The sequence below is a fragment of the Ammospiza caudacuta genome, chromosome 2, assembly GCF_027887145.1.
Source record: "Ammospiza caudacuta isolate bAmmCau1 chromosome 2, bAmmCau1.pri, whole genome shotgun sequence".
In the NCBI taxonomy this organism is placed as follows: domain Eukaryota; kingdom Metazoa; phylum Chordata; class Aves; order Passeriformes; family Passerellidae; genus Ammospiza; species Ammospiza caudacuta.
In genome coordinates, this window is record NC_080594.1 from 113,348,775 (window position 1) to 113,490,537 (window position 141,763).

The following is a 141,763-nucleotide window of genomic DNA, read 5'->3' on the forward strand; positions in this document are numbered from 1 at the left end:
CAGCGGTGTCACCTCTGCTGGCTCAGAGCCAGGGTCCTGCTCCCTGCTGCAGATCCCGGGCTCTCCCTGCCAGCGATTCCGCCTGCGCTGCCAACGCTGCCACTAAAGCTGCCTCGCAGTATTAATTTTTAAAGACTCCTTCCCCCTCCTGGGCATAGATTCCGAGACAGCTCCAGAAGCCCACACAAATATACCAGCGCAGCCGAGCAGCCAAATGCGTCAAAGGAGATTTTAAGGGAGAATGGGGGAATAAAAAGCACAGCCAGAATGTTTTGGCATGCAGTGCGAAGAGAAGCATGGCACCACATGCAACATCTGCTACCCTTTGGCCTTCCCTGCCTCTCCTGTTTCCACCTGTAAGCTCAAGATTGATTTCTTTCTCTTCTTTACAGAGCAGTGTAGTCAGAGGGGCTGGATCACCCCAGGCAATGAAGAAATATAAGTAATGAGAATCCTCCGAATATGTTAGTCTGCATGACATGAAGACAGCTCAGACGGTCCTCAAAGAATTGGTCAGATCCAGCAGAGCTCATTAGCTCTGGCTTGGGGCTACTTCTCCAGACCTGGGTTAGCTGGAGCTCCCAGGTGTCTGCGAGCCGTGCTCTGGGCTCCAGGCCACCACACCAGCCCAGCCCTGGCCTTTGCTGGCACTGTGGCTCGAGGTAGCACAGTCCCTGAGCGAGGGGAAGGGCTGCAGAGCCCTGCAGAGCACTATGCAGAGGTATCCAAGGGACTCTCCAGAAAACAACCTGGCTGCAGCTGTGCCCGCACTGAGATGGAGCTGTTTAAACCTATCTGGCTTTATACAGTGCCTCTGTCCTCCAGCCCAAATTTGTGGGTTTAGGAGCACAATGCAGAGACACCCCAATAGCACTGCCTACAAAACCATCTTGGGCTGGCAGGGATCAGTAGTGCAGACTGAGCACTCTGGGGACACAAGGGGCCCATGTCCCTTTTGGTCTGGGAGCAGACAGCAAAGCACAGGGACAGAGTCCAGTCAGGTTGTTATGCACAAAGGCAGTTCCTACATCTTGTGGATAACCCACCACCAATTAGACTGCCTACAGTGAGTGCTGACAGCAAGTGGGTGCTAAAAGAGGGTGGTTATGGTTGTGGTCAAGTGTGACAAGCAGGACAAGTCAAATTTCCCCTTCTGCCACACTCTGACATGGTAAGGTAAAAGTGACTATTTACAGACAGCATCTCCCTGCCTATAGGTAACAGCAACTTCAGGCAACTCTTGCAAACTGGGAACTAGTGAACTCCAGCAGTTAATTATAGTAAATATTTACATAACAGCTGGACCCTTCAAATTTAGAAGGAATAGTCAATGCAAGGACATGCCCTTTAACCATCCCATTTTATTACACAAATCACCAGGGAGCCCAGCACAGTAAGATTTGCAAATGAAGTGTTTGATATTGGCTGAGACATTAAACTACTTACCTCGTGCTATAAAATGCATAGGTACAGTACATCATTCTTTTTGCAGGAATTTCAACCCCATTTACTTTAGTTAACTCTTCCTCGGCACTTAATATTTTGTGTGCTAGAAAGAAACACAGAACATAACCCTGAATAGACTGGTGCCACCACTCTAGCAGAGTCTGACTTAAAATAAAAATGTTTTCCCCTTTGCTGTTACTAAATTTGGCATCACTTATGTAGATTCTATTGATGTGTCTAATCTACTTAACATCCTCAATGTTCTCCTATTAGCTGGTTGCTTGGGAATTTGCCTTACATGAAAGATTCTGCTTCTGTCCCATCCCCGTGCTTTCTCCGCACACACACTGGGTAATTAAACCAGGTTCTGTAAGAGGAGTAATATGTTGTTATCCAGAATGACTTGGTACTCAGGAGCACTGCAGCAAATCCTGGAATAGGCAAAAGCTGTGGGTGCTGGGAGCTATGGGTGCATGTTTCCAGAGAGAGCACAGTTTTTAAAAGGATCAGGGTCTGAGTTTGGAAATCTGAGTCAGCCCCAAGCACCCTCAGCTGGCAGGACTCAGATGCGCCTCGGGCAGGGTGTAATCTATACCAGGAGCAAGATGAGATGCTGACAACTCTCAGGAGCCCCCAGCTGTGGCCAGTGGCTGGAGTAACTCCAGAAGTACCTGGAGACAAAGCATGATGAGCTGGTCATCTTCAGGAGCTCAGTGTGGAGGAAAGGAATGAAACACAAAAATCCCAGAAGATATTTCCTTCTCACCACTACAAAAAATTGCATTCCCAGATGCGCAAATCAAATATGGGAAGGGGTTGACCATGGTCACATTAGGCATAGTTTTAGGTGGTCCATAAAAGAGTTCTTCTTACCGAAATGTTATCCCAGATGGTATTTACTGCTCTATGACTTCCTTTCTAGAGGAGCTTTGTGTTACCTTAGGGAGGAAAATTCTGAAAGGTATCATAAGTCAAGGTGCAGAAGTGTGCAGTGTAAAATTAGCTGAGAAGAGAGGATGAAGCAGCCCAAGAAATGGTCAGGTTTAGCCAAGGGACAGCTGCTGCAAAATCAGGAACCCAAAGGACTTACTGGATGGGGGTTTTGCATGCATCAGAAACCTTCTGCCAGGCCGGCTGATTTATGTGGCTGAGAAGGCTCAGATGAACCCTCCCTCCTGAGCTTGCTCATAACATTATAGGGTAGGCTAAGAGGGTTACTCAATGTTATTACTACTGTTGCTGTTGTTTATTTATTAATGCATCTGTATTAGAGACCGTGGCTGATCCTGGGAGTCTCGCTGCTCTACGTGCACGGGATGCAGAGCGAGAAGGAGCAGCCCCTGCCCAAGAGAACTCCAAGTTTAACTCCCTTTCCCCCCAGAACCAGAGCAAGCTCCCAGAGCTATCGCAGAGACACAGATCACCCTCTTTGCTGCCATTTAGCCACTTATTATTTCCCAGCATAAATATGCTTTATAGAGAAATAAAGTCTGCAGCTCTGAAAAGGGAGCGCTTTCACACACCCGCTCCTCATCTATAAAGCCCCGTGATTTGGCATCTCAGGTTAAAGGATGAAATTATGACACCAGAATTGACTTTAGAGTTTCTGATGCTTCCTTGGATGATTGCTTCTATAACTTATAGAGACAGGGGAGCGTTTGTATTCTACTGAACATATAAATTAATATCCATACATGAAAATAATGTGTAGACAGCACGACAGGGGCAGGGATGAGTTTGCTACAGTGAGGAGCACTGAAGGAAGGGCTTGTCAGCAGAAGTTTCTGTTGTATTTGGAGTGTTGTGGTGAGAGTCTGGAAGAGTAATGAAGTAAAATAAAAGGGGGTTGTACTTGACTTGTTAAAGCAGCTGAGAAATTCATGGTATTTTCCATCATCATACCTTTGAGTGGGGAGTCCTATTGAAAATAAATATGCATTTTTATTTTTGCTTGTGGATATAAAACAGAATTTCCTATTTTCATGTGATCTGTATGTTTTGTGCCATGAGCAGGGCAGGTTATTTTGTGGCCTAAAAGACATATGTAAAGGTATTGGAATCTGGTCTTATAATGCATAAGAGATAAGGTTCTCCTGCTCATGCTTGCTAAAAGCTCTATTTCAGTCTGTTGTGGCAGAGACAACATTATTTGATTTTGCTTCTTCCCTGTGTTTCTAACAGTAGCAATATTACATGTGTTAAAAAGAAATTGGAGCAAAATAAGAAACAGAATACCCCAACCCCTGCACATCCCATGGATTTTAAAGCCTGTTAAATTCACAGCAAAGTTTTAAAAGCAAAGGGGATGAAAACCGTAGCCCCACTGAAGTCAGTGGAAAGCTCTCAGTGAGGGACAGGAAGCAGGAGCTGGATTTCACCACGTCCCCTGACACTGCCTTACATTAGAAACACCAACCAGGATGTTTCTGTTCCTCTCACCTCTGACCCAAACCTTTTTAAAAATTAAAATAAAACATTAGAGATGCAGCATCAAAGGGCTGGAGGCACAGAGGAAACGTGGGCCTGCTCCCAGCCCTACCCCCTGGCGAAGCTGTGATGCTGATGAGCCCAGGCAGCAGGTAGGACATTCCTGTCAGTGCCATCAGGAGCAGCAGAGGGGCTGTGTGACACACACCGGTGCCTGGGCCAGATGGAGGCTTTGGGCTGCACTGCAAGGCTCGAGTTGTCCCCAGAGCTGATGACAGAGCCGTGTGCCAGTTTGTTTGTCAGCCTGGAGAGCTCGAAGCCATCCTGGGAGAAACCCTTATCCCACATAAATCGTCTGCAGCTGATGGATGGCAGGAGGCTCAACTATAAAAATCTCAGCCAGAAACATGATAAATAGTTGCATCCTGTTAAAAATAGGCAGCAGAGCAGCAGGCACATGCATTGGCTGAGGAGGATTGCCAGTCAATGACTGAACTGCCAAGGCATTTTGGCGTTCAGCTTCAGAACAGGCTTTCAGGCTATTCTTGCAAGCGAACAACCTCTGTAGTAACCTGGTTTTCAGTACACATCGAATTTCCTCTGGGTACCTCAAGAGCTGGCAGGAGAAAGACCAGAAGAATGTTTTGGTTGACTCTGGTTTTTGTATATAGCAGGTACTGCAGCCAGCTTCTTTTGGCCAAAATCGAGTTTTTCCCTGTGGGCATCATTTAAATGTGTTTGCTTTACCACCAAATCCTTGTTTTGTGTAAAGTACTCAAGGGGAAAAGTTACCTCCTCCAGCAGAGTTCCTGCATTTACTGTACCAGTAGCGTATTTGCATGGCGCCTGCTGCATTGGAGGCTCAGACTCCCAGAGTGCAGGTAATAAACAAATATTACTGTGAGCTTTCTGGAGCAACTCTCCCTCCCTCATAAGAACTTCTATAAAACAGTTTGCTAGATTACAGACGGGAAAGCAAACCTTTCAAAAAAATCCTCTCAACACTTACAGCTACAGGCTAAGTGCGTCAGTCACATGTGGTTTGCTCTTATGCTGAACCAATAAAACCTTGCAAATTTCAGTTGTAGACCTCAAAACATCCTGTCTGTGACACTTGAAACTTTCTCTCACCAAGAAATTTCCACAGTAACGTTCCAAATCCTTCCCTAGCCCATAGTCTCCAGGCTGTTCTAGCTTTAGGTCTCTTCTGTTTAAAGCGACTTTAAACACCCAAACCCAGTCTTAAACACTCCTCCTTAAACCTAAACCCAGTCTTCTTTTCATCTCTGCAGTGCCCTCCCCCTGCCCCGTTTCTACCATCCTTCCATGTGCCCTCACGTCACTTTTCCAGCCTTGCAGCTTGGCATGAGACAGCTCATGCCGTGACTCAACCAAAAGTGTGTAGGTTTGGATGGGGGAGTTGTCGGATGCCAGTGAACATGGGCAGCATCCTCTCTCCAGCTTTCCTTTGGTGGAAGCACTAAGTGGTGCCTTTCTTCCCCAAGTGCTGCCATGGCCCTGGCCCTCTGCCAGATTTGATTCCGGGCTGACCAGCGGAGCCCCAAAGCTCATAGTTGGGGACTAGCAGATAAGCAGTGTGTTTGTGTAACTTCTGTGTCCCTAGGAAACAAGGCTGAAAACAGAAATATGAACTATGTCCATTTTTACAGATGTCTCTCTTGCTAATATTTCTGTTGAACTTGCCCCTGGGACTCCGAGCAGCTCTATGATAAACACTGCGCAAACAGATAGGGATGGTCTCTACTCCAGTTAAAGAAGACAAAGTATGAAAATCTATACCCTCCAGCTACTAAAAAAATTGTAAAAGTTGCTCTTGTAAATAAGCAGTGAGGAATAAATTGCACACAAACATGACACACAATCACAGGGATAGTTTCAGGCTGGGATCATCCGTATCTGACCCGCTGAAAACAAAGATAGATACAAACTTGTCTTATCCAAACCCAACTTTAAAAACACAGTATTGTGCATTCACAGTAGCTCAAATGTTAAATATAAAGCCTCATTTATCTCAAGAGGGAATGCTAATGAAAGGGGGAGGACGTAAACCACGTCTTGTAGGGCATCAACTTCCCAACTTCAGACTTGCAGCAGAAGTTATCCTCTTTAGAGATTCACTACTCCACCGGCTTGCTGTTATATATCTGTCATATAATATCTGTCTGTATCTATCTATAATATCTGTCATATTTTCCTCAATATCCAGGGGTTCAGGACACTCCTTGGTAGAGGACACTTGTCTTAAAAATCCACTTGGCCCAGGCTTGAATCTCTGTTGGTGCAACATCTCCTGTTCCTGCTGTTTCACTTCACTTTCCCTGGAGCAGTGACTGACACCTTCCTCAGCCATAGCTCAGGGAGATGCCACAGAATTAGCAATCATCTTTGCTCTAGTGTCAGTTACACAGTCCTGAGCTTGATGGCCAGGTCACTTTGCTAGGAGAAACACAGAGATCTGCCCAAATTAGGCAGGGTGAGGCTTTGAAAACAGGTTTTCCATCTGTTGAAAGATTGCTCTAACCAATGGATGGTGGGTGGAACTTGCCCACAAGCTCAGGAAGTAGCTAAGAGGGGAACATGGGCCTCTCAGCTTACCTAAGGAGGAGCCTGAATTGCCTCAGCTGATTTGGGCCTCAGCATAAAAATTTGGTACATACATTACCTGAATCAGACCAGATTTGTTCTCCACCAAGGCTCTGTAGGACACTCAATCACCTTTCTTTTTCTTTGCCGCATCAGGAAAGAGTTAAGCAACTTAAAACTGTGCAGATCAGAGAGTACAGAACAGACTGAGCCTTTCCCACCAAGACTCCTTTTGCCATCCCAGGGAGCTCTAACATGCATCATTGGCTCAGTGCCAAGCTCCTAAAAGAGCCCCTTGTTGGTTACCAGCATTGGCAGGGCATGACTTGATAACTAGAAATCCTGGCTTGCAAAATACTGCCATGCAAGTAGCTAGAAATTAACTACACACATTGCAATGCAAATGGACATGCAGAGGTCCCCCTCATTGTTTAGTATGGTTTGGGTTTGGGATTTGAGGATTTTTTTTTATTTTTTTTGAAAGGAAAGAGGTTTTGGGTGGGTGTAGAAGCCTTGGCAGTGAAGCACCAGGACAGCCAGCCAAATAGACAAGCAGGATTTCCATTTTTACCTCTCTTGCCTTTAATCCCAGGTTTCCTGCAGCTAAATCTATGGGTAGGGACGTAGGGAGGGAAATCTACACTTATTTATTTCTGGAAATCAGGATGAAGTCATTATGGCCTGCACAGTATGTTTGCTATTATGAAGTTGCAAACGGAGCTGGAGAAAGGGCATTTAGTGGGAAATATTGTCAGCTGGCAGTCTCGGGCACTCGAGCACCCTCCATAACACGCGGAACGGAATCAATTTAAACCCAGTGAAAGGGACATTGTCTGATAAAGTAATTCCTCTTTGAACACAAGATGGCAGCCTTAAATAAATGCAACCCCGCACAGCTTTTAATCTTACACATCATTAAATTCCTAATTTACACATTATGTTTTCATGGGCCAACCCATAACTCATTAGTGTTGAACTCTTGAGTTGTAAAGACCAACACACTAGACAAATGTGGGCTTCTTTATCTGCTTTTCTTTGGGTGGCAGTTCTCTTTTAATTTACCACAGAGGCAGACTTCAAATTCAACATTAAGAAAGCTTTCTGATCTTGCGTGCTTTGTGCATGCTCTACCCCAAAGTAAAACCTCTCTGATTACTGTTCTGTACCCACAGTTTTACTGACAAAGTGTGGAACATGGAATGGGGAATACCATCTTTTTTCAGCTTGTTCAAGATACTGGAGTTCCTTGAAAGATACATCTTTCTGCAGGAGGATTTCAAACAGGCCTTGAAGTCAAAACTAAAACAGACTGCAAACAACATAGGGTTTGGGGCTGGTCTTCCCACTTTTCCACAAAACTGAATACACCAAATCATGTTTTGACCTCTTGTCTTTCCATTCTCTTGTCTGGCTGTTGTCTGAAAGAAATCACAAACACGATCTGAGCAGGAGGGTCTCCATAGGGCCCCAGTACCATGACACTAGAAATAATTCCACCAGAATGGATGGAAATGGCAAGACAAAGGCTATAATCACTTTCCCTGCCTTGGGAACTACAAGTCAAAAATGTCAAAAACGTAGAAGGAGCCTTTACAAACCTGGTGCCGCTGCTTTAGCATTGCCTGCAAGAACATAAATGGCTCTGGGAGCAGGTCAGACCAAGGGCCCCTCCAAGCCAGCCCCTGGTCTCAGGTTCCCCATGCAGGCAGGGGCAGTGGGAAATGTGACTCATTATGTGGGGTCAGGGAGAGCAGAGCAGCAAGGCAAGGCTCTGGGCTAAGTTTGTTCTTCCTGGCTGGGCTGCAGTTTATCATGGCCACAGGGCCCCTGCTCTGCAGGAGCTGCTGCTCTGAGAGAGCCAAACTCCAGCAGCACAAGGCCCTGCATGCCCTGGTGGAAACTGGAATGAGCTTCACAGGTGGCTGGAACGGCTGCAAATGCAAAGGAGAAGATCAGGATCATCCCGTTCCACCAGAGCTGAACAAGCTTCCAGGGAAAGTCAGTGCTCCTCAGGGGAATGCTTTGCTACAATACTGTTCAAAAAAAGGTACAATCCCAAGGAGAGAGGAGGAATATTCATACTTCAAATGTAAACAATTGCAGAACCTCCTCCCTATCCTCCACTAAGCCAAATGGAGGTCATCCACAACACCAGCAGAAATCTTTATGAGAGTCCCCATCTATTCTCTTGCTACTCCTGCCTCCAGCAGCTCACAGTTATTGCCCCATTACAGACCCTTCAGCAATTTTAGACAGTAGCAGTGCTGACCCAAGCCATCTGCCTGGAGCAGAGCTCCATGACCCCCATGGAGCTAAATTCTTATTCTTATAGGATGGATGTCTTCACCCCCACCAAGTCCCTTTTTCTATTTGTTTTATTATACGGGCATTCACTTTTCTCTAATTTTCTTCATCCCTTTCTCTTCCTTTTGGTGGACAAGAACATTCAATTTTCATGGTGAGTTGGTATCCACCTAAAGAGGAAAGGTCAGCAGACAAAGAGGTAACAACCAAAGTGTCTTTCTACTGACAGCACCTTCCAAGTGGAACCTTCCAGAGAGCTTGTGGATTGTAAGGGGCAGTGTGTAGCAGCAGGGGATGTTCCTGTGTGCCAAATAAAGGGACTCTGGCTCTTTCCTGAGGCTAAACCATCTGGGGAGGGAGGTGGGCTTGTGACAACAACTGAACATCAGCCTCAGTATGTTTTGCTTCAATTTCTGGCACAGATTTACAGATATGATTTAAAGCCAAACTAGGTCTCCCTATGCCTTACTTTACTCCTGGAGGAAATGAGTCCAGCATTTGGAGCATTTACAGGATTCCACTCCATGCTCCTGCAAACACATTGAGACTTGGAGACCCAAGTTGCATTCTGTCCTTTCCACACATCTTCCCCATCAGAGATTGCTCTGGAGGCCTAAAGCAACCCCCAGCAAGATCTGTACAACCTCGTAAGGACATAATTTTAAAACAATGCATTGCACAAGCATACCAGGAAAGGATGGATTCCTTCTGTGGTTAAAGCACAGCAGGAGACCCTCAGAGATTTAGGTTCCATTCTCAGTTCTGCCCAATAGTTTGAACAGGTCATTCAATGTTTTGGAGCTCCCAGCTCCCCTTTATGAGAGGGGAGCAGCTCTTGATGGCAATCAGATTAATTGCCAGGATTAATGCCAGGATTAATGCCCACAGCACCCGAGAGGTGAGGGCTGCACTGCGGAGCTGCACGACAGCCAGTGCTCCCCTTGCTGTGCCAAGCCTCCTGCACTCCTGCCAGGGATGGGGCACAGCCTGCAGAGGTGGCAATTAGAGCCCTGCCAAGTGTTACAGGGATGCGTGGCACACGGCACGGCCACCCCTCCTTGGCAGGGCGCCTCTGCAAACATGGCTGAGCCACAGGACAGCTCCCGGCCAGGGCAGGGTCCCTGCAGGGAAACACACCAGCCCATGGGCAGAGCAGGCTTGGATCTCCATGTCCTGCTGCCCCTTCTGCTGCCTGAGCACAGTGCTGGGACTGCCTGCACCCTGCCTGCACATTGCCTCTGCTGCCCACTCCCCGCCTGGCCTGCCTGAGCCACCCTAACCACTGCCCACTCTGCCCCATTGCCCCCCCTTCCCCACTGCCCACTCTGCCCACTCTGCCCCACTGCCCACCCTGCCCACACTGCCCATTCTGCCCACACCCTGCCTGGCCTGCCTGTGCCACCCCAACCACTGCCCACCTTGCCCCACTGCCCACCCTGCCCACTTTGCCTACTCTTTGCCCACCCTGCTCACCCTGCCCACTCTGCCCACCCTGCCCACTCTGCCCATGCCCAGCCCACACCACCCTGCCTCTCAGGAGTTTAGTTGTTAATTGCATCCCCGAAATATGAGAAAAGTCTCAGTTTCAGTCCGCGCATTCAAAGAACGAGCCGGAGTTCCTCAGTTGTTGGGCTTGAAGTTGTTTATTAAATCTTATCTATAAAAATTTCCTCCTGCCCAGCAGAGGTCTGCTCAGCAGGGCAGTCAGAGGCACTCTGACCACCCCTGAGGTAGTGTTGTCACAAACTACGTACAACATATTTACAACTACTTTTCAACACCTATCACCTGTGTTAGACAGTGAACTTCTATTCTAAACCAATCCCAAAGAGCCAGCATCACCGCAGAAGATGGAGGTAGAGAAGAAGAAGGAGGACTGGACACACCCAAGTCCCTCCATCTTGTCCCCAAAACCCCCATTCTAAGAATCCCAAAATCTATCTTTTCACCCTGTGATAATTTCATTATTACATTATTCAAACTTCTGTGGCTTTCAGGTTCTCATACAAAGCTGGTAATTTGCTCCACGGGTCATAATCAAATCCACCGGTGTTCTGGGCTGTGTGCCAGGGTCTCCAAGCCCCCTGGCAGGGGCCCCAGCAACTCTGGACACCCAGAGGGATGTGCTGAGTTCTGACACCTGCCCACCCTGCCTGTGGCACTGCTCAGCCCTGCAGTGCTGCTGCCCTGAGGCTCACAGAGTGCCCCTCACCCGCCTGTTCCCCACAGCCCCCAGCTCTGCACAGCCCCTCTCCAGCCAGCCCCCAGAGCCAGCATTCCCCAGTGCCTGCCCTGTGCTGACACCCACACACAGAGCCTGGCACAACCCACCTGGCCAGACGGACCGGCAGCCAAACACAATTTTCCCCTCATGTGCAGCCCCTCTGCAGGCTCCCATCTGCCCTCCTTGCTTTCACACAGGGCTCAGACAGCCCTGTACACGAGGGCCAGCCTCTGCAAGCCTCCCCAGAATACAGACGAGACATACCCTTCAGCTACACTGCCAGAGCCAGCCCCTCACACCACGCAGGGCTCCCCTGCTCCCTCTCCTCTGGCCTCCTGTGCATTCCAGACTCGCTCCACACCCTACAGACAGACCCCTTCACTCCCAAATGCAGCACAGACACCTGGAGCGTGCTCACACCTGTGGATCCAGAGCTGCAGAGGCACAAATCATTGATAGGTACAGGCAGGAGGCTGAGTGGGAAGTCAGCAAGGAGGTGTGATCAGTGGAAGGAGACCTTTAGGGCCTGTCACAAGCCAGCGTGCTGCTTTTAGGAAATGCTGTTACCACGTTTGCAGCTGCATCCACCTCAGTGAGACACCAGCTCCGTTACCCACAGCGTCACAAGGTTTCATCTGTGCTCGCCACTTGCCTGTGCCCCACTGACATTTATCTTCCAGGCACTTCTCCAGCACTGCTATAATGGACAAACCCTATGGCAGCAGCAAATGCTCAGAATCACAAATATTCCTCCACCAGCCTGGCTCTGCACATGCACACACACAGGTCCTGGCTCCAGGTCTGTGCTGCATCTCTCCCAAGAAATCCCCACCTCGTTCAATATCTGTGCACTTTACAGACAGAGCATTCTTCTGCAAGCATCCCAAACACAACCCTACACTTCCACAGGAGCAGCTCTCCAAACTCTCCATGCAGCCTGAGCAACACCAACACATCTACACATTCCATATGGATTTCCATGTTATCCAAGTCAACAGAGGTCTCCTGGCAGGGCAAGTTACACTGTGGTTGCCAAACCAAGAAACAGATCCCTCAGTTCATCATTAGAGGTGGATGAAGTCTGCTGGGAATGGAGGCTGGGATTGCTTAGGGCTTTATTCAGCTTATTCATCTGTCCGCTTGTATTTAACACATTATTTTTTAAATGTAATTTTACTTCTATTTTTGCAGCATTGCATCTGATGTCGTATGAAAACAGATCTATTTTAAATAGATCTATCACAGGCTGACCCTTGTACCAAACAGAATATATCCTAAGTAAGAAGCCGCAACAACCTGTAAATAATAGAGATGATGGCAATATCCAGAGTTGTTCTGTTTTCTCCTCTTGCTGGATATACCCCATGATTTTACTTTCAGAATCTCATGTTTAACACTGCTTTTTGCCTTCCTGCACTTTGGACACTAGGAAAAAAAACCCCCAAACAACAGATTTTTTCTGTCTGTCATACTGGCGGCATAATCAGCTCTGCCTTGCTTTTCCCTGGACTCCATCACCAATTTCTGGCCATGGATGGTGCCTTTGGTGGGATTTCACCCCATTTTATGCCCTTTCCATTGTCCCAAGGTCAGGTCACTTCCTTAAAAGTAACCTGCTGTAGTCAAGGTTGTTTTCCCTGACCTGGTTTATTGCCTTTTAAATGTTTTAGTGCTTTGCCTGTTCCTCAGGTTGAGCACAGGATGTTTGTTGCACTGGTAAGAGGTTAGTACTGCGAAGCCTAGGGAGTGATATATGGATGGTTCATGCTTTCTTTTGGATTTAATTTTTCATCCTCCAGTGCTCTGTGGTGAAAGGAATGTTTGCTGCTTGCCTAGGGAGACACCTGACATTTAGACTTTATCTTCTGTAAAGGCTTGGGCCAAAATTCTCTTCTCTGACTTTGGGAATGGCAGTAAAGGGCACAGAGTTGAAGTGAAGGGGGGGACAAGGAGGGATTTTGTCTTGTGATACCAGGCCACAGTAAGGAACTGTGCAGCCCTCTGATAAAAGTCAGTTCCTCCAATATAAATGGGGTTTTCATCCCCAGGCACCGTGCAGAAATTCCTCAGTCCCAGAGTACTCATGGGCCTGGGGGTAGAGGGGAAGAAAAGAAGAGCAGCTTGGGCTGCAGCATCCTGCTATGATGTTCTAACCAGGGGAGGGCTCAAATTCTGGCTTTGGAGCTTCCACAGCCCCTGCACTACACCCAGGTGAAATACAAAGGCTGAAGAAAAGGTAAAGAATCTTTCCCTGGAATAGTTTTTGCTCAAGCTCAAAGGAATGAGGGTTTCCCTTTTTTTTCCCTTTCTTTCTTTTTTCTTTTTTTTTTATGAGTACTAATTTTACATTGTCCTAACCTCATTTTGCTGCCCCTGCCTCTGGGTTTATCTCATGTCTGGAATCAGCAATGTTGATTTAACAGAGACAGATCTGACAGGAGCAGAAAGAATAAAGATGGGACACCTTTCTAGAGATAACCCTCCAGTGCAAGATGGGTGTGTGAATCTCGCCCTCTCCCTCCAGAGCATTCACTTTTCCAGAGCTCAAACACACAGACTTTCAGAAACTCTCCTCTTAGGTGCTTACATCAGGTTTGCTACCTGGGCAGGAATCACCAAGAGATGCTGTGCTGGTCTTCCCACAGCTCCTCATTCCTGTCTTTCCTCACCCCAACCAGCCACAGCACCAGGGGAGAGTTTTGAAGAGGAGAGCAGTTCTGTGGGAATATGAATGGTTGATCATAGGTCAAAGATGCCAGGAGAGGTTTGTGTGAGTGAAAGGCTGAAAGTTTGTGTTCCCCACCTGTGTGTGCCCACCCCTGCCCCTCCCATTCATTCAGATATCTGAGCTGCAGTGACTGATGGTCCATTAATAGCTAAAAAGTCCCCTTGATACAATTGCTAAAAGAGATATGAACTTTCTGTAAATGGCACTGGTTTATAGTCGTTGGAATAAATACTACTTAGATGGTTTCCTAATTTTAAATAAAAACTTTGTGTCTTCCTTCATGTGCTCAGTGTGAGGAAGGATTGGTATGGTTGCAAGCTGCATTTTTGCTGGCCTTCCTGTGAATAAGCACTATCTGCTTTGCAGAACTGTAGGTGAAGGTCTTCTGCATGATTCTTTTATTTCACCAAGTATAAGACAGACCTGCAGCAAGAAGGGCTCAGTTATGAGTCTCAGAAATGTTAAGACTCAGAAATTTCACTTGTGGGTTGTGTCTGTCAGGTAGATTCTCCATTGCACAGAAAGGCTGGGGAGATTTCTCTGCCACACTTTGAAAAGAGGCCTGAACATCCTCAGTCTGGCAGAATTTAGAGTGTGTTTCATTTCCACCCCTCTGAAATGGAGTGGTGTTTGTTTCAGAGGTTTTGTGAAACACTGTTGTTGTTGTTGTTGCTGCTGCTGCTGCTGTTGGTGGTGGTGGTGTTGCTGCTGCTGCAGTTGTTGTTGTTGTTGTTGTTTTCCCAGTGACCTTTGGAGGCAGCAGGTTGCTCTGGGGATCACCTCACAGGGTGGGAGCAGGAACCTGCACCCACAGACACACTGGGTGCTCCATGCTGCACCTGTGCCACTGGGAACTGCTCACAGAAATATGGTATCTGATTCACTAACACACAGGAGATCAACCTCCAACTCACATCCTTTTATTTTCCTGTATTGTTTGGCAAAAGTAATTTTTTCTAAGTTAGTTACTGATTTTCAATGGTGCCATAGGTTTTGTTTTCTATTAGCAAGTATAACTTGGAGCAAACTGAGGATCAGTCCTGAAGAGCTCAGGTTAAGACAAGGGTTTAAACTATACATATTTATGATGTAATTACTCTCTTCTCTTTTTTTCCCCCCTTTGTTTTTTTATGGTTTTGTATACCTGTAAGGTAAAAGTATGTCAGTGGTTAATTCCTCCTGGAGAAATCCAATACAAATTCAGCAACACTTTGCTGTTGGACAGATGGCTGAAAGGAAATTATTAATCTACTAACCTTGGATTTAGGAGATATGGATTTGAGTATCTGCTTGCTGCAGATTTTCCATGTGACGCTGATGCGTGAATATCCTCGAACATGGCCACTGGCCTCTGTGCTGCAAAACAGCATCACCCTGACTCTCAGGGCAAGGGGAGAGGAAAGAAGGCACATGGCCTCAGCCAGGTAATCCCAGCTTCTTTACAAGGGCATCAGCTGGCCCACAGCAGCAGGGTGAGCAGAAGGTGGCTGGGAATGAGTGGAAGAGAAAGTGATGGCAAAATATTTTGTTACAGTTTTGAGGTGGCGCAGACACACACTACAAACTGAGGCTGTTTGCAGGGATGGGTTCCACACAAGTGGAAAGGCAAGGCTATTTTCAGGAAACTAGATCATAATTTGCAACTGCTCCTGCTGACACAGATTTTTCTATAGTTTCATGTCTCAAGCACACTTCTGTTTTGTATGGGCATAATTAGTGCCAGTGACTGTCTCCCAAGGGAGAGTCTGAACTGGAACTCAGCCATCCCGGGGACACAATATCAGGAGAAGGTTATCTAAGCAAACAGGTACATCCTCCTAATCCCCCTCCTCCTTCCTCACATCCCATATGCAACATCCCTCACACAATCCCAAGTATTTATTATTTCCTCAGGACAGACCCAGCATTTGCCACCCTACATGCAGCATGAGACACACCGTAGGTTGACACCACATCCAATCTTCCAACACTTGTTTACATGCACTGTCTCCCCTCCCCTTCCAAAACAAGTCTTCTCTGCCTTTTTGGTGAAAAATCCATCCTCAAAAGTATTTATTTGTTTTAAGTGAATCCAGAATCCAAGTCTTCAAACTGCTGTCTTTTGCAATTTCCTGAGCCAGTCCCACTTCTCTGCACAATTCATCATTGCTTTCTTTGTGCTCTGCCTGCTCTACCCCCAAGAAACATTCAGAGACATTGAGTACAGCCTTGAAAGCACACATGCCTGCACATGGCTGTGTCTACACCTCCTGAGGCTGTATGGGCTGAATTCTCCAGGATTTGGGGCTCGGGGGAGGAATGCATCCAGCAGACACGTCACAGGCAGGGGCCACGAGGAGTACTGCCAGAGTTAAGTGTAAAAGTTGATATGTTGGAAAGAAAAATCACAAACATTCCCCAGCAACTGTCATCATGGTCCTTCTCCAAGAAGGGCTTCACATCTGGGAAGAAACTGCCTGCGGGTAATTGGGTTTGCTGGAGTTGCCTCTCTAATTAATAAGTGATTTGACTTGGAGATTGGAAATAATAGTTGAAATTATGGCATAAGCACAGGGGCACTGGGGCTGCTCTTGCTGTACTGTTCAGAAAGGACTTTCCTGCACAATCTAATGACACTGTATGGCAGTTTGAGGAATGTGAAGTTGTTTGCCCAGGAGACCAACAATGTGATAATATTGGCATATAACCTTCTAGTATTTGAGTAATTAGTTGCTTAGCTACTTTGGATAGGTCATTATTTTGCAAACTGGAAACATTTGCAAGTGGTGATATTTTCCTCAGTATGGTGAAAGAGCTAAACCTATTCTGGCAGTGCACAACTCCTAGAAATATATATGCATAAATTGTTTCTAATGAGACCATCTGCCTTTTATAGCCCCTTTGGAACTAAATAGTACCCAAAGACCACTCTGTCTTTTAGATATCCGTGGTCAGGAAGGCTGCTCCTAGCAATAACAGCATGTAGTTTTTTGCAGCTAGAGGAGCTTTTTGATTCCTACATTTCAAGACACGTTTGTGTGTGCGTGCGTGCATGGTGCTGCTTATATTTGTTAAAGTTGTTAGAAATCACTGTCCCAAATCTCTTAAGAGATAGCATCTGGTAACTCATCTATTAAATTAGTATTTTTAAAGATAACAGAAAGTTTAATCTCCCACTTATAGGGCTGGGGGCAGCTTGGCAAGGATTCTTCGCCATGTCAGGATCTTTCTGTATTTGCAAAGAAATGGCACTGTTTTAAAGGAATACCCTCATTTTAAAAACCACAGCTGAGTTGCTCAGACTCAACATCTCACTTTGAGGTGCTCACATGTTGACACTGGTGTAAAAACCGTGTGACTTCCTGGGTGTTATGTTGTGTGCACAGCTCCCACTGAGCTCAGCATGCTGAGGACACAGTGGCTCAGCCCCCCTCAGTCTCCAGCAGCTGCTGTCCTGGTGCCCAAATCAGGCCTGGGCAACAAGTTTCTCCTTTTACTCATGTTTATAACCTCACATCAAGTACTACAAAAATAACAGGATTACCTCTAATTCAGCATTGCCTGCTCCTTGCCTTCTCTGGGCTGGAGCCGACTGACTGAGAATAGTGGAGTCAGTCAGGTGCTTTTCTTCACGTCAAGTTTTCTGTCATATCCTCTCTCAATTCCTGCTATAGCAACACAGACCTTTAAAAAGCCTCCACTGACTATTTGTTTGTTTGTTTGCTGCTTTACTCTGCAACCACGTGGATGCATCAGCTTTAGTCTGAGGATTTGTAAAGTCATGCTCTGTGTGGTCTCTCTTTAAATACTGCCTGCAGCTTGTGTGGAGCAGACCTCGGGCTGTGCTGGGACAGGCTGGCTGGGAGGGAGGGGGAGATCTGCAGGGCAGGGCAGGGCTGGGGTCACGTCCCCTGGCAGCTGCTGAGGCCAACGGGAGGCCTGAGCTGTGGCTCCAGGCTGGCTCTGCCTGGGCACACTGCGGGTGCTGGGTGGGCACGCTGGGAGTACTGGGCAGGCTGGGCGTGCTGGGCACACTGGGTGTACTGGGTGTACTGGGCACCCTGGGTGTACTGGGCGTGCTGGGCATGCTGGGCACACTGGGTGTACTGGGCGTGCTGGGCATGCTGGGCATGCTGGGCACACTGGGTGTACTGGGCGTGCTGGGCATGCTGGGCACACTGGGTGTACTGGGTGTACTGGGCGTGCTGGGCATGCTGGGCACACTGGGTGTACTGGGCGTGCTGGGCATGCTGGGCACACTGGGTGTACTGGGTGTACTGGGCGTGCTGGGCATACTGGGCACACTGGGTGTACTGGGTGTACTGGGCACCCTGGGTGTACTGGGCAGGCTGGGCGTGCTGGGCACACTGGGTGTACTGGGCGTGCTGGGCATGCTGGGCACACTGGGTGTACTGGGTGTACTGGGCGTGCTGGGCATGCTGGGCATGCTGGGCACACTGGGTGTACTGGGCGTGCTGGGCATGCTGGGCACACTGGGTGTACTGGGTGTACTGGGCGTGCTGGGCATGCTGGGCACACTGGGTGTACTGGGTGTACTGGGCACCCTGGGTGTACTGGGCAGGCTGGGCGTGCTGGGCACACTGGGTGTACTGGGTGTGCTGGGCATGCTGGGCACACTGGGTGTACTGGGTGTACTGGGCATCCTGGGTGTACTGGGCATGCTGGGCATGCTGGGCATGCTGGGCGTACTGGGTGGGCAGGCTGGATGTGCTGAGTTGGCATGCTGGGTGTACTGGGCACACTGGGTGTACTGGCTGAGGACACTGGGTGTGCTGGGCAGACTGGGTGGGCTGGGCACTCTGGGTGTGCTGGGTGGGCACACTGGGTGTGCTGGGTGTACTGGGCATGCTGGGTGTACTGGTGGGCAGTCTGGGTGTACTGGGTACACTGGGCATGCTGGGTGTACTGGATATACTGGGCACATTGGGTGTACTGGGCATGCTGGGTGTACTGGTGGGCAGTCTGGGTGTACTGGGCACACTGGGCAGGGTGTGCTGGGAGAGCACACTGAGTGTACTGGGCACACTGGGTGTACTGGGCATGCTGAGTGTGCTGGGTGGGCACACTGGGTGTACTGGGCACTCTGGGTGGGCATGCTGGGTGTACTGGGCACACTGGGTGTACTGGGTGGGCATGCTGGGTGTACTGGGCATGCTGGGTGTACTGGATATACTGGGCACATTGGGTGTACTGGGCATGCTGGGTGTACTGGGTGGGTACAGCAGGGAGTGAGCAGGGTTAGTGAGCAGTGTTAGTGAAGCTCCTGGTGAAGGAGGAGGAGGAGAGCTGCCCCTGCAGGAGGGACAGGAGGCCGGCACACAGCTCATGGAGCAGGGACACAGCGCTCCCGCTGCTGAGGTGCTGAATGGAAAGGTCTCCCAGGGATGGATTGTCCAGAGGCAGTGTCACAAACCTCTCCTCCCTGAGGAGCCTCTTCCTCTCAGAGTGTGCCTTCAGCCCCCAGAGCCTCAGGAGCCTGGTGTCAGCACAGCCTCTCACCCTCTTTTGGGTCAGAAAGCCATGGGTGCCCATGGGACAGTGCACAGGAGGGTTTCCAGGGTGTACCTGAGAGGTGACCAGCCCTGAGGCACTCAGATGTTTCCATGATACTCTGTCTTGAATTAAATATTCTATGCCAGGTCACGTTAATTAACATTCCATCTGTCATAACACAGCAGGGTGGTGAGCTGAGGTGGGGGGAGGATAAACACTTTCCTATTCACTACCTGCTGTTAATTAGAAGAGAAATTAAATAATAATATTTTTTTTAAAGGCTGCACTCTTTTTAAGGGTTGGTGAATCAGTGCTTTGTGATAACTTAGCTGCTTTGGGTGATTCTAAGGTCTCAACTACAGGCAGGATTATTCCAGAACTTTAGTCAATGAGCTTGGTGCATATTCTCATCTTAATTACAGGCTGACAGTAGCCATGCTTCATACAGCTCAGGACAAATGCACGTTCAGGAGGCTCAGGGCTGGAGGTTTTTCAGTCATCATCTCAGATGTCTCCCTTTGAAATCTCACTTGCCCTATTTCCTCTCACAGAAAAGTTTTGCTGGTAAGTTTGATAAAACTCCTTTGGTGTTTTTAGAGCTGCAGCACTTTGAAATGTATCTGAACTTTCCTTCGGAGAACTTTTTCTCTTTTTTTCTCCTTTTTCTTTCTCAGCTCAAACACACCCCACAATTGCTTGGCCTTGTTGTGTACCTGTTTGAGGTAGGTTAACTAGCATAATAAAAATATTGATGAGTTAGCATCTCGCCTTATTTTCCTTTGCAGCAAAATGCAGCAAAATCCCATTTTCTCTTCTCACATCACATGCGCAGGAGTCACCACAGAGTTTGTTATTTTATCTCACTTTATAAACAAGCATTTGTACACACCGTGGCAGGGAACAATACAAGAGAGAGCTCTGGTAACGGAGGTGGCTGTGCCACCACAGCCACCCCAGTGTGAGTGTCCCTGTGCTCCTGCCTCCTGCAGGCAACTCACACCAAAATAACCAGGCATAGCCAGCTTGGGGCTGCTGGAGATACTGCTGATCTCTTTGGCATGGCTGTTTTTGTAGTTTTATCCAGCCAGCTTTGCTGCTACATCTGTATTCCAGGTAGAAGCCATTGCCAGTACAGAGCAGTGGTATTCCCCCACCTACAAAACACCCCATGCAGACTCCTTGTGACTCAGCTCTGACACAGAGCTGGGGCCCTGACACTCTTTGTGCTGAGATAAAGGGATTTCCAAGATATGGGGCTTAGGGGCAGAGAGTTTGCTTCTCTTTTGAATATAATGGCTGGAGTTGGGTTTGGTGTTGTTTGGTATTGTTCCCAGTGAAACACACTTTAAAGCAGGACTTTGTTTTTATCTTGACAGGTTTGTTTGTTCACAAATAAGGAGCCTCTATCATCAAGGCCAGGTCTTCTGCAAATAAGTGTCCTAGTGTGGTTAGAAAAGGCCATACATACATAAAAGTTACCATCTGGTCTGTAAGCCACAGCCCAGGGAGCAGAGGGGGACTTCCCTTGCACTTCTGTCAGGGCTCCAAGATGCTTTCCTCAGGACTGGGCCACAGCTCTGAGCTGTAGTACTCTTTGTGTGTTTCAATAGAAATGAGCAAAAGATCACATCTCAGTCAGCAAATGTAAAAGTAAAAAGTAAATTTTGATTTTTACTAAAAAGTAAATCAAGTGAGCTAATTGCTTCTGTTGCATGGAGAACACTGGTGTGGCCAACGTCACTGCCATGCACACAAATTAAATGTTGTGTGCATGGAAAGGATGTTCAACCACAGGCAGGAAAAATAAAAGTTCAAAGGGAAATCCATGAGGAAGGCAGACCAAGGCCCACAGGAGGGGATGGCCAGAGATGGGCAGGAGGGGAAGAGCAGGGAGGGACCTGTGGGAAGTCCATGCTGGGTTTAGATCCCTTCACTGTAATTGTGATTTGCTTGTGTGACAGAACCCCTGGAGAGGAAGGGAAGCGACAAGACAAATGGCTGCATTCATTTTCATGGGTTTGGGCACCGAGGGATGGAATCCAGATTGGCAGAGCAGCAGTGTTTCAGTGGGTAGGAGCGTCAGGAGGAATTTTCACTCCTTACCAACTCCAGCATGAGGTGAACTCACCAGAAAACACTTACCAGGGTGAGACTAAAATCAGAAATGCACAAACAGGATCTTCCTTTGGCTGTTCTGCCCCAAATACCACCCTTTGGACATGAAGAACACACTAGGAAGCTGAAGTCCCCAGGGAATGTGTCTTCAGTGCAGACAACACTGGCGATGGCAGAAATAGCAATGACCAACAAACCCTGTGTTAAAATCTTAAATTTTGTGTTACAGTGTTACAAAATGTTACAATGGTGTTAAAATTTGACCACGAGGATCGACAGGAACCTCTCTTGTGTTCCCCTCCTGCCTTTTCTTCATCACCATCTCTGTGGGGCTGCTCCAACCCTTTCTGATTCTATTTTATCCTCCCTGCACAAAGACTCTTTTCTTTCAGGACTTGTCCCTGTTTCCCAAGCTATTTTTACGAGTTCCACCTCAGTCTGTTTCCCTTCTGACTCACTGCTGGGAATCCTCCCCTGGATCATTCCTCCTTTCCTCCTCTGAGGAGGTCAGAACAGGAAGCACTTCTCAATTCCTAACTATAAAAAAAGGTGATATCTTGGAAATCCAGAGCCTGAGGGCAGATTGGTGACTGCTCCTCCCAAAGGCAGAGCAAATAGAAATGTGTTCTGTTTAGAAAGGTGGCCAGTTTTTGAGATATATATGCTGGGACCATTGTCAGTTTTTACTTGTTGGGGCACACCCAATGAAGCAAAACTTGCAAAAAATGATGACAGGCATGATTATCTCTTACCTGTGTGAAGAGAAGAAAAAATTGCACCAGAGAACGTGTCCACTGAAACATGAATATTTTTAAATTTACCAAAGGAAGGGCATTCAGTGATATCCGTTTGCCATAACTGTGGGCTTTGCGCATTTCCAAACAGAAGTGGCTCTTGCAGAGCTCAGCCAAGGTGCCATCACTCAGGGGTTTGTACACTGAAAGGGAAGGTGTCCTTCTTCTTTCTGTTTGGTCCTCCTGCACTGTCCTTGGGATGTTCGACATCTCTCAAAAAGGACTGGGCACTGGTTGGGATCTGGGGTGCTTTTGACCACTTTTGATCCCTTTCTGACCCTTTCTGACCCCCTGGTCAGAGACCAGCCACCAGCTCCCCCCTGGAGATGGCCACCTTCAAAGGCACACCATTCCTTGCTGCTGCCTCCCAGCATTGCTCCTGCAGAAAGTTGTTCTCCTTGTCCTGTTAATAAATTTTTAAAGGCAATAAATCTTCGCTTCTTTCAATAATTCATTTCCATCTGACCAGGTTCCCAGTGGGTGCTCAGGCTCTCGCTTTCTCCTGGGGCTGTGGGGGTGTCCAGGAGCCTGTGAGCCCCATGGTTTGGGGTCAGGGGCACCCACAGCCCTGCCCTGGGCCTCCCTGGGGCTGCTCCTGTTGGGCTGCCCGGCTCCAGCTGCCTCTCAGAGCCGGCAGGGCAGCTGTGTCTTTAAGAGCAGCATCCCCTCGCAGTGCCATGGCTCTGGGGCTGTGCTCTCCTTCCCCCAGAGCTCCGATCTGCTCTCCACAGGATGCCCAGCGTCCTCCTTGTCCCCTCCCTCCGGTGGGATGGCTTCCTCTGCTCTCGCTATGATAAGAGTTCGTTTTCTTCTCCAGCATTCCCTGGGCTAATACCACTCTCTGCATTTTTCTGCTTTGATACCTGCATTTATGTTCTGATTTCTTTCTCTCTCCTGGGGCCATTCTGCTTTTCTTTTCTCACCCAGAGCAGCTCTGCACTGGAGACAGGTATAACTAATAGCACTGGGCTTCATCAATGAGGCAGAGTTCCATTTACCCTTTGCAGGGATCGCACAGGCAAGAAGCATCAGGCTAAGATTTATGTGGAACTGTTTGTCTAAATGGGCTCCCTACTTCCTTATTTCCATGGCGTGAGGGAGCCCCAACATCTGCTCTGTGCCTGATACCGCTTCCCATCCCACGAGCAGAAACTCTTCCCGAGAGACATGGAGAGAGGAGTTTCCCAGGCTGGTGGGGATTGGGATCAGGGGCTGTGTCTCCAGCAGGGAGATGGATGGGTGCAGGCTGGGGGTGTGCTCTGCCTCTCCTGCCTGCACACAGCCTGCAGGAGCACTGGGAATCCCTTGCTCCAGGCAGCTCCAGCTCCTCTTGGGAAGGGAAGGGAAGGGAAGGGAAGGGAAGGGAAGGGAAGGGAAGGGAAGGGAAGGGAAGGGAAGGGAAGGGAAGGGAAGGGAAGGGAAGGGAAGGGAAGGGAAGGGAAGGGAAGGGAGACACCCAGCTTGAAGTCAGGCTCCTCAGAGGGCTTGAGGGCAGAGGAGTGTAGGGGGATACAATATAAGAAAATATTCTTATACTGAAAATAAGAAAGTATTCTTACCCCCTAAATAATTGCAGCTGAGCCAGTTACTAAAGATTAGGAGCAGGCCTGATGTTAACAGGCCACACCTGTAGCAAATAAGAGGCGTGTTATAAAAGAGTGGATTGGTGGTAACTGGAGTCAGTTGGCTGCTGTGAGGATGAGGAAGAGTCAATGCCTAGAGGAGCTGCCTACAAGAAACATAAAGGAGGTATGGAACTCTAGCAATATGGAATCCTTGCAATATAATGGCAATAGAACATTTGCAATATAATGGGAACAGAGGAGCTCTTGTTTTGCTCAGGCATCGTGCATTTCCCATCCTCTCCAGAGAGAAACCCCTCTGTTGCCTCCATTGCTACTGATGTGAGAGGTGATGCTTCTCTTGCCCAAACTGTGGCATCCTTGTCTCCTGAGGGACAAAGTGCAGCTTTGGAGAACAAGCAGCACGACCAGAGCAAGCTCTCTGCTGCTGGGCACTCCAGGGGCTTGGGGCTGAAGGAAGAGTCCAGTGAGCCTCAGACCCACGGAGACTCTTTTACACCGAGGCTTCAACTAGGAAGAAATGCAGTTTTCTGCCTGAAAGTTATGTGGTTTATGGCTTTTGGAATGTGATCTAAAACTCTTGTGTGTCACATGTGGCCCCCTGCGTGGCTGTGCAAGATTCTCAGCATTTCACTGTGCAGATTCTCCTGCCTTCAGATGGAAGGAGATGTTGAAACTAATGAAAAATAGTCTGATTTTATACTAGACCTGTAATAGTATAATTCGAGGGGAATGTGTTAACTTTTGTTTTATTTAGCTCTGCCAACTTTCAAGTCAGCTCTCAAGCAACCCAGAAGGTTTTAGAAAATGTTTAATCTAACTCAGACAATTTCCTGAACTCCCTAACTGGACCACCCCATTTTCTGAAACGCTGCCAAAAGGTCTCAGTTGCTCACAGGCTCCTGCCTGCTGCTCTTTCACAACTCCTCACTGTCCTCTCACCCATCTCCAGCCGTTGTGTGTGCCTTAATATAGCCCAGAAAGAGGAACCTCCCAGACTCAGTGATGGAGCAAATGCTGTCAGCAGGGCTGGGGTGGCTGGGGAGGCCCTGTCTCAGTCACTGCCATGGTGTGAGCATGGACTCCCAGCCTGTTTGTGTTAATGTGCTGCTCCAGGTGTGCCCTGCCCACCCTCCCAGCCTCTGTCCCTAGAGAGCCAAGGGACACTCCCTGTGACCCTAGAGGACAGTGTGGCAGCCTTAGAGAGCCAAGGGACACTCCCTGTGGCCCTACAGGACAGTGGTGCAGCCTTTCCTCACCCTGGTTTGCTGTCCTGGTGCCCCTGGCTCTCCCTGCCTGTGCTTGCCAAAAATCAGTAAGAGCAGTTCCTCATGGTCTCTGGACAGGGGTGGTGGTGAGCATCACCTGTGCTGCACACTGTAGTCATGGGGGCACATACAGCACACAAGGATCCCTCGAAGATCCATCCTTCAGACCTTAAGATTTTTTTTTATTTTATTATTATTTTAATTTTATTTATTTTTCCAGCAGAGCTGAAGTGTTGTCAGGACCCAGGACATCCCTCTGGCTGTCCTGAGCAGCCAAGACCCCTGCCAGGGGGCTCAGAGACCCTGGCACAGAGCCCAAAATGCCTGTGGTTTTGATTATGACCCTTAGATGAAGATCTGTAAGCCATGACAAATTAAGTAGAATGATAGTGAATTTATCACAAGGTAAAAAAGTAGATTTTGGGGGTTTTAGAATGGGAGTTCAGGGGACAAGATGGAGGGATCTGGGCATGTCCTGCCTTTCTCCTTCTTCTTCTTGGCCTCCATTTTCTGCTGTGATCTTGACACTTAGAGATTGGTTTAGAGTAGAAGCTCACTGTCTAACATAGGTGATGGGTATTGGAAAGTAATTGTAAATATTGCATATGTAGTTTTTAGTACAAAGACATAACACTGCCCCAAAGGCAGGCAGGGTGCCTGGACTGTCCTGCTGGATGGACCTTGGCAGGGCAGGAGAAAGAAAATTTTATAGATAAGATACAATAAACAACCTTGAAACCAAGAAATTAAGGGCTCTGACTCCTTCCTCAAGCACTGGGCTGGGAAAAGAGACTTTCAAACTTTTCTTGGGGTCGCTCTGAGCAGCAAGAGACCCCAACAGAGAGTAGCACAGTTTTAAGAAAGCTGCAGCAAGCTGGGGGTTTAGTCACCCCCTCACCAAGAGATTTTTGCTGTTTGGGGACTTATCACCATGTGATAGATATGTCCTCCTCAAGCTCAGCTTCCTGCTCTTCTCCTGTGCTTCCCTCTCTTGTCCACCCACACTGCTGGCTCCAAGCAAGGGCAGGGAGATCCCCAGAGCTCTCCCCCACCCACTCATCCCCCTGCTTTCCTTTCCTTTCCTGCCTGCTTGCCCTGTCCCCTCCTGGTCACAGAGGAAGTGGGATGGCAAGAAAAACTGGCTCAACTTTTCCAGGGATTTCTGGAGGAATTTGTTCCCTGGACCTCAACCTCAACTTCGACCTGGACCTGGCTGACTCATCTTTAGGATTTTTACTGCAAAAGGAGTTAGGCACCCGCAAACCCAAATGAAATAAAAACCTGGGGGGAAGAGGATAAAGACAGCAGTGAGAAAAGTGATTTAGTGCAGCTTCTAGGGTCTGCAGCTTCCTGCTGGCTAAAATTGTCACAGACCTCACCAGAAGCCATCCAACGTGCTTGAGCCAGAGCTTGCCTCACAGCAGTCCTGCCATGGGATGGTCAATCCCAACACGTGCAGGAAGCTGGAGGTGTTCCCAGCTCCCCAGGCAGGGCTGCAAGGAGTGATGAAACCTCCAGGGTGCAGGGCTTTCCTCCCCTCTGTCACAGGAACCAACTTTGCTGCAGGAGGGACACTGCCAGGAGGGAGCAGTGATTTTCTAAAGGTAAAATATTGCCAAGGGCAGGGGCTTTCCTGGAGGCAGAGCCACCTGGGAATGGCAGAGCTGGGATCCACAGAATCGGGATGGATGGCTTTCCTAGGGCCTTGTAGGTGAGATGCATCTCTCAGGAGGTGAAACCTCCTACTTGCACTCACAGGAAGCCTCTGCTCTGATCAGCATGGCACACAGGGCTCCATAGCTCCAGAGCCAAGGAGTTATTGCTCAGAAATCATTTCCCTACCCTTCACAGAATTATTGCAGCAGGGAGAGGATTAACAGGTATGCAAATCACAGTGGAGGTGGGGGAGAGAGCTATGCTAAAAAATTAATAAATGCCACGGTGGTATTGCTGTTCCAGCTCTCCGGTGCCTTTTTAGGAAAACTAATGTGTTGGTGGGGTGGGTGCAAGCCTGATGGGAGCCAAGAGCCAACCTTCCCCCTCCTGGATCTTGCTGTGGGTCAGGTAATAGGATTTTCTGCATAGCTGGGGTAGGGAGGAGCAGCCAGCACCCCCTGCACACACAGACACAGAGAGACACACAGACACAGGGTACCCCTGGAGATGCTGAGGAGGGGAAGTGGCAGATGCTGGCAGGAGCACAGCCAAAGCTTTCTGCTCAGCCAAGAGGGCAAGGGAAGGCCCTCACCAGGGTCTGTCTCTGCTGGGCCTGGCTGTGCTCCCTGACACACTGGGCTGTGCTGGGACCTCCTGTCACCCTGCAGCAGCCAGCACAGGCTGCTGCTGCCGTCTGTCCCTCGGCTGTGGTGGCCAGCAGGGCCAGGGCTGAGCAGGCAGCCGAGTCCCTGCTCCCCCCTGGGCACCTCCCCAGCTCCCTGTCCCAGCTGCCTGCCCAGGTGGGGTTTACGTGGGGTGCAGCACATCTGCACTCCCACCCCAGCCACCCCAAGAGAGCACACACAGAGTTGCAGGGGGTGGCCAATGGCGAGCCAGAGTGATTTGAGTAAGTCCCTCAGTGCCCAATCTCAATTTCTAAATAAGTCTGCTTTAAATTACATTGATTTATGATTCACATATTTTTATTTGATCAGTCAGTGGTGCTGCAAACCTTCAGGCGCTTTAGGTGTTTCTAATCTCTCCATCCTGTTGGATGGAGGCACCACTTGTAAAAGGCCTTTTTTAACCCCTGAATCCACCAGCCACTCAGCCAGCACGGGCCAGAAACTTGTCTGCTGTTCTCTTCCTGGGGCTCTTCTCCTGGTGTGATCATAGCACAGATTATCCAGCACCTCTGGGGTCTCCTGCTGTCACACCAGGACCCTCAACAAGAAACCAGTGTGAAGGAGTTTTGGACACTGGTTGTGACAGGCCACATCTCTGGGAGTTTACATTTTAACATTTGTACCAGGAAATCAGTGTCTCTCAGTGTCACGGGGTTAAACAAATACCTGATAAAGAAATAAACCTGTCAAATAAATTTACTTTATAAAGGACCAAGCCCTGCAGAAGTCTCTGTTGTGTGTTTTAAAATCTGCCTGGCACCCTCACAGACTGCCTGGGCCACTGCATTCCTGTGCATGGGGAGCCACTGGCAGCAGAACAGGGACCATCCTTGGGGCTGTCTCGCTGTGATTCAGCCCCAGCTGCTGAGCAGACCTGCTCTGCTAATCCCCCACATCCTCATCCTTCAGCACTGCTGGGTGAGGGATGGGGCTGACTCACCTTGCGCTGCCTCCAAAGCAAAGCTGAGGAGCACCAGGAGTTACCACAGGTGATGTGAAAGCAAACACTGAGCAGGAAAGGCTTTAACTTGGTGGGGTGTTTGAAGCCCTGGCAAGTCCAACATGGGCTGTGTTTGAAGTGATCTCAGCTGCAGAATAAGCCTGGGCAAGGCTGATTCTGGATTCCCCAGCCTTCCCTGCCTGTGCCCCATGTGCTGTGCTCACAGGACAGCCTGGGAGTGCCATGGGTTCCTTCCCTCCTGGCTGCTCTTGTTTACTCTTAAATAACCTTGGAGGCAGAGACGCTGTTTGTGTCCACAGAGCCTGTGCTGGTGTGAGCTGCTGCTTTCTGGGCAGAAACACACCCTCCCTTCTCCAGGGCTTCCCAGCTCACAAAGCTGCTGCCTCCCACCGCCCAGGCCCCACAAAGCACCTTGCTGCTGCAGCCCATTTGCATCTCTTTGTTGATTTTGCTAATCAAGCTCACTCCTGAGCCTTTGAAAGCAGCAGTACTCAAAGGCACTCCATCTCTTTGGGCATGGCAGCCATTTCAGGAGAGGTAACCCCTTGGGGACCAGGCAGGTTTGGCCACCAGGCCGTTCAGGGCTGTGCTGGATGGGCACAGCATCCAGAATTGGGAGGCACGGGCTCACCCAGCTCTCTGAGCCAAGGTAATGCCACACTGCCACCAAAAGGGCAACACTTCCCTGGCTCTCCCTGACCCCTTGCCCTGCTCCCAGACCCAGGCAGCGCTGCCTCCTGCCCTGCAGGGGATGGGCTGTGTCCCACCCTGTGCCATCCCTCCCTGACAGGCTGCTGGGTCTGTCTGCTGGCTTAGTGAGTGCACCCAGCCCCTGTGGGGACATTCCCAAGCACTGCCACCAGCTGGGCTGGCCCTGCAGGGAGGTGACTCGGATCTACATATGCTCACAGCAGCCAGAGGTAGCACGGAGAGGGTCCCTGGGCTGGGGAAGCTGGGTTGGGCAGGGCAGCCAGGCAGATACAAAGCCACCCACCCTCATGACATGGAGCCAGGGGGCAGAAGGATGAGCTCAGTCTGGAAACCCGACTCCATCCCTTGCTTAACTGCCCAGGGGCTGGCCAATTCAGAAAGAAGAATTACATTTGTGTAGACTGGCAGGTCACAAAGACACTCAAAAGTGACTTTTACCCAGAAATGTCCTGAAGTGGGGAGACAAGTACCCAGGTTCAAACTCCTTGTTTCCCTCAGTGCTTCATGCCATCAGCTCCAGCAGCTCCAGCCCAGCCTCATGGAGTGGTCAGACACCAAATGCCCACCAAATTCCTGTGGTGCTGGAGGAACTTCTCTCCAACAAGCACCACAGACCACGGGCAGGACACGTGGCAGTGGCAGCCCAGGTCTCCCCACTCCCAGGGCTGGGCTCTGTGGTTACCAGCAGCACTTTGAGAGCAGCCAGGCCAGGCTGTCACAGCAGAGTCCCTTTGGCACACGCTGGCTCCAGCCCTGAATTTGCATACTGTATTTGCCAAGGGTTATTAGTGTTGATCAGCTGTTAAATAATCTGCCCTTTTCATTTCAGGAGGCCTGTCAGGACTTGCCTTCATGAAGGCTTTGCTTAAACAGGAGTTTCATGGCATATTTGAAAAGGGTTTTCATTAGGTAGCCTTTTCCTTGAAATTTTGACAGCTACAAATACTAAACACTGTCTCTGACATCATGAGCATCTGCCACATGTGTTGCCTAACCCTCTACATGCTCCGAGTGTGGAAAAGCCTCAGCCCCAGAGCAGTGGAAATTGGGCTGCCGTCCCACTGACACTCCTCGCTGTGCCAAGGAAAGACCCGAGCCAGGAGATGAAGATAAAAGCAAATCCCACATCAGAAAATGAAATTATCCCCTGTTGGAGAAGGGCACTCTGAGCTTGCTGTACACACAGCTTTTAAAAACAGCCTCACCCTGCTCTGCACCTGCAGGGATGGAGTCTTTGGGGTGACTGATGGCTGCATTTCAGCATCCTTGGTTTTATCTGCACCCTTTGCAATTAGCCAGGAACAGGAACTCCAGAGGCTGGGCAGGCTGGGAGGACAGGCCAGGGGTTCAGGGGCTGCCTTGTGACTCACAAGGGAACAGCAGGATGGGGTAAGAACCACATTTTGTGGGTAGGCAATGCCGTCAAAGACTCTGGAAAGTCAGGTCAGGAATAAACCTCACTGCAGGACTGAGGGGAGCTGCAATAACCAGCTGGCTTCCTCACATGTAATTATGCCCACTACCCTGAAAATTTTTAAAAGAGCCAGAAAGGAATGAAAAAGTGGATGTGGGAGTAGGGATTTGAAGAGGGGGTTGCTGTGCATGCTGGATAGTCTTGAATAGCCAAGTAGAAAAAAGTTGTGCTACCTTGTGGGCAAAGGACCTTCTCTGTTAGCAGCAAATGAATTAAAACACCTGCCTGGAGGACAGCCCCACATTCCACACCTCCCATTCTTCTCACCTGCAGGTTTTGAGTGCCTGCTGAATTTCAAGGGCTTTTCACCACGGTTCCTTCAGCACAGGGGAAGAAACCCACGGTGCCAGGGGAGTTTGCTGGGGACGTGCTGGGGACAGAGCTCTGCCCTCCTCCTCCTCCTCCTCCTCACCAGGGCTGGCCAAAGCTGGTGCCTAGGTGGTACATCCAGGTGGTGGCATCCTGCTGGCAGAGAAAAGGGGGAGCAGGGAGGTCCCTGCATCTCCAGTTTTCAGTTGTTAATGGCTGCCCCGAGATGTGCAGGATGTCTCTGTTTCAGCCCGCGCGTCCGAAGAAAGAGTCAGAGCTCTTCAGTTTTCAATCTTGGAGTTGTTTATTAATTCTTACCTATAAAATTTTCTTTCTGCCCAACTGAGATCTGCTCAGCAAAGCAGCCACAGGCACTCTGACCACTCCCAAAGTGGTGTTGTCTTTTTATACTACACACTACATATAACATATTTGCAATTACTTTCTAGTACCTATCACCTATGTCAGACAGTGCACTTCTATTCTAAACCAATCCCAAAGTGCCAGCATCACTGCAGAAAACAGAAACCAAAAAGAAGAAGAAAAGCTAAACACACCCAAGTTCCTCCATCTTGTCCCCAAAACCCCCATACCAAAAATCCTAAAATCTAACATTTTCACCCTGTGATAATTTTATTGTTATACTATTCAAACCCCTGTGACTTTCAAGTCCTCCTACAAAGCTAGCAATTTGCTCCACAAGTCAGAATCAAACCCGCAAGTGCTCTAAGCTGAGTGCCAGGATTTCAGTGCCCCCCGACAGGGTCTTCAGCAACTCTTGACACCCAGAGAGATGCACTGAGCTCCGGCACCTGCAGGGCTGAGATGGCCACGTTTCCCTCAGCCATGCCCAGCAGGACGGGAGGGTGCCACTGGGCACCACAGCCAGCTCAGTCTCCCTTCTCTCCCACCTTCTTTCTCTCCCACTCCTCCTCTGGGGAGAAGAAACAAAAGCGCCTGAAAACCACCCAATTTGGCTGTAATGAACCATAAAACATGGGATCAGCTCTCCACCTCTGGGTCACCTCGCCAGCAGAGTGCTTGGCTGTGCCTTGCTGGTGCTGCCTGTGTCACGGTCATCAGGCAACAAAGCCAGCATTTAGAATTGACTAATTGATTTGTACATTAAATAGGTATTTGTGCTCAATTATTGGCAGGTTTGTTAGTAGATTACTATTTAAACAATTGTGATATTTTAAATTACACGTTATTTTATAGATGCATATTTACTTGAAAAAAGAGCGCCCCTTGCATCTATTAACATATTAAAAAGAAAATAAAACATTCAGGCTGTTATAATGCACAATGTGGCATTACTCTGGTACTTTCCCTAAGCTAGGGAAATCTTATTTGTTTAATAATAAGTTAACCATGAATATGCAAATCTGCATCCATGCAATACCTCACTGCTGTCACTATTAATGAGTTGCAAATTAATGTGACAACAAAAGGAAAATCTATTTAGTGACAGATTTGTGGTTCCTACCTGGCTCAAGAGAGCAACCATCTACAGTCACGTCAGCCTGCTGGAGGGAAATGTGCACATGGCGTGGACGGGGCTTTCCTCAGGAGTGGCAAACCAGAAATAAGCAATGGATCTCTCACCCCAGGGGCAGGAGGCAGTGCTGCTCCTGAGGATCCATCACACTGCACTGTGCCATCAGGGGAACCCAAGCAAGGGTGAAATGCAGAGCTAGCAAGGCTGATGCAGGTACACATCATGGTGGGATGCTTAAAACTTCATCTTCTTCAGATCTCTTTGGAGATTTTTGCCCCTGACCACCACTCCAAGTGAAACTTGGGTTCTTGTCATCTCCTTCTGCTCGTCCTTCTAGCAGAAGTGCAATGGTGAATGAGCACACTGGGAAAACATCTGTGTCTTTACAATTATGGCATTCAACTCTTCTCCCTTGTGTGGTGGTGCTGAGCCCTCTTCTACCACCACTGGCCTCATATTGAAATAAAAATATGTCCTGCAAAAAAATTTAACAGATAAAATGCAATTTTTCCAGTTACCCTAGATCTGTGCAAGTTTAAAGCAATAATGTGTGCCTTTTCCCTGTGGAAGCTGATGATGCTGAATGTTTACCAGCATCTCCACAGAGCCTGGGAATGGCACTGCCTGCACTCACCACTCCTTGATACATTAATGCTCAAATGATGGGTCTCCTCTATAGCTTCATTATTTAGCACAGAAACGAAGGGAGGAGCCAGCTTCAAACTCTTTTGATTCATGGAGTGAGTTTGGCTCCTGGGAGTAGCTTTTAAAATAATTTCCATTCTGCTCCTGCTAACTAAAACCATAGAATCATTAAGGTTGGGAAAAGACCTCCAAGATCATCAGGACCAAATGTTAACCCAGCAGTGACAATTCCACCACTGAGCCATGTGCCTGAGCACCACATCTCCCCTTCTCTGACCCTTGCTTGCCACTCTCTGCCTCAGTGTCTCTGGCACAGGGCTTCAGCTCAGCCACTGTGGGAATCTACAAAATCAGAGGGTTTTGGGAAAGCTGTGAAAGGATTTAGAGACAGCAGAACTGTGATTGGAGCTAAGCAGCAGCCATGAGATAGGAAAATTATTTAAAAAGTAGAAAGCAAGGACAAATAGAACAATGGTCTGTGTATTAACGCTTGTCTAGAATAACTCTCTAAGCTACAGAAAAGTTTATCTAGGAAGATATTAGGAAGTTTGAAGCTTAATAATGGAGCCCTGTGCATTCTGTTTTAAGGCTCACAAGCAGGTATTATATTGAAAATAAGCAGCATTGTTTCAACCAAAGGTACGTGTGCTTATAGTGCTTGGATAGAGCTACTGTCAATGTGCTTTTGCTTTGTGTGATTGGTCAAAAAACTTATAAAGTGAGTTGTAACATTAAGTTCTTGGTCTGCTGCCTGAGATGTGAGCTGCTGGCATCTTCCCATTGTCATAACCATGTAATGAGACTGATGCTGAAAAATAAAACAGCTCAAGGCAGTTCCACAGCAGCCCCGTCCTCTTTGTGATTTATACATAGCCCCCAGCTGGCGATAAGCCTCCCCAGCAAAGCAGAAGAAATGAGAGTGGCTGGAGGGAGAAAAGACCCAAACAGAAACCCCCAGGGCTGACCCCACTCTGCAGAACTCTTGGGTAAGGCAGGAAGGCAAAGGAGGGTTCAATATTTTGTTCCTCAGCAGCCTCACTTACCTCAGGGGAGCCCTCCCAGCACTGCCTGTGCTCTGGCTCCCCCTCACCCTCGCTGCCAGGCAGCCAGCCTGGAACTGGGCATTCCCTGGGATTTCCCAGCCAGCAGCAGTGAAAGTTTGACAGAGGAACCTCTTTGAAGCCAGGCTCATCTGCCTGCTCTGGCTGGAAATGGGGTTTTCCCTATTGCACCACTGCTGTCCAACACCTCCACAGGGCAGCACAGACTCCCAGCTGGGCAAATCCGAGTTGTGAGCAGGGGAAATTCAAGGAAACACCTTGGCTTTGTCCCCAGCAGCATCAACACTGCGCTTTCACCTTGCAGAAGGCAAGTAACAGGATCAGCAGGCTTTTACCATCCCCAAAGGCTGCGTTTCCATTTCCTTATTTTTTTATTAACCTGGAGCAAAGCCAGCAGCGTGAAGCAAGCACGTTTGGCCCAAGCAGGATGCACAGGAAAGGGCTGTAAAGGGGAACAGTGTGAGATCAGACACTGAAGTGCTGAACAGAGCCCCCAGGCTGGCTGGATCTCACCCAGCCCCAGCTCTGTGCCCTGCAGGACCCTGACAGCCCCAGCGTGGCTAGTGCTTCACTCCCTTGCCCACATTGTCACACATTCATGCCCTGCTGGCACACTGCCATCTCTCCTCTCCCAAGATAACTCTCCCTGGGCTTGCCTCCTGCAAAATCACACCTGCATCCAGCCTCTCCTGTGACAACCTCTCCCAAAGCACCCAGCACAGGGGCAGCCAGGCCAGGCTCCTGCTCCTCTGAACCCTCACACAGCGATGTCCCTTTAAAAAAGCACACCCCACAGTATAAAAGGGTTGTGTTATGTCAAGGGACAGCGCTGGGATCAGGTGTCCCCTGCCACGGCCCTATTTTTAGAGCACAGGCGCCTGGGGCAGGCTCACACACACATTACAGCAGCATGAGGCTGTTCCTGTATTGAGCACCAGCAGGAGAAATCCCAACTGTACCCGGTGGAGGCAGGGAAAGCTGACTAAGCAAGGATGCTCTGCTCGGGATTCCTTGAGCAGGAGCTGGCCAAAAGGGGAAGCTGTGACAATCTTTTGTTTGCCCAAGGGGCTGGGGAGAATGAAGCGTGTGCCACACATTCCGGGAAGTGGCACCAAGCTGATTTATACCCAGCTCAAGCCATCCAAGCACTGGGATCACACAGATAAAGGTGACTGTAACAGCTGCTTTTAGTGTTGTGCCTTGCCTTTCATTTTCTGGCCCCCTTCTTTCTGGGAAAATCAGGCGGTGCAAGCAGATGGCACTGCAGAGTAGGGGTGTCTGTGATTCAGTCCCCTCCAAAGCTGGAGACAGTATGAAAAGGAAATCCAGCGTGCACATAAAAGCTGTGCAGGAGAGACCATCCTCCTCCTCCTTACCCCTAGTCTGGGAAAAGGAGGTTGGCAGATGCTCTAGGACTAAAAATTTCCTGTCCTGAGCAAAAATAAGACTTCAGCATCAAGCAGCAGACAGCTTTTGGACCCTTCTCTCACCTCCTGGCTCAGCTACAACATCACCTAAGCCACAGGAACAGCCCCACTGTAAAGCCACACAATACAAATGTTCGGCAAAAGACTCAGCACCAGAGAGGCAGCAGCTCTGAGTCCTCCCCTCCAGGGCACCCTCAGAAATGTTCTCCCTTACCTTCTGCCTTCAGGACACCCTCAGAAATGTTCTCCCTTACCTTCAGCCTTCATGACAATGCAGAAACTCCTTCCCAGATGCTTTTCCCAGACTGAGCAGGTGCTCTGCTCAACACCCTTCGGGTGCTGGCCCCCATCAGAAGAGCAGAGCAGTTTAAACACCCCAGTGGCAATTTGCTGTCATAAACATAGTACTCTTAATAACAGCCCCTAATTACAACTCAGGAGTTTGAGTTCACAGCTAGAATTTCCTTCCACAAGGGGAAGGCAGACAAGAAGGTCTGCCCAAGCCCAGGGAGCCCAGTCTCATAGACAGAAGTTCCAGAGCTGCACAGAAGTGACATTCTGGTCCTTGTCCCTTTAAATCCTCCCAAAATGTGCTCATAGGTTTAATGCTTCACATTAAAACCAAAGCATTTTCCCTGGTACTATTAACTTCCACTCTGCAGACTCCATTGAAAAGAGAATTCAGCCAATTGAAATTAAAAGGATGTCAAAGGAGGGAAAATGATGGAACCTATTCACAGTTCTTTAAAAGATGGTGAAGAAAGTATTGTCAACACCACTTTTAAACCCTTGTCCCACCAAAAGCACAAACCTGATGTTTTCTTGCAAACAAGGAATTTAGAAAGCCAACACAGAGTGCAACCCACATTTCATCAGCTGCTTGCCTGCACCTCTACCAGCCCTGCCCCACTTTGGAAACTCCACCCCTCTTTAATGAACATTAATGAGATAAAGATCATGTCACAACCAGGCACAGAGTTAATGGGAGTCACTTTAGCCTCTTCATTTCTCAACAGTTTTATTGCCTTTAAGAAAATTTTTGTAAAATATAAATACAAAGGCAGAAGATTTACTTACAAAGTTAAAACACAGATCTCAAACATAAACACACAATTCAGAAAATTTAGTTTATGTACAGTTTCAAGCAACTTCAACATATGTTAGTTTTTCAATATTTTACAAGGTACAGAAAAAATAGTTCAAAGTCTTCTTTAAATAAAGAGCATAAAATGTTTAAACATATATAAACAATCCGGTTTGATGTGTGAAAACTAAATTTCACAGCTTTTAAATTAGGATATAAAAGTTCTTACAATTAGTTGATGCGTATGGATATGGTTTAATTTATATTACAAACTATTGAATTATATTCAATAGTGCTTACCTGGCCAAAGCAGGTAATTCTGTAAACAAAAAAACCGAAAATAATATCACCAAGTGCCTTACCAAATTTTATCTCCCAAACAAGCCACACGACTTTGATCACATCACCTAGAAAAAGTATGTTCTGTGTAATCAGTGCTTTGCATGAAACAAAGTCAATGTGTGTGGGTGTGTTCTTTAAAAAAAAATGTGTTCAGAGTAATAACAAACTTATCCCAAAGCCTGTGTGCATTTAAAGAAACATTATATAACAATTTTTTTTTGTGTAAAAACTGATTGAAGTTAAAAAAAAAATTCTTCCAAAATCCATCCAACTGGAATTCAGATCTCTTATATAAAGGGAAAGATATTTTCATATTTAATAGTGTCCTTTCTTTACAGAAACAATTTCCTTTGAACACATATACATACAGGAGGAGCTGTACAGAGCGCTGTACATGAAAGGGCTGGCGGTTCACCAGAGGATGTCGAAGGGAGGCTCCTCGTGCGGGTGCAGCCAGTGCAGCTCGGAGCCCAGCAGAGTCTTGAGCTCACTCGTGAACTCCACCAAGTCCAAGAGCTCTTTGCTCTCTGGGTTAAAAGCCTCGAGGTCCGTAGCACAAGAGAACAACTGGCTGAGGGAAGTCTGTTTGTAGAACTCGGCCTCCGTGATGGTGACCACCTCCAGGTTGGGGAAGTTGCAGCGGAAGATGCGTGAGGACATCTTGAGCCTCTTCACCACGTCCGAGAGCAGGAGCCAGTTCCGTGGGCTGTGGAAGCACAGGAGAAAGGCTCCAGTAACTGACATCAGGACACAGGATTGCTGACTCGTCCCCACATCTCCGTGTGACAAACCCTCCCCGATCCCACACCCACAAACAATCCCTCCGAAAGCAAGGCTGGTGCCCAGGGGTCCAAAATAACACATGAGCAGGTGTGTGTGTGTTTATTCAGAGTACTGCTACCTGCAGCTTTGGGAAGAGAAGATCCAGGATGTAGGGGCACTGGGACCTATCAAACCTGGGCTCCTCAGTGCCCATGTGGGCCAGCAGCCACCCCAGCTCAGAGGGTTAGCCCACCTGAACCCAACTTTCATTTCACTAATAAGGAGATGGCTTATAGTTACAACCGCAAAATTCAGCACCCCTGGCTTCCAGAGAGACCAATATTAAATAGAAGTCAACAGTATGTTCATTTTTTGTCAGATAAACAACACAGTTTTAAAATTCAATCTTTGTACTTGTCCACTTTAGGGAATTAAGTTAGATCCATCACCCATGTAACAAAAGCATACTAAAACCCACACTCCTGCATGATCAATATTTAAAGCTAGCTGTCATCAAAATTGGTGCAAATGGTAAACAACAGCCACTAACAAATCTAATTTATATCTTGAATATAATAGATAATACAACTTTCCAGGTCTTTGCTTATTAGTAAGTATCATAGGATCTTCCCTAAGATACTTATTTGTTTGTTCCAGTTCAGAGGTCTAAACCAGTTTTGATACAAAGTCTAGAAAAGCAGTAATGGTGTCGTTTTCTCATCCACAAAAGCGTGTCCACTCAGCAGCAGAACAGAAAAACCCATGGAATAAAATTAACACCGTACAAACATCATACCCAAATTTAAGTGCTAGCAGCACTTCTATTTTGGGAAGTTATAAACAAGATGCCTGTCTGGGATGAGGAAAGGAATCTGCTCAAACATCACTTGTCCTGCTCTAGAATACAGCAGTAAAAACTCAGCCCTCACAAACCAGCCTTTTCCCCTCTCACTTGTTATTCGTTTATTTCCAAAAAACACCAGCAGTTACAGTATTGATCTCTCATTTATGTTACATAAACACAAACACTTTTCCTCATTGACACAAACTGCCACCAGCCGAAGCAGATCATCCCAGCTGTTTTTACCCCAAAATCTGAATTTGTTCTTACCCCTGAGAGAGACACACTTGGATGTTGTAACACGGTAAGGGGGGCTCATCCGAAAATTCAAATTCAAACACATCACTGAAGCCATCTTCATCTTCATCACCTGGGCCGGGAGGATTTGCCAAGACATCAAATCCAGATTCATCTTTTGGATCTAAATAAAATTGAATAAAGGTGCTAAGTCAGCAAGGAAAAGACTGTTGCAGGTCTTGCTTTTTTTCCCCCCAATAACGTGATCTGTAAACAAAATCAGTTTGCTTCCTTCCCAGCTTCCTCCACCACAAGAACAAAACAGCCCCCACCCCCACGTGCCCCATGTTTTTAAAGTCTCTGCATACAAAGAAATAAAGGGCAACATTTGCTCACCGCACACAGAGCTGCCATAGAAATCCCAGTACAAACCAGGGTCATCCACACTTCGACCTTGCAGGTCAGTTAAATACTCTGGAGAGGAAAAAACAACAACAAAAACACACTGATGAGAACAAAAAGCTGGCAAGTCAGGAGACTGCGCGTCACAGAGCCTCAGCACCTTCCATCAAAAAATCCCACACCATTCTCCTGGCACACATGCTGCAAACAGCAGCATATAAACACCATTCCCCCACATCAAATAATGACCCACCACATCAAATAATCACATAAGGTCTAACAGGGATACACCCAACATTAAGCTTCAGATGCTGAGAGCAATATCTTATTTTTGTGGAGATAGTGTGTACCACATTTTTTGACCTTCACAATTATTCTGGACACCAGCTTGAGGGTGAATCTGTGGCCCCAAATAAATAGATTAAAAAGGTTTTTCTACACAGGTGTGTTCAGAAGATGTAGTTCTTTTCTACAGATATGATATGGGAGATTTACAAGCTGAATAGGTGAAAAGATACTGGGATCCAGGATGCTAGAAGTCAAAGATACTGGACTTTACTGGAGTCCTGAAACACCTGTGTGCCTTCTGTACTGCACCATTTAAACAGGTAAACAAATGAGTTCTTAAACTCATGGACTATGAGCACTGCAAACATGCTCAGAGGTAAGTTATTAGGGAGTGCAAGTGCCTTCATCCAAAACTAAGAGGAAAAAGAACCCTGAAACCATGTTATAACATGGATATGTTTAAAGCCTTTAACGTATTTTTAAAGTATTTCAGATATAAAACAAGGCAGAACTGGCAAAACCAAAAATAGTCCAAGATAAAAAGCAAAACCATGGGAAAACACGAGTATGTTTAACAAACAGCTATTTGAATTGGCAAGTTTCTTATTTTCATTTCAAGCAGAAATCTGAAGGCACCGCTGACCTCCCACCCACCTATCAAACCTGACAGTGCAATAATCCTTATGACTTATTAAGTTTCAATTAGAAGGAGCCCCCGAGCATGGCTGTGCTTCCCACCTGCAACCTCTGTGTTTTTGCAGGCAAAGAGAGAGCTCTGCAGCCCATCCCAGCCCACATCTCCTTGGCATGAAGGCACCCCTGCCAGGCAGGAGGGATTTGGGGGACAGGGAACCAGCCCCCATGTGCCAGAACCAAAAGCCCCAAGCAGGGTGGGCACAGACCTGTGAGGAAGGTCTCCATGAGCTCACTGTGGGTCATTTTCACAATGGTCCTCCCAGAGTAGGTTGCAAGTGTTGGATCAGCACCGTAGGACAGCAACAGGCGCACGATTTCCAAGTGGTCGTTCTCCACCGCGTCGTGGATTGGTCTGGAGTGAAATGAAATAAAAACCACAGAGTTACACTTTGACTCGACAGTTTTATGCAAATATTTTTGACAAGAAACTTGACTGTAGATCAAAGCTATTTATAGAAAGTAACACTATTAATACAGCTGCCAATCATCTTGTTGTCGGTTTTACTTGCACATCTTCCCCCTCCCCTCCTGTGTTCAGTCAGACTGCTCAGGGCACATATTTCTGTTACGTTCTACTCCTTGCTGTACACATTTTGGAGGGACAGTAAAATAATTACACTGCTGTAACAGAAAGCAGGAGTTTGTGTGAAGCCTCACAAACATCATTTTGCTGCAAGTCACTCTACCGTTCCAAATCTCTGCCATATAACAGCGTGTTGTGGAGCAAGGCTCATTCAGCCTGCCTCTGGGCAAGCAGGGAAATCAGTTACCCGAAGCTCCTAAATTATGTACACAGAAATAAGTTATGAAAATTTGCTAGGAATTAAACTTCCGTGCAGAACATCCTCTTTAAACAGTACTTGTAAATATATTTGCAGCACAATTCAACCCTTCTAATCAGAGAATAGAAAAACATGTTATTTTAAGTTGTAGTCCACCCAGAAATTAAAGCATTTCATGCGGCGTGAGCAATCCATACAAGCTCCACATAGATTTTGTGAGCCTTCAGAAGGATTATTCATTAATACACAGGCCTGCAATTCCAGGTTTAGAATTCCTTATCGCTAATTATAAATCGCATTAACTTCTGCCTTTAAAATTGATTATACGTAACGGGGAGTTGTCTGGAAGTAGAACATATTACCCTTCAGACTAATGAAGATGTGCTAAAATCCCATCTTTTCCTTAGACAGCAAGAGCAGGGAACTAACAGCAGAGCCCAGTGCATGGGCAGTGATCATGGCAGCCCAACCCAGCACAACGCTGCTCCTCCTTTGGGCTGTCAACACTGCTGCCCCCAACCAGGCTGTCAAGGGAGCTAATAGGAGAGGCAAGGAAGGACTTTCACCAGGATCACACAACACACTGCCTTCCTGGAAAGCTTTCACAGTGATGTTAGCAGGGGAAGTTGTTTGGAAGCACAGCCAAGTGATCCTCTCTGCTCCATCTCCGGATCTGCCAAGCAGCACTCGGCTGACAAACAGGGCTTCAATCCCTCCTGCTGCCAGGAGGGCACACCCCACCACTGCTGCCTCTCAGGGCAATGTCCCCTCAAGGTCACCACTGCTTTGGCATCACCTGGCACACACGAAAGCTCAGCACAGAGGAGGGGAGGATCAGATCAGTTAGAAGAGGATGGCACACCGCCATTTTCCCATCTATCACATGGCACTGCTGGTAGGAGAGGGAGGAGGGTGACTCTGGTACATCTCAGAAAGATGTCCCAGATGTATTTGCTCCAAGCAATTTCCAGTAGGCTCTGATTTAGGGTGACTAATATCCGCTACATGGATGCTCTTGCTTGCATCCACCTTGCTGGAAAGCTGCATGTCCTATCAGTTTTGACATGCGCACAATGCACTGACTTGAGGAGGTGCACTTGGGGACACGGTGGTTTGTTCCCTACAGAAAGAGGGTTCATCCCATGCTGCCTGCCTCCCATACACCCCATGCCACCAACAGAGGAAGAAACAGGTGGTCCTCAAGCTGCTGAGCACAATCCTCAGCCCAGCTTGTGCCAGTCCTCAGACCCTTGCCAGCAGAGAGCACAACATGTGGACACCTTCAAAGCCCAACACACCACTCTTTGGAAAGCCACCTTCACACATTTTGAGACCAGAGAGGTCCATAAGGATCACTGGCAAAGCATCAGGATATCCCTTATCAGTTTCTGAGGGAATGCCTCTAAAATAACACTGAAACTGCAGCCTTTGAGACAGACAGTGTTGGAGGAGCCAGCATTCCCAGGATTCCCCTGCAAGTCTCACCCTCCCACCTCCACCTACTGACTCAGCGCTTCCCCACAGGGAAGCATCACATCCAGGATCTGGCCAGTGCTACATCACAGTGTCACATCCCAGGTGACACCCAACAAATAACAGGGGTGCTGACACGGGGGCTGCAGAAATATTGAGTGTTCCTTGCTGTCAGCAAGCATCTGAGGCCTGAGCTGCTGGGTCACGGCACTCTGAGCATCTGCAGCAGGAAAGGTCAGCCCTGCTGCAAACCCTCCTGTCCCCCACGGGGCATGAAGCATCCCTGGCTCAAAGTCTGGCACCAGGCATGAGCAGATCAGAGGCTGCTGCCAAGTGCTGGCAATGCTCTTTCTCCCCCACTCCCTCGCTTTTCTGGAGTCTTTAATTCTGAACTATTTTTAAATTTTATTTCAGAATTGCTATTTTCTGGTTTTGGGGAGAGGGTTGAGGAGTGTTGTGGGATTATTGGTTTGTGGGTTTTCTTGTTTGAGTTTGGGTTGGTTTTTTTTTTTTTTAATCTGACTTACCTAAGTGGCTTTTGAAGCAGTAATGAATTCAAGATGATCCCTTAACTTATTAAAAACAGCATCTAAATCACGGCCCAGTGTTCCCATTGATTTAACGACACTCGGACGAGTTTATTAAAGGGTGCCTGGGCATTCCCCAGGAAGGCAAAACTGCAGCACACGGGCTGTAACCCCATGATGGAGCCTCCTTCTGCCTTTTGCAGGCCACCAAGCCCAATGTGGGGCTGCAGACAGAGGCAGGCAGGACCAGATTTGTCATCCCAGAGTACACAGGAGGCTGCCTGGGCATGAGAGGGAATTTATAGAGGCACGGGGAAGGAAAGGCGTAGTAAGGCAGTGCGGAAGGAGGAAGAACAATAAATAGAAGGAAGCAAAGAAAACACTGGCGGGGATAGGGGGGGTGGGCGGGGAAGGAGATTCCCCATAGATAAGTTAAGGGAGAAAAGGCCAAAACAGAGCACCGACAGACTCTTTTACTGGCTAGAACAGCTTTTGGCAAGCTGACGAGCGAGACCATGCAAAGGCACAGCTATTTGTTTGCTTCTCCCAGCAGAGCCAGTAGAGGAGGGAGTATTCTTCAGTCTTGGCAGGGCTTAACCATCCTCTTTGTAGGATGCAAAAGCAACTACTGGAATAGGCAACTTTTTCAGATGTGAAAATAAAAGAAGATCCCTGGGAGTCCTCTCCTGGGCTGCTCTGCCATACAATCTCTTCCACACTGAGCATCGTGGAAATAAACACTCTCTATCCCTAATGGTACAGTTAGCGTAGCACAGCTCGTTTCTAAAACAAACCCTTCAAAAGGCCCCAGAAGGAGCGGGGGACATTGGAGAGCCGCAGTATCCTGCAAAAGGCACACATCTCAAACCCTCTCTCGTGTACCGCCAAATCCTCCCCACTATTTTTACTTCCACTAGAGTTAGGGAAACATTTCACTGGGGGTTTATCATTCCACCACCAAAATTATAAACTATTTAGACCAGGCATGGTTCGCTCTCAGCCTCTCAGGCACCACCAGAGCTCTCTCCCCACAGCAGTGAGAGGGAGCAATGCCATATTTTGGCTCTCTGTTTGCATTCCCAGCCGCTCTGTTACGCAGGGCAGGGGCAGGGCAGCGGTGGCAGGAGGGCAGGCTGGGCTGCCTCTCCTCGAACGCAATTAGCTGCTGGAAGGTATGGCTGTGCCAAGACCAGCTGAAAGGACACAGCAAGAGAGCCATCTTGGCATGGTCCTCGCAGGGAAAAAATAAAAAATAAAAAATAAAAAAAGGCTGAGCTCATCGGCTGCCAGCGGGAAGGATACAGCAAAACTGGCTGCAGAGAGAGGATCTAGCCAGAGAACTCCCAAGCAACGTGGAGTCAGGGGATGTCTGTAGTTTTGGGATGTGGTTTTGTGGCCATAATGGCAAGGGCTCAGCTAGGGCATGCTGCAGAGGTAAGAGGAGGAGAACAGCGAGATAAGGCCAAATACAGGGGCAAGCAGCCTTGCTAATGTCAGCCCCAACACCCCTGGTGGAGCTTCTGCACTCACCGGGGTCCTGTCGGGAAGGGAAGCTCTCACCTCTTAAGCACGGTCTATTATTATTTATAGGTAAGACGATTAAGAGCCCTTAGTGACTGCAGCACCTCGGAGACAGGTCTTAAAGATCTCCGGGTTCTACAATAATCTTTGATTAGGCACTAATTGAGCAGCAGAGTGCTTGTGTATTCAGGGGCTGCAGGCACTGCATGTGGTCCATCAGCACAGAGTTTAAGGGGAAAAACATCCAAGACCTACCACATTTAGCCTGGCCAGATGTGCTGTGAAAAGGGCAGAGAGGGACATCCTGTGCCGAGCTGGGTGAATGAAGGACTGCACCATTCCCAAACATTGTCTCCTCACTGCCCCTACACCAGACTGGCATTTTGCTTGTTTCTGGCTTCACCGAGATGTCTGATACCAGGCTGGACACCTGCCTCATCCCAAAACACACACACACAGAGCCAGCACCATGATCAGAGCACCCGCAGCATCTGAGAGAGGCACAGACTTCACAGAACTTTCCTGCATCCCTCACATTCACAGAACTTTCCTGCACCTTCCACGTTCACAGAACTTTCCTGCATCCCTCATGTTCACAGAACTTTTCTGCATCCTCCACGTTCACAGAACTTTCCTGCATCCTCCACGTTCACAGAACTTTCCTGCATCCCTCACGTTCACACCGACACCCTGCAGAGACCAAAGCCATACCCTCACCAGCCACAACTTTCCCTCCACAAAGCCGATGTCAGAGGCACAAGGAGCAGAGCCCAGGGCTGCAGGTGACCCCCAGGCTGCCTCCCCGGCACAGCTGTGCTCGCACAGCACAGCAGCTGCATCCACCCACCGCAGTTACATCACTCCTCCGTGCTGCTTTGCATTAAAACAGGCTGAACAGAACCACACACATCCACTGCCACCGGCTGCAGGCTTGAGAGCTTCCACAGCACCACCAAAAGTACTCTGGATAAGTGAGGTGGCAGAGGGGAAAATAAAAAGCCAATTCAGAGTCATTAAAAAAGCAAGGGAATAGGACAAGTCTCTGATGGTGCACTTTTTGGGATTGTTTTGGGGGCTTTTGTTGTTATTTTTAAGACTTTACTGTATTTTACGTGTTTAACATATTCTGGATTTTAATTTTAAAAGCAACACAGCTGAGGAAGTCATCTTTCCTCCTAAAAGTTTAAGGAGAAAAACCTTCAAAAGAGAAATGGGACATGTCTTAACAAACGTCCTGACTTACTCTACAGAAACAGAGAAGCCTGACCCTGCCAAAAGGCAACGCATTACACAGTTCCAAAGTTCCTTACACAAACTTCTGCTCTCTGTCCTGCCCAACTCAGACCATCTTTCCTCTGTGTATTAGCTGTGTTTTGGATCCTTGCTGTCTGTTGGGCAGCTTTCCAAATGAAGAGTAAGTCTGCCCTCAGAAAAGAGAGGCAACAGCACGCTGAGTTCTGACATTACCATCTATGATCAGATCATCATTATGTTCGTTTCTAAATTCCATTTTCCCAAGAACAACTTTTCAGGGTACACTGGCCAAGTTTCTTTCTTGAAAATCAGCTCCGTCTGTGACTAGAAATCAAAGGTGGGCTCTGAACTGGCGGGTGATTAAGACTGCTCAGACGCTTCCCAGGGATAATTTTCTATATAGGTTGTTCCAGCGAGTGAGACAAAAATAATTTAGGGTTCTTTTTACGGCAACTCACCGCTGTTGCACAGGTCACATATGAAAGCTGAAGGCAGCAGAAAATGCGAGGCTGTTTGTCAGCCGGGAGAGCTCAGAACTCTTTACAAAGACGTGGGCGACAGAGGAGGAATCTGACAATCCAGTCGGGGTTTTAATGTTTCTCCAAAAAGCTTTCCTTTGGGCTGTGATGGGCTGGTGATGGGCCGGGAACAATGGACCATCATGAACTTTTAATGGACCATCCTAACCAGACCTCTTTTTGTTTTCCTGACTCCTCCCTTCCCAAGTTAATAAATAAAGAGCTTAAAAACAAAAGAAGCAGGCTCTTAGTTACGCTAATTTTACCTCCCTGGCTATTTGGATGGTGATAGGGAAGGCGATAAACCATTTAAGATAACAAGCTGCAGGAGATTCCCAGAATACAAAGACCTGTCCCCAAAATGCACAGACTGAATAACAGCTCTGCATATGCTCAGGACAAGTTACCCCAAGGTCAGCCTCGCAGAGGTGGCCAAAGAGGTGCTTTAGGAGATACACAAGAAGCTTAAAAAAGGTCCAGAGCAGCATTTTTTTCTTCACAAAGCTAAAAAGAAAAGCTCACTATCTATTCTGCCAGCACAGGAACTAAGCACCCCTACTATTCTGTGAAGGAAACTAAAAAAAGGCTAATTCAGGATTAAAAGAAGAAAAAAAAAGAAACGGTAAATCCAAAATATCAAACGAGCAGATAGTTTAACAGTTGTTTAACAATTCAGCAAACAACATTTTTATACAGCACATCCAGGACTCGCACACCCGATGGCCACAAAAGCCTGGAGTGCTCTCCAGAGTAACCCTGCTAACAAGGCTAACTCCGCTCTTTTGGCACAGCTCAAAGGACCTGCAGGGCACACGAGCAGGGCTGCAGCTCAAGCATCACTCCTTCCTGCCCTGCAGCTGGCAATTCCACCGACTAACTAAAACCAACCAACAGCACAACTTATTAAAATTCCCAGAATCGAAAAGAAATTACCCCGAACCCGAGCCACAACAGCAGCGCGTCCCCAGCGCTTTGTGAACCGGGGAGCAGAGCAGGTCACGGAGCCCTGCATGGCCAAGGAGCAGCAGCAAGGATGATGTGTGCCCTGCTCGGGTGGGCAGGCAGGACAAGGAGAGCACAAAGGAGAGGATCAGAGGGAAGGGGGGCACAGAGAGACAGACGAGGGGTGCTGCTCACCTGGTCCCATCCTGGGCGCTGCAGTTGACATCGGCGCCGTACTCGAGCAGGTGCCGCACGATGCTCAGCCAGCCCCGGGCACAGGCCTCGTGCAGGGCACAGTACCCCGCGTTGTCTCGGTGGTTCACGTCGCACGCCTTGCTCTCCAAACAATACAGAACCACCTCCTGCAAACGGCAAGGAAAACGGATGAACATCAAGTTATTGGTTCCTGCGTAAACACGCGGATTCCACTGCTTGAAGGAAATGTGGAGGGGAAGATGCTAAAGTCAAAATCTCTATGATATGTTAAGTTACCCTCTGTGAGATGGGTCAGTCAAAAGGGAAATAAAAGGGGGAGCTGTTGACAGTCCTGTCTGTTCAGGAGACACAGCAGAGACTTCCCCGAGCAGACTAATTTGGGCAAAGTGACACTGAGAGCTCCATGCCTTGCAGGACCCTGTAACCCCCAACATCAGGAACTGTCACACAAGGAGAACACAAAAATTTCACAGACAAAACTCACACTGTTCCACTTCTGAGAACTTCTACATGTAAAGCTAGTGGGAAGGTTGTTACTCTTACATCTGCATTTTTTAAACAGAAAATTCTGCGAGTGCAACAGCAACACAGGCAACGTCAGTTTGATTTTAAAAGAAAAAGTGCATGACCCGAAACAAAACACATTTAAGGCACACAAAGGATGGTTTGCTATCAGCAAACAAAAACCAGCCTGGCTCTATCGAGATTGGGGAAATCCCATTTTCACCCACCCCAGTTTTCTGCATGCAGAAGTAAAGGCAGGAGCTGGGTTCCAATAAGGAGCCCGGAGCCGCAGGAAGCCGTGTGAATTTAACACAATTCATCTTGCAGTCAAATCCACCACGCTCCAGAGCCTGGGCCAGGCTCAGCTCTGCACTGCCCTGCAGCCTTGGAACAATGACTGCTCCATCACTCAACCCAAAATTTGGGATGGTGCGAGTCTTCCTCGACTCGTGCCGGATGCAAAAGGAGGCAAAACAAAACAAAACAAAACACATTTCTAAGAGATGTTCAGTGCATAAAATAGCCCCCACGTTCCCAGATTAGTGGTAAACCATTAATTTTGCATTTGAGTGACATTCCTGCAAAGCCAGAAACGGCACGGAGGGGGCGAGTGCTTGTTTTGCCAAAGCAGGAGAATAAAGCGACGTCGGGCGCAGCACATTTATTCCTCCCGTTTCAAAATAAACCGGAAAGCCCGCAATAATCTGTGCTCTGGGTACACCTGACTCGAGAGCTGGTATCCAGGATACAGCATGAAGCTGCTCTTTTAGCAGGCCCTCGCCAGCCAGGCTAGAGCTGAGAGCTAATGAGCTGCCTGTCCCAGGCTCCAGAGCATCCCCTGCCACAAGGGATGCACCCACCCACCCCAGTGCACCCACAGGACCCCCACAGTCCCACCTCCCACCAAACAGGGGCTCTGAACACTCCTGCTAATCAGCCCAAGGGCCAAAAATCACTCCAGAACAGATCCTCTTTACCCTGCACATGCCCAAGCCCATAAGAAAGGGCTGTGCAAAATTATACTCTGGAGGCATGAATTTTCCTTCAAAGCAGACCACCCTGCCAGGCAAATTAGCAGATGGATATAGGTAGCAGAAGCAGCTGCTGTATTCAGCGCCACTTTTAGCATGCAGTCACCATTTAAAATAGACTTTGCAACTCAAAATAAAGGATGTTTCATCTATTTTTGTGAAAAGGAAAGACTCCTCCTAGGGTGGAATACCTACTACTGGACAAAAAAGCTAATTTTGTCAGGCAATTCTGTGTTAAGAGGCTATAAGAAGAATGTCATTAACCACAAAATGTAACCATAAAGACCATAAAACTCTACATTGTTAATTAATTAAATGCCTCATTAACTTTTTTTTTTTTAACATGGTTTATTCAATTTACAAAAAAATTTGCCACCATTGCCAAATACAGGAACATGTGGTGCCACAAACGCACTTTTGGTTTCACAGGCATTTCTCACTAAGGTCTGGGGAAGTCTGTGAGAGTGCCACAGGGCAATTTAATGTCTTTTCAGGTGCTCTATTTAAATCAGCATTCTGAAAATCACTCACAGTTAATCCAAAGAGTCAAACTAGAACATAACCAGACACCTCCACCTCTGCTTCTTGCAGTTTCTTAGCCACACTGCGAACAGCCACGTCAAAGTATGCACACATGCATGATCCATCCTCATATGCAATGAGCTGCCCTTCCTATTTACTCCTCCTTCTCCAGGGGAAGAGCTCAGCATCTCCCAGGCCCCAAGAAGCACTATTCCCCCACCCCCAGCCTCAGAACACTGCCCTTGGGTCACGTATTATATGCTGAGCCTTAACACTTCCCCAGCATCACACCAGACCCCTGCAGTGGTGTCCATTCCTGAGCAGGATGCAGGAGCCCTGCAGGAGCTGTGCAGGGCAGGATGGGGCTCTGGAGCTCCTGCTCCGGCAGCAGTGACACTGGGTAAGCCCTGCCTTCACCTCTGTTTAAATGCCCTATCATACACCACTCACTTTGCTAATTTCTCTGCCTTCCCAGAAGGATTTAGTAACAAACTGACAGGGAACTTCCCAAGCCCACTGTGGTGGTTTCAGCCCAGCCAGCAGCCAAGCCCCAGGCAGGCTGGCTCACTCACTCACTCACTCACTCACTCACTCACTCACTCACTCACTCACTCTCCCCCAGCAGCAGGACCAGGGTGAGAATCAGAGAAGCACAAAGGGTCAAAGGTGGAAAACTCATGAACTGGGATGAAGACACTTTAATAGGGAAAGCAAAAGCCATGCACACAAGCAAAGCAAAACAAGGAATTCATTCACTGCTTCCCATGGCTGGGCAGGAGTTCAGCCATCTCCAGGAGAGATCCCCATCCCACTTATCAGTGACTTGGGGAGACAAACAACATCACTCCAATCGTCCCCCCCCTTCTCCTCCAACTTTATACTCTGATCCATGATGTCCCAGGGTCTGGAATATCCCTTTGGTCAGTTTGGGTCGCCTGTCCTGGCTGTGTCTCCTCCCAGCCTCCCATGCACACCAGGCTCCTCACCAGTGTGGCAGCAGCAAAAGCAGAAAAGGCCTTGGATCTGTGTAAACCCTGCTCAGCAGTAACAAAAACATCCCTATATTATCATCACTGTGTTCAGCACAAATCCAAAACACTGCCCCATACCAGCCACACTGAGAAGAAGATTAACCCTATCCCAGCCAAAACCAGCAAATCCAGACACACACCAAAAAGCAACATGAGGCAGAAAGACAGCCAGTGTTTCTTCTCGCATCAAATTCATTACACAAGCCTTTTGTCATTTTTTTCCCCAAAAAGACTCTACGCTCCCTGTAATTCCCTCTTCACAAAAAGTAAATTACAGTTTTAAGACTACCATTATCTCAAGTCATTTGTTTCAAATGGGGAAAACAGAAGGGATTCTGGAGCGGCCATACACTGGGATGAGTTGGTAACATCCTGCTGAGGCATGGCCTGATGCAGAAGCCTAGGAAGGGAAAGACAAAGCTTCCCACCAGCTTTATCAGGGATTTCCAGGGCTGAAGACCATTTGCTGCTCTGTCTTTAAGGAGCCTTGCTGCCTGCAGCCCTGCAATTTATCTGAGCAGACACCAGCCACACTTCTCCTTCGACATTTCACACTCGGGTCAGCTTTACACGCAAAATCATGTCCTGCTTCCTGCAGTGACCTGGGGCACATTTGCACCAGGACAGCAGGACAGAGCACTGGCACTGACAGCAGGACAGAGCACTGGCACTGTCAGCAGGACACGGGACTGGCACTGACAGCAGGACAGAGCACTGGCACTGGCAGCAGGACACGGGACTGGCACTGGCAGCAGGACAGAGCAGTGGCACTGGCAGCAGGACACGGGACTGGCACTGGCAGCAGGACAGAGCAGTGGCACTGGCAGCAGGACACGCTCATGGCCTCGCAGCACTGGGGCTCCCCACGGCTCCAGCAGTGATACACACACAGCCTCTGCCAGCACCTCTGCATGCTGAAGGCTTTGGAGTGGGATCTCTGCACAGCCTCAGGGCATCCCTGCTGCAAAGGCAGGCAGGCTGCCAAGGGCAGGCACGAGCTCATCCGGTCCCAGGGCAGCACAGCATTCCTGCCAGGGCTCCACGGTGCCCTGCGGTGCCAGCCGCTTCCAGCTCCCAGGCCTGAATCAGCACTCAGCTCCCTCTGCACGCTGTGCCTGATGATGCAAACTCATCTGCCTCCCCTGCCACGGAGCTGTGCCATCACAGCAGCCAGGGAAGCCCCATGTGCCCACCACAGGTTGCTGCCCTGCTAACAGGGGTGGCAGCAAAGTGACCTGTGTACTTGCCAAAGGTCACAGACCAGCATGGTACCTTGACTCATCAGATTTTTCTTCCTTTTTTTCTTTTATAGAGAGGAATGTCTTACTTCTTGATCATTCTCATTCTTTGTGCAAAGAAAATTCAATTCAACTTTCTGCTAACTGCAGTAGTCCCATCACTATTAAGAAAAAAAACCCCAGCTATGGAGCTTCCATGGATGATCCAACTATCCCAGCTCACCATGGGCCAAACATAGCTCCAACAGGGTGGCACAGCCACCCACCACCGAGCCTCAGAAAACACAGACAACATCAGATCCTGGCAGCAGTTTGGGTGCATGGACTGGGCTCTTTCCCTGCCCTGCATTCCACCAGCAACAGAACCAACTGTCAACACCACCTGAACAATCAAATCAAATGAGCTGAATATTTAAACCTATTAAAAACACAGTGTTCACTTGAACTTTTGGGTGAATTCAAGCCATAAAATGAAAATCCCCAACCAGGTGATAATGGGAAGGCATGGTAGCACACAATGTTACCCACAATTATGCCTTGGTGAGCCTGGGTATCCCCAGCTATCTGCAACCAGCCAGTTTGACAGCAGAGAGCTCCATGGACCGCCCTGGGCCCCTGCTTGAGCAGGATGCCAGCCCATCACAAAGTTTGGGAGCTGCTCCCGTTGAGCTGTGCTCAGCAGAGGCGCTGGCCACAGAAAGCCAAGTGCCCAAGCATGCTCACCCTGAGAGACCCCATTCAGGAAGAAAATACACACTGATAGCTGGGAGCACATGCTACAGCACATTTTGATTCTGGACCCACAGAAAATGAAACCATTTAAATTACAGAGAATTCCATAGCAGTGTTGTAACAACCACCTCTCCCAGCTACAGCTGAAGTGCCCTGGGTTAGCAGAAGCCTTTGTCTAAGGTAAACAAAACCTTCCCAATAAACTCTGCCTTCCTGAGCTGGACAAGGCCTTGCTCCACACAAAGCTCTCTCCAGTTGTACAAAGGGCATTTCAAGGTTTCAGCAAATCCCCAAGGCTGGGCAGGCCCCACCTGGACCTGGGCTGATGCCACCTTCCCACGTGGGGCTCAAGCCCAGCTCCAAGGTGCAGGCAGCCCCCTCAGCAGCACAGCAACCCCAGCACAGCCATGCCAAGGGCAGCACTTGCTCTCTGCAATGAAACACCTCTGCACAGATCTGAAACCGAGCAGCGACGACGCTCATACCTACATGCCCACGCTTCCCCAATAAAAGCGCGCTTCAAAACGGCCCAGCTAAGGGATTCATCGGTTTCTGATTTTTGTAGCAACAGGGGGCCCCTTTCATTAGACAACATTGTTCCAGCTACACCAAGCAGCTCCAGACGCCGAGTATAAAGCATGCAGAGTGCTCCTATGATGTGTCTGATCATGCAAGAGGACACTCTAAGCGCTACATCCTGTGTCACATACCAGATACTCCTTGGAGAGAAGAACAAAAATAAAGCCCTTCTCCTAAACTACGCGCTCTTCACAAACAACAAAAGCAGAAAACATACAGCTCATTAAAGATCACCATAAAGATTACTTGGGAGGAAAAAAGGAAAAAAAAAAAAAAAAAAGACATTTGTTCTGTTTGCAGGTGGTTTATATCTAAAGGGAAGTGAGGGTTACCAATAAAACTTTACCCTTGCTCATTCCCGCGGGATGCTGCTCACCCTGCACCCCTGCCAGCTGACCCAGCAGTGCTGGGGAGTCATTCCCACATCAACCTGCCTCCAAACCCCCACACCAGGGAGGGAAAAGCAGCAGGGGAACGGGGGCTACAACTTCCAGCGACCCAACCGAGATCCGCTAACTCTTGGAATCCGAAAGCCAAGCCCATCCCGGGGCGCCGGGGGAGCCTCACCTCATAGCCCAGGCGTGCGGCGCGCTGCAGCAGCGTCTCCCCCGCGTTCTTGTTGACGATGAGGCGCCGCGCCTCGGGGGGCATGGGCCGGCTGGGGGTGCTCTCCGGGCCGGGGCTGGCCAGGGGCAGCGCCAGGGGCTGCGGGAGCAGCGCGGGCACCTGCGGCAGCCGCTCGTAGGCCTTCTGCTCAAACGGCTTGGCCGGCGAGGAGTCGCAGTCTGAGCTCGGCTCCGGGCGCTTCCTGACTTTCCTCGTTACCGGTACCTGTCAAAACCGTGACACCAGGGGGTTTTTATCTTTGTTTGCACAGTACTGTGATGGGACTGTGTTTTGTCAGCGAGGAATTAAGACTTTTCTACCGGTATTTAATTTTTAAAGGAAGACCCGCTACAGCTTTTAAACACAAAATGCTTCACCCTTGTAACAGTGCCTTCAAGTAAGGTTAATAAAAGCAAACACAAAATGTGCAAAGCATCCACAGATAAATCCGAACGCAATCCCCGCTACCCTGCATGCACAACAGTGCGTTAGTTTTAAGCAAGCTGGCTCTGCCTTCTCAGAGGCTGGTGGACAATTAAGTCTAAATAAAGATACCTTATCTTCAGCATTTTCGATATCTGTGGTGTCATCCCCTGTCAGAGATGACCTCCTTCTCCTCTCCTGCAGTGCCAAGTGTTTTGTTTTACACTGACGTTTCCCTGATGGCTTCTCACACTCGCTGTATTTCGGCATCAGAGATGCATGTTGGAAATCCTCCTCCTCGTCTGTGTACAGCCCATCTGTCTTCCGGCTTTCTTTAATTTTCTGCTGTTTGGCAGCCAACCTCGAGGCTGGAGTACAGCTTGGCTGAGCCTGCCTTTTGCTGTTTGCATTGGTGGATGAAAGGCTCTTCATGTGCGGAGACACCGGGAATACGGGCAAGCCTAAATGGGAAGGGAAAGGCATTACACATCGCATGGTGCGTTAAAAGCAAAACGCATTGCTAGCACTTAACACAAGCTCCTCCAATGCTTAAGAGATCTACAATTACATTTTCAAATCGTTAATATTTTAAGCGTTCCACATCCAAACTGCAAATAGCATCTTGCCCGTTGACGCTGCGCTAGCGGTTATTGGGCAATAATAAAAACCCCTGAATTAAATGCCCCACGCAGGTGCTGGGCAGTGCCAGGGCTGTGGGGATGCGTGCCAGGCCAGCTTGGCAGTGCCACAGCCCGGCCACCACGGGCAGAGTGGAACAGCAGCAGGGAAAAACTCCCCTCCTAACCTAGGACTGCCTGATCTGAAGGGGAACCAACTCCTCCAGCAGCCTGGGCCAGCCTGGTGTGTCTCAGTGCAGACACGGGGATGGCGAGGGAAGAGGGGACAGGAAGAAAGGGGGGAGCATGGATCAGATTTATTGGGACAGTGTGCTGGTTTTGCATCATGGAAGTGGTGTTTTGGGAGAGGTGGGAATGTTGAGCTTAGTCCCAAGACAGGGAACACCTCCTCAGCAGCATTTTGACTTCAAAATCAAGCCAAGAGAAGAAAAACTACTCAAGGAGCTGTCCCTACAGAAGCTCTGTGCAACCTCTCCATCAAAAAGCACGGGATTTTGCAGGAAAAGCAATCAGATGTTTCTTTCCCCCAAGAACTGCATTGAGAAGTGAGTGTTTCTGGGACACTGGGGCAGTAAGGTCAGTGCTCTGCTGCCTGTGGCAGGACACTGGCAGGGCTGGGTTTTCTCTGGGGGTTAGCTCCAACAAGCTGGATCCCACAACCTGGGCCACATGCAAAAAGCATGGGGTTTTGGGGTTTTTTTCGCAGTGCAAGCAGGCTTACAACAAAACAAGGACAGGAAAGTTGACTTTTTATAGCCTGAATTTCCCTTGGGAAGAGAATTGAGGTGACCTCAGAACCAACTGCTTGCAGAAAAATTAAAGGCTGCTAGAAAGGAAGGGACACTTCAGCCAAATAATACCACACCACCAAGGGAAGGTGTGGAAAAAACTTTGAGGACTTGAAAGAGGCTCCCTTGCTCTGAGAAATCTCTGAAGTGATGCTACTTTCAGAACAGAAGAGATGGCAGGAGCCAATAAGCAGGTGCTCAGGGTAGAGACACCCCTACTTAAAGAGATTCGGTCCAGAACCAGTTGGTAAAAAAGAAAATAAAATCTAGAATCCTCTTGGTGGGCAGTTTCACACTTTAGTCTTCCTTTAAATAGATCTGTGAAAGCAAATCACAGAAGGCTTTCTAGATTAAGGATGAAAACAGAAATCCCTCAGTTCTTTTGAGCCACTTTCTAGAAAAAGACACATACCACGGCTTGCCAAGCAGATGTCAGGGAATTTATGGGAGACATGATGTGCAGATTGTTCAGCAAAAATCATGTTAAGTTTTTCAGGCTTTGCAATACTGAAGGAAGGCACCTAGTTGTAGGCTGAGCCTATGGATGCAAGGGTGTCTTTCCAACTCTGTAGATAGCACAAAGTAAGGAGTATTTAATTCTCATGTTCCCAACTAACCTAATTGAGCAGCATATGAAAAGCCCAATTCCAATACAGAAGTACCATCATTACCTACTTAATCACTTACTAAAGGAAAAAAATATGGAAAAGATGGAAAGCAACAGCGAGGAGCTCTGGTGAGTGCAAATGGAACAAACAGCTGCATGCGGAAAAACTACAATAGAATGAAACACTCACAGGTCTGGAGAAGGAGAGAGATACTGAAAGGATGCAGGAAAAAAAACCACAGGAAGCTTATCTCAAAGAACTGCAGGCTTTCCCATGCAGACATGCCGAGGCATTGAAAGCAGAAGTTTAATCACCACAGAAAATGTGTTCTCCTGCCTGCAAACTCCACACCAACTCTGTGCTTCACTCTGACCCTCCACAGTGGTGACAGCAGGCACCAGGCTAAATGTGCACTGGAGCTGAGAGATGGAGAGCAGCTATGCTGTGCACCCAGGAGCTTCAGGATCAGTAACACTGCAATATACCAGCATTAGACAGAAAAAGCCAAGCATGAGCCTGGGAAATGCAAGACAGCAAGAGCAGAAAAGCAGCAAGTGACTGATCCTGGAATCCCACCCCATCTTCCTTACCACGCAAAGAGAGAGAAGAAAAACAAGAGTGAGTGGGAATACACCTAAACATCCATGGAAAAAAAGAAAACCCAAACCAAAATCCCTAAAGAACTCAGGCCTCTGCCTGATGTGGGCTGTGGCAAGTCTGACTCAGAGCAGGACCTGTCTCCCTTCCCGCAGGAGCCGCGAGGTCCGCGCGGAGCCGCAGCTGCTGCCGCGTCACCTGAACGCTCCTTGTCCATTCAGCTCCCCCGGCAGCTGCCTCCTCTCCTCCTGCCTGCCAAGCCAGGCTGCCTGCAGGCCCAGGCAGCTCCCAGGGGCTGGCACATGCTTCCCGGAGGGTGAGATCCTCCTGGCTCCTCTCCTCAGGGCTGCTCTTTCCGCGCTGCTCTGGTTTTCTCCTCACACGGCGTGAGCGGCTGCGGCTCCCAAGGGAGCATCAGGAGATGTTCCAGCAGCGCAGGGTTATTGCTCAGCTGGGACCCCAGCACAGGCCCTGGCTTCTGCCTTGGTCATGGGGCTGGGCAGGCAGTGCGGTGCCCTGAGGCAGCAGCATCCCCATGTTCATGGACCTGCTGCACCCCAGCACAGCAACATCACTTTGCAACAGGATCACAGAATCACAGAATGGTTCAGGGTTGGAAGGGAGACCATCCCCTAAAGATCATCCAGTTCCAACCCTTCTGCCATTGGCAGGGACACATTCCATTTGATCAGGAGGCTCAGAGCCCCATCCAACCTGGCCCTAAACACTTCCACGGATGTGGGAGCCACAATTTCTCTGCGCAGCCTGTTCCAGTGCCTCACCACTCTCACAGACAAGAATTTCTTCCTGATAACCTATCTAAGTCTACCCCCTTTAAAATCCATTACCACCTGTCCTATCACTATATGTCCTTGTCAAAAGTCCCTCCCCAGCTCTCTTAGAGCCCTCTTTTAGGTATTGGAAGGTGTTATGAGGTCTCCCCAGAGCCTTCTCTTCTCTGGGCTGAACAACCCCAGTCCCATCAGCCTGTCTTCACAGCAGAGGTGATCCAGCCCCCTGATTATGTCTGTGGCCTCCTCTGGACTTGCTCCAGCAGGTCCATGTTTCCCATGCTGGGGCCCAACAACTGGACACAGCTCTGCAGGTGGGGTCTCACAGGAGCACAGCAGAGACAGAATCACCTCCCCTGACCTGCTGCCCACACTGCTCTGCATAAACACAAGTGGAGTAACAAACCCAGAAGTCAGAAGCCTCCACATTCCCAGAGATTTGCAGGCAGGAGTGGCAAATCATCCTGCTAATGTTAGACTGAGGCTTCAGAGGCACAGAGGCACCCTCATGTCCTGTTACAGGCTGCTCCTTGGGATACAACCAGCTGCCCAGCAGCAGAGACTGCCACAACTGCAGGCAGTGCTTGAGCACAGAGAACAGCTGCTCCGAGCCCCAAACTAAAAAAAAAGCTGCAAGTGACAGTGTACATTCTCATATTGTTAGTCTCTGCTTGTTTAAGGAAAGTCTGAGGACTAGTCCTGAGCAAGACAAACAAGTTGGAAGTCTCCATCCCCACGAGACTGTCATGCAGAGGATGCTCTGTCACACAATGGGGAAAAATGTCCTCATCCCAGTCTACTAAGAACGAGGAAATTCAAAAGTTTACACTTCAACAGGCCTGGAGAAGCACCAGCAAAATTATCTGAATGATATCCACTGTCTTTGTACAACAAACAGCAAAGCACAATTTAATCAAGTTTATGGTTTTATAGTAGCTTCCAAACCCAAGAGTTTTTTCACAGCCACAGGGCAAGTGAACCTGAATGCATAAATTGGGAGCCACCTCCGTTTCTTTCCCAAGGCCATGAGCCTGTCACTGGCATGGGAGGGATTCCAGGGCAAAGTGAGAGCATCCTTACACAATACAGCCTCTTGTTAGTGACCCTGGTTTGATCTCTACAAGGTATCTCTCTCTGAAAGTATCAAGGTGAGGGGCAGGGGTGTTTGAGTCAATACCATGCTCACCAAGGCAGCACATAAACAAAGGAACTAAGAGTCACAGCTCCTTTTTGTCCTTGGTTTGTTAAACTAAGTTTTGTTCTCCTACTGCACAAATCCTTTTGGATGGATCCTTCCCCATCAGTAAGCATCAAAGTTTGGGGGTTTCTGCCCTCAGACAATCCTACCAAGGAGAAGGACAGATGAGGAGCTTTAGGACGGAAGGGAAGCTGATACTTTTGCCTGTGACTTTCAGAGACACTACCAAGGAAAATCTTCACTGGCACAGGACGATCTGGACTCAGTCTTTTCCATGGCATGGGACAAGAGGATCCACTCTCCTCTTTCAGGGGGATCTCAGCTGAACTATAGGTTAGGCCAGCTGGAATGTGAATGTGTTCCAGGTAATGAAGCTCCCAGGTTTGTGAAGGAGCAAGGAGCCCAAATGCCATACATGCAGCTCCCACTCCCAGAAACAGTCTATCCTCAAAAACAAGCAGAGTGCTCTGAGAGGTAAGAGCAGGAAAAGAGAAAGAAAAGTGCCCTGTGCACTGTGTGATTCCATTCCCTATCAGTTCTCCAGCCAAGCTACAGCAGCAAAATGTTGCAGAGAAGGAGAATAGCACCAGAGCAGAAAATGTGCCCAGGGGCTGAGAACAATGAGGACAGGAGAGTGACCTGTACATCCCAGTGAAAATTTGGCAGATTGTATCCACAGCCTTTCCCTCAGGATAGGGAATCAACAGAAATGGGAGGGAGGATGGGGAAAAGAGGAAGCGGAGTGAGAGGTAAAGAAGAAGCCAAAAACAAGTCAAGGGAAGCTGATATGCTTTGAGGAAGCAACCCCTTAGGAGAGAGCTGCTGGAAGACCTCTGCCAAGGGGCCAGGAAATGGGGTGCAAGGGGTCTAAAGGATGTGCTCAGGACAAACCAGCAAAGCATCCTTGTCAGGAGGAGGATGAGATCTGCTCTTGAGCATATGGCCTGGGAAAGGCAGGGGAAGGCAGCAGTGCTGAGGTGCTGGAGGAGTTGGGTTCCCAAGATCAAGTGCAGCTGTAGCGGTGCTGATGCTGCTTTAGAAGCTCACAGCCCCTCAAACCCTACGTGTGGTTAAACACCCTTACACCAACTAGCAGCCCATTTGCTCCCTCTCTCACCCAAAAGCATGCCCACATTTTATGCCCTCCCCAGCTCTCCTCTAGAGATAAACTTCATCTTCACATCATCTATGAAAATATTTAAAGCCAAAACACACACGCACACACACACACAAACACAGAGTTACACACACATACACAAACACGTTTTCTGGTCTGACAAATATCAGCTACAGTGCAATTCTTAAAGAGGAGGTGTCAGTCCTTACAAAAATGGACATCTACAGAAATATATATATAGTTAAAAAAAAAAAGAAAGAAGAAAAAAAACTCTCGACAATTCCTTCACATCGGTGGCAGCATGCGTCACTGTAAATGCTAAAGCCAGCTGGTTTCCCTAGTAGTCTCTGCATACCTTGTTCATTGTCACTTGTTTTGAGGGACTCTTCAGACCAACTTCTATTGCTTTTGGCCTCTGACCTTTTCTTGGTGTGCCTTTCTTCTGTGAAGTCTTTGACCTTTGCAGTGGCCTCTGGCTGAACAGCCTCAGCTAAATCTTTCCTGCTTTGCCGGCCCAACTTGCCGGACGGGGATCTCTCTGGTGACACCTGCTGCTCCCATAGTTCCCTAAGGTGCTGCAGGTGACGCTGCTTTTTGGGATGGAGCCCTGTTAATTCAATGCACACCTTCAGGTTGGTCACCTCATTACAATTGGGCTCTTCTAAGTGGTTAGAGGAATTGTTTGTCATTTCCCTCTCAGGCCAGTCATCTAATGGAAAAATAACTAAAAATTAATCAAAAAGCCCCCTCAACTTAAAACAAAAGCTACATTTCACTTTCGGGGCATATAGTCTCAGCTTTAGCACCACACTATGCATTTTAAAGCTTCGCTCATTACGGGTTACATGCACTACAGTAACTTGCACTGCTGTGGCTACAGGGCCAATGACTTTATCCTTACATTCCAAGTTTTTTATATATACATATATATATACACATATATATACATACATATATATACATATATATAATTTAAAGTGAAATGACAGTGCTCACATTAGTAACTAGCAAGTTCAAAAATGGAAACACATTAAGCCAAAGGGACGTTCCTTTCACAAGACATTCCTTGAGAGAAACCAAAGCAAAATGCTGTCTTACCTTTGGAGTTCTTTTTCTTTTTTGCTTTTGATACAACTTCGTCCTGCAGTTCATCCACAAAGCTTTCATTTTGGCTGCCATCATTTTGCACTCTCTCACCAGAGTGTTTACGTTTCCTGTCCAGACGTGGACATGAATGTTGGCCAAAATCTTCTGTTGGCTGGTCTTCTGCCTTTTCATATACAGAATGTCTCTCTAAATAACATTTCTCATTTGAGAGATCTTTTTCCTCTGGAGTTTCAAGAAAGTGACCTCGGTTGTTTTCTGTACTAGAAAAGTTACCTAAAAATAAAAAACAAACAAATACCACAAGACCTAATAAATACGACACAATTCACTGTGAGAAGGCTTTGCTCTCTGATCTCTTCAATGTCATCTCCAGTGAATTACAGCTCATGAGGCATGCAAATAAACACAAAATTGTACTTGGGAACAAGTCTCCTCTGCCCAGCCTAAGGCAGCAGTTTTCTCAACAGTTAAGCACAAAACTCCCAAATGAACACTACTTTGTGTTGTTTTTACATTAATCTAAGAAGCACAATATTCACTATACTTGTATCCATAGAAACATCACAATATGCTTTTTTAAATAAAGAAACATCTTTAGATACTGAAAGCACAAACCCTTTTCAGAAAGCAACCTCACCCCCCTAAACTGTGGCAAGTAGCAATCCAGTTCAAAAACACTTTCTGATGACAACCAAGTATTAGTCCTCCCTTAATTCCTAATCTTTCACTAACTTCTCCCATCAAATTGCAGAGTCTGGCTTAAAAGCATTCATCCCTTTTTCTGGAGATATAAATGGTATACAGAACACGCACACACGGACACAGAAATACCACTAAGAATAGCTGTGATATTTTGCAAAAAAGCACTACTTGAATCCAAGGTTATAAAAAGGCTTCCTCACTTCAAGTAACCAACCAGTCACTGTACCTCACATGATCTCTGTCACCTCCTTTTAAAACAGACCTCACTTTTTTCTAGGAGTATTTCCAGCAATAGCAAGAGGGTGAGCTCTGAAAAGCTTACTAGAAACTAGTCTGACAAATTAGCCACAAAAACACCCATGCTGCCTTGCCCTCACCAACTTCAGCTCCCCTCCAATACTGTTTTCTCAAATTCAGAGACAGCCTATGCAATTTTAAATGGATGCTTGATTTAAAATTACACTTAATCACCATCTTGAGTAACGTTATTTTCCTCGGTTTAACCAAGCTAGCAAAGGCAAGGTTAGGCAGAGATGCAGTACAGACTTCAACACAGACAATCAGCTCCTATTTACAACTCCCACAGACAAGCTGCGGTTCTCACGTTTTAGCACTCCTGGCTGACCAACACTCCACCCCTCTGCTGCTGTTTGGCAAACTGTATGGTCCATCCTACCTCCCCATGGCTCACTGTCCCTTTTCCTCTTCCTCCTTCCCGCCCTTCCTCCTTCTCCCACCTCCCTTCCTGCAAACACATTTGCTGCTTTCCTACCTGGACTACTGATAGCTCCATTGCCCTTCCCTCCTGCAGATCCTCTCTCCCTTTTACTCAGTTTTTTACAGTTGCCCTGTCCAGCCTGGCCTTCAACTTTTCTACCCCCTTATCAGGGCTGAAATTGCTGCCCTGCAACCCCTTTTCCCCTCTCGTGCCCTCCAAGACCCACCACTGCCAGCATCTGGAGGCAGCCAAACTGTCCCATTTTATGTTGACAGCACCTTCCTACAGCTCTGCCAACCCCTCCTGGTTTCATGACTGTCCCCAGAATACCTTTTGTCAGCAACGGAAGGCTGGGGGTGTGGCGAGGGGAAGCTTCCCTGATGAGTTTTCTCCTCACCACAATCTGGAAATGGCTCCAAGTAGCACCAAGGGCTCTGGAAATGTTTGTCGGCACCAGAAGACACCCCAGCATAATTTCTACACTGCTTGGGAAGCTGCCTGCAGGGCTGCTTGTAAAACAGCACAAGATATGGGCCAAGAAAAATCAAAACAAAAGCTGATTTTCTGCAGGCGAGCGGGCGGGAGGCGCGGGCTGTTCCGCTGCTCAGCGACGCGATGCTCCACAAGGCCGTCTGGCCAACACATGCTCCTTCCAAGACTTTAAAATGCACTTTGTCACACTTCTCCCAGCCAGCAGCGCTGAGATGTTCCAGAGAACAGGTATCTCAGCTTACTGTGGCCGTGCCTCTGAGTGGCAGAGTCCCCCCAGAGCAGAATGAATCTGGCAGCACCCTGTGCTCGCACATCTGGCACGAGGACGCCGCCCCACAGCTGTGCCCTACAACCACACCAAAAGCACCAGCAGTCCTGTTTCACACAGCATAAAAGCAGCTGGCCCAGCCACGTTTTAAGTATCACAATAGAAATAAACGCATCTATCGGATTTCATTTTACATTTTTAATGCAATCTGCTATTTTCTTCCTTTCATAAGGAAACATTATACTTCTGTGGTCAGTTTCCCTGAAGAGATCAGGTAAGGGCACTCTCAGCCACACCCCTGCTGTCTTAGAGCCCTCTCATCTCCAGCAGTACCAACAGCCACACGCCATGGTTCACGCTGAGAGTCACTACACTGGGGATAGCTTTCCTGCTCCTAACACTGTCTGGCCTGAGAAAAGGCAGGCACATCCTGACCAATTCCCAGAGAAGCTCTTGCAGGGTCAAAGGAAGTAGCAGGCTGTAGGGGGGGGCAGGGGGGGTGATGGTCTTAATCTTTACGGCTTGCAGGAAACAGCAAGCTAATTCCAGCCTGCCACCACCGAAAGCAACCTGCTGCAGACTAATTCCTGCTCTATCTGCAAGAAGACTTGGCACGGAGATGTCGAGCGCCGCTCACTCAGACTGCGCTGAAAAATAAAAGAGGGGAGAGCCCTTGCTAAGAGCTTGTCATTGCCAGCCTTCCTCCGGGGCTCCACGTGCTGGGAAGAACAGCACACACCTACTGCGGCTCATCCAAAAAGCCCCGGCTGCCAGCAGCTCCGTGACACCTTGGCCGGGTGACATCCTAGAGGGACGCGCTGGGGACAGAGCTACAGAAATCCCTCTCAAGGGCTGCCCACTGCACATGCAGCTGTGCAATCCTGCTGTGCAATCCTGCTGTGCAGCCCGTGGCTGTGCAGCCCTTGGCTGTTCAATCCCACTCCCGCAGTAAGGCCATCAGGGAAGCGGCATCTCCATCTCCGCACACTAATCCCGGTTGTGTAACCACCCTGCTCCGAGCGGGAGCAGCCCAGCAGCCGCGGGACGTGCCCTTGCCTGTGCGCTCCCGCAGCCGGATTTCAGTGCCAAAGCACAAAGGTCACTCCCTCCCTCGCTCCCTCACTCATTCACTCACGGCTGGGGACACCCACGGGCGCCAGGCTCTCCTCGCAGCCTGCCCCGACACGTCTCAAGCCCAGAGGTTTTTCCTTTTTCCCCCCTGGCACAGCTGCGGCTGCCTCACGGAGAGCAGGCTCTATTAATATTTTACCACTGGATTCCGCTCCATCCTCAAACTGTTTTGCAAGCAACCGGGATCAGACGCAACATCTCCCCAAATTAAGATACAAATGTCAACAAGAAGCACGGCAACGTAAGCATAACGTGCGTGCCCAACAAGGATGAGGAGAATCTATCTGCTTTTGTTCCCACCACCCCCCTTCCCGTGCCATGTATCTACAACATCCTTTTCTCTGCCTGAGGAAGAAAACAACAACAAAATACTTGGGAGTTCTCATATCATCATTATTCAAACAGTGGTGAGGTAGCCAGAAACACAGGATAAATGCTGAGTTCTCATAGCAACACACCTCTATGAGTAAGGAGATTAAACTCTTAAATGTGTTCCCTCCTCAAGCCTCCAGTATTTGCCAGTGTCACACCAGCTGTGACAACCAGCACCAACAATTCAAACCATCTCTCACTGTCCTACCAATCTAGAAACAAGGAAGACTTAGAGAGATGCTTCTTCACAGCTGGTTTCTGTCTGAAGCAACATCTTCTCAGTGCACAGGTTACAATCTCACAAGCAGCAGTTACAGACATGCACAAACACACTACCCAAAAAACTTTCTTTCGTTTTTCCATCTTCCTGTCACTGTCAACTGCTGTCAACAAGGCCAGACCCTCCCATTCGATGCAAACAAGGAAACACATCTTAGTGTTCAAGCTGCAGATTCTTTTGTTCAAATAACATGGCAGCTAAAAACAGCCTTTCCTCTTCCCTGGAGCAACCTCTCATTGCGCTCACTTACATGCAAGGCAGCCTTTATTCATCCAAGAACAGTAATGACTATCCAAATGCTAAAACCCAGTATTCAGCAGGGAGATCACAACAACGGTAAGAAATTCCCTAAGAGATCCTCAGAATTCAACTCTGAGTATCCCATGGGGCAGAGGGAATCCAGTTGATCTCACTTTTCCCTCCAGGTACCTCTGCTTGGGCACTTTCTGCATTTGTTGCGTTCAGCTCAAACCTACCACACTGCACAAACAAGCAACCACCACTCTCAGTGCACAGACTTCTTTTTTTCTTTCTTCCATTTACGTCCTGTGGCAGGAAGGTAATAACTGACCAGGGCAAAGGACATGTTTACTGCCTCCATCTTTCATTTGTTCCAGGGTACACACAGCCCAGCAAGAAAAAAGAAAAGCAGGGCATCACCATGCAAAGGGACACTGGTACCTCACTACAATGCTGAGATCAATTGTGCAACGTGTTTTGGCACATTGCACCATTTACCTTCACACACACCAACTGCTTTAACTTCTTCTTTATGACCTCACGCCTGCCTTAAGATCAGGCTTCTAATATATTGGAGTGATTTTGACCAGCTAAGGCTTAAACAGGCACTGTCTCCCATCCTAAAAAATTAAATAAACAGGTGAAGTCATGCTCCCCCAGCCAAGAAATTCACAGTCTGTAGAATTCATTCACTCTTTCACACTCGGGTATGATTTTCAGAACCTCTGGAAGAGCTTTGTTATGAACCGACATGCGATCATCACATGCCCGTATTGATGTGTGTGTCCATGCCAATAGCTTAAATCACTTGATCTCTGAACAATCCTATGACTCATGACATATGCATCCCATAATTTATCATGTTTGTGCTATGAAAATGCACTGGAGCAGCATTGCCTCAGCAACATTTACAAGTCACCTTGGCAACAAAGCAGCTTTGCGGCTGCTCTCAGATGCCCGCTCTCAGATGCCCAGCAAAACCCAGACGAGATGGGAGAGAACTGAAGCACTTCTAATTTACTGATCGGCTTTAATTGCTCATTAATTAGCTAACATGGCTACCTGCCTTAAATTGGGCCTTAAAAAAAAAAAAGGGCAAAACAAAAAGCTAAACAAAACAAAAGCCCACCTCTTTTACCCTTCTCAATGCTCAAACTTAAGGAGACTCCCAGCACAGAAAATCACACACTGCCAAGTCAGAGGAAAAGTTTAAGGAACCGGATATTGTGCCTTCATGTGCTTCCAAAAAAGTCTGTATATGTGTAACACAGCTAGGAAAACCAGCAATTCCTAGGACAAGCTAAAAAAAAAAAAAGCAGTTTCCATCCCATGCAATGCCTCTGTAAGCATCACCTGCCTGTGTTGTTTAGGCTTTTGTTGCACGGGCAGGTTTAGAGGAGCCAAGGGGGCAGGCAGCTGCCAGGCCCGATCGGCGCTGGAGCTCCGTGCCAAGCGCGGCCGCGGCGGCAGCAGGGGAGCCCTGGAGCTGGCTGCGTGCCACAATCACAGCTCTGGATGCAGTTTCCTCCTTCATCAGGCAGGTGAAGCGCTGCCAGTGCAGGCACAACAGCCTGTCGGTTTCAGTCCTAAATTCCCTCCTCACACGGGAAAAGGCACGGCTGTTTCGCTTTCAAGCCAGCGCCAGACAAACACCAAACACAGGAAAACTTTTCTAGCAGCAAGATCGCTCACAGGAGGCAGAAAGGAAACACAAGAGGCCGCAAACCAACAGGAGCTTTAAAGCCAAACACACCAACAGCGTGGTCAGAAATTGAAGGCAAAGGGAAGGCAAAGGATCAGCATCCCTGGCTCCCAGCACAGGGAAAGGGAAGGTCCAGAGCTCATCTCCCCTTTGCCAGTCTCTCAGTGAGAGATGCAGTAAGGCTGCTGGTGGCTCAAGCCCCAACACACAGCCCAAGCCACCACAGTAGAGGCATTCAAGAGGTGTGAAACTCGGCTTCCTGATTTATCAGCTGCTATCCCGAGGGGCAGGAGGTGAACCACCACGATAAAAAACTTTTACTGAGACCTGAATCTGTACCAGTAAGTATTTGCTACTGCCCAGGCAGGCGTACAAAAAAAAAAAGGAGCTCCCTCAGCAGAACAGATCCGTGCTTTTAGGAGTTAGGACATTTGGCCAAAGTCTGAAATAGCCTGTTAAGTCAGAGCTAATTAGCAGAGGAGAGGAATGAACTAACATAAGACTGAACATACTTTCCCTGCTTCCAACAGTTATTTAACAGTCTCAAACAAATTTTAGCCAGCAGATTCAAGTGCCAGAGATCTCACTAAATGGTGAATTTACAGACAAACCATATCATCAGCCTTTTGCAAGGATGGGGGAGGAGTTTCAGCATGCAATTTTGCTCTAACACTCATACTCTGTCCACAGTCCCATGTCTCTGAGCAAGCCAGCCTTCCCTCCCTCTGTTCATCCCCTGTGCCCCCTCTCAACTCCACAGCCCATCATCCCCCCTCTGCTGAACCCTCTCTGCAGCCAGAACCAGCCAGCAGGACTGCTGCTGCTCTTCTAGCTTTCCTGCACACCCAGGGTGGGATTTAACAGAGGGCACCACCAGGGCATCCCTGAGGAGCAAGGGAGGCTGCAGGGGGGACAGCCAGGGCAGCAGCCTGCCCAGCTCTCAGCTTTAGCACAGGCAGCTGTGCCTTCCTCCCCGCAGCTGCCTCGGTACAGCCTGGGGAAGGAAAAGGCTCAGCCTGCCTCTCCCCACCCTGCTACCCTCTCCACTTCCACAATTAAAACTTTCCCTTGCTGTTTTGCCATGCCAGTTTTGGTGGAGGCTGTTTCAGTGATAGCAATGCCACAGTAACTTTAATTTAGGTGAGTAACCAAGCAAGTACGACTGACCAGCATGCTCCCTGCCAAAAGCATTAACCAGAGACCAGAACAATAACTCAAAGTTATTAAATTGCCTGAATGAAATTTTCTACTAGCCCTACTCATGAATCTCCACCTACCAACAAAGAGCACACTTAACCACTGAGTTACACAGCCACACACACACACACACAGTGCAGTCTGCAGTACAATTCCCCTTGTTTTGCAATACTTTCAGCACCGATCTTTTTTTCTGAGTTGTTCAAAACAAAGTAACAACAGAAGGAACTGATCCATTCTTTAAATATCTACGTAAATCAAAAAAACAAAGAAAAGGTGGAAACTGACAGAAGCCATATGCTTACCTAGAGTGCAAACAAAAAAGAAGTAATCTCTCTTGCATGTAGTAAAAAGTCCCCTAATATCATTTTTTAGTTTTTATCTTACTTCTAGGACATTGCATTTTCCATAGTCCTCTGACACCCTTTAACAGCCTAGAGGGGACAGACAGCATCACTGGGAGTTTGACAGACTCTGCCTGCAAGAACCTGTGCCTCACACACCTCCCAGCCACTGCAGAAGTCACCAGGAAAATAACTTCTTATCATCTGGAATTGTTACTGCCAGCTTTTATGGATAAGCCTGGCAGATCACATCCTTCCCCACTTCCCTTCACTCTTCTGCCCTCCATCCTTGCTCTGAAGACTGCAACACTGGCATCTCTCAGCACTACTGCAACTTCAGGAAGCTGAACTCCTCCTTGCTTTCCTGTCTTCCCCCATATCCTTTCTGTATTTAAAACATAACCTCGGGCCTTTGCATTCACTGGCTGGTGTGGTACCCCCTCAGTTAAAAGAGGATCTCTCTAAGGCAGTGACAGACAGTTAACTATCTCCCGAAAAGCAGGTGCAATGGCAACCAGAAACCTGCAAGCCCCAAGACAAGCACAGAGGGTACCAGCCGTGGCAACTCAGCACCTGCAGAGGATGAGGTCAGTGACTTTCACCAGCAACACAGCGAGAACACGAAGATTTGCTTGCTTTGCTGCAAGCTGCCATGGCAAAGAGACACATACACGCTTCAGAAAGCCATCTAAATTCGCTTACATCTGTCATTGTCATTTTGGTCAGCAATGGCATCTTCCAGAGCAACAGACTTTGGCTTCTTTTCACTGTTTCCTTTCAAGTTTTCCCAATCTGCCTGGCTGAATCTGCAGACCTCTGAGTCTTTGGTAGCTGTTTGGCCTTCTCTCTCTTTCATCTCCAACTCTGAGAAGCGCATCATTGCACGCTAGAAAGAGAATTGATATTAAAAAAAAAAAAGTCTTGCAATAAAAACTACTTCATTTACACCTTACCTTATATGAAAGCATTTCCAAAGAAAAATTGACTCAAAACCAGGGTTTCATATAAACAGCTAAGGGTAGGATTTTAACACACCTGACTTGTAAAACAAGTGTTCTAGCATCTTATAAGCAAATAGCCACACAATTCTTTCATATATAAGTATATATATATATATATATATATAAAAGATTATATATAAATGTATATTATATATAAAACAAAAACATTCCATTTTGGAGGTAAAAAGAGACAAAAACGAAAAGAAATAAAATAAAATTAAAAAGGAAAAAAAACAACAACACAAAACCGTACAATGAATAAAAGACGACCATGGCCCACAAACTTCCCTTTGTGTATTGGAAATGAAATTTAACTCAAAGGTTTATGTAAGAGTCTAGTAATAAAAATTTGAAGAACTGACCTCACAGTAAGCAGCAGGTAGACATAAAATACTGTCCTCTTGTAATCCTTCCATCTATGTAATTAAAATGGGCACTCAATGGATCATTTAGATAATTTCATCCATTTTTATAAGCATAAACCAATTCTTCTCTTAACAATGCAAAACAATTTGGCTTAACTCATCCCTTCATTAAAAGTAAAACACCCTAAGAATATTCCTACACAATATCTGTCTATCATCCCTCAGCATCAACCTCAATACCACTCCTACTCTTCCCTAGGCGCTCACTTGGAACCAACGTTGCCTGAGACCCACTAATGCATGACTGCAGCTCCTCACCATCCAATGGCACGTTTGGCATACTAATCAAAACTTCTGGGTATGCTGTGCTGGCTGGCACCACAGGCCAGCTCAGAAATTACAGCCAAGGTAACATGCATGCCTGTCCAACTCCCCTCAAAACTGCACAAACATTGCATTAACGTGCATTAACATTTGTATCAGATTTTAGTAACAGCCCTTTAAAGCTGGCTAGCCCATACATACCTACAAGCCACACATATTCTTTACATTTCCTCACTCTCATTAATAAACTCACTTTGCTATTTAAAACCAATTTATGGCCAGTACGCCCCAACAAAAAAGCCGTTCTGGTCTCCCCACCTGCGTCGCTTCTCTCAACTTTAAAAACTCAACTGTGGCTCGCAACAGAGAAATAAATACCGACAGCAAGCACAGCGGGTGCTGGACCACGCGGGCTCACCTGCAACGCCCGCTGCTCCCGGCTGAGCTGGCTGGAGTCGGCGTAGAGCTCCGTGGTCACACACTTGAATCGGTCACCTACATAACCGGCAGAGTTTGCGATCCTCTTGGCTAGTTTGGACGGCTTGGGTTTCAGCGCTTTGCCGTCGGCAGACTCCGCCTCGTCGGCTCCCTCTTTGGTATAGGTCTGGCTGGCATCGATGCTCGGCGGTGCGGTCCCCATGCAGAACGGCTTCGCGTCCTCCTGCACCTTGCCAAAAGCCAGAGCCGGAGCATCGCTCTCGTGCGCACCTTCCAAGAAAACAGGAGAAGGCTGGACCGCCACTCTCTCTTTAGGCTGGCTAACAGATAAATCTTCTTTCCTTAAGCCGAACACTGATGAACTCTGGGCTTGCTTGAAATTATAGGTTTCGTGAACATCATTATTTCTTCCAAACTCCTCTCTCATTACAATAAAATCTCTGTGCTGAGACGCCTGCTCTACCTTGTGCTTTGTAGGGTCATTAGTCTGATTACTGCTTTCTGTAGCAAAGCTGGCTTTCGTTACGTTTGCTTCGCCTTTAGCTTCCTGCTCGTCTCGCAGAAGATCCGGGAATAGGTGTTTGTCGCTTTTTGCAGAGTTTTTACTATGGCCAGAGTTCTGGTGCAATTTCACGCTCTTGTCATTGGGCATTTCGAAATGCATCTTCCCACCGCTCTCCAGGAGCTCTGGCAATCGGCCCCGCAGAGCCGGGTCCTCGTAGCGGACCCTCTCGTGAGACCGTGACCTCCGTTCTGTCTTCTCCTCCTTATTGATTTCCAGAGCTGAATGCTGCAACAGCATGGGGTGCACCATTCCCACTCCCAGAGCATCCTGGTAGGTCATGAACTCCCCCCTCCCGGCTGGCAGGCTGTAAGGGAGGCCGGGTTTGGGAGCCAGGTGGGTGGGGTAGAGGCTGCCATTGGGCAGCAGGACAGGGTGAGGGTAGACATGTCCTTTCCCGTGGAGGGTGAGAGGGCTGATGGCAATCCCCTCCGGCACTGGATATGGGAGGTAGCTCCTGGGGTAGGGCAGAGGAGGGGAGCGAAACGCCTCGTTGGGCGGCAGGAAGATGGGGCTGGAGGCCAGGGCAGTCTCAGTCGCTTTGAAGTTGGCTTCCTGAGCACAGGACTTGGCCACCTTACTGCTGTGTTTGGCAGTAGGGGCGGCGACGGGCTGCCCGACGTGCTGGATAACCGAGGCCGTGCTTTCTGCAGAGCTCCGCGCCGTCTTGGCGCAGTCCACGTTGGCATTGGGAGCTGGTGACGCCGACGCTGGCCGTCCCCCTGCTGACACCGTCCCCGAAACGCTGCCAACCACAGCCTCCGTGCCACCCATCCTGGGGCAGGAGGAGCTCCGTGGCTGTGGCATAACCCAGTCCAGTGCCTTGTTTTTCAGTTGGACATTCTTCCCAGCCTCCTCATTGGGGCTGGGACCGGGTACAATCCATGAGGATGGCGCCGTGCTGATAATTTCAGGCCTGTAGATGGGGCAGCTGTTCCCGGGAGAAATGGTTTCTTTCTGAACGATGTCACCGCCTGGCAAGTGTGTCCCCCCTCCTGCCCTTCCATGCACCAGTACTGTTGGCATAATTTTTTTACTGTGGTCAGACTTGCCAGCGGTTTCTGCATCGACCACTTTCGCCGACAAGTCCAGCGGTTTGTCGGTGACATCTTTGGTCGGAGTCTGCTTTTCCAGGAGTGGGGGCGACCTGCTGTCCTTCCTGTCGTGGCCAGCTTTCCGTGCATGGGGGGCAGATGGCAGGGGTGCCTCCCCAGCATCACTGCCTTTGGGAAGCTTCCCATTGGAGAGGCGAGCAGGTGGAAATTCACTGCCGATGTTCACGTAGGGCTTTGGGAGCGTAACAGCAGAGGAGGGCGAGGTGGTGATCCTGGGGAAATGTTTGTGGAAATCAGCATAGGCATCCCCGACCTGGGCGGGCAGGGGGAGGCGGGGAGATGGCCGGGGCGAGTGCGGCAGCAGGAGTGCAGGATCTCCTGGCAAGTTGGCAGGGGCTGGCTTGGCGGCGGGGACCCGGGGCTGCTTGCTGCTCTGGATGTGGGGGTAGGCGTGCGTGTCCACAGGCGTGCCGGGGCTCACACCCATCTTCCACGACAAGCTCTTATCCGGACAGTGCACCAAAGGCGGGATTGCTGGAGAGGCTGAAGCAGTCGAGAGCCTCATGGGCGACGCCAGGGACGAAGGGATGTGAGGGGCAACGTAGTGGGAGGGAGGCAGGTATAAAAAACGTTCACCGTTCGTACACACGGGCGAGTAAGCCAGGTGCTGCGGTAAGCTGTAGGTGGACTGCTGAGGTAGCAATGCCTTGTACATGTTCAACGAATACTTATTTGGTGAGTCAAGGAAAGGATATATGGTGGGCGTTGCACCCTCCATGTAGGGGTTTACCCAGGGGAGCCTTAGGTAACTAGCACCATTGACACCGAGGGGACTCTGCCTGTCACCTGCAGCTCGGTCCAAACCCAGCGTCTCCCCTGTGGGGACAGAGGTTTTTTGTATTCCAGGTGGTGTTTTGTATATAGTGCTGAAGCCGTTCGGGGCTTTTCCAGAGACAGCTGCGCTTTCCACCGCTTCGGGAGGATTAGACTTAAACTGTATCTCTGGATTTCTTTCAGGAGTAAATCCCAGACTGGCTATGGAACCCGTAGCATCCCGCGATTTTTCCGAGCCAAGTCCGCACAAGCTGGAGTAGACAATGCTGCTGGGCACTCTGAGTCCTTCTCGCATGAGCCCAGTCCTGTCCATACTCAGAGCTGCGAGGCTGTCGATGCGATGTGCTGTAGTCGCATCCACCTTTACAGAACAAGAAGCACGTTACTTTCACATCTCACTGACACAACTACCATTCAAGCTACACATAGATCAGCATTTTGGACGAGAAACAGTAACAATGCAAACATGCTGTTTGTTGTGAAAACGTACAGAGGCTGATTATACTGGAAAACGGGAGAACAGGAACTTACAGGGTAATATGTATAACACCACCACAAACAGCAACACCATTCTCTCCAAATACAAAATTCAAACAGCCAAGAACAAAGGTGTGAGGACTCAAGCAGCCAGGAGTGGCCCAGAGACAATGCTCAGAGGCACTGCTCCTGTGCAATCAGCCCTTAGTCCCAGCCCTCCCAGAACAAGAGGTGGGCTGTGGCATGGACACTAGAAAGAGAAGGACTGAGTGCCTCTCCTCCTCATCCTCCTCCAGGACCTCTCCTTCCACCTCTCTCTGCTCTGGGGCTCACCACTGCCACATGATTCATGGGGCAAGGCATCTGAGGGTGCAGCATGAAGAAAGGTCTGCCATCAAATTTCCTTCCCACCTGCTGCTCCCCATGTAGACTCAAAGAAAGGAAAACCCCACCAGCTTTGCTGGAACACTGATGTTCTTCATGCTTACATGAACTATTTTTGTCACACATGCCGGTGTTCTGCATGGCATTATTCGTACGTAACAGCAAAACCAAGAATCTGAAGTCATACAAGAACACACATCACAAAGCATCAAGAAATTAACAATATAAATAAAGCCCCAACTTCACTGTTTCACAGAAACAACCTGAATGTGCCCAAGCCCACTAGGGCTGCAACAGGAAGGTGTTTTAATCATTTCTCCAAATGGATCATGTAATAACAGCCAGGGGCAGGAGTCAGTCGTGGTGGGGAGGACAGGCACAAATTCATCTGCAGCATGAAGCTTGTAACTTCTTACCACACTGTGGTTCAGGTGATTTTCCTCCCTCAACTCCAGTCTGCTTTTCGGTGCATCAGCATCGTTAACGGGAATTTTCCTATTGAAAAACAGAAGCTTACTATTTGAAAACATCCTGTGCATCTCAGATCAATGCAATATCAGATCACCTCCATATTTTGATTCCCCTAGGGAAGTCCCATGAGATAACATATTAATCCTTCTCTCTACCCATACATGCTGACTACTTTGAAAAGCAAGGACCATTTGAAAATAAGCATAAAGGACTTTGACAACAAGAACACACCAAGTACATCTCAGAGCAACCTCTTCCAAGGCAAGCAGTTTTTGTCAAGGTCTTCTCTTTTGCTCCTTTCCCTTTCCTTTTTCCAAGGGGAGAATATCCCATTTTAAACATACTCTGCTCATATACCATCCATAAAGGCTGCTGAGGATAAAATTAAAACACACATGCTAATATCATATGAACATCAGCTCTTCCATGCTTAAGAGGGAGCTGCACATCTGTGCCATAGCAGTGTTGCAGCTCTGGGACTTGTTATCACAGAAATCACCAATAAAGAATATACCTTAGTGCCAAATTTCAAATCCCAGGGATAAAAATCACTGACATGCAGCAGAAGGAAAGTTTCAGCATTACCCAAAAGAACTCCTTTCAATCGAAGTGCTTAAAGGCATATCATCACCATAAAGCAGAAATGCAATTTTAATCCATTTGTTTTTAAAAGATTCACCTTCCCTGCAAGCAGCACATGCAGTTATTATCCCTGAACAACTGGGAGGAAAGTGGGAAGGGAGGGTGAGAAAGCAAAGTGATATGCTTGGCTGTTTTCCTTCAGTTTATGTTTGCAAATAGCATTCCCTGCTAAGACCAAAAACTTCCACCAGCTTTTTGGAGGCTGTTCACACAACAGTGAGAACAGAGAATGAGAAGAGAGAAAAGCACTAAAACCACACAAAACTGGCACAGAGAACTGGACGCGCATCTGCAGCTTCTGTCCAGCATCATTTTGCTTTTTAAAGAGCTGGGATTTAAGGGAAGGGGACACCTGCCAGTGCTTGTGTCATCCCATCAAAAACTGTGATTTTGATCGTCAATTGAATTATATTCAGCAGGAAAAAAGGTGAGGAGGAGGAGAAATTCACTTGTGGGAGACAGACACTACTGATCCTATTCCACATGACAAGCTGTTGGTCCACAGGCAAGGAACACCAAATTGCAGGCACGAGCCCCTCTGCTGCAGAGGAAACGTGCACTATTTGGTTTAATCCCCCTTCACAAATGCAGAACAATAAATTAATTGTAAAAGCACATTCAAAGGCTGTTTTGGGTACGTCCCCACTTCACTGACCCAGGTTGCCTGTTCCATAGTAAATCAGCATCTGCTCTACTGCTCTCAGGCACGTCTTGACTCTCTCCTTTGCCCTCCCTCCAAGCTGGGCTGATCTCGATTCAAGGTGGCAGCTTTCTGCTCCAGTGTTAGGGAAGTAGCAAACTCCGAGACCTCGCTCTGCAGAACCACAGTGTGCTTTAACTCGCCAGAAGCTTAAATATTTACCTGTCTTCATTAATTCCACACATGCGGACCCTTTCATTGCTCATCCAGCTATGAACGTTGCCATACAGGGGAGTTGCAGAAAGCATGACGTCTCCTTAAAAATCAACGCTTTTCTTCGAGGTTTTATATTCTATTAAGAAAAAAGAAAAGAAGGAAAAAAGAAAAAAAAATAAGTTGAGCAGATTTGTCTAGAAGGAAGTGCAAACATCACGGCGGAGCAGCCAGCCTCCCTCCGGGTAATTAATAATGAATGCAGGATTGGTGCGGGGAGTGAGCTGCCTACGTTAACCGCTAAGGGAGATACCCGGCAATAAAGGAGCAAATTGAGGGCATTTATAGGTCAGAGGAGATGGATCTTTTCCCCAGCGCACATCCAGAAAATTAAGAATCATTCCAGACTATCGACAAATAAAAGTTTCTCCGCAGCATTTCATTTTCACAAGAAATGACTCAGCCGGCCGAGTACGCACCAGTCCCCAAATCTTCGTCTCACATAGACTGAACCAAGCAGGGAGACCCCGTGAGCGTGGGGGGACATTTAAACAACCCACAGGAGCTCACAAAAGCCCTGCATTAGGAACACACAGGAGCAGGAGAGCATGGCAAGAACAACCACATACCGCATGTATTAGCCACGCTGATTGCTGATAAGGCTTTTACACGAGGACTTAAAACTGAAGAGACACTGCTACAGAAGGCATCTAAATAAAACCCTCCCTTTCAGCATCTGCACATGACTAACTTGGAGAAAGGGGTTAAAAATAGTAAGTGGGTTGGCGAGCTCCCCACCCCTTGATTTGATTAAGCGAGGAGCCCTGGTGGCTTCTGCATTGGAGCTGCTGCGCTGCTGCTGCCACTGCTGCTGCTGCTGCTGCTGCTGCTGCTGCTGCGAGTGCTTTCAGTAATTCAATGATGCCTGCTCACTCCAGGGAAAGAAATCATTAGCGGGCTCACTGGAGAAGTATTAGCAGTCCAAGAGGATCGGCGCTGTGTGCAGCCAGAGAGGCAGGTGAAAGGTAACCACATTTTCACGTCCAGTGGCACAGAGGGAAAGGCTTTTCCTCCCCTCTACCTTGCCTAATGCCACCTCCGCTCGCATTAAATTCTAGTTTGCTGCATGAGCGAAGTGTCAGGACAAGCTGCGTTTTATTAACAGGATTATCGCGGCGCATGATTTATTCCAGTGCAAGATTTTAATTGCTCTTCGGAGGTTGAGTCGTTTCTTTTGACTGAGCTTCAGCCTGCATCCTGCTGCTAAATGCTGGGTTAATAAGTAGGGGGAGCCTTTAATGCACAGGATATCCCTCAGCTCTTCCTCTCTCACAAAAATAGAAGCCTTTAAGCAGGAGGCATGATACTCCTTTTACACACACACAAGCCAGTAACGGGCGATTGACCACTGGGAGTTTAATGCCTAACGTCTCCCAAAGCATCCATGCTTCCCCAGCAAACTCATTTCCTTTGTCAGGCTACAAAATATGCAAATGATCACTTTGGCATTTAATAGGGAAGAAGCCCAGATTGGGCCTTTAACACAATACTTCACACACGTTCAGAGAGGTTTAAGAACTGAAACGGCAGGAAAGCCTTGTTCCCCAACACTTTTTTCTCCCCTCAGAGAGGCCTTTTGTGCAAAACTCCACGTCTGGAACAAATGTATATTAATGAAACGGCGCGTTGACCCTCCTTTCCCCACAACGGTTAGCTTTTCCTAATGAAGTCCGCACAAATCGCCGCGAGGAAACAAAAATCCACGGAGGTTTAGTTACCGCGCTATCATTCAAAAGGAGTTATTTCGCTGGAAAGACGTTTTCTGGACAGATTTACTGGTTTCCAGATGCGCCGCTCGTAATGTTTTCAGTAGAGGCAGCAGCAGCATGGAGAGAGTGATTTAGGGTTTTACGTAAGGTTAGAGCCACCCCGTGCGCTGCCTCATCTCCAAGGGACAGACACCGGCGCAGGGAAGGGCCTCGACGGCACAGCCCCGATTTCTGTGCCCCGCTTCCCTTTGGGGCCAGGCTCCTCCGAGGGGCTGCCTGCGCCCTCCCCGCCTGCTTTCCCCGCTGGAAATGTATCATTAAGATAAGGCGAGGTGCCTGAACTGAAGCCCATCAATCCCCTGACACGTGCAGATAGCGAAATGCTGAAGTTGCATGGGGGGAGCGAGAGCTTCGCCAGCCAAGAGCGGGTAATCTGGAGGCCCCATGTCCCACAGCCACCACCGCCCGAGCAATGGCAAAACCCGCCCGGCCGCAGGGACGTGCTGGGATGTCCCGGGGCCACCAGGCAGGTCAGAGCCCGCGCCCCGAGGGCTGCCAGCCCCCTCCCCAAAGCCACCCCTTGTCGCCGTGCGCCCCGGGTGCGCGCGTGTGTGCAGTTATAATCATCGCCGCCCAGATGAACTTCTTGTGAACTGTTTAAAAGTGGAGGTCTGCTGAACGAGCAGCGGCGCCACTGCCAGCCATAATTTCATTGCAACAAGCAGCAGACTTTTAACTCTTCGCACACCCCAGGGAAGTCCTCCCCCTCCTCTCCCTCCCCACCAGCAGCTGCCTGTCGGGGGATACCGGCTCACAGAGGATCGGCCAAACGCGGGCAGCGCCACAAGCGCTCAGCGCTGCGGGGACGGGGGGGACAGCGATGGGGGCGTGGGGGGCACCGCACCTATTTATACACCCAGCTTCCGCGGGGGTGGGCGCAGCCGCTCCCGTTATGCAACCCCGACGGCGGGCTGAGCGCCCCAGCGCACCGACGAAACCGAGGACACGTCTGTCCCTCCCTCCCTCCTGCTGTCACCCACCGGGCCACCGCCAGCGCGCCCCGGGGCGCCGCAGCCCCCCCGGCCGCCCCCGCTGCGCTGCGCGGCGGGGCGCGGAGCGGGGCTCGGCAGCCGGAGCGCGCACGGCATTTCCTCCGGGAGGTGTCTGGCCGATAAAGCCATTTGCGGCTAAATATAGACGGTGATGCACGGAGGAGGGAGGGAGGAAGAGAGGGAGGGAGGCGCGGGGTGGGGGGGGTGGAAGAGAGTGAGACGCGCAACGCACACACGGTTCCGCAACGATGCCGCTGTCTGAAACCAGTTGTGAAAAGCGCCTGCAAGCACTAACCTGCCTCCCGGCGTGCTGCCGAGCGGGGACCCGGCGTGCCGAGCCGAGCCGTGCCGAGCCGTGCCGGGAACACCCACCCACCTCCCTGGCTGCCCGCGCCCCGGCGGCCCCGCGCCGCAGAGGCAGGCACAGGCACACACCGCACCGCTCGGGCCGCTGATTAAAAAGGGAAACGTTCGGGTCTCCCTCGCAACGTCAACAGACTTTTGGCAGCCATTGACGCCAGCAGCAGCAAAGTTTTGTTAACAGGCTGCTGGCGTGGAAACGAGAAAAACCCGATGCCCGCGGGGAGGGGGAGAAGGAGGAAGAGGAAGACTCCACTTCTCCGTGCCTCCGGGGGAAAAGAGGAGGCGATGGCAGCGCCACCCGGGACAGGGCAGCCAGCTCTTTTCCCCCTCCCTCTCCACCCCCGTGACCCCGGGGTGCCTGCCGGCGAGTTTGCGAGGTGAAAGTCCCAGCGAGGGGCGTGGAGGGGCGGAGGGGATGGGGGGGGGCGCCCGGAGGAAGCCCGGCGGGGCCGGCGGCTGCAGCGAGCCAGGAAGCGGCTCGGGAGGAGAATTGCAGCGGCGCACGAGTTCCCTTTTGGCGCCTTTACTCTTTTCCACCTCCGAGCTCCGCCTGGCAGCCTGCCAGTTTCCACTGCACAAGCCACGGAGCCGGCAGCAGCAAAAGCAGCGGCAGCCGGCGGGGAGGGCTGCGCGGGGTTCAAAAAAAAACCTCTGCGAGAGCCGATGGCACCGACGGAGCGCAGGGAGCTTCGGCAAACAACCTAGCCTTTGGGATATTAAAAGCGATGCAATAAAGTACCGGCCTCAGAGCCCTCCCCCACATCACCCCCCCCCGGGCCCTCTTCCCCCCGCCCTGTGGCCGCCCGGTTCCAGGCCACTGGAAGGATCATTTCTAGATTTGTGAAAATCCCTGAGAAAGAAGTGAAAAGCAATCGGGGACTTGTAGTGATCTACTTCGATTAGCCCTCAGCCCCGATCATCTGGAGCTTGATTTAAAGGGCAGCGCTCGCATGGTATTTATAAGCTTAAATACGGGCTGATGCTTATGAATGTGTTTAGGTACCTCGTTTATCTTGTACCTCCGACTTATATATTTACGACTTATAGGAACAACGACCTGTGCCACGGCTAGAAAGGAGACTTCAGAGACACCGTATTGCTGCACCGTTTACAATGCGCCGTATAAAGCTCTGGCAGCAGCCAGCGATCTAATATTAGACAAGTGTTAAAAGAATAGGCTTGGCTGCGCTTTTTATATATATATGTATGAAAAAATAAAATATACTGTGAGGTTTTTTTAAGCAATCTCCACACGACATCACCGCTAGTGACACGTTTTGTAAACCAGAGGAGGAAGCTGCAGACTAAGTAGCCGCCGCACGGATCCGCGGATTAGAGAAGAAGTTTGACCTTTACCCGGGACGTGTGGCATTTCATTTAACCATAAAGCTAAGCACAATGCGCCAGCGAGATCGCTAAACCGCTTTAAAATACATATAGAGTCATGCACGACAGTAGTGCATCTCGGTTTAGGCAGCGTGCAGGCAGCACGAGGGGGTCGGCCCCTATTTTAAGGTTCTTGCCGCAGCCACCCCCCATCACTCCCGTGTCCCCCGTGTCCCCCCTCCCGCGGCTCCCACACCGTCACGTGTCAACAGCGACCGGGACTTGCTGCCGTGTAAACACGGCACGGCGGAGCCGACCGGGGGCATCCGGGGCTGCCGAGCCAGCGGGGCATCCTCCCCTCCCCGGGCAGCGCCGCTCTGCCCCACGGGGACACCCCCGGTGCGGCGGGGCTCCGGCGGGGTCACCCCCCGGCAGAGGCGGCCCCGCGCCGCCTGTCACGCCTCGGACCCTGCACAGACAGGCGCTGCGCCGGAGCGGCAGCGGCGCGATCCCCTCTCCCATATGCTGCGAGGCGAATCATTGCATCGCTCTCAGCTGCTGCCGGCGACAGCCAAAAGGGGGGAGGAAAAAAAAAGTTTTCAATTAATGATAAGCCTAGGAACTGGGGAAGGGGGCGGGGGAGGAGGCCAATGAGGGAAAGTTAAAATGGCTGGCGATCCTTCAAATAACCCTGGCTGCCTTCCCCTGGAGCCCACACGGCACTGCCTGCCGCGGAGCCCCGGGGGAAGACCCGGGCGCCCAGGCACACGCTCCCCGAGGCCAAAGCTGCCTGGGGCGGCCAAGGCTGCCTCCGCACACGGCGATGCCCATACCTGAAGGCTACGGGACATTCGTATGGCGGGGGCACTCACGTCATCCCCTCTCCCTCTGGTTAAACCACATGGTGGGGGTGCGATAGAGTGGCTGCAAAGGCTCTCTCACACACAGAGCGGGGGGAGGTGAGGCGGCTGGTACCCAACTTTGAGGCATCACCGCACGAAGGATTTCCCAGAGATTCGCGGGAAGCACCGACCCCGTCCGCCGCACCGGCAGCCCCGCACCGCCGCTACGGCGCCCACCCCCGGGCCCCCCGTCCCTCCCCCGGAGCGGGTGATGCCTCCGTCCCCCCCAGGCGCTCTCCGCGGTGGCCGGGCGGGACGGGCGCTCCGGGGGGGCCGGGGGATTCCTGCCGCCGCTCCGGCCGTGCCGGGAAACAAGGATACTACTGCTGGAGGAGGCGGCGGCGGCGCAGGGAGCCACAAACCGGCTCAGCCGCAGGAACCCCCGGGCCCCCGCGCAGACGGGAGAGAGCCCGGGCTCCCTTACGTCGCCCACCCGCCACGGCATCTCCCTATACCGAGGCCGGCCGCGCCATTTTAGTCACACACGCGGACACACACACTCACACACACACACAACACACACAGACACACACACACGTACAGACATACACCGCGCACGCACGGGAGCGAGGTTTCCGCTGCCGCTGCCAGAGACAACAGGCAGCAGCAGCAGCAGCAGCCGAGTCCGGGCTGCGCAGGCGGAGCAGCGGCAGCAGTGGGAGAGAGAGGGACACACACACACACGCAAGCACACACACCCACGCACCGCGAGCCAGGCAGAAATGTGCATTTCAGGTAATTTAAGGCCGCATTCCCGGCGCAGGGAAGGAAAAGCGCAGGCCTGCGCCCCGACCAGCCCATTAAGCCGCCGCGCAATCGGCATCCCGGGAACCCTTCATTGTTGCCTTTATTCCCTATGGCTTTTGCTTTCCAGGAGGGGGATAGAAAGGAAAAAGCAAAAACAGGGGGGAGGAAGGGGAAAAACGAAAAATACCACCGAGCCAGCCCCTTCCCCCCGCTCGTCCCCCATTGTTCGTCCGCGGGAGGCTGAGAGAGCGCAGCGCCACGGGCTCGCTATTAGCCGGGCTCCGGCGAGCACTCCCCTGCCCCCAATAGCTCGGGAAACTTAGGAGGCAGGGTGGGAGGGGGGAACCCCCCCACATTGAATACAAAAGTCCCAGCGCTCCTGCGAGAGTTGGGCGAAGGCCTGCGCTCACTTCCGCAACGTTATCCTGGCAGAAATACCGGAGCACGGCCCCCGTTTCCTTCCCCCAGCCCCCGCCGCACCCCCGGGGGGTGGAGTGATTAATGGGCCGTACGCCCTTGGTTTCCCTCCGGCCAGCCCGGCACACCGCTCCCCGGCGCGGAGCCGCCGCGGCACGCTGGGCGGGGGCGGCCCCCCCACACATCCGTCGGGGACGTTGGGAGATATTGATCACGGACGACTTCATTTTGCATAACTGCGGCTGACAGGGCCTGTGGTTCCCTCATTTACGGAGCAACAGCTTTCGCGGGGCTGATGGATGGGGAGCGGCTCCCTGCGCTCCCCCAGCCCCGCCGGGGGACGGCGGCTCCGCTCCTCATGCAGCAAATGGCCGCGCACAAGAGGCAAATATTAAACTTAGATGCCTCCGTCTCTCGTTGTACCTAGCGCGGCCAGCATGGAAGCCTCCAGCTTCCCGCAGGGCTTTGTCTGCGCAGCCACGCCAGGGCCAGGGCAGGGGCACGGGGACCTTCGGCGAGTACACGCAAGGAAAAGTGCTTGGGAAGTTGGGGGGTTTTCCTTTTTTTTTTTCTTTTTTAATTCCCTGCTCCTACTCCTAACAACAAACAAATAAACAAGCTGGTTTCTGCTAAACAATGCATAAAAATTAGCCTCGCCCCAAAGTTTATGTCGGGTTTATGGCGCTAACGTTTCTCCTTAATGGGAAACGCTCTCCCGAGCACTTCTGGAAAGCGCTGGCGAGCCCTCAGTTACGAAAGCTGCATCACGAGCACCTCGACTAAACATCTCTGCAATGTGTCCCGACCTCACATCCACCACCTTCTCCACCTTCAGAGGAAAGGTCAGTCCAGGGTGGGCACAGCCAGCGCCAAACACCGCCCGACTCTGCGTGCGGAACTCACCGGGGGCAAAAAAAAAAAAAAAAAAAAAAAAAAAAAAGGAAACAAAACCACGTGAAAAAATACAAAAATTACAAAGAAAAAAAGAAAAAGGAAATTAAAAGGACATAAAGTTGCCGGTAGCGGCGGTGGCCCGATGTAGAGGAGGCAGCGTGCAGGCCGCCACCGGCCCTGCCTTCCCATCCCGGCGCTCCGCACCGAAACAAAGCAGCGAATCAACTGCGATGCAGATGGGCGGCTATGAATTTTTTGCTGCTGCTTAGAGCTTTAATTACTCGTTCTTGATCCGTGGGACTACGACACGACACCGCCAAGGTTAAAATGCCCTGAACAGCTCTGAGCAGATGTGAACGAGTTGGCAGACGCGCAAATGAGGTCTGCCTCTAAGCATGATAACAAGTGACTAATACATTGCATATCGCTGAAAGAAAATTATTTTTCTCTAATTTGCATTAGCTTCTTTTTTTTTTTTTTAACGCCGCCGACATTCCCTCCTCAGAGGCAGCAGCATAATCCTTAAAACACTGCTCCGTGACTTTAAAAGATTTGGAAGGAGGCAGCAATTGCCAGTGTTTTGGCTATGCAAGTGTTTTGGCTATGCAGGCTTGTTTATCTTTCTGCCTTTGCTCCAAGGCGCAACTAGTTTCGCAAGCAGTATTCTTGCAGAAAAATGGCACATGTCATATAAAACACCAGTTTATAGGAACTGATGCTAAAATTGTGGAATGACTACTGGTGTACTTTTGCCACTAATAGCACAGTGTAATCCATAAAGGACCAAGGGGACGGACAGTCAAGGCCAAAAGAAAAAAAAAAAAACATAATAGATTGACTGGAGAGAAATAGATAAAGACAACCCATCGACCAAAACGACTAAAAGGGGGGTGAGGGAGGAAATAAGCATCTCCCCCCTTCTTAGCTGCTCTCCACCCCAGAGACGCCTAGTCAAAAAGACAATAGTACGTGGAGGTCACTTACTATATAAAACACAGCGGTTCTCGTAGGTAGCGAAATTATGTCAGGTACAAATATAGGCTGGAACCCAGTTCTCTAAGTTTCCTCGACTTTCCAGAGGATCTTCTGAAAGGGCCAGGAGATCACTCTGGGTACCGGAGCAAACTTCAAGAACAGACAGCATTTTATATCCTACGTTCAGAAGACACACCGAGGGCCTTAGATGCGGAGGCTTTGAGCAGAAAATAGCCACTCGGGGAATTTATGCACGAGGAGTTTTTCACTGAAGACCTACTCCAGGGATCCCTGCACATCCAGGTTATCAGGGGTCGTACGCTGCCATCTCAAGCGGCAACTTCTCTGCCAACACGTGTTTGTGAGGGAAACGTGCTGCCAGCCCCCGCACCGCGCCGTGCCGTGCCCCGGGCCGGCCGGGCTCGCAGCCGGGCCGCCCTCTCCTGCTTCGGGGCTGCCGGGACACCGCGCCCGCACAGCCCCCGGGGCCGGCGCGAACCTGCCGCCGGGAGGGATTTCCCAGCGCCGGGGCCGGGCACGGAGCCGGCCGCTCCTCCAGCTGCCTCCCCGCGCTTGTAAATCAAGCGGAGGCGGAAAGAGGGGCCGGGGGGAGGGGGCGGAACGCTGCTCCCCGGCCAGCGGCGTTCGCCGAAGCGTCGCGGCGGGCGGCAGGGGAGCGCGGCTGGGCGGCCGCCGCCGCCGCCCGGGATGCGGCCGGGCCCCGGGGCGCCCCGCCGGGCCCCGCAGCGCCGGGCGGTGCCTCCGGGAGCGGCGGGGCGGCCCCGGGGCCACTCCGGCCGCAGCGAGAGCTTTTGTGTGCGAGTGCCAGCGAGGCGCGGGCTTTTCGCGCTCCAACAGCTGTCACATTATTTGCACTGGCTGTAAACAGCCTTCGCCTTCCCCCCTCCCCTCAAAACCGCCGCCCCCCTTGCCACAGAGTTAAATCCAGACTAACAATCCCCAGTTAGAGATCAAACCAACAACAGCAGCATTGTGTCTGCCTTCATTGCTTTACCATCAACTACTGCAGCTGGTTTACTCGAAACAAGGAACACCCTCTACCCACCTCCCCCGCCCCGGGGCCACAAACGGGCTCGTTCCCGGAGCTTGGCCGGGCGGAGCCGCGCTGCCCGGGGGGTTCCGCGGGCCGGGCCGGCGCTGCGGGCGCTGCTCCGCCAGCCCGATGCCGGTGGGTGCCAAGCGCCGCGGGGCTCTCCCCCACAGCACAGAAGCGTTTCCAGTCAGCACTCACGCCCCACGAAACGCCTGCACAATCGCAAGTTGAGCTCCGCTCTCGGTCTGGCTTTTGGGAAAGGCGAGGGGGAACCCCGCTGTAGCGGGGAAAGCCGCGCCTGCAGCTGCGCAGCGCTCCGCGGCACACGGCGAGCTCGCCCCCGCGCCGCGGCGCGCCTCCGAGCAGCCCTGCCCCGGGAAAGCCGGGCTTCCCCCGATCCCTGCCCGGCCCCGGGCCGCCGCCGGCAGCCTCCGACCTGCTGCGGCAGCGTCCGACCTGCTGCGGCAGCGAACCGCCCGCCGAGGGGCCCCTCCGCCACCCCTGCCCGGGGCGGTGACCCCGCAAGCCGCGGCCCCTCCGCTCAGCCGGGCGGCAGACACGCTGCCACCTTCTCCTTTCCACATCTCCTTTCCACCGTAAGGAGGAAAAAAAAGAACAAGAAAAGAAAAATGCCAATAACCAGCTTCGTTCATGATACAACCAGTGTGCAGCACACTCCTTTGCTTCCAACTCTCAGAGGGCCTTTTGCTGGGCACAGCTGGAATTTGAGTGTAAATCCTCATAGCTCCTTCCCTGCCCTTACTTATTTTTACATCAGCAGCAAAGTTGGAGGAGACGTGGAATTTACTTTACAGAAGCATGGGGAAAATAAATCTGTTCGAGGAAACCTTTCCTTGCCCATTCTGACTCCTGGCATTACCCAAGTTGCGCATCTCTTAAGGGAAAACCAGGACACAGCAACTTGCTCTGAAATTTGTGTCCCGCACAAACTCTTCACGAGGCCACAGGAGCTGAAATAACACTTTCTATGTACCTATACGCAGCTTGGGAGAGAGCACCAGTAAGGAAAAATCGCTGACTTTATTGGAAGCATGTCTCCATGTTGGCCTAACTTTCGCCAAAGGGCAGTACTACCCCGGCAGGTATGGTGCTTCACACTCATGTGGTAAGTCTCCAATCGACTTCTGAATCAGATTCACCACCCAAAGACACCAGTACATATTCACAGGTCAGTATCATCGACTATTCATTGCCTATACGTAGCTAGAAATCTGCTGGCCTGGTAAAAACCACTGCTAACAGAACAATGTCAGCAAAGGCTGCAACACAGTCTTGTGAGAGACAGGCGATTCGTGCCTACTGAGGCTCTTTCAGCACAAAGGCTTTTAGAGGAAGAAGAGAGAGAAGAGGGGGAAAAAGGAGGGAGGGCTCTCGTGTTTCAGGGCTGCTGTCCCCTGGGAACCAAGAACCAAGTGTAGCTTCAATCAAATGCTGACTTCTCCTCTGGGAGCTCAGTAGGAAACCTGATCTCACTAGCTCATGCCTGCCTCCATGCATATAGGCTGGGTTTTCTTTCATACCAGCAATTTGTATAAAGAGGGGAGCCAATATAGTTTATTGCAAACGAGATCTCGCAGTAATGGATCTAGAGAGATACTTCTGTAGCTAAAATAAGACAACCTTCAGCCACCTGCTCAGGGCAGGCTGCGCCACAGCCGCCTCCAGCACGGCACGCAGGGCTGGGCTGTGGGTGCCCTGGCACGGCACAGCACGGCACAGCACGGCCTCCCACGCGTCTCCTCCAGCCCTGCATCATCCCCAGCTGGCAGCAGCCGCCCTGGGTTGGGGTTTTGTGCAATGCCAGGTTACACTTCCATTAAAACGTTTACCCTGGGAGATCACTTCCTGCTTGCACAAGTGCTGCTCCAGCTTCCCCTGCTGCTCCCAACTTTAGCCAGAGGTATTTCTCTAATTGACCAGCGAGGCCTGGACACCCTGCAAAGCATCCAGCCCTGCCCTGGCACGGCACAACATGGCACAGCACAGGAGGTCTGCAGGGCAAGGCGGGCCAGTCCTCAGAGCTCCATCCACATAAATTCACACCGGGCTGCTTAATTCTGCACGGGGCTTTGCTAATCCACTTTGTGCTCGACTACCGAAACAGGAGGAAAGGAAAACACTGCACGGGGGAGCACGAGCAGGCCAGAGCAAGGTGAGCCTGGGGGACTGCAGGCTGCAGGAAGGGCTTTCCTCAACACCCAGCTCAGCCTCCCACTGCTGTGGGCAAGTCGGAGAAGCTTAAAGGACAACCCAGCACACCAGGCAGGGCGTGGGAGCAAAGGGGATTGCCCGAGGATCAGAGATCCCTGCAGGATCTCTCCATAGCCAGGAGCTTTCACATGGAGAAAGTTTGGCTCAGGGAGGGAATTTACACTTAGAAAGAGGAGCTCAGCCCATCCCTTCTTGTGCCATTAACAAGTTCTCTGTGAATTTCAAGGAGAGCTGAGAATACGCCCCTCCAGCTTTGATTTCACTTCTCTGTCCCTACCTGTCACCGTACACAAATGCCATACTCAAACCATGACTAAACCAGCCCCACAAAGCTGTCTGAGCCCTCCAGGAGCCTCCCAGATGCAATGCCACCCCACCCCAGGGGAACACAGGGGAAACGCAGCGGTGGGAGAGGGACAGACAGCCCCACAGCACCTGTTCACACGGGGACAAGGACACCAACCAGGCTGCCCCAAGCATGCAGTCTGTGCAGGTACAGGTGTACTTCCCTCTGCTGTCAACTGTGCCAAGTGCCAGCTACTCCAGTACTCCCAAATGTGGAATTTTCACTTTTATAACTGACACTACAGGCCCAAATGTTTTGTAATATGCAAATACTGAAAGGCACACAAGGCCCCCAGGTGAGGTACTGGGGTAAGACCAAGAGCTGCTCCAGCTGAAAACGAAAAGCAAACCACACTGTGAGAAAAAATGAGCTGGCAGACTGCAACCCACCATGGGCTGTCCAGGGGTGCACGGGGAAGGAGCCCACCACAGCACCAAGCTGCTGCAGCTCATGGATGTGGGAGATTACTCCAAAGGCAGCAGGAGCCACAGAAAGGAGAGCACCAAGGCTGGGAGCACTCTGAGAAGGAAGCAGAGGAAGCACAATGACAGGCTTTCCTGATGCAGGCTCAGCCACAGCACAGCCCCAAGCCTCCCTTTCCCCTGTGCTCTGCTGAACACACTTAGCTCTTTATACGAGCTGTTCCCAGTGTGGCTGGTGGATTCTGCGCTTTCCACTTTAATTGTCTTATCCAAATAAAGCTTTGTTTTCCTTAGCACGACAATCCCAACATTCAGACCGAGATTTTCATTGGACAGAGGAGATATTTTATTCTCTGATTGTTTAGGGAGCCGGGGCTTACACGGAACAGCCCCGGCTTGTGTGCCTCCACTCACAATGGGTGCTTTGCTGCCCCTTGTCCCGTCATGTAGATTCATTTTATACAGAGTTATCAGGGTGAGAATCATGTTTCTCTCAATATCATAGCTTTCCAAGTCTATCGTAGACTTTAACAAGTCTTTTAGTTTGCACCTAGACAATAAATTTAGTTTAATTTAGCTTCCGGTCTTTAATTTTAGCAGGTCTTCTTTTTGCATGCAAATCAATATGGCAATTACCATCTAAAAGCTCACCCAGCCCTAGGTCAATGTAAATTGATCATTGTCCGCCTTCTACAAAATAACACCGGGAGTCTGTGGTGCATAATGAGATTATACTGGAAACTGTCTTTCAGATCGCAAATTATATTTCATGCTGTCAGGATCTTCTCCAAGAGGACTTCCTTGCATGTCTAATCACATGGCACCAAATCTACCAGCTCATGAGGTAGTTTTGGGGTGCAGAGAGTGAAGGAAGAGTCCCAAATCATTCAGACAACAATTCTGGAAAACAGGCAGGCTGGTACAGAGTGATGCTCTCACTCGCTAACTTTTCCAGCAATGGAAGAGAGGAGGGGAAAATAATCTCCCCTTAGCCAAGAACTGCTGTCCAGCAAACAAGGAAAAATGAATTCCCTGCTGTAAAGCAGCAGAACTTTCCAAAAGCCTCATTTGCAGAGAGTTCTTGGCCTCCTCCTTTCCATCCCCACCTCATTCTGCTGGAGCTCTGGCATCGTGCTCCAGAGAAAGCCGAGGAAGGATGCGCTCTCCTGGCACAGCCCGGGGACCTGGGCAGGTCAGGTCGGAGGGAAAGGTCGCTCCGGAGCAGCGACTGCTGTAAGCCGGTTCCCTGAAAGGCCAGAGGATTACGGGGATCTGCTCACAGCCAGGGGAACTCCCCCTGCCTGCAGCCCGGGCCTCCGCGCTGCCTCCGGCTCGCACACGCCGTGCAGCCAGCGTGTTCCAAAGGGGCAAGCCCGGCTCTCCGTGCCACTGCTCAGCTCTCTGCAAAACCAAGGAAGAGGGGAGCAGCCCCGCTCCAGCCATCAATTATTTCTAAAGCAACACCAGCCTAAGGAGGAAGTATTAAACTTGGCTTCACGCTGCTTTAAGTCTGCACTAAAATGTGATGTATTGCAGCGTTCGGGGGAAAGGCAGCGCATCGCACATCACCTGTGCAACCCAACTGTGCTGCAGGGTCCCAGCAAGAGCACAGGCCTCTGCCCAGACATGCGGAAATCGGAGATCACTTGTCCTCCACACTAAGCACCGAATTACTCCAAGCCATATTTAATCTGAGGGCAACGTGGCTGCTTAGCTACGACCTGAACTGCAGCAGGCCCTCTGCCTGTCTTTGCAGGGGCCACTCATGGGTCAAAGTTGAGAGACCCTGTAAACCACAGCCACACATTGCCAAAGCTACTTTGGTATGTGCAGAACTCATTATTTTGGGCCTTGGTGACCTGGGTCCGTTTTCTCCACAAACGGAGACACAAAAACATGCCAACAACTTTGTGCACTCTCCCAGCTGCACAGATCCAGAAAGTTTGCTTGCATGGACTGTACGGGCACCCCTGTAGCTCAGTCACTGTTAGGGGACCCTGGCCTCCTCATCAGTCTTCAAAAACGTGTATTATCAGGGGGTGAAGGAAGAGGAGGGAAGAGAGATGACAATTCTGAACTGCCTGAGAAGCTCTTGGCACATTCTGGTAAAGGCAAATACAGTGTGTGACACGGAGCCTGGATTGTCCACCAGCACAGGAATAAAGCCAAGGCACCAGTATTGTTTCAAGACCCAGTCCATATTTGGGCATTCAGCTCACACATCCCAAGTATTGCTTTAAATATTAGAGACATTCGCCAATGTGGTTCATAACGCACTCAAATGGGAGAAGTAATTTCTGTTCGCTCTCACATTACTGGCTTGGTCTTGGTGGTGGGGGGGTTTTTTGTGGGGGGAGAAGAGAGGGAAACCCTGCTGAGTCTGTTTGCACTGGTCTCTATTAGATATGCAACAAATCTGCCATTTCCGGCGCTGCTTCTATCTAATTAGAGATGTATTTAGATGTGACGTGTAAATAAGCGCTGAGCTGCCTGCTGCCCTGGCTGCGTGGACTGCTCGGGAGCATTTCCAATAAGGCTGTAGCGCCCGGAACCAGGGCTCAGACAAAGAGGGATGGGAATGGTCTGCGCTGCAGGCGAATCCAACAAAACCAGCTTTTATCTATCGCTCTAAAGCCTTAACTGCTTTTAATCTGTACCGCCCAGGCTTGCACGCCAGGATCGCATCTCATCCACCGAGGACGTCTCAAGCACAAAAGGAAGGAAGCACACACACGCACGGAGGAGCTGCGAACAGCCCCCGACCCACCCGAGCTGCACGGCAGCTCCCCACCTGCCCTTGCGTTCCACGAGGTGTGCTCGCTCCCGTGGGCTTCCCGAGAGCCCGGGGCGGGTTCGGCCGGCTCCTGCCCGCACCCACACGGGCCGAGGGCTGCCCCACGCTGCGAGCAGAGCACAGATGCGGCCCCGTGGGGCGAAGGGCGCTGAGCTGCTGCCGGGGGAGAAGTTGACGGAACCTGAAGGCGGCCACGGAAAGTCGCTCCCCCCGCGGGCCGGGAACCTCCATGCCGGGATTTCCAGCGCACGGCGGGGCGGCGAGGGGCGGAGAGCCCCGGGGATACCCCCGAGCCCCCGGGGCTGCGGAGGCTGCCCCGGCCCTGGGGCTGCCTGGCTCCCGCTCCAAGCGCTCCTCCTCGGAGTTTCCAGAGAGGAAACTCCTGGGAACGAAATCATCTGGCACTCGCCTCGTGAACTCTTTTCCTGTTGTGGGAAACATCTCGTATAAAGCCGTGAGATGGACGGGGCAGCGCCGGGGCCCGGAGGCGCGCTACCCTGTGCCTCCCCCCGCTCCGCTCCGACATCATCCCTGCTTTCGCTGCCGCATCTTTCCAGGCCGGGATAGCCAGCCCCGATCCCCTCTGGCGTGAAGGGTTAACAACCATCACCACCAACGCAAAAAAAAAAAAAAAAAAAAAAAAAAAAAAAAAAAAAAAAAAAAAAAAAAAAAGGAAGGAAGAAAAGAGGGAGGAAAAAAAAGAAAAAATATCGCGGTGACCTTTTCCGTCTCCCCCACTCTCTCTTTCAGGCTCCGGTTCCTGAGCTCCCAGGGAGCCTGAGCGGCTGTCTAGACCGATCTATCACAGACGGACAAACAATACCAGGAGAAGCCCCTGCCCGGTCCCTCAGCCTCCGCCACTCACCTTAGAAATGGCGAAGAACAGAAAAGTGACCGCGATACAATCCTCCCCGGTATATTTATAGCCTTCCACACAGCCCACCTTCATGCCTGACAAATGAGATTTTGTCTGCTCTCTCAACGTACGCTCCAATAAACACACACACTTTTTTTTTTCTTTTTTTTTTTTTTTTTTTTTGTGTGTGTGTCTGTTTGTTTTTGGTAACATTCCGGGCTCGTCCCTCCGATCCCGGGGCGGGCGAGGGCCCACCACGCCCGTGCGTGACGGCAGGTTCGATAGCGGGGGCAGGAGGGACTGGGGGAGGCAGGAGGGGTCCCGGTCACTCGTGTCCACATGCAACCTCCCACCCTGGAAGCTTCAATATCCGCATTCATCACGCCCCCTTCGCACCCGGCCCCCCTCACCCGAAGTACTCCCTGGACCCTGCCAGCCCTCCAGGTTGCGTATTAAAGAGGTATATACGGGGCGAGGAGCCGGAGGTCCAACGCTGCAAAAGGCTGGGGAATAACTAATGAGCTGTGCAGCCCATTGATCCGGTGCATACTTCCTAATTAACTCTGAGTCACCTATTTGTGACAGCAATTCAAAGAACTGCACCAGGGATAAACTGCAACCCCGGAGTGCGAAGGCAACCCGGCGGGGGGGGGGGGGGGGGGGCGGAGGGAGGAGGCGGCGGGAGGGGGGGGCGCTGGGGGAGGAGGAATTTGCTCCTAATCCTCCTAAAAGCAATTAGGGTGAGCGCTGCGCTGGCTACCTCTCGGGAAGGGAAAAAAAAAAAAAGGAAAAAAAAAAACCACCCAGCGGCTCCAACAGCAGAACCGAAAGGAAATGAATCGGCGTGTCGCAAGGGCGACAGCACCGGGCTCCAGACAGACAGGCAAGCCTCAGCACCTCGGGGACGAAAGTCGGCGAGAGCGGCGGCCGGAGGAAGCGGAACGCCGGTGTCGGCGCACGGGGCCGCGGGCGGAGCGCGGGCGGGCGGCGGTGCCCCGGGAGCGGCGGAGCCACCGGCGGGGAGCGGGCGCTGCCCGGGGCACCCGGAGCCCGCACCGCCCGCCCTCGCCCCCAGCTTTGTTCCCAAGTGGCTCTGGCGGGGCATTGCTCTTCCCGGCCGCCCCCCGCGGCAGGGCCACGGGGAGGGGGCGGGGAAAAAAAAAAAAAAGTTAATAGAAACCTTTGGAAAATCCGAGCTTGGCTACGTGGTGCGGGTTGGGCTCCCCCCGCCCCCCCCCTTTTTAATGCAAACACGAATACAAAAGCTGCGGGCTCTAAAGAGCAGATGAAAGCAATGAACGGAGTTTCTGGAAAAGATTCATTAGTGGGAATTAATGCTGTGAGGAGCTCCGAGGCGATACCATTAAAGTCAGTCCCCACACCTTGTCAGTTTTACACCGCTCGCTATGGTCGGGGCAGTTTTTTTTTTTCTTGTCGGGGTAAATGGGGGAGGTGCTCTTCGCCTTCCCCGCGCCCCCTCTGCGATCGCCAAACCCGGGATCCGACAGACATCGCGGAAATGAGAGGGAGGGAGGGAGGGAGAGAGGGAGGAAGGAGGAAGGGGAAAGAAAAAAAAAATAAACACAACAAACAAACCACCCAACATACATACACCGAGAAAGAAAGAGGAACGTGAACGCTCCGCAGCCCTCGCCCCCGGACTCGCTCCGCGAACATCAAATGCATGCCTCATATGCTGCGCAGAGCCGCCCCACTTGGCCCTGCCTTCACAAAGCAGCCTTCGCTGCCTCCCCGCCTGGCCGTCCCCCTCCGGCCGCCCCATTGATGGCAAGCCCCGAGCCTCCCTCTGGCTCGCTCTCCCAACTCCAAACTACATTTTCGGGCTGACTAAACTTCCGTGTCACTCCGGACCTCACGCCAGCACCGCTCGGCGCACGGGAAAGCCCCGGGCCGCCCTGTCCCACGTGCGCCGCGGCGCCCGCCCCGCCGGGGCGAAGGGACAGGGGGGAGCAGCGCCTCGGGCTCTCCCGGCGGGCGGGAGGCGGCCGGCAGCGGGCTCTCCCCGCCGCTCACCTGCCCGCCGCCCCGGACCGCGCGTTGCTCGGGGCGGGGAGCGCGGAGCCCGGCCCGCCCGGCGCGGGAGCTCTCCCCGCTCCGCGAGCCGGCAGTGCCGCTCCTTGCTCGCCCCGTCCCGCGGGAGCCCCCGTAACGCCGCTGCTCCGGCGCCTTCCCAGTCACAAAGTGCGAGACGACGGGAACACCGCCACCACTCCCCACACGGGCGCACCGGAGCCGACACCGCGATGCGGTGCTTCCCCCCGCCTCCGCTGCCCCAAACAGGCATCTTCACCAGCAACTGCGTCCAAACTTCCCCTCCGACAGCGCAGCCCCGGAGGCGCTCCGCGAGACCCTCCTGCCCCCGCCGCTCCTGCCCGAGCCCCGCGCGTAACTTTCTGCCCCGCCGCCGCTCTGCCTTGCCCGCGGCCGGCCGAGGGGAGCCCGCAGCCGCCCCGGCACGGCGGGACTCGGCGGCGGCGCTTCCGCACGGGAGCTGTTCGCGGAGCGGAGCACTGACCTTCCTACGGCGCCGCGGGGCTGTGCCGTGCGCGGTCCGAGACGCGGGTCCCCACACCGTCGCCTGGCCCTGCTGCTCTCCCTGAAGGGCAGCCCCGTCGGGGGTGGGAAGAAGAGACGAGAAAAGTTTCACGATCCGATTCCCCCTCTCCGTGGGTGCGTGTGTCGCGGCTTGCCCCAGCGCGGGCGGGTCGGGGAAGGGGCGCGGAAAGACCAGGGAGCTGCGGGGCGCGGGAGCGTGGCCGCCCTCTGCGCCCCCGGGGCAGGTGCCCGCGGGAAGGGCTTTGCTCCTCGGCTCGACCGGGCTCAGCAGCGGGAGTGGGAGCGGCAGCCCGCGATGCTCATTCCGGCTGCCGGCTCTGGTTTGGCAGCGCCATGTTGCTGGCTTGCTCCGGGCGAAGTTCCTGCGCTGGCGAGCGCGGCGCTCCCCACATCTCGCCCGCGCCGCCGTCTCCCGTGCCCTGGCCGCCGCGGCTTTGTGTGTGTGTGTGGCTGGGGATTTAATTCTCCTCCTCCTCTTCTCCTCCTCTCTCTCTCTCTCTCTTTTTCTTCCTCTCGCCCCCCCCCTCCCCTCTTTAGTCCGCCGGGAAAGCCGCTCTTCCTCACCTTGCCGCTGGGAGACCGGGCTCCGTCTGCTGCACGCTGCGCTCCCCTCGCATCCCCCCTCCCTCTCTCCCTCCTCCTCCTCCTCCAGCCGTCGCCTCCCCTCCCTTCCCCTCCCCCCGGGCAGGCGCTGCACCGAGGGAGCCGCCGCCAGCAGCAGCAGCGGCAGCAGCGCCGCCACCGCTTTTTCCCTCAGCAAGTTTCCCCCTCCCCTGGCTGCGTTTCCCTGCACAGGCAGGGCTCGCCCGGCCGCTCGCCCGCTCCCCCCCTTGCCCTGACTAATTGATTTGCCCCCCTCGCCGCGCCGCCAGCCCCTCGCCCGCCCGCTCCCCCCGGCTGGCACAGGTCGCTGCCAAGCTGCGGCGCCCGGGGGGGGACTCCGCGCTCCCGCGCTCCCCGGCAGGCAGGAGGGGAAAGCCGCCCCCCCCCGCCCCGCCGATACTCCCCTCTCTCGCTACCCAGAAGGCCAGTGGAGAACCGCAATTACCATAAAGCTCCGTTCACTCCGCTCCGCCAAGCTGTCAAAACCCCGGCGGCGGCGGCGCTGCCAGACATCGCTGCGAGCCTCCGCGGCGGGTCGCGCCGCGCTGCCACCCCCCGCCACCCCGTTCGCCCCCGGGCTCTCCGCCGGGCCCCCCCAGCCCGCTTTCCCCGCGATCCCGGCGGCGCCTGGAATACCCCCCGGCGATGCAACCCGCGCCCGCAGTCACACCCGCCGGCTCCGGGGTTCCCCCGTCGCGCAGAGGCATCCCCGCTCCCCCAGGACCCGCCGAGGGCTCGCAGCCGTCGTAACCCCCCGCAGGGGTCACAGCACGAGCGGAGCCTTTGGGCCGCGGCCTCTCACACTCGCGGAGGGGGATGTGTCTCCCCCCGATGCCGGCGCTCCTCTCTGGGTCCCACCCGCCGCCCCCAACTTCGCGTGGTCCGCGGCTCGGCCGCGCTGATTTCCGCGCTTCCCACCGGTCCTCTTCTGCGAGCTCTGAATCGGGATGGGGAAAAAAAGCCACTCGTTTGTCAACGTCTGCATTGCGGGGGGCGGGGGGGCCGAGGGGGACCTTATTAAAGCGCGTTTTCGCCTGATCCGGCTTTGGCAGCCCTTAACGCGCTTTTTACCCGGTGTGAGCAGTGTGGCAACCCGGGGTGGGGTCACGACTGAAGCGCCGTTTCCCTCGCTGGCATTTCTAGGGTTGCTTTAAGATTTCTGCCCGGATCGTGGAGCCCTTTAATCTCCGGGTTGGTAGTTATCGGCTGCATCTATTTACTTTGGCAAGGCAACTTTTGGCTCGGCGAGCTCCACTCGTAAATATCACGTTCATAACGCCCATCCCCGCTGATACTCCCAGGTTCGGTCCCGCAGAGCCCGCGGCGTGGAAGCTCCCGGGGCGGCCCCAGGGCCGGGCGGGCTCTCGGCCCCTCCGCTCCCCCGCACCTCCCGGCGCCTTCCCGGGAACGGGAGTTGTGCCACCTCAGCGCCGCCGGCGCCGCACCGAGCCCTTCTCGCCGCCGCTCCGTGTGGGAGCGACTGCCAGCCAAACGCCAGGCGATTAACGCGGACAGTTTGCCCCAGGGGGGATTTTTAATCGCTTCGTTCAGGACCCTGCGCGAAAAGACTGGAGAGACGCTCAGAGCTGCAAATCTTCCCTCGCCGAGGGCGCCGGAGCAGCAAGCGGGGCGATGGGAATTCAACGGCGGAGCTGGACGGCCCGGGCTGCCTGCCTGCTCTGCGCCGCTGCTTATCTCTGAAGGTGGAAACATGAGAGTTCTCCGAAGTTGTCCCTACTAAAGCTCCCCCCCTCCCAAATCCAGAAGCGTATAATAGAGAAGATACACTACATCTGGAGAAAAAAAAAAAAAAATAAGTGGGGGTCGCCCAATGCACGGGGAAAGGACACAGAGTCCACAGAAAAGCACACACACCCCTCACATACACACACGCAGCCGGGTCATGGCCAGAGGGTTGGCATTTCATGAAACTGCCATCACGGGCTTTGGAGTTTCACTGCGTCTCTCAAAAAAACTCGCCCGTCTCAAAGCAGAAGTGAAATATCCACCATCTGAATGAAACCCGAAACCGCTCGGCTTCCTCGCAGGGGAGCCCTGGAAGCCGCCGAGGATGGGGAACGGGCAGCGGTCCCACCGTGCTGGCCGACGGGGAGCACTGCCCCGAGCAGCAGCCGGGTTTGATCCTGGTGCGGCGGGCCACGCATCTGAAAAGGCTCCCACACGTTTTTTTAATCTCCAGTAACAAGCAGAAGGACACCTGGCCTATTACGCTGTAAAGCTATTTTTTATAAAGATGTTTTAGGGCTAGACATTAAAAGTTATTAGATTGAACACACGTGAGTTACAGGCACACAGCTGGAGGGGAGGCCTCTGTTGGATTTTTTTTTTTCCCCTTTCCTAGGAAAACCTCATTAAAATTGCTTCTTTCTATATGAAAGCAGAACTAGCGCGTTTCCTGGAGAGGTGGCCGCAGCTTCCCGGCTTCATTGATCTGGGCTTTGTCTCTCCCCACAGGTCTGGATCTGCGGTGCCAGCGGCCCGCACTTGCATCACAAAAGTCGCCCGCTTCCCTTCCCCCTGGCTGCGAAGTCCAGATCACAACTGTGTGCCTACAGCCTGGGGCTGGATCCTTGGGGCAGGGGTGGTTGGGTTTTGTTTTTTTTTTTTTTTTTTGTTTTTCACTAATGACTTAAAAGTTATCTCGGGGTAAACTTGCTCCGCTTTTATTTTTAACCGTAAACTTTCTTTGTGAACGCAGCTTCCTTCGTGGCGGGGAGGAACAGACCCGAGCTTGTTCGCCTCTGTGCCTGTTTTGTTCCCCGGGCCCCCGAGCTTTGCCGCGGGAGGCTGGCGGCTCCCGAAGAGAACACATTGGGGCTTCAGTTCGCTCGTCCCGCGGCCTGCCCCGGCCGGCTGCGCGCCCCGCCGCCTTCCCCAGCGCGGCTCCGCCGGACGCCGCCGAGCTAACCCCGGAAAATTCAAAGCATGCTCTTGCCTTGCGGATTACCGGGCGGCCTCCCCCCTCCCACACGCCCCGGAGGGAGCTGACCCCCGGGTCAGGCCGCTGCACACTGCTCTCTCCCCGGGAGGGGGGCTCCGCTCTGTCGCTGCTGCTGCGGCCGCCGAGGAGCGGGGCGAGGATGCGCTCGCGAAAGCGGCTGCTCCGATAATGCTAAGTACTTAACCTCCTCGTAAAGACAAATCCATTGTTAATGGCAGAATAGGCTTCTCGCAGGAGGCTTCCAAGTGGGATGGCTTTATGCCGGCTCTCATTTACCTCCAGCGCCGCCTCTAATTGGAAGCTTCCCCGCGCCCCCGGCCCGCGCACCTCAGAAAGTTGAGGGTTAAACCGCAGGAGTGGCGAGGCCGGGCCCTGGCCCTTCCACGGCCCGATCCCCAGACGGCAACCGGAGCACGCGAGTCCTTCGGTCACGGGAAATGAAACAGAGGGGAGATGGGCGCTGCTGCGAAGGTAGAATGAATTAATGCGAGCGAGGTGCTCAGACAGCCTGGTGATGAGTGCTAGGAAAAGCCTATAAATAACAGATCACTGTCCTAAGCTCTGAATTGCCCTGGTTGAGTGTGTCTTAAATCAGACCTTTATCATTGGTTATTGTAAGGCTGTTTTTAATGGAAGTGTAGAAATCTGAATAACAAAACAAGACAAGCCTCAATTGGCGTTATACAGGGTCTGCAGCGCTTTCAGACCTGACACGGCGTCAGCATATTGTAACACCGCCATGCAAACTCCCCGTGCAATCAAAGGGCTTTTGCATAGCAGAAGTACTATAATTTCACTTCGTAGTTCAGGGCTACTCCGTTGACAGGAGATCCATAATTTTCTTTCCGTCTCCCCAGAAGAGCCCGAAACGCGCTCGGTTCACGGACTAAGCGCCGCTATCTTTCTTACAAAGGCGAATGACAAATCGCTCCGGTTGCGTTTGCCTCGCTCCGCATCCCTTACAGCGGAGATGCCCGCGATCCTGCGGTCCCCGCTCGGCGCCCGGAGTGGACAGCCCGGCAGGGACACACAGACAAACACTCGCACTGTGGGCCTGCCCCCAGCCGGGGAGCTCGGCCTGCCGCGCCGCGGCCGGGGAAGCTCTCGCCGGGCCCGGGCAGAGGTCGGAGCTCGCAGCGCGGAGCCCACCGGGGTTCGATGCGCGGCCCGGGCCCGGTGTGGGGAAGGGGGCGGCAGCCCAGCTGCGAGAGGAGGGCAGGCTGGCTGCGAGCTGCCCCCTCCACCTCTCCCACTTGCATACCACGGCCATTTTGTCTGCTTGCGGCGCGCCCGTGTGCGTGTCCCCCGCCCCCGCCGTGTCCCCTCGGGCCGCTGCGGGCGCTGCCCCGGGCGCGGGGGCCGGGCCGGGCCGGCGGTGGGGCCGGCGGGGCGGGCGGAGGTGAAAGGCGGGCGGCCCCGGCCGCTGCTGAGAGCGGAGAGATGCAGCCGCTAGGCAAGGCCCTGCAGGGGAGGGGGCGTGCGCCGCACAAGTCTGGAGAGGAGTAAAAATAGCGGCGGCGAGGTTGTCGCTCTGCCCGCCTCCCCCCAGCCCAGCGGGGCGCAGCGGTGGGGCTCGGCGGGACGGCGGCGTGCAGGGCTCGGGGGGCGAACGGGAACGGGAGCCAGACAAAACCCCGGCCCGGCGGAACGCGAGGCGGACGAGGTTGAGCCTTCGCCTTTGAAGGCGATGCGCGGGAGCTGGAGGCTACGAGCCCTTTTCCCGGTGGGGGTCCCTGAGCCCCGGGAGGCGCGGGCTGCGGCCCGTCCCCGTCTCTCGGCGGCCTGGCGAGGAGCGGTAGCGAGCGGTGACTTGGCGGAGGAACAGAAGCCACCGTGCTCCCGAGTTTAAACATAATACGGCGGCCGGGGGAACCGCCATGGTTTGAAGGTGTGTTTGTGCAGACTACAGCTTGTATGTTAATAATTGGATACAGTCGATGAATCACCTCCGTCCTCCTTCTGGTTTTGTTTTTGTGTTGTGTTTTGTTTCGAAGGGGGTGGGGAGAGAAAGCGAGGAGACGGTGGCTCGGCGCTGAATACCAATTCCGAGCCCGGGTTCATAAACACTGGGGTTATTCACTCCGCCCCAGAGGTGACAGCGGAGGCCTCCGCCGCCCTCCGCGCCCGCGCCCCGCAGCGCGGCCCCCGGGCTCGCCGGCGTGCCGAGCGGGATTTGCGCCCCGGCTGGAAGCCCGGCAGCGGCGGTAGCTCGTTGGGGTGCATACATATGAAATGAGAGCCTGCAACATCAAAGCAGCAGCAGAGCGGAGGCAGGGAGGGGCTCTCCGTGCGTACATGTGTGTACCTTTCCAGAGAAAAGCCCCTAATTTTTAAAATCGGACACCAACCCCCCTCCCGCCCCTTCACTCGCATGGCAGACACGCGGAGAGATTCTTTAGTCCTGTACTTAACACTTCACAGTGTTTTTAGCAATTAAGGCGAGAGGGGGGTGGGTATAAAGATAAGCCACTTTTTCGCCCTGCAAGTGTGAAAGATAAGATAACAGTAAGCTGGGGCAAAACGTCTGCTTACAACCTCCCCCCAGCGATTCTGATCGGTCACCTCTTATCTCGGAAAATGTTCATTTCGAAAACAGCTTCAAAAATCCGAGGGAAAATAAAAGTATTTTCCGTTCAGAAGTGCCATTTAAAACCCCGTCCTCACTTCATCTCTCTACATCGTCGTTCCCCCGCGCCCCCCCTCGCCATCACGGTACCCAAACAAGGGCAGCAGCCGCTTCATGGAGCGCCTCTCGGAAGCCAAATCACGCAGGTAATCAGAGGACCGAAACCTGTCAGGCGCCGAGATTAGTGGCTCCCCGCCGCTGCCCGGCCGTGCCCATCGCGGGCGGGGGACCCGGCCCCTCGCTGCCCGGAGAGCGGGCACAGACCCGCGCTGGGGAAAGCCCCGCGGGCTGAGGCAAAGCGAGACCGGGCTGCCTTGCCCAGTTCGTTTCTCCGCAGCATCCCCGACGGCGACACTCCCCCTCCGAGCCTGTTCCCCTGCAGGATCCGCTGGGGGCGGGCCGTGCCCGGCGGCATCGGGCCGGTTCTGATTCGGAGCCTCTGGGCCCCCCCGCGCTCCGCTGCCCGGCAGGCTCAGGCGGAGGCCGTGTCCGGGCAGGGTGCCCGGTGCACACGGCGGTGGCCCTGCCCTCGGCGGTGGCCCTGCCCTCTGCGGCACCGGGCAAGGCCTCGCCGTGCCCGCCCCGGGGCCCGCGGGCAGGATGCGGGCGCTGTTCCGGCCCGGCGCGCCTGCCACGGCCGGGGATCCGCGCTGCTTCCCAATCCCCAGGGGCCTCCCCCTAGGCCCGGAGTTTCCCCCTCCCGTCCTGCGATAAATCGAGATGCCGAGTCGAAAAGGCTTCCCGACCCCTTCCCGAGGGCAAGGAGCGGCAGCGCCGCGTCCTCGCTGCCCTGGGAAACCTCCAAGCGAGGCAGCGGAGTGTGTGTGGCGTGGGGCTGTGCGCGTCCCCTTGTCCCCTGGCAAAGACACATCGAGGGCACCACAGGGGAAACGCGATAGCAGCGACCCCGCGCTGCCCCATGTGCTCAAGGCCGGAGCAGAGCAGGGGTGGCTCGGCGGAGAGCCAAGACTGTGGGGGGGCTTCCCCAGGCTCGCCACAGCCCCGATCTGCTCCCGCCGCCGTTCTCAGAAACCCGTCGGTGCCGTGCTCTCGAAGTGAGTGGGTCAGCAGCTGATGACAAGGGGAAAAAAGAAGAGAGCGAGAGAGCGAGCGAGCGAAAAAAACTCCCTCCCAAACCCCAGCCTGGCGCGATTACTCATCCCCAGAGTTCCCCTAAGTCAGAGAAACTTGGCGAAGTCCCAAGGCCGAGCCGTTAACACGGTCTGAGGCTCCCCGGGCACCTTCCGCCGCCGGGCCGGGGCCGAGGGGCCGGGGCTGAGGGGCCCGGGAGGCCAAGGCCATCGGGGAATGCGCGTCCCCATCCCCGGCGCTGTTCGCGCTCGAGTTATTGTGGAGCGTTTTATCTTCACAGTCACATCGGCAGCTAACGAAGCTCGGCGGCTGCAGCCCACACGACTTTGGTTCTCTGCATTTATCCTTCAATAAAAGCCGATTCCTTTATTAGAAACAGGAGACGTGTCTCCTACCGCCCCTATCAAATCCCAACTGGCAAGGCGCAGCCGACACCTCCCCCTCAGCCCCCCCCTGCCCGAGAGGGGCAAGCGGCACCACCCCATGGCCCACCGACCCCCCACCACGAGCATCCCGCACTCCCCCGCTTCAGCCCCCCCAAAGAACAGGGGCAGCCCCCGTCCCTGCCACCGGGGCGGCCGCCACCCCTCCCCGTGATCCCTGCCGAGCCGGAGCAGCCGAGGCCGGGCGGCCCCTCCCGCCCCGAGGAGCCCGCGCCGGCACGGGCAGCCGCCACCCCTCCCCTGCCAAATCAATCGCCCCCACCAGGCGCACCCACACGACTTTCGTTCCCCTGCATTTATCGTTCAATAAAAGTCGTTTCCTTTATTAGAAACAGAGGAGACGCTTCTCCCTCCCACCGCCCTCACCTCATGCCCCCTCCGCGGGCGCAGCCGGCGGCCCCCCTACCACGTCGCCCCCCGCCGAGCGCGGACAGCCCCATCCCCCCCCGAGCTCCCACCACCGCCGCCCCCTAAAAATAACAATAACAGTAATAACAATAATAACAGCCGCCGTCCCCGGCAGTCGCGGCAGTCAGCACCCCCTCCACCGAGCTCAGCCCCCCTCCCCTTTCCTCTCAAATCCCCCATCGCCAGGCGCAGCCAACCGCCCCCCCCTCCGCCCGCCTTTCCCCAGGCGCAGCCAACGACCCATCAAATCCCCTGGCCAGGCACGGCTCGGCCCCCGCCCGCCTCGCAGCCCCCCCGGGCACCGAGCAGGTCTGCGCGGCGGATGCTTGTGTGCGACTCCGACTGGAGCTGACGCTCCGCCGCTACCGGGCGGGGAATGTTTCCCCGGGCGCCGCCGGGAGAGCCGGTGCTCGGAGGATGCCAGCCCGCTCTGCCGTGCCGTGCCCCTCCTCCGCGGCACGGAGCGCCCAGCGGAGATCTCCCCGCTGAGGAGGGGCCGGGAGGGAGCGCACTCTGTATCGCATTAAATTAATCGCTCGGCTCCGGAGGAGGCAGGTGATTCTGCCAAACACAATGAGGGGTTTGAGCGCTGCGGAATAAAGCGCTGTTCATGGGGCCGTGGGCGGCCGTGCCCGGCTCCACCGCGGGCTCCCGGACGATCTCGGCGCTGCTCCCCGCCGCCGGCCCCAGTGCGGGGAGCTCCGGCTCGGAGCACCCCACCCTCGCCCTCGGGATGGATAAAGGGAGGGCGTGGGGGGGAACCGAGCAGCCGCCCTGGCAGCGGGGGAGCGGCAGCCCCTGGGGACGGGAAACGGGGGGTAGAGGGGACCGCAGCCAGCTTTCCCCACATCCCCCCAGCCTCCGCTGTGCGCCCCATCGGGGGCGGCCCTTTGCGATGGGGGGCGATAATCAGGCTCCCGAGAGGAAGCGGGGGCCGAGCGCCGGGGAGCGCAGCTCGGCGTGCAGGGCGCCGGGGAGCGCGGGGCCCCTGGGCGGCCTCCGGGCGGCCGGTGCGGGGCGGGCGGCGCTGCCAGGGTTCAGGCGGTGGCAGGCGTTGTTTTCCTCGGAGAGCGGAGGAGGAGGAGGAAATCTCCGGGTTTTTAATGAGGGGGTGCAGAAGGGCTGAGCGCTGGGATTACACGGCGCGGAGACAGAGCTGCGGGCTGTGTGTGCGCGCAGGGCTGCTAGTCTCCGCCCGTCTGCCTGCTAATCGCACGTTTTCCGCTGTTAAAAAGAAACCGAGACACTGTGGCCGAGCCCAGCGCTGTCTCTGTGACTGTGACATGAAAAGATGGCGCTCTCTCCCCTCCCCCAGCCTCCCTCTCGGTTTACACTTCCTCCCCAACAGCTTTTGCCTTCCAGTTTTTTAAAGCCCTCTTTGCTCCTTCCTTCCCCCCCGTCTCTCCCGGCCGGATACCACCAGCTTCCCAGCCGATCGGTGGGTCCCTCTGTTGCGACGATATTTTTTTTTTCCTTTTTTTCTTTACCTCGCTATTTTCGCCTCTCCCTTTTCTCGGAAACCTCGATCTCTTTATGTCTCGCTCTTTTGTGAACTTCAGCGGCAGTTTGCAGGAGGCGGGGGGGAAGGGGCGAAGAAAAAGCGGGGAGGGGGTTATCCCGTCGCTTCTGCCCCCCATCCATGTCCTCCCGGTCCCCGGGGGCAGGAAAGCAGCCGGCTCTCGGTGCGTGGGTGTCGGGGCGGGCAGCGGGGAGGCTCTGGGAGATGCCTGCCCGCGCTGGCGACCTGGTCGCGCTGCGGGTGACCTGGTGGCCTCGGGAGCGCTGCCCGAGGGGCGAGCGGCGCTGGAGCGATGCAAGGGAGGGAGGCAGCTCCGCTGGAGGAGTTTACCTGCCTGGAAACCTGCGCGCACCAGGGTGGGCCCGGCTCCCGGAGGGGATCCTTGGAACTGGCCACGGCCCCGCTCCGAGGCAGGAGGGCTACTCTGCCGCCTTCCCCATCACTTCTTGCGTTCATCACCAGACCGCTCTAAGTGCTAAGGTTTTTTTTTCTTTATCTTTTTTTTTTTTTTTCTCTAAGCCTGCAAATTAAATTCAGCGCCGCTCTCCTATTTTAGTGTCTGTTATGTTAATTGCACTTAGCGCTGGGGCGCTGCTCGCCAGGGATGTAAGAAGGCCTCGGAGATTAACCGCAGACTCTTTCTCGGACTTTTCCGAGGCAGCAGCAAGTTCCGAGGGACTAACAGGGAGTCTTCAATATCCCGTGTGCTTTCGGGGCGTGCCGCTGCCGGCCGGCACCTCTAAACTCGGGGCCAGCGACTCTGGGCTGGCAGGTCAGGCTGCCAGCAGCTCCCTGTGCACCCGCAGATCTATTTGCGTAAGGATTTGCATTGCGGGACGACAGGTATTTTTCCTCCCTGTGGATGGTAAAAATGCAAAATTAGCGTGACTGTTTCCAGGCAGAGAAGCCACGACTACGTGATCTCGCTGAACCTGTCGGTTGTGCTCTCTGGAGCAGCAGGGAAACCGGACACCTTTATCAGTGACCCCCGAAGCCGTTCTGCCGGGCGTTCGCTGGACTTATCGCCATCTAACCCTAGGCAGCCCGCGAGGGCCGTGTCACGGCCCCTGTCCTGCCCGGGGATGTCCGTGCGGCTGGCTGTGCCCCGCGGTGTCACCCAGCCACTCCGGCATGTGCAGCCCTCCCCGGCATGTCCCTTCTCCGGCGTCTACTTCATCTATTCGTTATCAGGGGACGGCGCGTGGAGTGACTGAGCCTAATAAGTTGTCCACTTGTTCATTTCAGGAGCATTGATTTCTGGTTCCAAGGCACTCTGTTCTAGCTCTGGCTACAGCTGCGGGGCATTTCGCAGCTGGTCCTTCGCCTAGACAAATATCAGCGAGAATGTGAGCGTTATTAGCCACATAAATAAATCATTAACGTGCACACAAATGTTATTTTAGCATAACTTCCATGGAGAAAATATCCCGTCGCGGCAAGGCGGCGTTGGAGCGGCCTCGTCGGGGGCTGCCCGGCAGCGGCGGGCGGGGATCGGCGCCCCCCGGCACGGAGCGGCCGCGCTCTCCGGCTCCGATTGAACATTAACAGGGCCGGCCGGCGCGGCGCGGCCGCAGGGCCTTGCTCCGCAGACCTTTGTCTGCTCTCCCGAGGCCGGGCGGGGACGCCGGGCGCTTTGCTCCCCAAACGCGACGGCGCTAATGAGATTACCGGCCGGCCGGCCGCGCCTGGGGCCGGGAAGCGCCGAGCGGGCGGGCAGAGCCCGGCCCGGCCCGGCCAACGCGCCTCGTTAGCGCGGAGCCCGGGCCGCGAACGACGCTCGCTGCCGGCCTCCCGCGAAGCGCCGGCGGCTCCCCCCATGCCCCGGCGGCGGCCGCCGCTCCCCGCTCGCCGCCGCCGCCCGGGCCGCGCTCGCCCTGCCCCGCGGAATCCCGCGGGTGCCAGTAAAGCCCTGCCTGGGAGCCCTGCCAAGGCGGGCTCGCTTTGATATTCCGCGCCACGGCCGCTCCTCCGCTTGCTCCTAATCACGCAAATGCGAGCTTGCCCCGGCGCTCTCCGTAATAAACACTGAGCGCGTTTCGCCGGGCGCCCAAAGTAAATAGTGTGTCGGAGAAGCGGGGCTGCGCTGGGGAGCTGAGATCTTCCACTTTTTCGCACTTAGCAACAGACTGAGGCGTCGTGCGCGCCCTCCCCGAGCCAGGCGCGGTGTGATTTACTTTCTAGTTGCGATGCAGATACACACTTGTCAGTTCAAGGGCAGGACAGAAACTGTGCAAGCGGAGTCTTGCGAACGGAAATCTCCCATTTACGAGGTTCTGCTCCAGCACCAAAAGCCACCCCCCAGCAGCTTTGCAGCTTTGTTCTGCATGCAGCTGCTTTTACACACACACACACACACACACACACACACACACACACACACACAGGCCCTCCACCCAGCCACATCACCATCCAACCCTTCTTCCCGCGTCTCACTCCTCAGATGGATTCTCAGCTTTTTCCCGACTGACCCTGGGGGAGGCGGTGGGGGGGAGCAAGGGGGAGGCAGCCCGGGAGAGGTTGATGATGAATGACAAGGCAAATGATAAGAGCCGAAGCGACAGCAAAAGCAAACAGAAGTGGTCTCTCGCAGGGCCCAGAACCGTCCGCGGCCACGGGAGTTGTGCCTGTGCCATGAAGGCAGGGTTGGCCTCCGCAGGCAGCCCGGCTTCTCCGGGGCGAGATAAACACATTTCGATCACGTGGCGAGCCTATACGGTGCCATGCTCCTATTTGCCTTCCCCGCTCGCTTTTCGCTTCTCACAATAACATGCCATCCGCCAGCCAGCTCCGAGGCTAACCTCACCTCCCTGGCGCCCCGCCAGCCCGCCCCGGCCAGGCCGTGCAGGGAGAAGCCGCGACTCCCGTGGGGAGGCTGCAGCCCGTCCTGGGGCTGGCAGCAGCCCAAGCCAGAGCTGGGAGGCGTCCGCCTGCATCCCGGTTTGGGGAATTGGCTGCCCGGGGGCGGGAGCAGGGGCCAGGACTGGCCACATCCCCGGGACAGGGCTCCGGAAGATCGCGATGTCCCCGCCGCAGGGTGGAGTTTCGCTCGGGGCCCGCAGGTGCGGGGCGTACGCGGGTGGTGCTGACTTCAGGGCGGGGGGAACCCCCGCATCTCCGTCAGGATCGTAGAACGGGCTTCCAGGAGGGGGGGGGGGGGAACGGGGCACCCGCGGCGAGACGCCAGCTTTGCTGTTATAAAATGGCTGAAAAGGGTGTCTCCGGGCATCCCCTTCCCCGTAGCAGCAGCAGCGGCGAACCCCGCGCCCCGAGCACCGCGGGCGGCCCCGCTTGGCTACGGGAACAATGAGCGGCCGCGGGCGCGCCCGGTGCCTCCGCGCCGCCGGGGCCGGCCGGGGGCAGCGCCGCGGGGCCGGGGGAGGCCTTCGGGGGCAACGGGAGCCCGGAGCCGGCCAGGCCCCCCCCGCCCCGCCCCGCCCGGCGGAACGAGCGTGCCGTTTAATCCCTTTATCCGCGCTCGCTGGTGGCGGAGCGAGCCGCCGGGCCGGGAGCCACCGGGGAGGCAGCGTGCTGGCTCGGCGCCGCAGATGTCGCCGGGTGGGAGCCGGGAGCCGATCCCCAGCGGCACCACCTCCATCCACCACGGCAGCAGCCCCCGGGCACCGCTTGCCCCAGCACCGGAGGGTCCGCACCCTGCGGAGCCCCGAGGGTTCCCTGCCGTCGGGCACCGCAGCCGTGTCCAGCACCCCGCCCGGGGCCCGGCCGCCTCCGTGTCTCCGTATCTCGTTCCCGGGGCAGGCCTCTCTCCTGTCCCCGCGGAGCACGGTCTGCAGCCTCCCCTCTGTCCGGAGCTCCCTGGCGAGCGAGGGGCAGCCCCGGTGAGGTGCCCAGGTTGCAGCCCGTGCTCCGAAATCCGGCAATTATGCAAATGTCCCGGACGCTCTCCCCTTTGATCTGAACTTCCTCGGAACGATCCCTTCTCATTACGGGGCATGAAAATGCCTCTCGGACGTGTAAAGTGAGCTACAGAGCTCCTTTCATTCCCTTTTGTTACCCGCACCGGGCCCGTCTCTGCGGCCCCGCATTCCCCAAGCGCCGGCAAAGCGCACGGAAAGGGGCTCCCGGGGGAGGCGGCGGGACGTGCGAGCAGCCCGGGCCGCCGGTTGTCATGGCGAGGCCAAGCGTCTTCCCAAGTTATGTGCGACTAATGGGTTTGTGCCCCGCTCGGCTCCGGCTTCACCTTTCCCCCCGCGGCTGCTCCGCTCCCCGCCCGCGCCCCGGGAGCCGAGCGGCGGCCCCGGCCCGGCCCGGCCCGGCGGAGCGGCCCCGTCCCTCTGACTCACTGCCCGCTTATCGAACGCCCCGGGGCTCGGGGGAGCGGGCGGAGGGAGGCGGCTGAGGGCTCCCGGCAGCGGGAGAGCAGTCCTCGAGCGACTTCAAACTCCATCTTCTGCTGCGCTCCTCACCGCCTCCCCTTCCAGTTTTGATGGCTGAGGCTAACGAGGCACTGAATGTATCCGAGGTTTAGAATGTCTACGCAACTGTGGATATTGTTTTCAAGACTCCCAGGAGCCGTGGCTGGGATTTTCTGTTATCTTATTTTCTCTCTTCTCTTTTTTTCTTTCTTTTTTTTTTTTTCCTTTGAAAGGATATTAAGAAAGTTTATGCTGTCTTGAAAACTACTCCTCCGTAAGAAAAACATTCTGACCATTTGCCGGAGGCCATTTTATGAAACCTCAAGGAGGTTAATAGCTTGCATAATTTCAGGAATACCAGGTCTCTCCTTAATGCCTTCTTCTCATTCTCTGCCATTTACTCAGACAAACCAGGAGCTCTGGAGGCCAGGCACTGTGACAGACAATGGATTCCTACCTGAATCCTCCTATCTGAGGGGCCTGCACCAGAAAACTGATGGACTTCTCCCCTCTTCTGCTCCTACACCGTGCTGAGAGAAACCCTGCAGTGTATCTAAGGGATGCACATGAAAGGGGAGAGGGTGTAAGAAGCCCACCCTAAGCATGGAGGTTGCATTTTCCATTTTGCTGGAATTTGCTATTTCATCTAGAAAAGCACTGGTAGATGTGGCACGAGTGAAATTGTGCTGCTGCAAAACAAAGCTGAGCAAACGGGAGAAGGAGAATTATTTGAACTGTTTCTAAAATGTTGTCATGTTTGTTAACAGCTGCTTAACTCCAGTGCCTAACAAGCTCTTGGAAAATAAGTTTATTAATAAAAAAAGAAAAAGGCAATGCCCCTGCTTGCTTACAATTAAATGATGACAGCTTATAATGCATTCCTCTGAGACCGCCAGTAATATTAGGACTCAGGGGACTGGAAATACCTAATTCATAGATTTTTTAAACCAAGAACGGACTGTTATGATCAGCTGGTCTGACCTGCCACATATCATGGGCCAGTGAATTTCAGCCAGACATTCTTGTATCAGACCCATAAATTCTGCTGAGCTTTTAACTTGGCATCCAATCTTGCTCTGAAGACTTTTAAGTAACAGGAAAAACCACTGCTTGCCTCAGTTCTTCCAGTGGTTATGTCCCCTCACTGTTTTTTTTTCCTAAAAAGTACCTATTTGTGCTCAGAATTCATAGAGCTTCATTTTCCAACATAGGATCTCATTATGCCTTTGTCTGCCACATTAAAGAGATCTTGACTATCAGAAATCTCCCCATAGAGACACTTAGGGCACTTAAAGACTATGATCAAACCAAGTCATAGCCTCCTCTTGGATAAATTAATAGATGGGATTTCTTTAGTCTTTTGCAATAGGATGCGATTCCCAGACCTTGAATCACTCTTCCAGCTCTCTTCTGATCCCATATTAATTTGCCAATGCACTTTTAACATGCAAACACCACAACAGAGCCGGACACAGTACTGCAGCCCAGCCCCATTCATGTCGCAAGCACTAATGGCATAATTAAGTTTACTTGTTTAAAACCCTATGCAGATTACTTTTATAGATAGCTTTAGCAATACTGACTTTATTAAAACCCCATTTAAAAAGTCACCTGTCCTCATGCAGACTGGTGCTGTTCATCACAATCACAGTGCTGAGCATAGCTTGACCAAAGTGCAGAGCTACCTTAGATTTTCTGGCTGGGGCTTTTTCAGTGCTCCATCAGTCCTAGCCTTCAGCAGGGCTTCATATTTTTTTCTTTTGTCTGTAAGAAGCAACTGTTGTATATTCTTACAGTGGCACTAGCCCTGGATGTACAGTGACAGAGAAGCATGGGCAGAGCTTCACTGCACCATTCCCTCTTTTCCCAGTTCCTCTCTTGTGGTACCAAAGCCTTCATTAATTGCACCAAGACTTGGGGTAGTTCAGTCCTTTCAGTGCCCCAGTGATGGGGCTCAGTTTTGGGACATTCCTCCTCAGGTAGCTCACAGAGACATTCCATGAAGGCTTTTTCAACAATGTCAAAGGGTCTGCTTTCACACCTCAGCCCATTGCCCATCCACCTTCTCATGAACATCTGCTCCAAAAGATGGACATGGAGCATGATAAGACTGTGAGTGACATTGCATCAGGTGCTGCAAGCCTGGACTCTGTTCTGCATGAGAGGTGGCCTGAGTTGAAGCCAAAATGCCCTGGATTTTTTGAGTGAGACAGGCTCCCAAAAGCCTCAGAAGTAGCTGGGATTGCATTGTCCCGGGCTTTGTACAGCAAGGATGAAATATTCTGACCCAACAATCTCTTTGTATATTGTTTGTATCCTCAAAAGCAGAAAACCACGTAGGATAGACACATTCTAGGAAATGGCTGAGTCTCAGCTTCCTACACTATCTCTGTGCTTCCTAGCAGGACTCACACCTGAGCAACACTCCTTTATTTATTTCCCTCCCAAATTATGGGTCTTTTTTCATGGTTCCTGCTGGAGATTCAGGTTGGTCATGGTCACACATCAGCCCAAAGGTGCTTTTCCTACCAAGGGCAATCGGACTGGTATCAGACTGGTTTGCCAGGCTGTCCTTGCTGAGCTCTGTGCCCTAGCAGAGGTCGTGGCACATGCTGGAGATGGGTGAGCTCAGTGTGCCTGCCCCAGGGTCACTCCCCGTGGGACAGCAGCTGTGACCTGCCCAGGAAGGCTGGTCCCCATGCAGGAATGATTCTCCATTTGCACAGAGCTGCTCAAGGGACGTGCATGCCACTTATTCTGCCACTACCTCTGGAATGTGGTGGCAGAGCATAAAGCCAGTGTAATTACACTTTTTATGCTGAGGTGATCTGTGATGAAGCTCACATTACATTACAGAACCTAGAGGCTGCTACTGCAACACCTGTGAAGGCCCAGCCTGGGCCAAACCAACACCAAGACAGGGACAGCACAGTGATCAAGGGTTAAGTTTCTTTTATTCTTATGCCCCATCTCACATTTTGCACCATGCAGTTGCACCACATCTGCCCCTTTAATCATAAATTATCCATGAGCTTAAATTATATTTCACATGACACACAGCACTTCAAATCCTACTGGCAGCAGCCCTCCCTTGGTTTGTACTTTCCACGTTTTACTATGAGTCAGCCACAGTTGCCCTCTCTTCCTCTGACTTACACTTTCCTACCTCAGAGGACACATATATCAGAGGACACACTGATGGCCCAGTTTATGGATATCCTCTCATACAATGGGCATTACTCCTTTCCAGAACCACTGCTGGATAGCCATGGGGTTCAGATCAACCTCTCCATTACACCCAGCTGTGAAAAGGGGAGTACAGAAAAGTCACCTTTGTTATAACAAAACACCCTTAAGTTGCACTTCATTTTAGTAAGCAGCACATTTTCCTTGCTTGCTCTACAAAAAATGCAATTTATAATTTTAAAAAGCAATAAAAAAAAAAAAATTCAAAGCTTTGGACCTGCAGCTTTGAGGCACTGCACACTGCAGGATGGGATTGCTTCTCTTCTCTCTAATTTACCTGCACACATCACCCAGCCACTCATGACAACCTGCACTTGCTTCTTGCCAGGCTGCAGCCAACAATGTTTGGGTCTGAGGGACTCTTTTAGGGTCTGAGTGACTCTTTTGGGGTCTGAGTGACTCTTTTGGGGTCTGAGTGGCTCTTTTGGGGTCTAAGTGCCCTTTTGGGGTCTGCTCCCCTCCACTTCTCTCAGGGGTTTGCCAGTGGTTTTCATGAAGAGCAGGACGAGGCCGTCTGTGTAAAAACCAATGTTGACATTTTATTGTTTAAATATCATACATCAGAGGGGGGTCACGGGAGCCAAGGCCACCAGAAAGGGTTCCCCCACCAGCTATTATTTCCTTTTAAAAGCACCAGGGACCCAGCAGTCTCAGCTGGGCCCCACACCCGTCTGCCTGCCCTTCCCTGTGAGCTGGCTGCTGCTGCTGGTGCCACTCAGCAAATACAGATGTTCAGGTCCTTTTCTTTCAGCACTTATCCCTGTGCAGAGGTCTGCTACTGAATGAATGCATCGTTTGAGCCCTGTTCTCAAGGCCATGCAAAATACACAACCCATCCACGCTCACCTCACTCTCTGCTTGCAAAAATCTACAGCGCTTTCCTATCAAATTTGAAACAAATGGCATTCAAACTTATTTTAAAAATTAATTGAACCAATACATCAACAACTTTCATGTTTTCAGAGCCTGTGTGGCCCTCGCCTGGGAAATTAGAACTGCAGGAGGGTAATTTTGCATTTAAATCAATGGAGCTCTCTTTCCTGACAAGGTTGTCTTCACACCAAGCCAAGCAGCCCTACCCGGGTTCCAAAGAAGGGAGACCATCGGGTGTCCTGCACCCATGGCACACCTGATCCCCCTGCCAGGAGAGTTTCCTGGGGAGCTGTGGGAGTGTCACCCTCACATCAGCACCACGTGGGGCAATGCTGCTGGGGGATCCCTCTACCCCCTGTACCCCAGTTCCTCTCTCTTCCCATTCATCCAAGCAACACGGCACCTGCTGTGCCTTATTCCTTGCATTTTCCCCCATTCCTGATGTGGGAGTCTCGTGCTGAGACAGAGAGCAGGCTGTCAGGGTGATGTCAGATGCTGAGCTAGGAAAAAGTGTGTTTGGGGATGGCTCAGAAGAGGGAGCAGAGAAAGTGATGGAAGACATGCCCTTTCCCAGGGAGGGAATGGCTGCAGGATTTATCTTTTTTATCTAAACCCCTGAACAGCTTTGCTGCCAAAAGAAAGATAATCCACATTATGTGGAAACACAATTACATTCACATGAGCACACACACACAAACACGCACTGTTCCCTTCTAAGCACAGCACACAGACTTTGGGAGTGGTGGCCTTGCTGAGACATGGCAAAGGAGCCCATGACCAAGCCCAGGAGCTCACCTGCCTCCCTGTACCACCAGCACAGCACTTGTGGTCATCTGCCTCTACAGACTTTACAGTTTTTCTTCCATTTTTGGGGCAGGCAGGAGCAATCTGTCCTCTGTGTCTACAGAGTGTGCAGCACCCTAAAGTTCCTGGCACATAACACAACATTTGTGAAGCTGGAAAGATGAAATACTACTCAAATTTAGCATATGTTCATCCCCCTATTTATCTCTGTGTGTCCTGAGCCTTACCCTAGTCCAAAACCTCTCCTCACTGTGTTCTATTTTGATAATAGGAACAGTATATTAGATGATGCAAGGCAGAATCTACCCCAAAGAAACAAGACAGGCTGCAAAAACAGAATTTCTAAGAATATGAAGGCATCACTTAGGTGGTCATGTAGTGGTCTTTGAGAACTTTCGATGACAGGACTTTTGAAATCATTTTTCCCCTTCTCACAAGTGTTCTGAGGGTGGTGAGATGTCAAAGCAGTGAAAAAGAGAGACAAGACTTGACAAACTGTAACTGGGAGAGCATCAAAGGTGTAAGCCTGGCTGCAAGAAGGCCTGCAGCCTGGTGGGGCTGGGTGCCTGCAGCCTGCTGCTTTTCTTGCAGCATTACAACAGGCAGCAAAGGGCTGGGGATGGAAGAGGGGCCTGGGTACACCTGTGACCCAAACTGAAGCAGCTTTCACACCCTTTGGTGTACCAAACAACTGCTCCAGGCCACTGGGGTTTGCCCACTCTGCTTTAGCAGTGTTCTCCACTGCTTTGCTCCTGAGGCTTTGCCATCACCATGTAACAGCACTTCCAAGGGGATTTAAGTTCCCTTTGGAGCTGCAAGGGGACAGCAGTGGGAACACTGTTGGAACCACCTTGGTCTGAGAGGCTGGGACTTGGATCCATCCAGGCATTAATTCAGTGGAAGCCAGACAGGATCAGGCTGAGAGTGGCATAATGTGCTGTTGGGAGCAAATCCACGTAGTTTCAAGCACACACAAGCCATTTTCTATGGGACCTTGGAGTGCTTCACAAGAGCGCTCAAGGGACCAGGTGACTTTCAGCATGGTGAATTTCAGCTGCATAACCAGGGCTTAGCACTGTGACCACAGCCCTCCCTGAGGTAGGGATGGCTGCAGAGGCCAAGCCAACAAGTTGGAAAGGATTGTTTTCCTTTTTCATTGCTGCTGTCTGGTTTTCCAGCTTCTTGATTCAAGCATACTGCTTGAAGAGGGATGTATGTTACCATCAGGACACAAGCCTGTGTTTTCTTTCCCTTCTAAAATGCTGGGTGTTCCTAGTCAGAGAGCAGCTCCATGCAGAACCTACAGGGAGATGCAGAGACCCTGGGCTGTTCTTGCCTACAGCTCTTCAGGTTGCTCAACATTTTCAGCCCTGCCTTCAGACAGTGAACAGCAAGGCTCAGGGCTAGAAAGAGTAGTGGTGTATAAAAACTGTGCAATCTCTCTCCCCTCACAAGGCAGGGACCAATCAACTACACCCAAACCCCATCAGGCCCCTGGGAAATGAATTTTAGTGTTGGTTTGCCCCAAAACTTTTCTCAGATACAGAAGAAGGACCTTGTCTCAAGCCAGCCTGAAAGAGTTGCATTGACACACACCTATCTGCTGTTGTCTCATTCTTGCAATCTTCTTTCAGGTGCTTCCTTGCCATGGGAGAAGATATCCCCAAGCCTCATTCACATGTACCTGCTTCCCAAATACAGTTTATATTCAGTTTTCCCCAGACAAGAGTTACTCTGACATCTCCACACACACATACACACACACACACACACACAGATCTCTCTGAATACCATATGCATAATCTTTTGCTCCTCTCCTGCTCCCGGGCAGACCAGGGCTCAGCCTGTCCAGGCATGTGCCACACCACACCTCTTCCCCATGGTCTGCCCAGAGTCTGCCCCCATTTCCTGCACCTTCCACTGTGCCAACACCAGCCACTTCTGGAGGACCAGAGCGACTGCTCAGGTGCAGCAAGGGCACCTGAATAATTTTTTTACCTCCCAGCCAGCCCTCTGTGCTGTGCTCCAGCAGGAGTGGCACGGTGCTCTCGCTCCTGCTCCTTAAGCGGTACTCAGGGGTACAGAGCAGGTTACAGATTTCTGTCTCTCTCTGACTTCTGGGCTCAGCAGCAGCACCTCTGCTTGTGGGGCTGCACAGGCAGCTGCTGTGCCCCTCCACTTCCTCTGCCATCCCTGAAGCGTTAAAACTTCCCCCAGAGGCCGGGGGTGCAGGGGAGCAGAGGGAGAAGGCAGAGGTGCGCGGGATGGGCATCGCTCCAGGGTGCTGGTGACGAGCCCGAAGGCGGCGGGCCAGCTCTGCCAGCACAAGGCAGTCGGGAGCGGGAGGTGTCGCTTGCGTGACCTGGGGCCGGGGCCATCACCGGGCCGGGGGGACAAACTGCCCTGGCCCGGCTCCCTGGGGCTCCCGGGGGCAGGGACACAGCTCAGACACCGCTGCCAGCCCCACATCCTCCTCGGGGAGCCGGGCACGTCTCACCGGGACCTCTCTCGGCCCCGCACTCCTCCCGGCCAGCTTAGCTCGGGAGGACACCCGGAGGAGCCCTGTCCCGCTGCTGCCATCCCCTGCCCTAGCCCCTGCCTGCCTCGCCCAGGGCGGATTTCTGGGCTGAGGAACGTGGCCTGCACCAGCCCGCGGCAAAACCCCGCCGTGCCAGTCACCCCTGTCCTAGGAAGAGCCGTCCCTACCCCGGCTGCCTGGGGTAGCAGGGAGCTCCAGAAAACACCAAGTGCGTGCTTGGACTGCATCAAAGGTATTTATTTTGATTGTCCCTTGGCTACAACTTTCATCGTTCGCCTTTGTTTTATAGCCGCTCAAGTTTACTTGCAGAATTAAGGCAGATTTGCGGGGGGAGGGGGAGGAAGGGGGTAGGAAGCCTTTGTTCTCCGGAGTGTGCTTGTCTTACTTTTGCATCATGTGGCCCGAGCGGCACACACACACACACATCCCCCCCGCCCCGACCGTATTTACTCTATCTCGAGTGAGTCCTTTGAAGGAGAGGGCAGCGCCGTCGTTAACCCCCTGCGTGCCTGCTGGGCCCTGCGCCGGCAGAGCCCGCCTGTGGCGGGGCCGCAGCCGCTCCTGAACCCCGGAGCCGCGCGTTTCTCTCTTTGGACGGCATCACTCCTGTTCGTCCCCCCCAAAAAGCCCAACAGCGGCCATCCCGCGGCGGTCTGGGCTCCAGCAGCACGCACGGGCAGCCAGCGGCGCTGGGGCCTCTCGGAGACAGCCCGGGGATACCCCTTGATCACTCGCAGAGCGCAGAGCGGGCTGCTTACACGAGGCTGGAGATGCCTACAAACTCGAAACAGCTGCCGGGCTCTGCTCCGGCCTGACTGCTAAAATACGCCGATCTCCTTTTAATCTGTTTCATATTCACAAATTAAGCACTTAGCCTAGGTAATAAATCATGAGGCAGTTTACGAGGCTAGCAGGAGACAAACAAGTGGAAAGGGAAAACAATCGCCTAAAAGTAGATTCCGTAGAACTGAAAATATAGCTCGGAAATGTAACAAATGGAGCTCGGAAAACCCAGTCCGCGCTCCCGGGGGCGGCGACAGCGCCCCGCGGTCCCGGCAGCCCCTCCCGCACCGGGACCGGCCGGGCCCGCACTTGTCGGCGCAGCGGGGCTCCGGTGGCACCGGGAGCTCCGGCCTTTGTCTGCCCGGGCACCGGCCGCCCACACCGGCCCCACCGGGGAGCGACTCCCGCGGCGCTCGGCCTGGAAATAATGACTGGAGCTGGCGATAACCTCGTCTTGCACACACGCACACCGGCTCGTCTCCGGCTGGGGCGCGGGGGAGGAAAGTGATGATGGAAAATAATAAAGTGCGGGCTCGCCTCACGCCGAGCCGCTCGTGTGGCACTGCCCGGTGTGCCAGGGAAGACAGCCCGGAGGTGCCAGGGGCTCCGGAGCGCTCGCTCCCGGCCGCCGGGCGCAGGGAGGGCAGCAGCTGGAAAGGAGCGCCCTGGCTACCGGAGTTGTGCCCTGCTCCTCTTTGCGGGATGGTGAGGGACACACGCCCCCCAAGCCCCCGCGTGGGGACACGGTCACGGTCACCACCCGTGGGCTCCGGAGGGCCGGTCCCAGCCCCAGCCCCGCGGTTCCTGCGGCGGGAAAGGGGAGCCGGGAGGCGGGCGAGCCTGCAGCAGTGCCGGCCGGGCGCTGGCAGCGGGGCCCGGGGCACGGCTGCCCGCGGCGGCAGCCCGGGACTCCCCGGCGCTTTGCCCAGAGTCTCTTCCCGGGAGAGCCGCCAGCCACTCCGGGGCACGGAGCCGAAGTCCCCGAGACAAAAGATCCGACGCCAAGACCCCTCCTGGCAAAGTCGCGGCGTGCCCAAAGTGTTTCACCGGGGAGTTTTCCCCCTCCCCCGGCGGAGCTCCGCGCCGGGGCCGCCCGCGGGAGGGGGAGCGAGCAGGGGAGGGTGGCGGGGCTGCTGCGGGGGGACGGTCGGGAACATCCCCCGCGAGAGCGGAGGGGGGAGTGGAGCCGTGATTTAAAGGAACTCCCGCGAAGGGAGCGACACAGACCTGCGGCCGTCCACCGAGTGCGATCCGCCGAGCTGTGGGTGCGGAGAGGCGCTGTCAGGGGCTATTTATCTCTCGCTGGAGCGGCGGCTCCGGTCCCCGCATCGCCCGCCGGTAACAATGGCAGCGGCCGGCGGCTTTCCACGCGCCTGGGCGGCGGAATGGATGGCGGAAGATGCCGCCGCGCTCCGCTCACACGGGCTCGTTCATGCATCCCTCTTGGCCGGAGCCTCTCGCTACTGCCGCTCCGCCGAGAGCTCCGGCCCGCTCCCCCACCCCCCCCCCCCGCTCCTCCACCCACCCCTCACAGCCCGCCCTTCCCCAATTTTCCATTTTCAGGACTTTGGCACGGAGCCAGACATGTCAGGAGGGGATGAAACTTGACACAGAGATCTCAACCCAGAGCGATTTCCTCCTCCCCCCCCCCCATTCCCACCTCCCCCACCCCCGTCCCCAGCCCCTAAGTTAACTTGAAGATAGTTTGGCCATATTTCAGTTTGAAAAGAAGGGGAAATTGCAGGTCACTGGTGCATGGTCGGGCCGGGTGAATTTTTTTAATTTAAAACGGTAGACATCGAGGCCTGAAAAGCATCTGCAAGCCCGTGCTCTTTAATGCTCCTCCCGGTTAACCCCTGTGTGCCTCGGCCGCCTGCCCTGCCCTGCCCTGCCCGCAGGGACTCGGGACCCGCTGGGCAGCGAGCCCGGCGCGGAGCTGCGGAGCTGCGGCGGGGCTGAGCGCTTCGCCAGCCTCTCCCCCGCCCCCTTCGCCACCGAACGGCGGGGCCGGGTCGCAGCCGGCGGCAGGATGAGGCCCCCGGCGCGGAAGAGCGGCCAAGCGGCACGGAGCCCGCTGAAGGGTCCCCCCGCCGCTCCCGCTCCCCCCGCCCACGTCTCCGCCCTCGGGCGGGCGAGGCCGCGCTCCCCGCGGGGCCACAGCGGCGATGCTCGGCCCGGGACACACCGGAGGGCTTCCCTCGCCTCTGGCCAGCCGGGCGTGCTGATAAGGGAGAGCGACAAAGGGGCTGGAGGGTGGGGAGGGGGACGGATCCGGAATGAGGGAGGGAAAACTCCCGAAACGAGGAGAGCAGGGAGCGGAGCCCGAGCTAACTCCGGGGAGGATGCCTCAGCACTTTCTCTATTATGCATTTCCAGCACAAGGAAAGCTAATTCCTCCGCTGAGGGCCTCAATCAGGCATTTATTTGACACTCATGATGCATGAACGGCTAAACACTAGTCTAAGCGGAGGATCAGCCGCTAGTTTATAGCTCGCGAGGTTTTTTTGATGCAGGTGAATTATGTTGATCTCTGAATGCCTCGTATTCCTGGTGGCGGCCGGGGGGGTGGCGGGGGGGAGAAGGGGAGCAGAGAAAAAGAAAACAAGAAGGAGAGTGTGGGGGAGATGAACTTCTTCAGGCTCCTCTACCGCACACCCGGGAAACATTTCGGCCGGGAGTTTTGGCTTCCACCCCTGCTCACGGCCCTCTCCTGACCCCCAGGCTCCCCTGCTGTTCCACTCGCCCCTCCACGCTGCGCGCTGGCCCGGCTGAGCCCCTCTGACCCTGCGGCCGGGCCGGGCCGCTCTGCGGGGAAACTCCCCCGGGAAAGGGAGAAGTAGCGTGGAGTGGGGAGCGTCACGGAGACAGCGTGGAGCGGGGAGAGGAGGAGGAGGGGAGAAACCATATGGAGCAGGAGGGAGGGAGGGAGGCGACACGGAACGAGCGAGCTGGGAGAGCAGGGACGCAGTGGGAGCCGGGTGGCCGCTCCGGCCCGGGGCGCTGGGGCGGGAGGGGGCGGCCCCCGAGGGGCCTGGGGGGCTCGGCAGAGGGGGCTCAGCCAGGCCCTGCTGCCCTCCCTCCCTCCCTCCCTCCCTCAGGGCTGCGCTTTCTCTCCAGCTCCCCCACACTCTCCCGGGCACTGCCCTTTATAATTTATTTTTAATTTTTTTCCCTCCTGCTGGCCTCTTTCCAACTGTTGTTCCAGGGCCGGAGAAAAAAAAATAACAATTAAGTAGGAGTCATGTCTTGTGACGTGCACAATCTCTTCTAACGCCTGAGTTCAATTTTACACAACATTTAATACAAATATTAAAAATCAATAAATCAGGGAGGTTGTTAATGAAATGTTACAGTGAGTGTGTGTCACCAGATAGGATTTTGGTGGGAAACATGTCTGATTTAGCAAAAGCTGAATGCAGTTGTATTATTTATCCTTCTGCTAAAAACAAAAGATAAAGGTGTTCATTAAATCATATCAAATCGAATTAAACTCTATTGGCGGGTCCCTCCAGCAGAACAGAAGTATGAAAAACAGGGGATGGAAAATGAATCTCAATGCATCTCTTGACAACGGAACAGGAATCGGAACGCATTAAAAATAAATCAGAGCGCTGCTGTAGGTCACAACAGAAGGATTCGAGTGTAGTGGAATAATGGGACGAGAGACAGAAAGGCAGAGACTCCCCTGCAGGTACACCCTGGCACTAGAAGGGGAGCCAGATTTTTTAAACGATAGGTCACACCAGGTCTGTAAGAAACAGTCTTTACCCCATTCACGCTGCTCCTTCGTGTCCCCTTGCCCTGGCTGTCGCGGCTGCAGCGCTGCCCAGCTCCTGGGCAGATGCCAGCTCAGCGTTTTGCAGGCTGGTGCCTCTGCCTGCCACCCCCTCACCCCGGGCCTTTGCCCCTCTCCCTTTCCTCCGCCCTGGCCTGTCCCCGCTCTCCCTGCCGTGCTTAGCCCGGCCTATCGCACTATTTAGCTATTCCCCATCGCAGCCCTTGCAGGAGTCCTTGGGAGCCGCCTGCAGAGCGATCTGCCAGAAACCGGGCAGCTGCCCGGGCAGTGAGGAGCGGGAGCGCCGCTCTGCCCGGTGCCCGTCCCGGTGGCAGCCCCGGTTGTCTCCAGCTGCCAGGAGTGGTGTGGGGTGGCGGCACCGGGGGGATTGTCCCTGTGCCGTGATGTGGCTGAGCGATGCTGGTGGCCTTGCAGCCCCCCCGGGAGCCCAGGCCGCGGCTCCGTGGGAACCCGAGGGGCGCGGCTCGCTCCGTTCTCCCCCCCGGCGTGCCGAGGCCCCAGCTCGGGCCGTGCTGCTGCGCTGGGAACCATGGCAGCGGCAAGAGGTCGTCTCCTGACACCGCCAAGCCGGGAGGGAGAGGTCTGTGACCGCCGGGGCGAGTGCTGCCGGCCTCTTCTCGAGCTCTCGTCCGGCTTCCCCAGGCTTGGACTTCGCTCCCGGCTCTCCTGACACGGCTCCTTTCGTCCTCCTCTGCTGCGGGCAGGCAGGGTCCCTTCCTCACCCCGAGAGCGTTGAGGCTTTTCTGGCCCTGTCAGCGACTGGATGCAAAGGCGATGTCCCCTCCGAGCCCTCCGCGAGCAGAGGGGCTGCACAAGCCCTGCTCAGGCGGGGGCCGCTCTCCCCCCGTGTGGGCCTGCGGCGGCCGACGCTGCAGAAAGGCTCGGGAAGAGCGATCGGAGGAGCGGACCCCCGGAGGCTCGCTCCTCGGGGAGGACCCGAAGGCCACTCGGGGGGCAGCGCCACTGGAGGAGCCGCGGGATCAGCTCTGCCCTGCCGCCTGCAGAGCCGGCAGTGAGCAGGCGGCAGCGGGAGGCTGATGCGCGGCAGCCGGGAGTGCTCGCTCGGCACCGAGCCCGGAACGCGCCGCCAGAGCGGGAGCGCGGCGCCCCCGCGGTGCGGCCGGCGGGGCCGGCACGGTCGAGCCCCGGCGCTGGAGGGAGCGGGAACCCCCGGGCACGGCTGCAAACCCTCCGGCAGACGCCGTGCGGCCGCTTCGCGATCGGGAGGCTCCGCTCCCGCTCCCTCCGGCTCTCCCTTCCCGCCTCTCCGGGGCCGGCCGTGCCGCACAGCAGTGCTTCGTGCCGTGCAGCACCGCCGGAACGCGATAAACAAGGGTGGCCATCTGCCCTCCGCCCGCTGCCAGCCCGCGGGCACCGCGCCTGGCACCGCACGGGGCTTGCCTGCCCCGGCCCCGCTCCGCTCCCGGGGGCAGCTGAGGGGTCAGGGGCCGGGGGTGCTCTCCGGGGCCGCTCCCTCCGGGGCCGCTCGCTCGCCCCGCGGGCTCGTCTCGCCGGGAGCGCAACTTCTGCTCCGACCTGAAGTTGCAGCTCCTCTGTTTGTTTATTTCCCCGGCCGCGGTGGCCGGCTGCCAAGCACGCCGACCTTGCCTATTAAAAACCCATTTCTCTTGCCCTGCGCGGAGCAGCAGTTTGCTCGCCGCGCTCTGTTTTTTCGTTAAAATAAAGCGCTGCAAAGTCTGCTCGGGGGTGCCGGGTGAGGCTGGTAATGGGGGGGAGAGGGGCTGTGGAGCTCTGCCCGCTTCACGCGTCCCTCCCGGGGCCACTGCGGTCCCCGGGGCGCCTCCCGGCTCAGCCCCCGCCGCACGCCGGGATCGCGGCCGGGCGGGGTGACCGCCCCGGCTCCCCGGCCGAGCCATTTCCTGCCCTCCGCAGCCGCGGCCCCTCGCCGGCGGCCAAGCAGTAGCTGGGTCTGGCTAGGGGACGGCGGGCATCGGGGCTGGGCGGAGAGGTTGGAAAAATCAACACGCGGCAGCGGCGGCCGAGGGCAGCGGCTGATCCCATTAGCCTCGTCAAGCCGGAGAGGCTGAGCCGGAACAGCGGGGTCACCGCTGCCAGGGGCGCCCCGGGGCGCCGAACCGAGCGGCGGGAGGGCCATGCTGGATCCCGCCCCTCCTTCCCCCCGTGTCCCTCGGGGTCCCCACGCCCTTATCGGCCGAGACAGCCGAGGAGGCCCGCGGAGGAGTCGTGGCAGCGTACACACCTCCGGGGACAGGACCCGACAGCTTTTGTGCCGCTGGGCTCGGGGGCCTTTTCTCCTCCCCACTTTGCTCGGCGGCGGCGCTGCCCGACCCGGCCGGGCCGCGGCTCGCAGCTCCCTCACCCTTGGCACTACCCCTGTGCTCAGAGCCTCCTCCAACACCCGGGGGCGGCCTCTCTTCTCCTCTAGGACGATCTAGAAGTCGTCCAAAGCAAGTCGCTTTTAGAGCAGATACAACAATAAAGTATATTGAAATAAGTCTGCGGTTGGTGAGTTTCCAGCGATACTTAATGGCACTCGCGGTAAACAGTCCCTCTCTGTGCGAGCGGGGAAAATCATCCAGACACAAGCACATTCCACCCTCTTTAGGGCTCCCTGGCTGTTATTATAGTTATTGCATTACTCTGGTGTAAGCCTTTTGTAACTAAGCTTCTATAAAGCCCCGCTTACAAGCACCCTGATTAGAATTTTCCTTGCCAGTAACCAAAGGCCACCCGCTTTCCAGTGCTATACAGAGGGAGCCGTCAACAGCCACCCCTCTGAATGTACGCTTTGTTCCTGGCAACAAGGAAACGAGTGGGCTTCTATTGGGGAGAATGCAACCCTTCTTTTAAATATCACACAGCGAGAGCTGATGGGGTACGGGGCTTCGGGAGAGGCTGCGATGGAGGCAGAGAGAAGCGGCGGGGTCACGGGAGCGCGGAGTGGCCGAGCCCTAATGCTACCCACGGAGCGGCTGCCACTCGGCCGACAGCCGGAGGATCATCCGGCCGATCCCGGCTCAGGGGCGGGCGGGGACGGGGCCAGGGCCTGGAGGGAGAAGAAAAGGAGAACGCCGGATAATGGTTTCCCGGCAGCACGCTCCGCTCTGCGCCCTGTACCAGCTCCCCAAGCAAGGGGAGAGAGAGCAGCGCCTCGCAGGCCCGGGGTGCACCCCAGCGCAGGGAACCGTGGGGTTGTCTCTCACAGTGGTGACCTTCCTTGGAGCTCACCCAGCACACCCAGCATCCCCATCCCAAACCCTCCCGGTCCCACTGCCCCTCCAGGGATGTGCCCCTCCAGGAGGGCAGGGCATCGCCGCTTCTGCACACACGGCTGAGCTGCCGGGCACTCCCATTTCCAGGGGAGAAGAACCCCCCCGTGGCGGGGCAGGAGCCCGGCTCACCCGGGGCGCTCCCTGCGTGCAGCTGCCTCGGGGAGCGAGCAGGAGGTGATGGGGCAGCGGCTCCTCCGCAGGGCTCCGCGGCCAGCGCGGCTACTGTGAGCCCGTCTGGCCGGGTGTGAGCGATGAACTGCGGTGTGTCCGACGCGTACGCTGGAGGTGAGAGCTTGGCCCTCACCGGGCCGAAATGCTGGGCTTTCGCTTTCGTTCAGGATGTGTGTGACACAGAGCCTCTTCTCAGCTCGTCTGATTTTTAACTTCCTCTAAAGCTCTCTCCCTCTCTTTTTATTTCCTTTGCTCGGAGAGCAGCAACGAGAGACCGAGAGGAAACACGCTGCTGCTGTGCAAAATGTGGACCATGTGTGGGAACTATTTACTCAGAGTGCAACTGCAGGCACCGGGCGAGGGGCTGGCAGAGCCGGGGGGCGGTGGAGAGCGAGGCTGCGTCTCTCTCGCTCTTCCTCCCCCCCCTTGTCTTCCCTAAAGCCAAACCACGTCGCTGTGTGTGTAACGGTGCGTTTTACTGACTTCTCGCTGAGCTTGTGTTGGGGTGCGTTTTTTGTTGGTTTTTTTTTTTTTTTTTTTTTCAGTCCAAGGCTTTCACGGTCTGCTTTTGTGCCTCACCCACCTCAAGCCTCTTAACCCTCAAGCAAAGGGTTAAATCTTTGCAGCTCTGCAAGGAACAAGAGTTAAAAAAAAAAAAAAGGGGAAAAAAAAGAAATAAAAAGGCGGGAGTGGGGGAAGGAGTGAGAGAGTGAAGAAGCAGGCTGAGAGGGCTGCACGGTCCCCTGATCGTCCTTTGGACGGCTGAAGAATAATAAAAATAATTAATAATAATCCCCAGCCTTTTTTTTTTTTTTTTTTTTCCTATTTGGCTGTACCAGAAAGTGCCTCTGGCCTTGAAACTCCCTATTACTTCTCTTCCCCCAGCCCCCGTCCTTTCTTTGGGAAGTGAGAAGAAAAAGGTCTACAGCTGACAAATATTATCCATCCTTTTCATCGATCGGAGCATATACAGATGTGATAGCTTGATGTACGCTGCAAACCGGCTGATCCATCGCTTTCTCCCTCTCTGCCTGGCTCTAGTTCGGCCTCCTCCTCCTCCCCCTTTGTTCTTCCCCCCCCCCCCCCCGCCTTTCCCTCTCTTTAAATAGATTTCAAGGCGCTGCCTGTTGGAGAGCAGCTCTCCAGAGAGAGCGAGCTATTGCTTTCCTGCCGATAGCCTCCCCCCTTCTCCAGTTTCCAAACAGAAAACAATCCCCGGCCCGAGGAACCTGCGCTGGGCCTGGCGGAAGGAGTTAAAGTAGCAGCGAAGAGCGAGATAAGGAGGCAGCTCGCTGCACCATCGCTTTCGAGTCCTGTGGTTAAAAAATAAAGAAAAAAACAAGGGAAAAAAGAGGAAAAATTAAAATAAATAAAAATAAATTTAAATAAATAATAGACAAATAAAAATACAATTCGTGGCTCCCTGTCCTGCACCATCACGAGGAGAAGAGGCAGCTTATCCCGGGGCATTGCCCGACCTGGTCCTGGCGGAGATGCCCCGGGCTGACCAGCACGGCTCGGCTCGGCTCGGCTCGGCTCGGAGCGGGCGGGCGGCTGGGACGCGGCTGGCGGCGCGGAGCGAAAGGGTTAAGCCTCCCCTCCACCGCCCTCCTCTCTCGCCAGAGAATAAGCGTTCGCACGAAGCGTTTCTGAGGAGGCAGGCTGCGAGCAGGCCTCTCGCAGGAGAGGATCCATGGCTACCTCGGTGCTGCCACCGAAACGCCGAGCCTGTCCCGGTGCCCCGTGCTGCCAGCGCGGTGCCACCCGGCACTCGCAATCAGTTTTTCCAAGGGTTAGCCAAGGTCCCCGCTCCTCGCAGACGGGAGGCATTACGAAACTGCCTTTGTATCTGCGGGAACTTACGTAAAAAACAGGCGAGGAGGAGGAGAGGGACAGAGAGCAGCTCTCTGCGGGCGGGTGTGGGGACCCCCAGGTACATCTCTCTCCTTGCCAGGGCATTGCGCCGCCCGGCAGGCCCGTGGAGGAGCCGGGGTATCCCTCCCTCCTCGGCAGCCCCCCCGACCTGCCCGGTGCTCGTCCCGGTGCCGGGGAGAGCCAGCCGGAAAACGGAGCGGGAGGAGGGAAAAGTGCTATCCGGAGAGCTGTTGTGACAGATGCTCAGCTTTGCCCTACGCGTGCTGGTGAGAGAAGGAGTTAAAAGCAAGCTGCTTTTTCGATCGAGCTGCTTCCCCGAGCGTCGGAAGGAGCGGCTTGCTAGAAAGCCGTCCATCAGCAACCAGTCCAACCTGCCCGTGATAATATGCGATCAACACCAAATCACCCCCGCTAGGCACGATCCATCATCGCTACGATGCAATGGGCCCTTGTATGGATGTGTCTACACGGGGGGCGGGCGGGGAGAGAAGGGGAGGGAGCGGAAAGGAGAGAGGGAGAGCGTGTGGGGATGTGTGTGCGAGGGGGGGACCGCATCATTCCCCGGCACGGGGATCGCCGCCTCCCCCGGTTGCCGGCGAGCGGAGCTGCCCGAGCCAGCGGAGCCGAAACTTGCAGGGCCGGGGCTGAGCGCGGAGCCTGGCACACGGCCCCGCCGCCGCCTCCACTGACATCAGCCTCCCCTCCCCCTCCCCGCTCCTCTTGGGCAAGCTTGACTGGCGTAAAATTAATAATTAATAGGGTGAAATTGATTAAAGGGCTGGGCGCGAGATGGGGGCGCTCGGAGAGCCCTTCCCTTAGCCGGGCGCTCCGCATCCGCCTCCCCGCCGGCAGCGGCCCGGCAGCGGGGACTGACCGCCGCCGGCGAGCCGGGGCAGCTCCGGGGCAGCTCAGCCCGAGCAGGAAGGAAAAGGGCGGCGGGGACCGGGGAGGAGGAGGAGGAAGGCGGCGGCTGCAGCAGCCAGCCCCGCTGGGCGGCTGGCTGTAACCGAGATCGGCCGCACGGGTAGCGGCGGCGGCGGCAGGCGGGGGCTGGCCCGGGGCTGGCTCGGCTCAGCGCAGCTGGGTGTGTGTGTGTGTGTGTGTGTGTGTGTGTGTGTACAAAGCCGGGTCCCGGGAGCTGCCCGAGGGCGGTGCTCGGCAGCACAAGGCCAAACCCCCCGGCCCCCCCGCTTCTCCCCCGCCGCGATCAGTCTCTGCCACGGAGGGAGTGGGGAACCGCAGGGGACGCGGCCGGGCCAGCGCACGCCTCAGCCTCCAGGCCCGCGGAGGTGGGAAAGGGTTAAACGTTGGAGGGAGCCGGGGAGGAGGACGGGGGATGGGGAGCGAGGGAAGGGGGGCCGCCGAGCGCAGCGCTGAGCGCAGGGAAACCACAGCGCACCTGGGCTCGGCTCGGGAGCCGGAACGAGCCGCCGCCTCCTCCTCCCTCTTTCCCTCCCTCCCGCCCTTCCTCCAGCTCGGTGCCTGCTTGGCCCATATCGCGGCTCTATCTCTGCAGCAGCGGGAGCTCAGCTCCTCTGTTTCTATCAGCTGCTCCCTCTAACCCCAGTGACCCAGATAAGAGCGGCGGCCTCTCCCCACACCCCGCCCGCAAGCGCGCCGGGGGCCCCGGTCCTGCTCTCCCCGGCCCCCCTGCCCCCCGCGGGGCCGTCCCCGGCCGCCCCAGCCCCAGCCCCGGCGGGCTCCTCCGGCCCCGTGGCTCCGGCCCGACCCCGCGGGAGGCAGCGAACCTGGCCCCGCGCCCGCCCCCTCGCTGCGCTCGCTCCCTCCCGGCTGGGGCGGCGCTGCTCCCCGGTGCCCCTTTCGGACGGCTCGGGGTTATTGTTTGCCTGCGCTGCGTCAGCCCGCCGTCAAAATAATAATTAAAAGCTAAACAAACACCCCGATCCGGTCTTTCCTGGACACGCGGGTCGGAGCCACCGCAGCCCAAGCGTTGTTATTCCCGGGCTGGAAATAGCCCTGGCTCCGCCCTGGACAATCGCCTGTCAGAGGCCTCGTCTCTCCCCTCCCTGGAGGCCCTTCCCTGCCCTGCTTTATTTACTTTTGAAGTGTCTGGATTGATGGAGAACTGCGAACGGCACTTTCTTCCCCCGGCTCCCTCCTGCACCAGGGCTCCGCCGGAGCCTCTTACCGCACCCGGCGCTCCGCGCCAGCGTGACCCAAGATAACCTGGCCCCGGAGAGGCCAGGGCGATCGGGGGAGGGCGCTTAACCAAACCAAACCAAGCAGATCGATCCGTCCCCGGCCGAGGCCACGGCAGCCCAGGGCGGTACTGGGGGGTACCGGTAGCCCAGGGGGATCGGGGCACCCCCGGACGGGCGGGGGGAGCCGCCGTCCCAGAGCAGCCCGCCCGCCGGGGAGGGAAGGAGGGAGGGAGGGCGGCAGGGAGATCGCGGCAGGGCCCGTAACGACACAAGGGATAAACACCAAAGTTATCACCAGCCGTGACCAAAATAAATGCCTGTGATAAAAAAGCACTGACAGGATGATCCATTACGCGGGTGTCACTGCCTACAACGAGGTTCAATCAGATACGCCGGTTGCCGTGGACAACGGGGGAAGCGGCGGTACCGGGCTGACGACTTTTCTGGGGAGGCGGGTGGTGGTTGCCATCAGGAGGTGACACGGCGCGATCTGCATGAGGGTGGCCCGGCATCGCGGCAAGGGACACGCCGCACCTTCCGCGGCCCCTCCGCTCGTCCGAACCTCCGGCACATTCTTAGGGAGAGGAACGCCTTCCCCTACGGGCGGCCCCGCGGATGTGCACACTCCCTCCCATCTGGGATGCGGAGGGGGGGTCCCTGCCCGGTCGGTGCCCCCCTCGGGCCGGGAGCGCGGCACGGCGCTCCGCGTCCCCCCGGCAGCCCCGCGGTGGAAATCAATGAACGCTGGTTCCGTGCGGCGCGGCCGCCTTGCGAGCGGTGCCCTGTTATTAGTGGGGAAAGGGGGAGAGAAGAAAGGCTCTCCGCGGACTCCTGCGCACGTCCTCGCCTCCGGCGGAGCTGCTCGCAGGTGCCGGGGCAGCGGGGCCGGGCTGCCTGTCAGCGCCGCCGGGAAGAGCCGTACCCCGGGGCGCAGGGCTAATCTCCCGGCAGGCCGGCTCGGCGGTGCGCCGCGGCCCCGGGCGCTGCGATTAATGAGGGCTCAGAGGCAGTGGGGATGGGCTAAGGGCCAGTCTCCCTTATGCCACATTCCTCTGGATCGGGCCGGGCCGGAACTTGCCGCACACAGGGGAGGGTGAGAATAAAGTCCTCCAGGCCTGGGGGGGACCAGCCCTTCTCCCTCAGCCCTTCTCCCCCCGGCCCTCCGCATGAGCGAGCAGCCTTCGGGAACGGCCGTGCCCCAGGTGGGGCATGCCAGGGAACAGGAGACGCGGATGCCTCTCCACGCCCGCGGGAGGAGCGATGCCAGGGCCCTCCCCGCCGGTGCCACGGTGCGTGACACGCCAGCCCCGTGTCTCTCCGGGGTGAGAAACTTCCTGGCTGCTAGTGACGGGTGGCTGCGCCGCTGGTACGCATCCTTCGGTGCCGAGATTCCCCCCCACGCACCGTAAATGCATCCCCCCGCCCCCGCCGCCCCCTTCCCGTCACGATTTAATGCTTTTCATGTTCTTCGGCAACTGCGTTTCCGCAGAGAAACCCCGGCGCGCTCGCAGCTCGGCTGCTCAGCTGTATTGTGGCGAGCTCAGGCACAGCCGGAGTGAATCCATTACGCCTCGATCCTACAATACAGGTTTATGCGGATACCCTCTGATTTACATTTAAAACAGTGCACGGGCATTGTCTGCTAGCCTAAAAAAAAAAAAAAAACCAACACAGCCCCGTAACTTCAAATGACCTTCAAAGCAATGCAATTAACTGTCTTAATTATCAGTACACGCCTTTTAGAAAAAGACACAGGTGCTCGCCTCGCTAGTGTTCCACCTGGTTAAGCAGCCTCGTCCTACCAGGGAATGCCCCGTCCCCCGCTCCCCCGCTTTGGAGTCCCCAAATCTGGGACTCGCTCCGCCGTTCCTGCATGTCGAAACCTCCCCTCGCCCTCCCTTCCCCCGCCCTTCAGCCGCCTGGGCTGAGGGACAGCTTGCTCAGCGCGGCGAGGCTTTGTCACACCGCCACACACACACACACACACCGCCACCACCACCACGTCGCTGGCTGGTGCCGGCGGCGGGCGGCGCGGTCGCTTTCCCGGCTCCCACAAAGCGCTCCCCTCCCGCCGGCCCCCGGACCGCAGGCCACGCAGAGCCGAAATTTAGGTTAATAGGATGGGCTTTGATCCGTGGTCCCCTTCGCCCGCCCCTCACCCCGAACGACATCGATCCGCCGCATTTACTCCCGCGCCCATCGGCCCCCGGCGCTCCCGCAGCCGCTCTCTGCGCGACCGGAGAGAATAAATAAATAAAATAAATATTCCCCAAACACCCAGCCGGTGGTGGCCCCGGTCCTGCCCCGCGCAGGAGTGGCGGAGCCCCGGCGGCCGAATGTGCAGTGTCACGATAGCTCCTGCGGCCCGCGGACGGTCCCGGGGGTGACACCGGGAGCGGCGGGGACAGGGGACAGCTCCGGGGGGGGCTGCCGGTCCCGCAGGAACCGCCACCCCCCTCCCCTCGCCCCTCTTTTGCACACACGCACACACAAAATAAATAAATAACGAGGCGGCTGGAGCCATCTGGGGTTGGATGGCTTCTCATCTCATTACAGAGCATTAGGAGAAACAGGCAAATATACAGCTATTAAAATTAATCGCCTCGCGCTGTCAGCTGAACATAATGGAAATTATTTATAGGCTGCCTACGATGCCTTTCTCGTCACGGAGGCTTGGTGCGGAGAGGCGCACTCGCGGCTCCCAGCACACACAGAGGCGAACGGGCCGGTCGGGGGTCGCGGGGCTCCACTCGGGCCCGACCAGCGAAGTTTGGGAGGTCAGGGCGGGGAGGAAAAGGGGAAAGGAAAAGGAAGAGCAAGCGGCAGAGGCGCTGCGCTGAGCGAGTCAGGGTGGCTTGTTTTCAGGTGGTTGTAGGAGAAGGGGGAAAGCCAAAGGGCAAACGGCGGTGCTGGGGGGCTTCCCGGGCTGCTCCAGCGCAGCGTGCCCGGGGTGATGCGGGGCAGGGCCGGGGCAGCGGGCGGGCTGTTCCCGAAGGAATTCTGCTCTGCAAACAGCGCACAGCGCTTAGCAGGCACCGCGCGATGCGGCGAGGGGACGCCGCGGGAGGGGGCGATGCGCTCCCGAGCGATCTGCCTGCAGATCTCTGCTACCGGAGGAAATGTTAATTGTCAGCCCTTCCGCTTCAGCCTCGGGAGCGGGCTCTCGGAGCTGTTTGCTTATGCTCCCGGGGACGTGGGGATCTCTTCCGCTCCGGGATAAAAACCTTAAACCCAATCGACTGCGCCGGGGAGAGCTGGCCTGTTTTTCCGACCGAGCAAGAGAATCTATTTGGGAATGTATTTGGGAAGCAAGGGGAAAGGCTGTCCGTGCATTTCCCCGCTCCGTCCGGGGTTGTTCTGGCCAAGACAGCCGGGCGAACCGCCTCCTCCTTCTCAGCTGCGGTGCTGTGCCCATGGGAGGACTCAGAGCCTCTGCAGGGGCCGGAGGAGGCAGAGCACGGCTGCCACGGGCAGAGGAAGCCGCCGGGGCAGCCCGGTGGCACCTGCAGGGTCGGAGGGAAGGTGCGAGAAAGGCCGAGCGAGAGGCTGGAAGCGCATCTTCGCCAGGCTTGAGAGGTTAATAAATACACCCGTCCCCTCTCCCCAGCCCGCCTGAGGCTAAGACTCACAGCTCAGCGGGTAATTGACAGTCTCAATCCAAAATTGAAACACGTGTTAACAACAACGCCACACATCCTAGGAGCTACCCGGGAGATCGCCACCTCACGGTCTTTATATTTGAATCCACCGGAGGAAAGTGTCACGAGATTTTCAGAGCACGTTTCACCCCTACCTGTAAATCAGCTCTTATCACTGCTGGCTGCTCAGACAGAGCCAGCCCTGCTCTATAGCGCAGGAGGAGAGAAGTCATCGCTCCCTCGCAGCGCTGCTTCCGTGCAGCCTCCCTGCGGAGCCCGCGGCCCCTCCTGTCCCTCGGGGCTGATCCCAGCGGCGGGGAGCGCCCGCAAGCCGTGCCCGGGAGCGGCCGAGGGCGAGCGGATCCGAGAGCCGGACACGGCCGGGGCTCCGCGGCTACTCGGCGTTCCCTCTCCCCTCCCTGCCAGGGCAAGCAGGAGCGATGTCCGCGTCCCACCCTCGCTCCAGCCCTTTCGGGCAGGAGTCACACCACCGCAAGTGGGAACACCGCCCGTACTGGCGCAGCATCTTTCCCAGGCAGCTCCCCGTGTTTCTGGGATCCAGCGGAGCAGATTTCCGCGCTGCACTGAGGGCCTTGCTCTCGTCAGCGCTTCAGCAGCCGCAGCGGGGTTCTCTGCTCCCTGTGGTGGAAGTAAGCTGGGGATTCCCTGCCCCCGAAACCCCTCTAAGGGCCTGTGTTGTCCCTGGCAGGAGGGATCGGGCCGGGGCGGGAAAAGGCGAACTTGTGCCGAGGTGGTTGGACGTGCAGAGGCAGGACAGGACTGGCAGGGCTCCCCGGGAAGGGCAGGTCTCCAGGGCCTCCCACCGCCGCCTCCATCCCTTCCCCCCTCCTCTTTTCACACCGGGAGCCCGTGCGAGGATGAGCGTCCTCCTCCCGCCGCCCCCGCGGGCCGGGCCCGCTCCCCAGCGCGGTGCCTGCGAGCTCTGCGCGGAGGTCACGACCAGCGGAGCAGGCAGATGGAAAATCCCAGTTCCTGCCGCACATAAACAAGGTGGGGACGGGCACAACGGCCCTCGGCGCTGAGCGGGAGGGGAGGGGCGTGGGGTCCCTCCTCCATGGCCCGCTGCCCGCCCAGCCGCCGCTCTTGCCCCGGGAGCTCCCTCCTCCGGCGGGCGCCGCACAGCGCGGGGGCGGATGGGCCCGGGGGCTCCGGCCGGCCGAGGGACGGCACCGCCGGTGGCAAATAAAACTCCCGGCAGCGGGGGCCGCCCGGGCAGGGCGCGGGCAGGGCGTCAGAGCGGCAGCGGAGCAGTTTGTGCCCGGCTCCCTCGGCCTCGCAGCGCGTCCGCCCCCCGAGCGGCTCGGCAGCTCTCGCCCACGCGTGCACTCGCACGGTCGCACGCTGAGTCACACGGGCACGCCGCCTCTCGCACACCGTGTCACGCACACGCTCCGTGTGGCACACACAGTGCCGCTTCTGGATCGTGCCGTGTCACGCACACGTTCCGTGGCACACGCGCATTTATTCCCACGCACACTCGATGGCCCTCCCGCACGGGCACCGCATCCCCCGGGGAAAGCACGGCAGCTCTCACACATTCTCTGCATCTCTCAGCTGGGACGTACGCCGAGGAGCTCTCACGCTCCCTTTCTCACACCCGGGCTGTCACACAGCCACACACGCTCACGCTGACCCGCACACGCACCAGCGCAGGGATTCCCACGCAGGCACACGCGCGCCCCCGCAGCGCGCTCCCGCTCCCCACGCACATCGTCTCGCAGGCACTCGCCGCTTCACAATTCCACACACAATTCCACACGCCCGCCGTCCCCGGCTGCTCTCCGGGCACGTCACGCACACACACACGCCCGATCCCCCCCGGGACACACACACACACAGACACGCGCACACACACACACACACACACACACACACACACGGCGCCCGCTGGGAGCGGTCCCGGCGCCGCGCCCGGGCGGCCGCGTGTGTGCGCTTGCGGGAAACCCGAGGACCTTCCCTGCGGCCTCTTTGGCAGCGCTCCGCCGCCACCGCCGAGCCAGCTGCGCGGCCCCGGTCCGGAACAGCTTGTGTTTGTTCCCACCAGACGGCCGGGCGGGCGGGCGGGGGGAGGAAGGGTCAGCAGGTCCCGCACGGCGCCGCCCGGGGCTCCGCTCCCCGCAGCGCCCCCCGCCCCGGGCAGCCTCCACCTGCTGCGGGCATCCCCAGGCCGGGGAAACCCCCACTCCTCCCCAAACCGCGCTTGATACGCCCGTCCCCATCCTCCGTCCCGGGCTGATGCCGGGGCTGCGGCCCGGCCCCCGGCCGAGGCAGCGCCGTGCGTGCTGCCAGAGCCAGCCGGGGAAAGGCCAACGGCGCCCGAGGCGCGGGCAGAGGCAGCGGCTGATCTCTTGGCAGATCCAAGAGCGATTTGGCCGCCACAGCCGGGAGGCCGGCCCGGATTATTCATCATGGGCGGACGAACACAATCCCTCCCCCCTTCCCCTTTCCTCGTCAGCCCTGGATATTTTGTCCCGGCCGCACAAACAATATTCAACTTGTATCCTCTTCCTTGGAGGCACCGGGAAGCCGGCGGCTGCCAGGAGCAGGCTCCCGTGCGGCGCACGGCAGCGGGATCCTGTTTCCCTCGCAGCCGGCGGAGCGCGGCGGCCCCGCGGGATGCGGCCGCTTTCCGCCCCCTCCCGGCGCACGGCCGCGGCCCCCGGGCCCTGCCAGGCGTCCCCAGCGGGGCTCGGCCCCCGCCCGGCTCCCGGGCCACCCTTGGCCATCCCCGCGGTGCAGCCGCTGCCCTGCGAAGCCGCGATCGCAGCCCGCGGAGGGCGGCGCAGCGCTGGCAGCCGGCGCTGCCTGCCCGTGCCAAGCCGCGGGCACAGCGGGGCTCGGCGGCCCCGCTCGCCAGCCAAAGCCGCAATGAAAGCCAGCTAGCTCCGCGAACGCCCCCGGGGTTTGCCTGGAGCCGCTTTCCCCTCTATTCCCGCAGCCTCTCTGCTCCAGTGGGAGCTGCCAGTGGCGTGGGGGGGTTCCCGGGAGCCGAGGTGTCCTCGGGCCCCCCTGTCGATCCCGGTCCCGGCGGGACTCGGCCCAGCCGAGCTTCCCTCGCCCGCTCTTGGAAAGCTCCGCGCGGTGCGGGGCCGTGGCGCCGGCCAGGTCCTCCAGACCTCCCTAAATCCGACCGAGGGGACGCAGGAAACGTCGCCTCCGCGCTCAGCGGCGAGCACGGGGGCGGCACAGCCCGAGAGGGGCCCGGAGGCCTCCTCTCCCTTCCATTCCTCATTCTTCCTCTTTCCCTTCCCTTCCCTCACAGTTCCCTTTCCCCTTCCTTTCCTTGGCCTCCTCCCGGGGGGCCACGCCGAGAGCGCACTCAGCCAAGTGCATCGCGCTCTTAAATCAAGCCTAGATATTTAAAGCTTAACTCCCAGTTTATTTTCGTCCAAGACCAAAGACGCTCGCTACTTATTCGGGAAGCTATTTAAATACCTCTCCCGACCTCCCCTCGGGGTTATGAACGTTTGCTGCTGGAGAATTTCGCAAAGGTATTTGGTACCGTCGCCCCGGCTCCCCAGGACGCGCTGCGGGAGCCGGGGAGCGTTGTTGAGGGCGAGGAGGGATGTGTTTTGAAGGGGGAAGAGCTCCTTTCAGCCAGGGAATCGCGGTACTTCACACTCACTTCGTGGTTTATTACTACGGGAGGAATTTGTTTATAGTCAAACCGTATTACCTTGGGCCGTATCGATTTTCCAGCAGTACTCCCCACCGATTTAATTGTTTTTAGGAATGTCAATTGTAGCTCTCATGTTCCCTGAATTCATCAGTGTTCAAATGATAAACCTCATCATCGCTCTAAATCATAGGGCAATGTGCTCGTTACCGCCGCCCCCCCGCGCCCCCAGCCCCGCACACCGACCCGCGGTGTCTGAAACTTCACCAGAGCCGCAGCACCGCGTTCCCGCCTCTCTCTCCCCTTCACAGCCCCTCCGCTCCATCTTTTCAGTTTTACTCTCTTAAAATGAATGCGCTGAAGAAATACACCCCTAAATTAGTCACGGTTCCCGGTTTTGGGTTCTACAGCTAAAAATCCCCATCGCAGCGCAGCGCAGACAAAACCAGAGGGGAAAAAACCCGAGCAAACAACCAACCAACCAAAAAAAAAAAAAAAAAAAAAAAAAGAAAAGAAAAAAAAAAAGGCACAACCCACACAGAGAAGTCATCGTGTCTTTAAAAAATAATTAGGAAGAAAAACAAGCTGAAACTGCGGACAAGGCGCTGGAAACTTCGCGCTGGTGCTGCTCGTGGCTGCGCTGATCCCTGCGGGCGGGAGCAGATGGAGCCCTTGCCCACTGCCCTCCGCGTCCGCGTCCAGCCCCCCGCACACGCGTGGGCAGCGCGGGGGATCCGCCGGGCTCCGAGCGCTCTGCGGGTGCCCCAGGGACCCCGGAGGGTGCGGAGGGACAGGCTCGGTGATTCTGCTGCGGCAGGGACGGGGACCCGGGGATCAGTGCGGGGATGTTCCCGGCAGGGCGAGCGCAGCCCGCGGGAGCCGAGGGTGGCGAGCAGTCCCCTCGGGAGGGCTCGGCGGTGCCTGAGCGCCGCTCAGCGCAGCGATTTCGGCAGCTTTCCCTGCTGCTGCTGCTGCTCGGGAACCGCTTCTCCCCGTCACAAACATGGCCTGCGGGCAAGCTCAGCCCCCACGGCGGCTTCCCTCCGTGGCAACCTTTACGCGGGCTCTCGGCCCGCTGGTTCCCAGAATTATAGCGAAGTGCCTTTACGGAAAGCAGATTAATCTGCTCTGCAAAGCCAGCCCCTATCGCTTGGGGCGGCTGCGGGGATGTGCCGCACGGGTGGGAGATGCCAGGCCGGCGGCGAACCCCTACATTGCTCGCGGTGTATGGGATGGCTTAGCGGGGCGACCCGCGGGTAGGAGGCGGCTTCTCCCCGCGCTGAGTTTGGGATGTTTAAGGCGCCGGCAGCGCCCGTGCTGGAGGCAAGAAATACCCTACAAACTCAGGTCGGACACCCCCCTCCAAACTAATCAGTGAGGGCCGTTTCCCTCCTCGAAGGTTGGGCGCAGCGAGGGGATCCAAGCACAATAAAACATCACCCACGTGGCGCCAGGAGAGAGCCCAGGCAATGACCCTGCGCTGCGCTCAGAAGCCCCCAGGGCAGGACTCGATGCGGCGTCTGCCGTCCGTCCCCTCTGCCCGGCCCTGCCCCGCTCCTGCTCCGGGGGGGAACGGCGGGGAAAGCCCCGCGGAGCGCCGGGAGGGCTGCGAACGGAGATGGGAGCGCGCTGAGCCCCGCGGAGCGCCGGGAGGGCTCCGAACCGAGGCAGGAGCGCACCGAGCCCCGCGGAGCACAGGGATAAAGCCGAGCCCCGCGGAGCACAGGGATAAAGCCGAGCCCCGCGGAGCACCGGGAGCGCTCGTCCCGCTCCCCGCCGGGCCCGCAGAGCGGCGGCCGGGGAAAGCCGTGCGGCGGGCATCCATCACCTTCCTGTGCCGTCTCCCGCGGGCAGCCCTCGGCTGCTGTTTATTTTGTTATCAAATCAATTAAGCTGCCGCTCTCGTACAGAACGGGGGCGGGAGGGGAAGGAGGAGGAGGGGGTTTGGAGTAAAACTGTGGCCACTCCTTTGACACCGTCTCACCAAAGCAAAGAGCTCCTCCTGTTGGAGAAATGATTTCCTGCCGGATGGGAAACCCTCGCAACACGCGAGGCATTTCATAACTTAGAGTAACATGACTTTATTTTATTTTATTTTATTTTATTTTATTTTACTTTATTTTATTTTACTTTATTTTATTTTATTTTATTTTATTTTATTTTATTTTATTTTATTTTATTTTATTTTATTTTATTTTATTTTATTTTACTTTATTTTATTTTACTTTATTTTATTTTACTTTATTTTATTTTATTTTATTTTATTCAGCCAGTGATCTCTGCACCAACAACCGTGCCAGTCACTTGGTGCCACTGCTCTTCTGTATTCTGCTTCTCTGTTGCCATCATGTCTGGCCACTGATGCTTGGTAAAACGCTAATTTCAAAACAGTGGACTCTCCCTATGCATAATGATCCAGCCCTTGTAATACCAACACAATATCTGGCACCTTGTGAGTAGCATTGAGCAGATGCAGAATTTTTTTACTTGATCCAAAGCCTCCCAGAAATCTGTCCCAGTTGCTGGACTGCTGGAAAAGTTTACCTTGGTTCCCAGAGGCCATCAAATCAGCTCTCATGCAGGGTAATTCCTAATCTGTGCTCTACTAAGTTCATGTCCATGATTATATTAAAAGTTTTTTTAAACTTGTGGTTTCTGTTAAATTAGGTAAGTTGAACTGGGGACCCAGTATAATTACAACTGGTATCTTTTGGGGAATCCCTGGCAGAAAAAGCCAAGCATTTGATGAGCAAAGAGATTCTCCCAGAGCCTTGATTTGCTGAGAAGCATCCTCTGTCTGGCTGGAAGCATCGATCTGGCTGCCAGAGGAGAGAGAGCACCTGGCCAGCCCAGCCTGCAAAGCACAGGACGGCTGGGCTTCAGCAGGGCTTTTGCTCTCTCTGTCTGAAAAAGCTCTGCTCTTTGCTACTCCAGCTGCCAACCATTCAAGACTGTACCCTACTAAATGGTGATAAATCATATTTACTTCTTTATAGCAGTGCAAAGAGGATCCAGATCTCCCCAGTCACAGAATGCTCCGTTCCAATCTTACCCTTATTTAGTTTAAAACCAGCTACAACACTCATTGCAGATACTGACACCAGGAGGAAAATGCTGCTCCTGCTCCCTCCCCGTGTTGTAAGAACTCTAAAGGCAAAGCCCAGTGCACTGTAGAGGTACCTCATGGGAGGCACTTGCAGAAAAAGCCACTGATTATAAAGGCCTTCATTTCTGGGCACTCAGCTACAGCTTGTGTAGAAAAGTGGGTGCTTTTGCAATCAGCAGCTATTTAGAAAAATTCCAGCTTAATTCTGGTCAGCCAAGAATGGATAAAAATGCTAAAACATGCACGTGCAGTAATGTTGGAAGACGGTGAAAACTGTGAGCAGAGGGTGCACTTCAAGATATTTTCTACTGTTTCTGCACTGTGAGATTATTAATTTTAGAATAATTTACTTTACTACATTTGCTAAATGCACTTGAGTTCTGTTTTTGCACCAATGGCTGCACTCTCAGGCCATCTGCTCCTCCTACCCAATGCTGCAGCAGCCCAGATCTTCATGAGATTATAGGGCCACATCCTGGCCAACACAGAAGTGCACTCTCGTTCACTGTGGGAGAATGAAGCCAACAGTTGTGATCTCAATGTGTCAACAAAACAACAATTCTGGAAGAAAGCTTATTGTTTTTTATGTTTTAGTGGTTACTCCTTACCACCTCTTTCATCCTCTCAGAATTTATGAAAAAAGAAAAAAAAAGAGTGTCTTACCTACACCAGGCCCTTCCAAAGCCATAGGAATAATCAATGAATTTGATTATTGTAGCCCTCAGCTATCTGTGAGCATGATTTCACCTTCTCCACATTACATCAGCCCCATCCACCACCCACAACCCACACACCTCCTCCCTCCATCCCCACACGAGCTGCATAACTGTAAACTCAAACTGTGCAGTGTGGTTGGCAGGAGGAGAAGTTGTGTGGTGCCCCGAGAAGCAGCAGGAATCCAGGGTGTCTGGTCTCAGCAGCTGGTGGGAGGGAGCTGTGTGAGATGGCACAAATGCTTTTTGTTTGTTTGTTTGTAAGTGGGAATCTATTGTAGGAGATTTTGGTTTGGAATCTATTGTAGGAGAGTTGGTGGTTTGGAGAAGTTCTCCCCTACTCCCTGTGCTGGTGTGAGTTTGGTGTGTGCTGAGGAAGTGCAATGCTGAATTTTGTTGGCAGGAGAGGTTTGTGTGCAGGGCTCAGGTTAAAGGTTTCAAGTGGGAAGGGAGGGAGGAAGCCCGTGGGTTCTAGAGGTTGGTGGGGTGACACGCCGAAGGTGAAACTGCGGTTCAGGGCTTCAAACCCCACGTGAAGCCTTGGCTGGAGACTTCATGGCTTTCTAGTGTTTTTGTTGGTGGGATGTGCCACCAGCAACTTTAATGGATTTTAAACAATATTTTTGGTTTGGTGGGATTTCTGTGCAAACATTGACAGATGGCATGGGTAGCTCATGTATTTTCATCTCTGTTCCTCCTCTGATGTCTTGCAAAGCCCTAAATCTTCACATACCACCTTGCTTTCTGTATGACCTCTTTACTGGACTCCCCTTCTCTCTCTCTCCTTTTCCAGACTATGTCCTGGATTAATTCTACATTCTGCTAGAGCACAAGTTAACTCTTTTCTTTCTGTTTTCTGACTCTTTGGTCAGCTCTTTCACTGCTTGTTTATACAGAATCACTGGAGAGTTGATATATTATGGGCACAGAGAAAAAAATAAAGGCAGTGAGGGAGAAGAGAAAGGGGTATGTGTGGGACAGTAAGGAGGGCAGCATGAGAAGAGGTGGTAAAGATATTGAAGTGTAGGAGGGGGCTTGTCTGTAATGTTCTCTGTCGGTTTGCAGGACTGACAAGCTCCAAGGGGGAGGGAGAGGTGAGAAAACTGGCTCTGCAGTCAATCTGGGCCCAAGCAGGGAGAGACAGAGGAGCTGACAAAGCCTGGGCAGCCCCTCTATCCTGAACAGCTTTCATGTCAGCTCTCCCTCCCCTTCCATGCTGCCCCACACAATCCCATTGCTGCAGCTGCCTGCTCCCCCTGCCCTGCCAGCTGAGATTCCATGGGGCAGATAAACAGTATTCCAGGGATAGACTGAGGGAGCAGGACCAGGGCTGGGTTCCTGGGGGGGTAAAAGCCCAGTAGCCCTTAACCCCATGGGGTCAGCCCTCAGGGGAAGCCCCTGGCCCTTGCCTCAGCTCTGTGGGCCAGTCAGGGCTGGCTCACACCAGCACAAAGGTGCAGCTCCCTTGGCCTGGGCTGAGAGCAGGAGAGCAGAAGGTGACGTGGGCAGGATTTCTGCAAGGACAGCTGCAAGTGCTGCTGACCTGGTGCACAGGCTCAGGGCCCAGAGCCAGGCTTAGTGCATTACTCCTCTATGCAGAGGCACTGGAGCACTTGGGGCTTAGTGGGGCTTAAGCACTCACACCCAGCGCCGTCACTCGCTCCTCACAGCACGTGTCCCACACATCTCACTCCCCTGCTACCTTGAAAATCCACCTCCATAGCTTCTATTATCAGGTGAGCAATGCAAGGGGTGGAAGGCTTTTAAATTCACATTACTGGCAAACCCAGCAATTCTTTTTGGCTAAACTTGGCATAATTCGGACCTGCCAGCCACAATGATTTGTGGTGCCTGAAATTCCCCAGGTACAAAACAACTGAAACCTTGAGGTGCCATCACATATTCCATCTGTAAAGCCTGGTATTTACAATTATTTAAAAGTAAATGAGAAAGAAAATGAACATGATTTATAAATTAGTTGATACGCCAGAAAATAATGTTAAGCCCTCTGTGCTTTATGCAAGATCTAGTCTCTAAAATCTGGAGATTAAACTCAGCCAGGGAAGTTTGATACAGAGGGATTTGATTCCTCTTTTGGCTGCAAATTCCAGACTGGCTTTAACTGTGACCTTAGCACCAACATCCCCCCTTTTACTCGATTGAGCGCAGTTTATTTTAGTGGTATGCAAACCAGCTTCCCCTAATATGAATCCCTGCCATAAGGAATCACTGGCATCCCTTCAAAATACCATGGAAAGCTTTTGGTCACTGCTTGAGAGCAGAGGAGGTATTTGAAATGGAGAAAGTGACTAAAAATGGGGTAGGGAAAAGGAAGGATTTAATATTTAAATGAGGCTCTTGAATTCCTCACATTACAGGAACACCAGGAGCAAGGCTCAGCCCTTGCTTTGCACTGTCAGACACAGTCTGTGGTAGGCACTGTGCTTTTTTTGTGGTGCAAGCCAGAAGAGGAACTGATCCAGCCTTTTGAGGAACAGGCTCTGTGTTGTCAGCATCACAGGGTGGCTGCTTTGTTTATGCAGCTCCTAATGAAGGTAATGGATTGGCCACTCCTTTTGCACCTTTCTGATGCTGGAAACCTCACCTTTAAAACAAGAAACTCCATTTTCAGTGTCTAGAACCATATGGAAACAACCAGAAAAAACTACAGGTCTAAACCAATTATAAAATATAAACATTTACTACAAATCATCCCAGTAACCTCTTTTCCTATCTTTCCAGCTTAATGTTGC

General features: G+C 53.6%; 2 protein-coding genes across 2 annotated transcripts; both read right to left on the minus strand.

The window, feature by feature from the left end:
* Positions 1–17,614: 17,614 nt before the first annotated feature.
* On the minus strand, positions 17,615–18,931 carry LOC131572441 (uncharacterized). The gene is made up of 3 exons (XM_058825620.1): positions 18,809–18,931; positions 18,574–18,713; positions 17,615–18,443 (listed from the first exon to the last, which is right to left on the minus strand). The coding sequence occupies exons 1-3, from the start codon at positions 18,929–18,931 to the stop codon at positions 17,615–17,617; spliced, it is 1,092 nt and encodes a 363-aa protein (XP_058681603.1).
* A 17,496-nt stretch (positions 18,932–36,427) lies between these two features.
* On the minus strand, positions 36,428–118,117 carry BCOR (BCL6 corepressor). Its single transcript, XM_058824821.1, has 15 exons — positions 117,886–118,117; positions 75,671–75,800; positions 74,112–74,190; positions 70,364–73,195; positions 69,619–69,672; positions 68,958–69,141; positions 60,801–61,082; positions 60,058–60,411; positions 54,098–54,426; positions 53,504–53,767; positions 47,279–47,445; positions 40,273–40,418; positions 39,077–39,154; positions 38,714–38,864; positions 36,428–37,546 (listed from the first exon to the last, which is right to left on the minus strand). Exons 2-15 carry the CDS (start codon positions 75,754–75,756, stop codon positions 37,252–37,254), a joined length of 5,301 nt encoding a protein of 1,766 aa, XP_058680804.1. The 5' UTR covers positions 75,757–75,800; positions 117,886–118,117; the 3' UTR covers positions 36,428–37,251.
* Positions 118,118–141,763: the final 23,646 nt, after the last annotated feature.

What these genes read in the sequence shown, in the direction of transcription:
- LOC131572441 (XM_058825620.1), bottom strand. Translation starts at nt 18,931, where the DNA reads ATGCCCAGTACACCCAATGTGCCCAGTATATCCAGTACACCCAGCATG. An exon ending in ATGCCCACCCAGAGTGCCCA is followed by an intron (nt 18,714 to 18,808) that starts GTACACCCAGTG and finishes CACCCTGCCCAG; the next exon opens with TGTGCCCAGTACACCCAGAC. An exon ending in CAGTACACCCAGCATGCCCA is followed by an intron (nt 18,444 to 18,573) that starts GTACACCCAGCA and finishes ATGCCAACTCAG; the next exon opens with CACATCCAGCCTGCCCACCC.
- BCOR (XM_058824821.1), bottom strand. Translation starts at nt 75,756, where the DNA reads ATGCTTTCTGCAACTCCCCTGTATGGCAACGTTCATAGCTGGATGAGC. An exon ending in ATCACCTGAACCACAGTGTG is followed by an intron (nt 73,196 to 74,111) that starts GTAAGAAGTTAC and finishes TGTTCTGTAAAG; the next exon opens with GTGGATGCGACTACAGCACA. An exon ending in GGGAGCAGCGGGCGTTGCAG is followed by an intron (nt 69,673 to 70,363) that starts GTGAGCCCGCGT and finishes TTAATTACATAG; the next exon opens with ATGGAAGGATTACAAGAGGA.